Below are 144,179 nucleotides of genomic sequence, written 5' to 3'. Positions count from 1 at the left end.
CCCACGTCAAATTCACTTCCTGCACGACTCCCAGCACCTGTCCCAGCCACAATTCACCTGCTCTTTAGGAGGTGCAGGCTAGCATTAAGCAGTCATTCATTCATAGGTGGTCCCTCGAACGAGGATGACTTGCTTCCACAAGAGTTCACAGATGTTTCAATGAAGGACCCAATGTTCCAGTCCTGAACTCCAATCGAGGGGGTGGAAGGTGCCTGTGTGTGGATTTTTTTAACGTGTGGTGGTCGTTGCATATCAGCCACCACACCGGCTTGACAGAGCTAGGCCTTTATCCCGTGACAAGGGTTGAACAAGGATGACTGGAGACCTGCTCTGCTGCACAGACCTAGTGCACACACATAGAAACATAGAAAATAGGTGCAGGAGTAGGCCATTCGGCCCTTCGAGCCTGCACCACCATTCAGTAAGATCATGGCTGATTATTCACCTCAGTACCCCTTTCCCGCTTTCTCTCCATATCCCTTGATCCCTTTAGCCGAAAAGGCCATATCCAACTCCCTCTTGAATAAGTCCAATGGACTGCCATTAACAACTCTCTGAGTGAAGAAGTTTCTCCTTATCTTAGTCCTAAATGGCTTACCCCTTATCCTTAGATTATGTCCCCTGGTTCTGGACTTCCCCAACATCGGGAACATTCTTCCTGCATCTAACCTGTCCAGTCCCGTCAAAATTTTATATGTTTCTTTGAGATCCCCTTTCATTCTTCTAAACTCCAGTGAATACAGGTCCAGTCGATCCAGTCTCTCCTCATATGTCAGTCCTGCCATCCCGGGAATCAGTCTGGTGAACCTTCGCTGCATTCCCTCAATAGCAAGACCGTCCTTCCTCAGATTAGGGGACCAAAATTGAACACAATATTCCAGGTGAGGCCTCACTAAGGTCCTGTACAACTGCAGTAAGACCTCCCTGCTCCTATACTCAAATCCCCTGACTATGAAGGCCAACATACCATTTGCCGCCTTCTCCACCTGTTGTACCTGCATGCCAACTTTCAATGACTGATTTACCATGACACCCAGGTCTCGTTGCACCACCCCTTTTCCTAATCTGCCGCCATTCAGATAATATTCTGCCTTTGTGTTTTTGCCACCAAAGTGGATAACCTCACATTTATCCACATTATACTGTATCTGCCACTAGTTTGCCCACTCACCTAACCTGTCCAAGTCACCCTGCAGCCTTTTAGCGTCCTCCTCACAGCTCACATCGCCACCCAGCTTAGTGTCAATTGCAAACTTGGAGATATTACACTCAATTCCCTCATCCAAATCATTAATGTATATTGTAAATAGCTAGGGTCCCAGCACTGAGCCCTGCGGCACCCCACTAGTCACTGCCTGCCATTCTGAAAAGGACCCGTTTATCCCAGCTCTCTGCTTCCTGTCTGCCAACCAGTTCTCTATCCACATCAGTACACTACCCCCAATACCATGTGCTTTAATTTTGCACACCAATCTCTTGTGTGGGACCTTGTCAAAAGCCTTTTGAAAGTCCAAATATACCACATCCACTGGTTTTCCCTTGTCCACTCTACCATTTGCATCCTCAAAAAATTCTAGTAGATTTGTCAAGCAGGATTTCCCTTTCATAAATCCATGCTGACTTGGACTGATCCTGTCACTGCTTTCCAAATGTGCTGCTATATAATCTTTAATAATTGATTGCAACATTTTCCCCACTACCGATGTCAGGCTAACCAATCTATAATTACTCATTTTCTCTCCCCCTTCTTTCTTAAAAAGTAGTGTTACATTAGCTACCCTCCAGTCCATGGGAACTGATCCAGAGTCGATAGACTGTTGGAAAATGATCACCAATGCATCCACTATTTCTAGGGCTATTTCCTTAAGTACTCTGGGATGCAGACCATCAGGCCCCGAGGATTTATTGGCCTTCAATCCCATCAATTTCCCTAACATAATTTCCCGCCTAATAAGGATTTCCTTCAGTTCCTCCTTCTCACTAGACCCTCATCCCTTGTATTTCCGGAAGGTTATTTGTGTCTTCCCTTCGTCAAGATAGAACAAAAGTATTTGTTTCACTGGTCCGCTATTTCTTTGTTCCCCATTATAAATTCATCTGAATCTGACTGCAAGGGACCTACGTTTGTTTTCACTAATCTTTTTCTCTTCACATATCTATAGAAGCTTTTGCAGTCAGTTTTTATGTTCCTAGCAAGCTTCCCCTCATACTCTATTTTCCCTCTCCTAATTAAACCCTTTGTCCTGCTCTGCTGTATTATAAAATTCTCTCAGTCCTCAGGTTTGCTGTTTTTTTGGCCAATTTATATGCCTCTTCCTTGGATTTAACACTATCCTTAATTTCCCTTGTTAGCCACGGTTGACCCACCTTCCCCGTTTTATTTTTACTCCAGACAGGGATGTACAATTGTTGAAGTTCATCCATTTGATCTTTAAATGTTTGACATTGCCTATCCACCGTCAACCCTTTAAGTATCACTCGCCAGTCTATTCTAGCCAATTCACGTCTCATACCATCGAAGTTACCTTTCCTTAAGTTCAGGACCCTAATCTCTGAATTAACTGTGTCGCTTTCCATCTTAATGTCAGTGTGGGCTGGCCTGGGCTGCCCCTGGGCCCTCGGCTCTTCTGGGTCCCGTATGCTCATTCGTCGCACCTTCGTCCACGATGTTGCAGGGCCCAGCACTCCAGCTCTATTTATAGCCCCGACCTGCGGTGGTGTTCTCGCACAGGTCGGGGCAGCCCTCGATATTCCAGGGCCCGGTAAGCAGTGCAGACTCGCTTTAAGTAGTGCTAGCGAGTTACGATTTTCGGCCCCCCTGCTGTACAGCTAATGAACAGCGCAGTCAGGGATGACATGCAATGATCATGCTAATTAGCCGGCAACGCGAAGATGGCATGCTGCCCGCATTTCAATCAACGAGCACAGGTTAATCATGAATCACGATCCCCGCGCCCGTTTTAGGAGGCTATCTAATTTTGCCCCCCCCCCCCCACATGTCTTCAGTTGATGGCCTTTCTTCAAGGTAAAGCTGGCTTTAGAGGGACAGGATTGGAAACTGTTCGGAAACTATTAGCTAAACAACACAAGAGCCAACTTATGGTTAAAACATTCAAAAGGTTTAAAATAATCTAAAATTTCAAAAAACATTACAGTGGATTTGACGGTATAATTTTTAATTAATTCAAGGTTTTCCCAAAAGTACACCTTGTCCCCGTGCTGACAGCTAGACTCAACAACAGATAGCATTGCCAAACAGAAAATGGTCTATAGTTGCTTCAATCCGTGCCGCAAATATTGTCTTCAGGCTAGATGCTGAATGATATAATATACAGCTAATATACATGCACATGTGCTGTGGTGTAGACCTGAAGTCTGCTTGCTGAATTCCAGGTGATTGCTAGCTGGCCTCGCCCCAGTATCAAGATGCAGTCGATAAACACAATCATTGCACAATTATAGATCGAAACCAACAACAAGGCAGGACCTGATGGCTTGCATCCTAGGGTCTTAAGAGAAGTAGCGGCAGGGATTGTGGATGCATTGATTGTAATTTACAAAATTCCCTGGATTCTGGGGAGGTCCCAGCAGATTAGAAAACTGCAAATGTAACGCCCCTATTTAAAAAAGGAGGCAGACAAAAAGCAGGAAACTATAGATCAGTTAGCCTAACATCTGTGATTGGGAAAATGTTGGATTCCATTATTAAAGAAGCAGTAGCAGGACATTTGGAAAAGCAAAATTCGGTCAGGCAGAGTCAGCATGGATTTCTGAAGGGGAAGTCATGTTTGATAAATTTTCTGGAGTTCTTTGAAGATGTAACGGACAGGGTGGATAAGGGGGAACCAGTCGATATTGTGTATTTGGACTTCCAGAAGGCATTTGACAAGATGCCACATAAAAGGTTACTGCACAAGATAAAAGTTCACGGGGTTGGGGGTAATATATTAGCATGGATAGAGGATTGGCTAACTAACCGAAAACAGGGTGTCGGGATAAATGGTTCATACTCTGGTTGGCAACCAGTAACTAGTGGGGTGCTGCAGGGATCAGTGCTGGGACCCCAACTATTTACAATCTATATTAATGACTTGGAAGAAGGGACTGAGTGTAACGTAGCCAAGTTTACTGACGATGCAAAGATGGGAGGAAAAGCAATGTGTGAGGAGGACACAAAAAATCTGCAAAAGGACATAGACAGGCTAAGTGAGTGGGCAAACATTTGGCAGGTGGAGTATAATATTGGAAAGTGTGAGATCATGCACTTTGGCAGAAAAAAATCAAAGAGCAAATTATTATTTAAATGGAGAAAGATTGCAAAGTGCCGCAGTACAGTGGTACCTGGGGGAACTTGTGCATGAAACACAAAAGGCTAGTATGCAGGTACAGCAAGTGATCAGGAAGGTCAATGGTATCTCAGCCTTTATGGCAAAGGGGATGGAGTATAAAAGCAGGGAAGTCTTGCTACAGCTATGTAAGGTGTTGATGAGGCCACACCTGGAATACTTCGTGCAGTTTTGGTTTCCATATTTACAAAAGGATATACTTGCTTTGGTGGCAAATCAGAGAAGGTTCACTAGGTTGATTCCGTAGATGAGAGAGTTGATTTATGAGAAAAGGATGAGTAGGTTGGACCTCTACTCATTGGAATTCAGAAGAATGAGAGGTGATCTTATCGAAACGTATAAGATTATGAGGGGGCTTGACAAGGTGGAGGAGAGAGGATGTTTCCACTAATGGGGGAGACTAGAACTAGACGGCATGATCTTAGAATAAGGGGCCGCCCATTTAAAACAGAAATGAGGAGAAATTTATTTTCTCAGAGGATTGTCAATCTGTGGAATTCGCTGCCTCAGAGAGATGTGGAAGCTGGGACATTGAATAAATTTAAGACAGAAATAGACAGTTTCTTAAACAATAAGGGAATAAAAGATTATGGGGAGCGGGCAGGGAAGTGGAGCTGAATCCATGATCAGATCAGCCATGATTTTATGAAATGGCGGAGCAGGCTCGAGGGACCGTATGCTCCTATTTCTTATGTTCCTCTTAATATCTTGAACTTCTATCAAATAACTCTTTAACCGTCTAAATTGCAGGGACTACAATCCTAGTTTGTGTAATCTCATCTCATAATTTAACCCTTGAAGTCCGGGTATCATTCTGGTAAACCTATGCTACACTCTCTCCAAGGCCATTATATCCTTTCTCAGGTGTGAAGCCCAGAACTGCTCACAGTGCTCCAGGTGTGGTCTAACTGGGCTTTGTATAGCTGAAACATGTCTTCTACCCTCTTGTATTATAGTCCTCAAGTAAAGGCCAGCATCCCATTAGCCGTTTTGATTATTTTCTGTACCTGTCCATACTTTAATGATCTGTGTACATGGATCCACAAGTCTCTTTGGACCTCCACTGTTTCTAGCTTTTCACCATTTAGAAAGTACGCTGTTCTATACTTTTAGGTCCAGAGTAGATGACCTCACACTTGCCTAGATTGAAATCCATTTGCCACAGCGTTGCCCATTTGCTTAATCTATCATTGGCCCTGAAATTCCGGTCAGAGGCTTCTTTCGAACGATCGCCTCCAACCGGAGAATTTTTACTAATTTACCCGGTGGGGAGGCTTTCTTTTCCCACGCTGCGAAACACACTCCCGTCCTCGAAGTTCGGACGGGGAAAATGCAGTCACGTGTGACGCACAACCAGTCAGGTACAGTATTCCACAACATTCTCATTAATAGTAATGAGAACTCCGTATCTACCAGTTCTCATTGCTATTAATGAGAAAAAAACAATCACACTAAACACCATAATAAACACTAAAAACTACACCTCACGTACTTAAAATTAATTGAAAAATAAATTCCGATTTTTAAAAAAGTTTTTTTAAGTAAGGTTTAAAATAAACTTGCCATAGTGGGCAGGGTTTTTAACAATAAAATGTGTTTTTCAAATGTTATTTTATTGTGTTTTTGTATGTTTTAAAACTCTTACACCTGTAACAGTAGGCTATGCGCCTGTTTTTATCAGGCGCAAGAGTTTTTTGAGGACATTTGCTGAGCAAGATATGGGTAAATCCCGCAATCTTGCCCTTGCAAATGTCCTCACTCCTGAGATATGGAGGATCTTGAGCTTGACAGATCGGAAAAGTCAGTTTTCAGCGCATGCGCATTGTGCGCTGAAAACTGGCTTTTGCGATGCCTTCCCCTGGGTCTGTACATACTCAGTTGGCAAATTTGGATATATGGCTCTCTAGCCTATCAGCTAAGTCATTAATAAATATGGTGAGTAGTTGAAGCCCCAAAACAGATCCTTGGGGGACACCACTCGTCACATCATGTCAATTAGATACTTTACTGCAGTGCGAAAGTCTTATCTTCTCTCGTATGGTAGTAGCAAAAGCAAATCAAACGTCACTATTTAAGTTGGATATCCAGGCCAAAGTGTAAGCCTGGATATCCTGTAGGCCGCCTGTGAATTCCCTCTGAGGGCCGTGCTCGATGATGTGCTCCAGGGTCTGATTAGGAGCTCCACAGTCACAGGACGGGGAGGCTTTAATCTTCCACCTATGGAGAAGGTGGCAGCATCGACTATGACTGTTCTGATGCGGTTGATAGTTGTCCGCTGTTTGTGAGGAAGGTTTGATCCTTCAGGTTGTACTGTGAGGTGCTCTTTGAGGAATCCATTCCGTATGTCGCAGTTCTTCCAACATTTCTTCGATGTGGATGTTGACAGCCTTCTCGCAGCTCACCCTGTTACGTGATCTTAGCTCTTAGATCACAACTAATGTTGTCCCACAGGACACCGAACCTGTCATTAAATCGACCTCCCAGTGACAGTAGCAAATCAAACAGTGCAAAAGTTAAAAGGGGCAGCTCTCCTGGGCTGTGAGGAGCAGCTCCCGGGAGAGTCCTGTCCCATTCCGGAATACACAGAACAGGAGAAACTGTTCTGTGGGAGCCCATCTTAGAAATAGTATTCAAAAGGTACTCACGGTGTCATGTATGTAGACCATGTATACTAACTGTATAGTCACATAAGGTGTGCCACCAGAGGGCACTGCGGTGGGAGACCTGAGGGTCACAATAAATACATACAATGCATACAATAAATGGGACTAAGGTCACAACAGCTCAAGTACAATACTAGACCTCATGGAGTCATTCATAAGAGTATTAAAAGACATAACAACTGCCGACAAGATTACGAGCGTTCACGCAAAAATGACTAATGTTGGTGCATTAGAAAAGTTCTCAGAGGGTGAAGGTTGGGAAGCCTTTACGGAGCGGCTCGACCAATATTTTGTAGCAAACAACCTGGTAGGCGATGATCCGACCACGCTGGCAGTTGTTGGCCTGCGTCTACGGCCAAGTCAGGGATTTGCTTGCACCAGAGAAAACAATGACCAAGTCATACGAGGAGCTGAAAGTGCTAATTCGGGACCAACTCAAACCGAAGGAGAGTATCCTCACGGCCAGGTATCGATTTTATACACACTGCCGCCCTGAGAGCCAGGAAATCGCAAAGTACTCAGCCGACCTCAGGAGGCTGGCAGGACCGTGTGAATTCGGCGCGTCCCTCACCGATGCATTGCGGGACATCTTCGTAATTGGCATCGGTCATGAGGCCCTTCTTCACAGGCTACTGTCTGCCGAAACCACCGTCACTCTGCAGAAGGCCATCAGCATAAGGCAGGCGTTCAGGACCTCAAGCGGCAGCTCCAAGCAGATGATGACTCACTCTCAGGACTCAAACCCGGTAAGTACTGTAAATAGAATGTACATGCCCCTGAGTCCTTTAACTCAGAGTCCGCCGAGGGGTGCAAATGTAAGTCGAGTAGCACCATGCTGGCGTTGTGGAGGTAATCACAGGGCTCATCAGTGTCGGTTCAGAGACTATGTGGAGAGGCTGCAGCACAAAAGGCCACCTCCAGCGAATGTGCAAAAGAGCTGTGACTCACCATGTGGAAGAGGAGATGGCTGTGAATCCAGCGCGGATTACAAGGAGATGGCTAGAGAGGCAGCTCAGTCCCAGGACTAAGTGTATGCATTACATACCTGCACCACAGATTGTCCTCCAGTGATAATGGAAGTCGAGATAAATGGCATTCCATTCATGGAAGTGGATACGGGGCGAGTCAGTCAGTAATGAACCAGGAAGCCTTTGAGAGGCTATGGAACGATCAAGCTGAACGACCCAAGCTGGTCACGGTTCAGGCAAAGCTGCGCACCTACACCAAGGAACTGATATCAGTTGTTGGTAGTGGGGATGTAAGTGTATCCCATATGGCGTGGTGCACAATTTACCATTGTGGATTGTTTCAGATGATGGACCAACGCTACTTAGAAGAAGATGGATGGGGAAGATTCATTGGAACTGGGAAGACTTCATCCCTCCAGCGATCAATGTCCCCCGTGCTCAGAGGCAGAACAAGCCCCCACCTTCGGTTGGACCAGACACCGGAGAGCAGGTCCGCGCAGCCCCCGAGGCACAGACCGCTCATCATGACTGCGTGGCGATGATCCAGCCGAGACGACCCGAACGCACTTTCCCGGTTTTAGTGGCAGAACTCCTGGGGAGGAAGATTGGATCCAAGGACGCCTTCCCAGCTTCAGTGGCAGAATCCCTGGGAAAGAAGATCACGGCAGTCGACATCATGGACAGGGAAAAGATGGCGTCCAAACCACGAGGTGCAGCGTTAATGGAGCAACGACACGTGGTTCCACGTAAGGAAGACGATTGGGGTAAAAGTAGTAAGGCCATTTTAAAGGAGGCCAGAAACCCGCCATTTTTGAATGAACTGCTTGAAATTGGTAACCAACGTAAAAGTTCAGCTGTAATGAGCAAAATGTTGTTGAGCGATGTCAGATGCAAATTGCAATCAGCCAATGTAGCGAGCAAACACCTAACGGTCTATACAGGTCTAGCAAGCTACCCAATGCTGTAGCCTACATCCCCAGTGTTATGTATTTAACCCTTTGTAACCTGCATGACACCTGACCACCAGAGGGCCCACCTGTTGGAGTCCCAAGGGATCCCAGCATCCCTTGGGAGCACAGTATATAAGCAGGCCACCCACGAGATGCCTGCACTCTGGAGTCTTATTAAAGGAGCTCAGGTCACATTTGCTCATTGTACACAGTACTCAGTTTCATCCTTTATTATGAGTGTACCAATTGGCGACGAGGTAACGAACAACTGCGCGAAAATGCAAAGAACAGTCGGTATCCTGGAGAAGTTCTCAGAAGGGGACAATTGGGAGGCCTTTGTGGAGAGACTCGACCAATACTTCGTGGCCAACGAGCTGGAAGGGGACGAAAACGCTACCAAACGAAGGGCGATCCTCCTAACTGTCAGTGGGGCAACAACTTATGGCCTCATGAAGAATCTCCTGACCCCAGTAAAACCAACAGAGAAATCCTATGAAGAATTGTGTACGCTGGTCCGGGAGCATCTAAATTCTAAAGAAAGTGTTTTGATGGCGAGATATCGGTTCTACACGTGCCAATGATCGGAGGGCCAAGAAGTGGCGAGCTATGTTTCCGAACTAAGGCGCCTCACAGGACATTGTGAGTTTGACGGATTCCTAGAACAAATGCTCAGAGACTTTTTCGTACTGGGCATTGGACATGAGACAAACCTTCGCAAACTGTTGACTGTAGAAACTCCGAATCTAAGTAAAGCCATAACGTTAGCCCAGGCATTTATGTCCACCAGCGACAACACCAAACAGATTTTGCAGAGTAAAGAAGTTTCAGCCAGTACTGTGCATAAAGTAACGTCGGTCTTGAGCAGAAATGTACATGGCAGAACGTACACGCCGGCTACTGCGGCCCGACCTCAATTGACCCAGAGTCCGTCATCAATCGTTAATGCGAGGCAGTTAACACCTTATTGGCGCTGCGGAGGTGATCATCGGCCCCATCAATGCCGCTTTAAGCACCATGCGTGCAATAATTGCAGAACAATGGGACACCTCCAACGAATGTGCAGGCGAACTGCAAACCCTGCAAACCACGTTGCAGAGGAAGATCAATCCACTGTGGATCATGCTGAATTGGAGACTTGTACTGAGGAGGCAGAAGTGTACAGGGTACACACATTCATTATAAAATGTCCACCAATAATGCTGAAAGTTGAACTGAAAGGTATTCCAGTATCTATGGAACTGGACATGGGGGCAAGTCAGTCCATAATGAGTAAAAAGGCCTTCGACAGGCTGTGGAGCAAAAAGGCACACAGGCCCAAGCTCAGCTCCATTCACACCAAACTAAGGACTTACACAAAGGAACTAATCCCTTTAATTGGCAGTGCAGAAGTCAAAGTCTCCTATGACGGGCAGTACACAAATTCTCGCTGTGGATTGTGCCAGGGGATGGCCCCATGTTGTTTGGCAGAAGCTGGCTGGGAAAAATCCGCTGGAACTGAGACGACATCCGAGTGCTTTTGTCCGTCGACGATGGCTCATGTACCCAGGTTCTGAGCAGGTTCCCATCGTTGTTCGAGCCAGGCATTGGAAGCTTCTCGGGGGCGAAAGTGCAGATCCATTTGGTTCCCGGTACGTGACCCATCCACCACAAGGCACGGGCGGTACCGTACATGATGCGTGAAAAAGTGGAAATTGAGCTGCACAAGCTGCAACGTGAAGGCATCATCGCACCGGTGGAATTCAACGACTGGGCCAGTCTGATTGTCCCAGTACTTAAGGAGGTTCTTAGTCGGTTGGATCGCGTGGAGCTCAGGTTGAACAGGACGCCGAGTTCTTGGGAAGAAGAATCGCAGCAGACGGCATTAGACCCACCGACGCCAAGACGGAGGCCATCAAGAATGTGCCGCGACCACAGAACGTGACGGAGCTGAGGTCGTTCCTGGGACTCCTTAACTATTTTGGTAATTTTCTCCCTGGTTCAAGCACCCTGCTAGAACCCCTACATGCGCTACTGTGCGAGGGAGACGACTGGATATGGGGGAATTCACAAGAGGCTGCCTTTAAGAAAGCCAGAAATCTGTTGTGTTCAAACAAACTGCTTGTCCTTGTAAACGATTAGTCCTAGCTTGCGATGTGTCGTCATACGGGGTCGGGTGTGTGTTACAACAGGCTAATGAATCGGGGATTTTGCAACCGGTCGCTTATGTGTCCAGAAGTTTGTCACAGGCTGAAAGGGCCTACAGCATGATTGAAAAAGAGGCTCTGGGGTGCGTCGATGGGGTGAAAAAAATGCACCAGTACTTATTTGGCCTCAAGTTTGAGCTTGAAACTGACCACAAGCCGCTCAAATCGCTGTTCTCTGAGAGCAAAGGGATTAATACCAATGCCTCTGTCCGCATCCAAAGATGGGCGCTCACGCTGTCGGCATACAACTATGTAATCCGCCACAGACCGGGCACAGGGAACTGCGCAGATGCTCTGTCGGCTGCCATTGCCCACCACCGGGGTGGAAATGGCACAGCCAGCGGACTTGCTCATGGTCATGGAGGCATTCAAGAACGAGAAGTCCCCTGTTACGGCCCGCCAGATCAGGTCCTGGACCAGCCAGGATCCTTTACTGCCCTTGGTAAAAAAACGGTGTCCTCCATGGGAACTGGTCCGGTGTCCCAGTGGAGGTGCAGGAGGCGATTAAGCCATTCCACAGACGCAGACGAGTTGTCCCTCCAGGCGGACTGTCTATGGTGGGGCAATCGCGTGGTCTTGCCCAAGAAAGGCAGAGATACGTTCATATGTGAACTTCACAGCACTCACCCAGGCATCGTAATGATGAAAGCCATAGCCCGATCCCATGTGTGGTGGCCCAGTATCGACTCAGATTTAGAGTCATGCGTGTGCCAGTGCAACACTTGCTCTCAGCTGAGCAATGCACCCAGAGAGGCACCGCTAAGTTTGTGGTCGTGGCCCTCCAAACCGTGGTCGAGGATCCACGTAGACTATGCAGGCCCATTTCTAGGCAAAATGTTTTTGGTTATCGTAGACGCTTACTCAAAATGGATTGAATATGCAATAATGTCTGTAAGCACGTCCACTATTGAAAGCCTATGAACCATGTTTGCCATGCACGGCTTGCCTGATGTCCTAGTCAGCGACAATGGGCCCTGCTTCACCAGTGCTGAATTCAAGGAATTCATGACCCGCAACGGGATCAAACATGTCACATCTGCCCCGTTCAAGCCCGCATCCAATGGCCAGGCAGAGCGGGCAATTCAGACCGTCAAACAAAGCTTGAAACGTGTGTCAGAAGGCTCCCTGCAGACCCGGCTGTCTCGAGTGCTGGTCAGCTACCGCACCAGACCCCACTCACTCACCGGGGTTCCCCCAGCCGAGCTGCTCATAAAAAGGGCGCTTAAAACAAGGCTCTCTCTTGTCCATCCTGATTTCCATGATCACGTGGAGGGCAAGCGGCATCAACAAAGTGTGTACCATGACCGCGCAAATTTGTCACGCGATATTGAGATCAATGATCCTGTGTTTGTGCTCAACTATGGACATGGTCCCAAATTGCTCGCTGGCACGGTCACAGCCAAAGAAGGGAGTAGAGTGTTTCAGGTCAAATTGGCTAACGGACAAACGCACAGAAAACATTTGGACCAAATCAAATTGCGGTTCACCAACAGCTACGAACAACCCGAAGAGAACACCACCAACTTTGACCCTCCAGCACACACACAAGTGGCAACTGACATCATGGTTGACCACGAAGCCGAACTTATCATCCCCAGCAGCCGCGCAAGCCCAGCTGCCCAACAGCCCAGTGAAGAACTGATCAACCCACCTACACCTACATTTGTATCAAGACGATCGACAAGGGAGCGTAAAGCCCCAGATCGTCTCACTTTGTAAATAAGTATACTGTTGACTTTACGGGGGAGTGATGTTATGTATTTAATCCTTTGTAACCTACATGACACCTGACCACCAGAGGGCCCACCTGTTGGAGTCCCAAGGGATCCCAGCATCCTTTGGGAGCACAGTATATAAGTAGGCCACCCACGAGGTACCTGCACTCTGGAATCTTATTAAAGGAGCTAAGGTCACACTTGCTCATTGTACACAGTACTCAGTTTCATCCTTTATTATGAATGTACCACCCGGGACCAGAACGATGTATCATAAAGTGTCCCCACAGCTGACAGAAGTAGACAAGCCGTAGAGTAAACGATTCCCGGAGAGCAGAGGCACCGGTAGCGATAACCTGCCTCAGATCAGTTTAACATTGCAGGCACCCGATGGCATGAACCGCCACGGGCCAGAAACTGTAAACTGCATCTATGCTCGCAGTCGGCTACCATCACCCACCACACGGGTGGAAAAGGCGCACCCACAAACCCATTCGCCACTACGGCAATGCCCAAGAGCGAAGGGTCACCACAACGGCTCCTCCGAACGGGACCTGGATCAGCCAGGATCACAAACTAGAGAGTGCTCACAATGGTGCCCTTAAGGAAAGTGAGTCAGCAGTCCCCTGCGAACTGCTAGACAAGACGAGGCAGCCCCACCGTTGCTTAGACGAAACGCTCATTTGCTCAGACCGCTTCCCAGGGAGCAGCAGCGACACTGTGCAAATGAAAAGGACAGGGAGGTCACAGACACATCAGCTGTCTTTGGGCCTGCCCGACATTAGGAGTAAAGGCAAAGTGCCCTGAGCTCTGGCAACTCGATCAAAATGAGCTCACCTCGCCCACAGACCCACTAGCATGGGGTACTGCGCCGCCACCAGACGACCCGGATCACATCCGGCCGTGCTGGAACTAGACTGTCCTTGTGTACCTGTACTGATATACCTGTACTGATCATGTAAATGTACCACACAAAAAGAAAGGCAACTGTAATCCACCCAACAAATGTACAAAGATGTAAATGTAAAACCCATGTGATGAACTTGATGCAACTTGCCTGTAACGGGCCATTAGCATGATCTCTGTGTGGGGGGGAGAATGGAGTAGTCATGAACTCACAACCAGAAACCACGGGGACCTCCACTGGCAACAAATCTCACTACCAACCCACCCAAGCTAGAAGTGACCCTCCAATGGTCAACCAGGAAGAGCAAAGCCCAGGTCACCGTCAATGTACGAGTCAATTTGCATTAAAGACTTGGGGGGAAGTGATGTCATGTATGTAGACAATGTATACTAAATGTATAGTCACATAAAGTGTGCCACCAGAGGGCACTGTGATGGGAGACCTGAGGGTCACCTGCAGGGCCCAGTATAAAAGGCTGCCCACCATGTTTGTGCCTCACTCTGGAGTTACAATAAATGGGACTAAGGTCACAACAGCTCAAGTACAATAATAGACCTCATGGAGTCATTCAAAAGAGTGTTAAAGACATAACACATGGCACATTTGCTTTGGGGAAATTATACTCAGTAACATAAGGCTGCACTGCTCTTATTTTACATGTACCTTGCAAATCAGATTCAGGACACTGAAGTGACTATGTGTGTACGCAGTATTTGCCTCAGCAGCAGCATGTGTGCGCAGCATTGCTCCTCATTAAATATTAGATAGGATATTTTTTAAACATCCGCATCACATATTTCTATTTTTTTCCCAGTCCACTGGTCTCTCAGGCTTCGTCTATCATGTGTGGTCTTCAGTTGTGTTTTAACCCTGGAGCCAGCAATGATCTGGGGCTGTATCCTTCAAATTTCCATCCCCATCATGGCAAAGTGCCTGCCCTTTGCTCTGCACCTCCCTACAGCACTGGAACTGAGGTCTACTGATGGGGAGGGCTGAATGGGTGTTGCCAAAGTGCATTTTTTAAATCTTTATTCATGGGATGTGGGCATCACCGGCATTTATTGCCCATCCCTAATTGCCCTTGATAAGGTGGTAGTGAGCCGCAATAACAATTCCCGAAATTGCCAGCACGTCAGGAAACCCCCTCTCACCCCACCCCACCCCCACCCCGACCCCCGCTGCCGTGCATCCCAATCGGCAGAGGCAGTCGACCTCATTCCAGTAACTAACTGCTTGTTGAGAGACCCTTAGGATGGTTTTTAACAGCAGATTTTGAATTTAACTCGCGTGGAAGGGTCATTGCTGCAGGAGGATCATCATGCAGATTACCTGGCAGCTGTCATGACTCTTTCGTGCTGCATCAGTCCACCCTCCCCAGGATCTCCGCACCTCCAAAACAGAACTACCGGCTGGCTGCTTGGAGACAAGGGCTGAAGTCATGGCTCATGGCACCCTTGAGGACACCAAGTCCTGAGGCTGAGGAGCCTTATAATGAGAGCCACATGTCCACCAGATGTGCCATATAACAAGCAACAGGCATGCTGAAGATGCGCTTCAGATGCCTTGACATATTCGGAGGAGCCCTTCAGTACGCACCAGCCAGGGTCTCCAGAATCATCGTGGTTTACTGCGCGCTGCACAACATAGCACAGCAGCGAGGATTGGAGCTGCAGGAGGAGCAAGGCGCAGAGCACACAGCCTCCTCAGCGGAGGAGGAGGAGGAGCAGATGGAACACGAGGAGGAGGAGGAAGAACCTGAGGTGGATATGGCACCAGCAGTGGTGCACATTGCTGCCCAGGAGGCTGGGTTGGCCCCATCAAGGCTGGATTTACTTAATTTGCTGCAATGCACCCATATTGGTGTCACATGCTGTACTAAGTTCCCTACTGCCCCCAACCCCCCACCCCCTTCCCCACCGCCGCTTCAAACACCATAAAGCATCCCTACAGTGACCACGCTATTTTTCTCACCCAAAGCTCCAGTGCTCGTGGTTAAATAATGTCTCACCATTCGTTCCAAATGTCAAAGCCACTTCCAAGGTAGCCGACAAAAATGGACAAGACTGGAAACTTAACATTAACATTTGATCATACCCCCATCTACATTGGTGCAATTTTCCTTTTCTGCGTGCTTCTCCGAGGTGCAATGCCTGTGGCTTCAGTAGAAGTAGAGGCAGGCTGCTCACTTCCCTGCTGTGAGTACTAAGAAAGTTTTGGTGGGTTTGGAGCCTGTGAGGGCCCCACCAAAGACTGCTCCTCCTGCGACTGTGCAGGGGCAACTTGGCCATCGCGATCCGAGAAAGCATGTGGGGCTCTGACTGACGGGGAGGCAATGGGGGGAGAAGTGGGAACATTTTGAGAAGAACCCCATTTCCATCACCTTTCAGCATCATCCCGGTCAAGGGCCACCCGCAGTTCCCTGCTAGCAAGAAGCTGGAGAGCAGTGAGGCGATGAAGGCCAAGTTGACGTCTACATCTCTCCTAGAGATGAGGTCTATGAGCCTCTGCCATCTGTTGTCCACAGCTAACATGTGCTCATGTGACTGGTGCACTTGCTGCTCCATGTAGGTGGCCATCCTTTCCATGGAACAGCACATTATTTTCATAGCCTGCGACACGGTGATACTCATGTTGGAGGTGGACTCTTCCATTCCGTGAACATTTGCTGCCCTTCCAAGATCCCTCTTTCTGGATGTCCCCCGAGGCTCAGCATCTGCATGAAGCAGAACAGAGCTGGGAGCGCCCTGCGCCCTCCGGCAAGGAGTCTCCACTGCCGTCCCTAGCAACACCATCTGGTCTTGCTCACTTGTGAACTGTGAGACAACAGGTGACAACACCACTCTATCTCACAAAAGACCCACCAAGGAGTGTGTATCTGCGCTGGTGCTGGATGCGCTTGGGTCTGGTGACAGTGCGCCCTCAGTGGCTGGAGCTTCCTCTGAGGAGTTGCCTTCCTCCTCCAGCTGGACAGTGCGGGGGGTGCACTTGATGGACCCGTGAGAGAGTAAAGAGATTATTTAGATGTGTTATATTAAGAATGGGTAATGTTACCATTATGCACGTAATGAAAATTCACTGGCTCTTGACATCAGTCACCAGATGAATCACTACTATGTGCCGTGTGGCTGTATGAGATGTAATTCTGTCACCAGGTTGCTTGGATGTGTCCCTCTCTCCATCTCACACTGTCAGCAGCTCTGCAACTCACGATATCACCAGGACCTCCTCTTCTGCTGGAGGCAGTTGCGTCAATACTAGAGGGCCACTTCTGGTTCTCTGCCTCTCCTATTGCCTTTCGCCTCTTTTCTCCTGCGAGGTGGGAAAGAGGAGAACTTTGAGTGAGAGTGACGGAATGAGTGTAAGGAATAGATGGGTTACATCTGTAGAGGGTGACGATGAGAGAGTGGGGTGAGAATGCCAAATGGCCTCCTTCTGTGGTGTTACTTGCTATGATTGCATTAGAATGAGGATGAGTGTCAGGGGTGGGTAGTCAGATGGGGATGTGCGTGTGTACATAGAGAGGGATGGGTGCACCTGGAAGGTATGTTGGTGTGAGGAATGATGTGCAGGATTCGGCTTCGGAAGGCAGAGTGCTGGGAATGTGGTGACAGGCACTTCAGGATGAAGGTGAGTGCGACAATGCACTCACCTTTCCTGACCTCAAGAGATCATTGAATCGTTTCCTGCACTGGATCCGCGTCCTCCTGACCACCTCCCTGCTGCAGACCACCTCTGCAATCTCCAACCAGGCCCTTTTAGTGTCTTTGGGTTGTCTTTTGCGCCTATCAGCAGGAAAGTGGACCTCCTTGCTCTCACTACCTCCACCAGAAAATGCAGGAATGTATCACTAAATCTGGCTGCAGCCCTCTGCCTTTGTGTGTCCGTCTTTTAACGTTTGGGACAGAACTCAAACTTCTCCAGCAACCTCTAAATGAGTTATGTGCAAGGCTGCTTCAAATATTGGCGCTGGAAACGAGTCATCGATGACATCATCATACCAGCTCCATTTAACTGGGCCAGGAAACGCGCAGGACTGCTTTAAGTGGTGTCATTAAGTTAAAGTCACGTGGAACACGAGCTGCGCAAAACATTGCGTTCCCAACCCACGAGACAACCCGCACGCACCTGGCCTCTTACTTCAAAGTCAGAAACTTGTTGGCGTTGCTGGGGTCATTGTCCTTCAGATGAGCTGCATTACTGCCTGTTCCAATGGTCCAGGTGGATGTTAAAAATGATGTGTCTCTATTGAAAGAGGGGATGAAAGATTTTTCAGTGTTCTGGCCAACAGTCTTCTCTCAGTGAACAGAGTCAAAACAGATCAACTGATCACTCATCTCACTTCTGTTTGTGCGATCTTGCTGTGAATAAAATGGCTGCTGCATTTAGCTACATAAAACCATCCCTTGCATTTTAAAGTAATTCAACAAATGTGAAGTGTTTCTGAAAGGTGCGCTAAAGTGCTTGTGACAAAAACAAAGTAGTTTGCCTTGTTTTGGTTTGATGCCTGTCTCGTTAAAACAAACCATAATAATACCTAAGCATTTTGAAATCCATCTAAGGCAGAATCTTGTACAGCCGAGCCCGATCGAGTGTTACAAGTTTATTTTTTATTATTATTCATTCCTGGGATGTGGGCATCGCTGGCAAGGCTGGCATTTATTGCCCATCCCTTGAGAAGGTGGTGGTGAGCCGCCTTCTTGAACCACTGCAGTCCGTGTGGTGAAGGAATTCCCAGAGTGCTGTTAGGGAGGAATTCTAGGATTTTGATCCAGCAACGATGAAGGAATGGTGATATATTTCCAAGTCAGGATGGTGTGTAACTTTGTGGGGAACTTGGAGGGGATGGTATTCCAAGGTGCCTGCTGTCCTTGTCCTTCTTGGTGGTAGAGGTCGCAGGTTTTGGAGGTGCAGTCAAAGAAGCCTTGGCGAGTTGCTGTAGTGCATCTTGTAGATGGTACACATTGCAGCCACGGTACGCCGGTGGTGGAGTGAATGTATAAGATGGTGGATGGAGTGCAAATCAACGGTCTGCTTTGTCCTGGATGATGTGCAGCTTCTTGAGTGTTGTTGGAGCTACACTCATCCAGGCAAGTGGAGAGTATTCGATCACACTCCTGACTTGGGCCTTGTCGATGGTGGAAAGGCTTTGGGAAAACCGGAGGTGAGATACTTGCCGCAGAATACCCAGCCTCTGACCTGGTCTTGTAGCCACAGTATTTATATGGCTGGTCTAGTTAAGTTTCTGATCAATGGTGACCACCAGGATGTTGATGGTGGGGGATTCGGTGATTGTAATGTCATTGAATGTCAAGGGCAGTGGTTAGACTCTCGCTTGTTAGAGATAGTCATTGCCTGGCATTTGTGTGGCGCAAATGTAATTTGCCACTTATCAGCCATAGCCTGAATGTCATACAAGTCTTGCTGCATGCAGGCATGGACTGCTTAATTATCTGAAGAGTTGCGAATGGAACTGAACGCTACAATCATCAGCAAACATCCCCACTTCTGACCTTATGATGGAGGGAAGGTCATTGATGAAGTAGCTGAAGATGATTGTGCCTAGGACACTGCCCTGAGGAACTCCTGCAACCATGTCCTGTGGCTGAGATAATTGGCCTCCAACAACTACAACCATCTTCCTTTGTGCTAGGTATGATTCCAGCCAGTGAAGAGTTTCCCCCCTGATTCCCATTGACTTCAATTTCACTAGGGCTCCTTGATGCCACACTCAGTCAAACACTGCATTGATGTCGAGGGCAATCACTCTCACCTCACCTTTAGAATTCAGCTCTTCTATCCATGTTTGGACCAAGGCGGTAATGAGGTCTGGAGCCGAGTGGTGCTGGCTGAACCCAAACTGAGCATCAGTGAGCAGGTTATTGGTAAGTGCCGCTTGATAGCACTGTCGATGACACCTTCCATCGCTTTGGTGATGACTGAGAGTAGACTGATGGGGGGTAATTGACCAGATAGGTTTTGTCCTGCTTTTTGTGGACAGGACATACCTGGGCAGTTTTCCAGTGTCAGGTAGATGCCAGTGTTGTAGCTGTACTGGAACAGCTTGGCTGGAGGTGCGGCTAATTCTGGAGCACAAGTCTTCAGCACGACAGCCAGGCTATTGTCAGGGCCTTTAGCCTTTGCAGTATCCAGTGCGCTCAGGCATTTCTTGATATCACGTGGAGTAAATCGAATTGGCTGAAGAGTGGCTTCTGTGATGGTGTGGACCTCAGGAGGAGGCCGATAGGGATCATCCACTTGGCATGCTGGCTGAAGATGGTTGCAAATGCTTCAGCCTTGTCTTTTGCACTCGAGTGCTGGGCTCCACCATCATTGAGGATGGGGATATTCATGGAGCCTCCTCTTTTCGTTAGTTGTTTAATGGTCCACCACCATTCATGACTGGATGTGGCAGGATTGCAGAGCTTTGATCTGATCTGTTGATTGTGGGATCGTTTAGTTCTGCGTATAGCATGCTGCTTCCGCTGTTTATCATGCACGTAGTCCTGTGTTGCAGCTTCCCCAAGTTGGCACCTCATTATTAGGTATACCTGGTGCTGCTCCTAGCATGCTCTTCTACATTCCTCATTGAACCAGAGTTGGTTCCCTGGCTTGATGGTAATGGTAGAGTGAGGGATATGCCTGGCCATAAGGTTACAGATTGTGGTGGAATACAATTCTGCTGGTGCTGATGGCCCACAGAACCTCATGGATGCCCAGTTTTGAGCTGCTAGATCTGTTCTGAATCTATCGCATTTAGCACGGTGGTAGTGCCACACAACACAATGGAGGGTGTCCTCAGTGTGAAGATGGGATTTCGGCTCCACAGGGTCTGTTCGTTTTTCGCAGTGGTTGTGTACGATTGAGTGGCGTGCTAGGCAATTTGATGAAGTAAAAGAGAGGGTTGATGAGGGCAATGCGGTTGATGTGGTGTACATGGTCTTCCAAAAGGTGTTTGATAAACTGCCACATAATAGGTCCCGGCAAGTTGAAGCCCATGGAATAAAGGGCCAGTGGCAACATGGATATGAAATTGGCTACAAGACAGGAAACAGAGAGTAGTAGTGAACTGGGGGAAGGTACACAGTGATGTTCCCCAGGGGTCGATACTAGGATCACTGCTTTTCTTGATATATATTAATGACAAAGGGCTCAATTTTCCCCAAAGCATTTTTTGGGCGAATTTGAAGAGTTACGCCTACGCGCAACCCGACCTTTAGTTTTAGAAACATAGAAACATAGAAAATAGGTGCAGGAGTAGGCCATTCAGCCCTTCTAGCCTGCACCGCCATTCAATGAGTTCATGGCTGAACATGAAACTTCAGTAGCCCCCTTCCTGCTTTCTCGCCATACCCCTTGATCCCCCGAGTAGTAAGGACTTCATCTAACTCCCTTTTGAATATATTTAATGAATTGGCCCCAACCACTTTCTGTGGCAGAGAATTCCACAGGTTCACCACTCTCTGGGTGAAGAAGTCTCTCCTCATCTCGGTCCTAAATGGCTTACCCCTTATCCTTAGACTGTGACCCCTGGTTCTGGACTTCCCCAACATTGGGAACATTCTTCCTGCATCTAACCTGTCTAAACCCGTCAGGATTTTAAACGTTTCGATGAGGTCCCCTCTCATTCTTCTGAACTCCAGTGAATACAAGCCCAGTTGATCCAGTCTTTCTTGATAGGTCAGTCCCACCATCCCGGGAATCAGTCTGGTGAATCTTCGCTGCACTCCCTCAATAGCAAGAATGTCCTTCCTCAAATTAGGAGACCAAAACTGTACACAATACTCCAGGTGTGGCCTCACCAAGGCCCTGTACAACTGTAGCAACACCTCCCTGCCCCTGTACTCAAATCCCCTCGCTATGAAGGCCAACATGCCATTTACTTTCTTAACCGCCTGCTGTACCTGCATGCCAACCTTCAATGACTGATGTACCATGACACCCAGGTCTCGTTGCACCTCTCCTTTTCCTAATCTGTCACCATTCAGATAATAGTCTGTCTCTCTGTTTTTATCACCAAAGTGGATAACCTCACATTTATCCACATTATACTTCATCTGCCATGCATTTGCCCACTCACCTAACCTATCCAAGTCACTCTGCAGCCTCATAGCATCCTCCTCGCAGCTCACACTGCCACCCAACTTAGTGTCATCCACAAATTTGGAGATACTACATTTAATCCCCTCGTCTAAATCATTAATGTACAATGTAAACAGCTGGGGCCCCAGCACAGAACCTTGCGGTACCCCACTAGTCACTGCCTGTCATTCTAAAAAGTACCCATTTACTCCTACTCTTTGCTTCCTGTCTGACAACCAGTTCTCAATCCACGTCAGCACACTACCCCCAATCCCATGTGCTTTAACTTTGCACATTAATCTCTTGTGTGGGACCTTGTCGAAAGCCTTCTGAAAGTCCAAATATACCACATCAACATGTTCTCCTTTGTCCACTTTACTGGAAACATCCTCAAAAAAATTCCAGAAGATTTGTCAAACATGATTTCCCCTTCACAAATCCATGCTGCCTTGGACCTATCATGTCACCATTTTCCAAATGCGCTGCGATGACATCCTTAATAATTGATTCCATCATTTTACCCACTACTGAGGTCAGGCTGACCGGTCTATAATTCCCTGTTTTCTCTCTCCCTCCTTTTTTTAAAAGTGGAGTTACATTGGCTACCCTCCACTCTATAGGAACTGATCCAGAGTCTATGGAATGTTGGAAAATGACTGTCAATGCATCCGCTATTTCCAAGGCCACCTCCTTAAGTACTCTGGAATGCAGTCCATCAGGCCCTGGGGATTTATCGGCCTTCAATCCCATCAATTTCCCCAACACAATTTCCTGACTAATAAAGATTTCCCTCAGTTCCTCCTCCCTACTAGACCCTCTGACCCCTTTTATATCCGAAAGGTTGTTTGTGTCCTCCTTAGTGAATACTGAACCAAAGTACTTGTTCAATTGGTCTGCCATTTCTTTGTTCCCCGTTATGACTTCCCCTGATTCTGACTGCAGGGGACCTACGTTTGTCTTTACTAACCTTTTTCTCTTTACATACCTATAGAAACTTTTGCAATCTGCCTTAATGTTCCCTGCAAGCTTCTTCTCGTACTCCATTTTCCCTGCCCTAATCAAACCCTTTGTCCTCCTCTGCTGAGTTCTAAATTTCTCCCAGTCCCCAGGTTCGCTGCTATTTCTGGCCAATTTGTATGCCACTTCTTTGGCTTTAATACTATCCCTGATTTCCCTTGATAGCCACGGTTGAGCCACCTTCCCTTTTTTATTTTTACACCAGACAGGAATGTACAATTGTTGTAATTCATCCATGTGGTCTCTAAATGTCTGCCATTGCCCATCCACAGTCAACCCCTTAAGTATCATTCGCCAATCTATCCTAGCCAATTCACGCTTCATACCTTCAAAGTTACCCTTCTTTAAGTTCTGGACCATGGTCTCTGAATTAACTGTATCATTCTCCATCCTAATGCAGAATTCCACCATATTATGGTCACTCTTCCCCAAGGGGCCTCGCACAATGAGATTGCTAATTAGTCCTCTATCATTGCACAACACTCAGTCTAAGATGGCCTCCCCCCTAGTTGGTTCCTCGACATATTGGTCTAGAAAACCATCCCTTATGCACTCCAGGAAATCCTCCTCCACCGTATTGCTTCCAGTTTGGCTAGTCCAATCTATGTGCATATTAAAGTCACCCATTATAACTGCTGCACCTTTATTGCATGCACCCCTAATTTCCTGTTTGATGCCCTCCCCAACATCACTACTACTGTTTGGAGGTCTGTACACAACTCCCACTAACGTTTTTTGCCCTTTGGTGTTCTGCAGCTCTACCCATATAGATTCCACATCATCCAAGCTAATGTCTTTCCTAACTATTGCATTAATCTCCTCTTTAACCAGCAATGCTACCTCACCTCCTTTTCCTTTTATTCTATCCTTCCTGAATGTTGAATACCCCTGGATGTTGAGTTCCCAGCCCTGATCATCCTGGAGCCACGTCTCCGTAATCCCAATCACATCATATTTGTTAACATCTATTTGCACAGTTAATTCATCCACCTTATTGCGGATACTCCTTGCATTAAGACACAAAGCCTTCAGGCTTGTTTTTTTAACACCCTTTGTCCTTTTAGAATTCTGCCGCACAGTGGCCCTTCCTGTTCCCCACCCTGGGCCTCTCCGCCCCCCACCCCCTCCCATCTCCCTTCCGTCTCCTTCCTCTGCCTCCCTTTTGTCTCCCTCTGTCTCCCTGCATTGGTTCCCATCCCCCTGCCATATTAGTTTAACTCCTCCCCAACAGCACTAGCAAACACTCCCCCTAGGACATTGGTTCCGGTCCTGCCCAGGTGCAGACCGTCCGGTTTGTACTGGTCCCACCTCCCCCAGAACCGGTTCCAATGCCCCAGGAATTTGAATCCCTCCCTGCTGCACCAATGCTCAAGCCACGTATTCATCTGCACTATCCTGCGATTCCTACTCTGACTAGCACGTGGCACTGGTAGCAATCCCGAGATTACTACTTTTGAGGTCCTACTTTTTAATTTAGCTCCTAGCTCCTTAAATTCGTTTCGTAGGACCTCATCCCTTTTTTTACCTATGTCGTTGGTACCAATGTGCACCACGACAACTGGCTGTTCTCCCTCCCATTTCAGAATGTCCTGCACCCGCTCCGAGACATCCTTGACCCTTGCACCAGGGAGGCAACATACCATCCTGGAGTCTCGGTTGCGGCCGCAGAAACGCCTATCTATTCCCATCACAATTGAATCCCCTATCACTATTGCGCTCCCACTCTTTTTCTTGCCCTCCTGTACAGCAGAGCCAGCCACGGTGCCGTGAACTTGTCTGCTGCTGCCCTCCCCCGATGAGTCATCCCCCCCAACAGTACTCAAAACGGTGTATCTGTTTTGCAGGGGGATGACCACAGGGGACCCCTGCACTACCTTCCTTGCACTGCCCTTCCTGCTGGTCTTCCATTCCCTATCTGGCTGTGGACCCTTCTCCTGTGGTAAGACCAACTCACTACACGTGATACTCACGTCATTCTCAGCATCGTGGATGCTCCAGAGTGAATCCACCCTCAGCTCCAATTCCGTAACGCGGACCGTCAGGAGCTCGAGGCGGACACACTTCTCACACACGTAGTCGTCAGGGACACCGGAAGTGTCCCTGAGTTCCCACATGGCACAGGAGGAGCATATCACGTGACCGATCTCTCCTGCCATGCCTTAACCCTTAGATACCCTTAAATTGGTAATAACAATGTTACAGTTCACTTACTGATATAAAAAACAAAAAGAAAAGCTACTCACCAATCACCAGCCAATCACTTACCCCATTGGCTGTGACGTCACCTTTTGATTCCTTTCTACTTCTATTTTGCTTTCTCTCCCGCTGTAGCTGCACAAGTACGCCTTTATAGGCCGCTCCGACACTGCTCCCACCTCTCACCAACTGCCGCTGACCCTCGAGCTCCCGCTGGGCCTTTATAGGCCGCTCCGACACTGCTCCGGAGCTTTGATCTGCGCCAAAAAGATCGGGCTGCCACGGTAACCAGGGACACAATGCAAGCTGAGGCTGCAAAGTGAAGCATACAGCCAACTCCCAACACATTAAAAGAATTGAAAAACACATAGCAGCAACTTACCTCCAACCCCGCCCGAAAGGCTACGTGCACATACATGTCCGTCCATCTCTCTATCTATCTCTCTAGTATTTTCTGAAGAGGCCACATACGTTGGCCTAAGCAGAATTGGAGTAACTCTCAGCTGGCCAAACTTCCCTAAATGGCCAGAATTGGCATAGGTGGCTGGTTACGCCCCCTTTAGCTGAAAGGTGATTGGCAGCAGAACTATAGGCGAAATGAGGAAAACAATTTTTACACAGCGAGTGGTTAGGATCTTGAATGCACTGCCGGAAAGGGTGGTGGAGGCAGATTCAATTGTGGCTTTCAAAACAGAATTGGATAAATATCTGAAGGAAAAAAATTGCAGGGCTACGGGGAAAGGGACTAGATAAAGTGCTATTGCAGAGAGTGGGCACGAGCTCGACAAGCCAAATGGCCTCCTTCTGTGCTGTAACCATTCTATACTTCTATGATTTCAGAGAGCAGTTAAGAGTCAACCACATTGTTATGGATCTGGTGTCACATATAGGCCAGGCCAGGTAAGGGCAGCAGATTTCCTTCCCTAAAGGACATTGGTGAACCAGATGAATTTTTAGGACAATCTGAAAGCTTCATGGTCACCGTTACTGATACTAGCTTTTTTTATTACACATTTATTTAATTAACTGAATTTACATTTCCCAACTGCTGTGGTGGCATTTCAATTTGGATCATTAGTCCAGGTCTCTGGATTATTAATCCAGTAACATAACCACTATGCTACCATTCCCCATTTTCATCAGTTCATAATCTGGAATGCACTGTCTTCAAAGGTGGTGGAAGGAGATTCAATAATAACTTTCAAAAGGGAATTGGATAAATATTTAAAGGGGGAATTTTGCAGGACTATGGGGTAAGAGCAGAGGGAGTGAGACTGATTGTATAGTTCTTTCAAAAAGCCAACGCAGGCTCGATGGGCTGAACAGCCTCCTTCTGTGCTGTTTCACTCTATCATTCTTTAAAGTAGTTTTCAACAATAACTTGCATTTATATAGCGTATTTAACGCCCCAAGGTGCTTCACGAAAGTGTTATCAAGCAAAATTTGACTACGTGCCACATAAGGAGATATTAGGACAAGTGACCTAAAGCTTGGTAGAGGAGGTAGGTTTACAGGGAAGCTAGATAAGTACTTGAGGGGCAAAGGAATAGAAGCATATGGAGATAGGATTAGATGAAGTAGGGTGGGAGGAGGCTCGTGTGGACCAGAAACACCATGGGCCAGTTGGGCCTGTTTCTGTCCTGTACATTCCATGCAATTATTCAAGGGCATTGTGGGCAGAAGTGATTCACAGCGAGAATGAGCACAATGAAGCAATCAGCAGTGGGCGGTGTCCCTGTATATCTTGCCCATCACCAAACTGTCAGTGGGCACACACAGCTGTTAGCGGAGTGAGTGAGTGAGAGCAAAGCTTGATCATGTTCATAGCCCGGCTAGTCCGGTGGTTCCCTGGAGGGGAAGATGAGCGGGAGCAAATGACGAAAGAGGCCAAGGTCATTGAACCCCGTGAAGAGAGTTTCGGGCTACCGGGGCTGGGATGTGGGGGACGCCTGCTGCTTCCTGCGGATGCACTGGATTGACGCCTTCATGAAGTTGAGCCAAAGCAAGTACAGAATCATAGGATGATCCTGCAAAGAAGGGGGCCATTCGGGCCATCGTGCCTGTGTCAGCTTGCTGAAGGAGCTCTCCCATTAGTCCTATTTCCTTGCATTTCCCCACAGTCCTGCACATTTACCCCCTTCACTTGCAAAATGCCATCTGCAGACAGGGAGAGACACTTACTCTGAGATTGACCTAAGCCCATTGTCCCACTCCAGCGACTTGAGCACAAAATCTAAGCTGACATTCTAGTGCAGTGCTGAGGGAGTGCTGCACTGTCAGAGGTGCCGTCTTTTGGATGAGACCCCATCTGCTCTCTCAGGTGGACGTAAAAGATCTCATGGCATCATTTCGAAGAAGAGCAGGCGAGTTCTCCCCGGTGTCCTGGCCAATATTTATCCCTCAATCAACATGACTAAAACAGATTCTCTGGTCATTATCACATTACTGTTGTGGGAGCTTGCTGTGCACAATTTCGCTGCCGCATTTCCTACATCACAAATGTGACTACACGTCAAAAATAATTCATTGACTGTAAAGAGCCTTGAGATGTCCAGCGGTCGTGCAAGTCTTTTTTTCATTGCTATTTGATTTTGGTCAATTAAGGAGATCCAAAAGCATGAATTTGCATTCTATTAATATTTTGTAAATCTTGTTCTAGGACTACCCCTGCAAAGTGTGCAAGGGGTCCTCCTAGATCATTCTAGGGTAACTGAATCATTGGTATTTCTTTACATGTGGCCCACATCTACATTTTGATTAGAGGTGGCTTTTTAATATTAGTAACATGTTGAATGTGCTATGTATGTTGTGGACTCATTATTAGGGCATCAAGATTCTGTGCCACATAGCGGGGGGGGGGGCTTTTCTGTGGGGCATCTCGCACTGAGCCACTGTATCTCTGGTGGAAACCACATTTATGTGCATTAACGGGACCTCTGACGGAATTGCAGCTGCGCAGAGAGAGACGCAGTGAGGAAATTCACCCCAAAAGTCACATCTGCAGCTGCACAATGTGATGGTAAGGAGAGAGCCTCTTGCAAATGTTGATCATATTAGCTGGGATCAATTTTGAGAAGGAAAAGGGAGAGCGACAAACCATCTTTTATAAATTAAGCAACACAACTTTGAAGGAACGAAAAATTAATTGACCACAGTAAACCGGACTGAACTACTAACAGTTAAACATACATACAAACAATGGGAAGTATTCAAAGAAGTATTTGGCATGATGTCAAACCCAATACATACTGTATCTATAAATGGTAAAGGTTCTATTGTGTAGTTAAACAACCATAGTCAATAAATGAGGTACGAGACAATTTCAAGCGAGTGCGGGAAAAATTGGGGTCGGACGCTTCCTTCATACGAACGCCTCTGCCTGAAAAAAATTCCAAAAGTACCTGGTGGTCCTGGAGGAACATACGATTCCGGTCGGTGGCCTAGATTCACTGCGCAGTGCACGGGGAGATGTCTTTCATGTATCTATGTTTGTCATCATCGTCATAGGTGGTCCCTCGAACGAGGATGACTTGCTTCCACGAGTTCACAGGTGTTTCGATGAAGGACCCGATGTTCCAGTCCTGAACTCCAATTGAGGGGGTGGAAGATGCCTGTACGTGGATTTTTTTAACGTGTGGTGACCGTTGCACACCAGCCACCACACGGGCTTGACAGAGCTAGGTCTTGGTCCAGTGGCAAGGATTAACCAAGACAACTGGAGACCTGCTCTGCTGCATGGACCTAGCGCGCACACATATCGCAGTGTGGGCTGGCCCGTGCTGCCCCTGGGCCCTCGGCTCTTCTGGGCCCCGTACCCTCATCTGTCGTTCCTCCGCCATAAACATTCACCGCATCTCGCCACAAACACTCGCCGTTCATCCGCTCCGACCTTCCCACTCCTCTGTACCTGGGTCCTGCCGACGTTCCTGCCCACACTCCAAAACAGCAATGTGATAATGACCAGATAATCTGTCCTTGTTATGTTGATTGAGGGATAAACACCGGCCAGGACACCAGGGACAAAACACCTGCTCTTCTTCGAAACAGCGTCACGGGACCCCCACGTACACCCGAGGGGCCAGACGGGACCCCGGTTCAAAATTTCATACAAAAGATGGCAACTCTGATAGTGCAGCACTCACTCAGCACTGTAATGAGGCATCAGCCTAGATTCCTGCGCTCAAGTCTCCAGAGTGGGACTTGAATCCACAACTTCCTAACCCAGAGGCGAGAGAGCTACCAACTGAGCCGCTTGCTGACACTGTACATGAACAAAATACAAACTCAGCTAAAGTTTTGAACTGCAAATTTGTATTAATTCAACGATTGTATAGAGTCTCTATTTTTTGATTTTTAAAAGAGTCTTCTGCACTCATTAAGGGGGAGGAGGGAGGCATGAAGTGGGGTTCATTATGCAATGTTATGCTCTACAAGCCTTGCTCCGACAGTCCTGTAGCTTCAGCACCCTTTGGCTCCGCTTCCCTCAGCATGAAATGTACCTTAACCAACTGCTCTTCCGGGATGATGGAAGGTTATTCATCTAGGCTGCATCTCACAAACAAGCTAAACCTCTCCTCAGCCAATGCCCACATATGCTACCCAGCAGAGATCAATGAACCAGAAGAGAGACACAAGCAGATTTTCACCCTCCCAAGCACAGATGTACAGAAGTTAATCACCATGCTTCAGTTAACTGCATGGGCTAAAGTCAGCTGATTCAGTAGAGACTGTAACATAAGAAGAACATAAGAAATAGAAACAGGTGGAGGTCATTTGGCCCCTTGAGCTTGCTCCGTCAATTAATAAGATCATGGCTGATCTGATCTTGGGCTCCGCTCCACTTCCCTGCTCGCTCTCCATAACCTTTCACTCCTTTATTGTTCAAAAATTTGTCTATCTCCACAAATATATTCAATGACCCAGCCTCCACAGCTCTCTGGGGCAGAGAATACCACACATTTACATATGTATATACAAGCTGGAGTCACATGGGCCTGGACCACCAATCACTATGCAGTATTCTCATTGATAAAAATGGGAGCTCTGTTTGTATGGACTTCCACTACTATCAATGAGAAAAACACCAAAACACAGCATAATAAATAAATAAAACACCTCACATATTTATAATTAAATGTTTTAGCAAAAAAATTATTTTTTGGAATCTTTTTTTAAAGTGTTTTAATAGTGTTAAAAATAAACTTATCTTGATGGACAGGATTTTTTATATAAAAATGCTTTTAGCAGGCGTAAAAGTTTGAACGCCATTCGCTGGGCATGAGTTGGGCAAACAGCCCAATCTCTCACGTGCGCATGTCCTTCTCCCAGGGATGCAGAAAATCTCTCCAGTGAAATCATGATAAATCGGAAAAGCTGGTTTTCGGCACAAGCTAATTGCGCCTTGAAAACCGGCTTTTGCGAGGGCTCACCAGCTCCGCGCGCACTTTTTGCCCAATATGTTAAACATATAGAATGTTATGTTCAACCTGTATAGAACCTTGGTTAGACCACACTTGGAGTACTGTGAACCATTCTGGTATGCATGTTATAAAAAGGACATAGAGGCACTGGAGAAGGTGCAAAAAAAGATTTATGAGGATGAGACCAGAACTGAGAAGTTATACCTATCGGAAAGATTGAACAGGCTGGGGCTCTTTTCTCTAGAAAAGTGATGACTGAGGGGTGACCTGATAGAGGTCTTTAAGATTATGAAAGAGTTTGATAGGGTAGGCATAGAGAAGATAATACCACTTGTGGGTGAGACCAGAACGAGGAGCATAAATATAAGAAAGACATTAATAAATCTAGTAGGGAATTCAGGTGAAACTTCTTTACCCAGAGAACGGTTAGAATGTGAAACTCGCTACCACAGGGCATGTATGAAGTGACTAACACAGATGCATTTAAGGCAAAGCCAAATAAACACCTGAGGAAGAAAGGAATAGAAGCAAATGTGGATGGTTTTAGAAAGTGGGTGGGAGGAGGCTCATGTGGAGCATAAACACCGGCATAAACCTACTGGGTCGGATAACCAGTTTCTGTGCTGTAAATACTTTGCAAGGAAAAGTGGAAATCCAGTAGACTGGGAGAGCTATAAAATGCAATAAGGGGATAAAACAAAAGTAATGAAGTTTAAAAAGTGGATATGAAAAAAACCTGCAAGGAATATCAAAGTTAACAGGAAAAGTTTTTATAAATATATGAAGAGAAAGAGAGTGGTTAAAGGCAATGTGGGCCCATTAAAGACAGATGAAGGTGAGACTGGAATGGACAATAAGGAAGTGGCAGATTGGTTAAGTGGGTATTTTTGTATCTATTTTCACAATGGAGGAAGAGGATAACATAGCAGTGGTACAGCTGTGCCTGGTCTCCAGTTGTCTTGGACCCCCTTGCCACTGGACCAAGACCTTGTTCAGCTAAGCCCATGTGGATGCCGGTGTGCAGCGGCCACCCCACATTAAAAGAACTCAAATCTTCCACTTCGTCAGTATGAAGTTGGGGACCTGGAATGTTAGGACCTTCATGGACAATTCCAACAGCAACAGGCCGGAATGCCGCACCGCCAAAGTTGCCCGGGAACTCAGACGTTTTGACATTGACATCGCCACCCTAAGCGAGACTCGGCGGGCAGGGGAAGGCCAGTTGAAGGAACATGGTGGAGGTTATACCTTTTTCTGGAAAGGAAAGCCAGAGGAAGAACGCCGCCTTCATGGAGTCGGCTTCACCGTCAACAATGAGCTGGTCAACCATCTCAAAGACTCCCCCTGTGGGGTTAACGAACGCCTCATGACTCTTCGTCTCACCCTATCCCGGAACCAATGCGCCACAATGCGTACGCCCCTACACTCAATGCAATGGATGAGGCTAAAAAGGGTTTTTATTCCAACCTCGAGACATCCTTGTCCCGCGTCCTCACGGATGACAAATTGATCCTCCAGTGTTGGCAAAGACACAGCCCTGTGGGGAGGCAAGATTGGCAGAGAGGGGGTAGGGAAAGCCAACTCCAGTGGCACACTACTCCTGACAAAATGTCTAGAACATGAACTCCTCACCAACACACTGTTCCGCCAGAGGGACAAATACAAGGCATCGTGGCAACACCCGTCGGTCCAAACACTGGCATCTGCTTGACTATGTCATCATCCGAGCCAGGGATCGCAAGGATGTGCGCATCACCCGTGCCATGGCAGGAGCTGACGACTGCTGGATGGACCACTGTCTAATCCGATCCATCATTAACATTAACATAGCCCCAAAGCAGAGGGGACAACAGCAGCAGTGCTGCAAAAAAGTTAATGCCGGGGCACTAAGAGACCCAGCTAAGAGAGCCCTATTCAGCCAGTGCCTCACAGCCAATCTGGCGTGTCTTGATGACCATAAGATGCTGAATGTCCACAGCGCTTGGTCTGCCCTCCAGGCCTCTATAACTAGTGTCTGTGATGAGATACTTGGTCACTCAACCAGAAAACATCAGGACTGGTTTGATGAAAATGATCAGGAGATCGAAGAACTAATAGATCGCAAGCGCAAAGCATTTCTGAGCCTCAAGCAACAATCCAACTCGGGAGCTGCAAAACAACATTATAGATGGCTCAAGGCTCAGGTCCAACAAAAAACTCTGGACCTAAAGAACAGGTGGTGGATGGAGAAAGCAGAGGAGATACAACAACTGGCAGACAGCTATGATATGTGAGGATGCTTCATTGCAGTCAAGGCCACCTACGATCCAAACTCCCAAGGCCCCACCCCACTCCTGGCCAAGATCGGGGAAACACTCATCAAGGACACCAAGACTGTCAGGGCCCGATGGAAGGAACACTTTGAAGATCTCCTCAATCAAGACTCTGCCTTTGACTTGAGTGTTCTCGACTCCATCCCGCAGCATGTGACTCGCCACCAACTCAGTGAAACTCCAACGTTGCACGAGGTAGGCAAAGCCATAAAACAGCTCAAGAATAACAAGGCTACGGGTGCAGATGGAATACCTGCTGAGGCACTAAAATATGGCAGAGAGGTGCTGTTGGCGCGGATACATGACCTCATCTCTCTCATCTGGAGGGAGGAGAGCATGCCGGGAGATCGCAGAGATGCAGTGATTGTGACCATTTTTTTAAAAGTGGACAAGTCCGACTGCGGCAACTACAGGGGAATCTCCCTGTTATCAACGACTGGGAAGGTTGTCGCTAGAGTTCTCCTCAACCGTCTTCTCCCTGTGGCCGAGGAGCTCCTCCCGGAACCATAGTGCAGATTTCGTCCCCTATGGGGCACAACGGACATGATCTTTGCAGCGCGACAGCTGCAGGAAAAATGCAGGGAGCATCGCCAGCCCTTATATATGGCCTTCTTCGATCTCACAAAGGCCTTTGAAACTGTCAAACGTGAGGGTCTATGGAGCATCCTCCTCCGTTTCGGATACCCCCAAAAGTTTGTCAACATCCTTCGCCTGCTTCACGACGACATGCAGGCCGTGATCCTTACCAACGGATCCATTACAGACCCAATTTACGTCCGGACCGGGGTCAAACAGAGCTGTGTCATCGCTCCAACGCTCTTCTCAATCTTCCTCGCTCCAAAATATTTTCTATCAGAGGTTAAGTGCGAAACAAATAATGTTCTGAATTCAATGATCAACAAGCTCCCCGCTGGAGTGGAACTAAACTACAGAACCAGTGGGAAGTTTAACCTACGCCGCCTCCAGGCCAGGTCCAAGATCACCCCAACCTCTGTCGTTGAGCTGCAGTACCGGATGATGCCTGCGTCTGCGCACATTCTGAGGCTGAACTCCAGGATATAGTCAATGTATTCATTGAGGCATATGAAAGCATTGGCTTTACGCTAAACATCCGTAAGATAAAGGTCCTCCACCAGCCTGTCCCCGCGCCCAGCAGTGCCCTCCAATCATCAAGATTCACGGCGCGGCCTTCAACAACATGGACCATTTTCCATATCTCGGGATCCTCTTATCAACAAAGGCAGACATTGATGCGTAGATTCAACATCACCTCCAGTGCGCTAGTGCAGCCTTCGGCCATCTGAGGAAAAGAATGTTTGAAAACCTGGCCCTCAACTCTACCACCAAGCACAAGGTCTACAGGGCTGTAGTAATACCCACCCTCCTGAGATCTGAGGATCTGATGGATCTGAGGCATGGACGACGTATAGAAGGCACCTCAAGTTGCTGGAGATATATCACCAACGATGTCTCCGCAAGATCCTGCAAATCCCCTGGGAGGACAGGCGCACCAACATCAGTGCCCTCATCCAGGCTAACATCCCCAGTATTGAAGCACTGACCACACTCGATCAGCTTCGCTGGGCAGGCCACATAGTTCACATGCCAGATACGAGACTCCCTAAGCAAATGCTTTATGCGGAGCTCCTTCATGGTAAACGAGCCAAAGGTGGGCAGCGGAAGCGTTACAAGGACACCCTCAAGGCCTCCCTGATAAAGTGCGACATCACCACTGACACCTAGGAGACCCTGGCCAAAGACCACCCGAGGTGGAGAAAGTGCATCCGGGAGGGCGTTGAGTTCTTTGAGTCTCAACGCAAAGAGCGTGAAGAGGTCGGTGCAGACAGAGGAAGGAGCGTGCAGCAAACCAGCCCACCCACCCCTTCCCTCGACGAATATCTGTCCCACCTGTGTCAGAGTCTGTGGCTCTCGTATTGGACTGTTCAGCCACCAGAGAACTCACTTTGGGAGTGGAAGCAAGTCTTCCTCAATTCCGAAAGACTGCCTATGATGATGATAAGGAAACTGAGTGAATTTAATACAAGTTTCTTTTTAAAAAATGGTATTGTAGAAAATAATGAAATGTAAAGTAAGTAAATCTCCAGCACCTGATGCTTACCATGCCAGAATATTTAATTATTTATTTTTGACTTGCATTTATACAGCGTCTTTCATGACCACCGGACGTCTAAAAGCGCTTTGCAGCTAATGAAGTACTTTTGGAGAGTAGTCACTGTTGTAATGTGGGAAACGCGGCTGCCAATTTGCGCACAGCAAACAAGAATGTGATAATGACCAGTTAATTTGTTTTTAGTGGTGTTGATGGAGGGATAAATATTGGCCAGGACACCAGGGATAACAACCCTGCTCTTCTTCAAAATAGTGCCATGGGATCTTTTATGTCCGCCTGAGAGAGCAGACGAGGTCTCAGTTTAACATCTCAACCAAAAGACAGCACCTCTGACAGTACAGCACTCCCTCAGAGTGTCAGCCTAGATTTTTGTGATCAAGTCCCTGGAGTGAGACTTGAACCGACAATCTTCTGACTCAGAGGCGAGTGTGCTACCCACTGAGCGACAACTGACGCTAACATAGTTGAGAAAATTGCAGATATAATTTTCCAAAGCACTCCAGATTGAGGAATTGTGCAATGTAATTACTACAGAGTGCCCAAATTACTTCAGAACATGATTAACATCAGTATATTATAAACACATTTCATGTCCATTGTCTCACATTTCCTGTATCACTCTCCAGCGATCATACGTCCCTGTTACACTTTTTGATTAGCTGAAATGCTGGTATGACATTACATATTTCACAATGACATAATCAAACTAGGCTATGAGTTGTCTTCCATGCCTTCACAATTAATATGTTCTAACCCAAAAGCCTGGTTTGAAGTTGGCATTTTTGGAGTGGTGGCTGTCAGCTAAAGGAAGTTTCGACCTGCACCTCTACCCGCAGTCCCCAGGTTGCTGCAGTCTCTGTGCGCGTTCAACAGAATTTCCCTCGATGCTTTTCTCTTTCGAAGTGAAAATAAGTGTTTCCTGAACGTGCAACAGGATATCTGAGTTTCTGAGTATTTACGAATTATCTGACAACCAACTGGAAGATGAATTTAAGCGTTTTGATTAAAACTTTAAACAGCTTATACCTATTGTCTGTGTAACCTTTGACTCGCCGTGTCCATTGCCTGCAGACACTTGCTATTCAAAATAGGACAAAAACATATCATTTTTGCTCTTCACCAGCTGACCACACAGAAGTTAAACACTTTTTTTTTGTATAACAAACATCTAAAAACGTAATTAATTTTTACATGCTCCAGAACCGAACTGTGGAAGAATAGTCTGGTGCTCCTAGTTGTTTTGAAATCTGTGTAAATATCTGTTTTGAGCACGATATTAAATTATCACAGAAAGACAGATTTTCAGAGTCAAGTGTTATGGGAAACAGGCAGCGAAGTGGAGTTGAGCCCAAGATCAGATCAGCCAAATTTAATGGCGGAGCAGGCGCGAGGGGCCAATTGGACTACTCCTGCTCCTACTTCTTATGTTCTTGTGTTCTATTCAAACAAAATTACAGATGTTTTGTTTTCTGTAGCTCTTCCCTGCAGCTCTCCCCTTTCCTCCGCTCCCTACTCTTTCTGCTCCCTATTCTCCACTTTGGTTGGGGTCATGGGCAGGATATTTTGTCCTTATTGGTGGCTACAACTGACCTTCGGGCAGCCTGAATTTTCCCTATCCAACTCTCCTGTCTCCCTCAATATCTTGCCCTCCAGGCCAATCGTTTCCTCTTGATAACTTACTGGAATCTGTCTATGGCATTTGGCAGGGGCTGACGGGCAGGCAAGAATGAGTTCCACTGAATACTGCTTCATGTTTCACTTTCCTTTATCCTCTCTTTCTAGTTGAAAACCTGAGATCAACTTGCCCGATCTGACGGCCTCTGATTTGAAAGAGCTGGGAGTGAGGTAAGTGCAGTAAAGAGAGAAATACTGTGCCTACCTTATCTCGGGGCACTGTGTGCTTATCTGTGTATGAGGATTGTTCTTTCTAAGCACTCAGCGATGGGTAATTCCCCAGAATCACAGGCATTAGGCAGAAAGCTGGAATTCTCAGTTTTGACTTTGTGCTCAGCTGCAAGTTAAAATATTTTGCGATCTCGCAACTTATTGTATTCCATAAACACAATTGACTTTATTTAAGTTTAAGGTTCTGATGGAAGTGATTCTACTGGTATCCTGGCCAACATTTACACTGAAAACATAACTGACCAACATTTAACTTTCTTCCTTGATACGCAGCAATTGACAGGATCGCCTAGACTGCTTTTCACCAGTTTCTTTTAATGGCAATTTGATTATCCCCTTTAACTTCAGGTAGATTTTCCCATCTCAAGCTTTTGAAACAGCAACTCATCAATTCATCTTTAGCAATTCCAATATCAGAAACAAATGATGGCCAGGCTTGGTGATTTTACATCAGAGACCGACGTGCTTGCAATGATAACTCCCACATCTCCCCTTCTCAAGCACGTTGTCTCAGAATATAACAAATGCCCCTGAATGAGTTAAGTCCGAGCCTTTGAAAGGCAAAATCTTAAGTCTAAATGCTGTGACATTTGATGTCTGCTGATAAGATCTTCTTAAAACTGCTGCATTTATGTGGTCTGGAAAGCCAGGGTCACCTGTTTAAAAGAAAACAGAGAATCCATTGTGACCTGCTTAAGAGCCCAAGGGATCAATTTGTCAAATCATAATTTCCTTATGAGAATTTAGAAACTTAACATTTAATAAAGCTCAATATATAAATTTACATTCAGCAATACAAAAGTTGTTGGCGGTGAACTAAAAACAGTTGTCAGCAGAAAGGGTTAACCTTGTTATGTTTATAAGATATCGTCAGATGCAATTACATTATTTCATGTAAAAAAAAATGTTCCCGATCGAAAAAGAACTAAATGCCACTTTACTTTTTTTCCCAAATCTTTGTACCTTTTAAAAGCTGTACAATTTTAGTTTTATTGTTAGGAATTGAAAATCTGCTAATAAAACAGAAATCATTAGTAACATCATCCATCGGTCCGGGGTGTGTTATAACCCACTTTCGCAAAATAGGCTCAAGAGGCTGAATGGCCTCCTCCTGTCTCTATGGAGGAATGACCGTGCAATGCTGTGACACAGTGCAACCTCTAGCATCTTGTAGCTGAGATTTGCTTTAATGCAGTAAGCTTGGATTTCACTCCCTAGTTTCCTGTCAGTCACTGGAGCAGTACGTTTTTTGAGGGCTGTGGAGAAGGAAGGGACAAGCAGAGATAATTGGTGGCGAATGCAATCAATTCCAAATGGATATTGCGTGGGGCGTCTTGTACCACAGATCAGATTCTCCTTTGTGAGCAAAGATCGGTTATGAGATGACCGTTCCACAATACTGTTTTTTTCTCTTCTATTCCAGCACTGTGGAGAACAATCAAAACCTACTCAGTGGCAGAACCTTGCGAAGATAGGAAAATACATCTGAAGGGAAAATTGAACAGTTTCTGCGCCTCAGTTGTCGGTCGTTCTGTCTGGCTCACTGCAATGTTGAGAGTTTGGAGCAGATAATCACTTTGGAAAAACCTGGTAAAAGATGGAGAGAAAAGGTGGCGATGAATGATGAAATTCTTGCACAGCATCATTCTGCTGCTGAACTCTGTTGAGGAAGTGTGTGCCAATAATTTCATCATCTGTATCTGCAAGTTGCTAATTAAGTAGTAGAGATATCCGTGTATCAGATACACAAACCACTAAAAGTAGCGACGCAGGTTAATAAGGTCATAATAAAAGCAAACCATGCATTGGGGTTTGTTTCTAGTGGGAGAGAATTGAAAAACAGGGAAGTCAGTTTAAACTTACATAGAGCCTTGGTTACACCACACTTTGAGCATTTGCACAGTTCAGATCTCCATATTACAATAGATGCAAAAAGAATTACAAGAATGATACCAGAACTGAGAGGTCACACCTATCAGGAAAGACTGAACATGCTGGGGCACTTTTCTGGAGAAAAGAGAAGGCTGAGTGGTGACCTGATAGAGGTCTCTAAATGTAGGAAGGGGGTCGATAGGAAGAAGTTTGCACTTGTCTGGGATTCAAAAACAAAAGGTCCGTAATTATGACATAATCACTAGATGATTGGTTAGTGAGTATTACGGCTTTACGTTGCTTTCTAAGTTAGGGAAGGGGGATAAATTAAGAGCTGAGAAACTGTAATTTGCTAGTACTTATTAAATTAATAATTTCAAACATAAAATAATTGAACAAAACTAAAATATTAATTGGATCAAAGATTTAACTAATTAATAAATAAAATAATGTTAGAGAACAGGTGGTGTGTTGTTGCTGCAGCATATGGGAGTTGGTGGAGAGCATCGCGATCCCAAGCAATCACATCTGCAGTAAGTGTCTGCAACTCGAGGAACTTCGGCTCAGTATTGTTGAGCTGGAGTACGAGCTTGCAGACATTGCGATGCATCAGAGAGGTAGAGAGTTACCTGGACACTTTGCTCCAGGAGGCAGATACACCCGTAAGGTTCAATAGTACTTTAGAGTTAATCAATAATCAAGGACAGGAGGGTGTGACTGTGAGTGAGGAAGGCATGGGGACCGAGAAGGCAGTGCTGGAGGAGACTCAGCCCTTGACCCTGTCCAACAGGTACGAGGTACTTGCTCCCTGTATGGATCAGGAAAAGGACAACAGGATAGATGAGCAAACTGATCACGGCACTGTGGTACAGGGGACCATCCAAGTGGGGAGAGAAGGAAGGAATGTAGTAGAAACTAGAAAATAGGTGCAGGAGTAGGCTATTCGGTCCTTCAAGCCTGCACCACCATTCAATATGATCATAGCTGATCATGCAACTTCAGTACCCCATTCCTGCTTTCTCTCCATACCCCTTGATCCCTTTAGCCTAAGAGTCACATCTAACTCCCTTTTGAATATATCTAACGAATTGGCCTCAATAACTTTCTGTGGTAGAGAATTCCACAGATTCAAAATTCTCTGAGTTTACCCCTTATCCTTAGACTGTGACCCCTGGTTCTGGACTTCCCCAACATCGGGAACATTCTTCCTGCATCTAACCTGTCCAGTCCCGTCATAATTTTATATGTTTCTATGAGATCCCCTCTCATTCTTCTAAATTCCAGTGAATATAAGCCTAGTTGATCCAGTCTTTCTTTATATGTCAGTCCTGCCATCCAGGAAATCAGTCTGATGAACTTTTGCTGCACTCCCTCAATAGCAAGAATGTCCTTCCTCAGATTAGGAGACCAAAACTGTACACAATATTCAAGTTGTGGCCTCACCAGGTCCTGTACAACTGCAGTAAGACCTCCCTGCTCCTATACTCAAATCCTCTCGCTATGAAGGCCAACATGCCATTTGCTTTCTTCACCGCCTGCTGTACCTTTCAATGACTGATGTACCATGACACCCAGGTCTCATTGCACCTCCCCTTTTCCTAATCTGTCACCATTCAGATAATATTCTGCCTTCCTGTTTTTGCCACTAAAGTTAATAACCTCACATTTATCTACATTATACTGCATCTGCCATGCATTTGCCCATTCACCTAACCCTGCAGCCTCTTAGCATCCTCCTCACAGCTCACACTGCCGCCCAGCTTAGTGTCACCTGCAAACTTGGAGATATTACATTCAATTCCTTCGTCTAAATCATTAATGTATATTGTAAATAGTTGGGGTCCCAGCACTGAACCCTGCAGCACCCCACTAGTCACTGCCTGCTATGCTGAAAAGGACCCGTTTATTCCCACTCTTTGCTTCCTCTCTGCCAACCAGTTCTCTATCCATGTCAATACATTACCCCCAACACCATGTGCTTTAATTTTGCACACTAATCTCTTGTGTGGGACCTTGTCAAAAGCCTTTTGAAAGTCCAAATACACCACATCCACTGGTTCTCTCTTGTCCACTCTATTAGTTACATCCTCAAAACATCCTAGAAGATTTGTTAAGCATGATTTTCCTTTCATAAATCCATGCTGACTTGGACCGATCCTGTCACTGCTTTCCAAATGCACTATTACATCTTTAATAATTGATTTCAACATTTTCCCCACTACTGATGTCAGACTAACTGTCCCTGTTTTCTCTCTCCCTCCTTTTTTAAAAAGTGGGGTTACATTAGCTACCCTCCAATCCTAGGAACTGATCCAGAGTCTATAGAATGTTGGAAAATGACCAATGCATCCATTATTTCTAGGACCACTTCCTTAAGTACTCTGGGATGCAGACTATCAGGCCCTGGGGATGTGTCGGCCTTAAATCCCATCAATTTCCCTAACACAATTTCCTGACTAATAAGGTAATGGTAGAAGACAGTATAGTCGGGGATAGATACAGTTCTCTGTAGTCGTGCCGGAGTTCCGGAGGTTATGTTGCCTGCCCGATGCCAGGGTTAAGATATCTCCTCGGGGCTGGAGAAGAACTTGGTGTGGGAGGGGGAGAATCCAGCTGTCGTGATCCATGTAGGAACCAACAACATAGGTAGAACTAAGAATGAGGTTCTGCTGAGGGAGTTTGAGGAGCTATGGTCCACATTAATAGCAGAACCTCAAGGGTAATAATCTCTGGATTACTACCTGAGCCACGCACAAATTGGCACAGAGTCAAGCATATCAGAGAGTTAAATACGTGGTTCAGAGTGGTGTGGGAGGAAGCGGTTTCAATTCATGGGGCATTGGCACCAGTACTGGGGAAAGAGGTAGTTGTTCTGTCGGGACGGGCTCCACTTAAACTGGTCTGGGTCCAGTGTCCTGGTGAATCGAATAACTGGGGCTGTAGATCGGGCTTTAAATGAAAAAATGGGGGTGAGGGGAAATTTAGACATCGATAAGGAAAGGTCAATGCAATAGAGCAAAGTAGCGATTTGGGTAAAAATAATCAGAGTGTGACAAGAAGGGCAGAGAGTTTAATGGTAGCAGTGCAGCAGAGTATAAGATCAAAGCAAGGAATAATGGAAAACATTTTAAATGAAAGGCTCTTTATCTGAATGCACGGAGCATTCATAACAAGATAGATGAACTAGTGGCACAAATAGAGATAAATGGGTTTGATCTAATAGCCGTTACAGAGACATGGTTGCAAGGTGACCAAGGTTGGGAACTAAATGTTCCAGGGTACTTGATGTTTTGAAAACACAGGCAGAATGGAAAAGGCGGGGCGGGGCGGGGCGGGGTTGGCGGGGGTAGCCCTGATAATAAAGGATGACATAAGGACAGTAGAGAGAAAGGATTTAGGCTCGGAAGATCAGGAAGTAGAATCAATGTGGTTCAGTAAGGAATAACAAGGGGCATAAAACACTGGTGGGAGTCGTATATAGGGCCCGTTGGACTGAATATTATTCAAGAAATAGTAGGAGCTTCTAACAAAGGTAATGCAATAATCATGGGCGACTTTAATCTTCATATAGACTGAACAAATCAAATTGGCAAAGGTAGTCTGGGTGACGAGTTCATGGAATGCATTTGGGACAGTTTCCTAGAACAATACATCATGGAATCAACCAGGGAACAGGCTATTTTAGATCTTGTATTGTGTAATCAGACAGGGTTAATTAACAATCTCATAGTAAAGGATCCTCTGGGGTTGAGTGATCATAATATGATAGAATTGCACATTATGTTTGAGAGAGTTGCCTAAGTCCGAAACTAGAGTTTTAAACTTAAATAAAGCCAATTACATAAGTATGAAGGGCAAGTTGGCTAAGGTAGATTGGAAAAATAGATTAAAAGGTATGGCAATAGATAGGCAGTGGCTAGCATTTAAAGAAATATTTCATAATTCTCAACAAAAATACATTCCATTGCGAAACAAAAACTACACGGGAAAAGTGATCCATCCGTGGCTAACTAAAGAAGTTAAGGATAGCATTAGATTGAAAGAAGCTTATAATGTTGTGAAGAATAGTAGTAAGCCTGAGGATTGGGAGAGTTTCAGAAACCAGCAAAGCATGACCAAAAAATGAATTGAAAATGAAAAAATAGACTACAAGAGAAAATTAGCAAGAAATATAAAAACTGATTGTAAGAGCTTCTACAAGTATGTAGAAAGAGAGTAGCAAAAGTAAACATTGGTCCCTTAGAGGCTGAGGCAGGAGAAATTATTATGGGGAATAAGGAAATGGCAGAAACATTAAACAAGTATTTTGTATCTGTCTTCACAGTAGAAGATGTAAAAAGCATAGCTAAAATGGTGGGGAATCAAGGGTCTAATGAGTGTGTGGAACTTAATGTAATTAATATAAGTAGAGAAAAAGTACTAGAGAAACTAATGGGACTAAAAGACGATAAATACCCTGGATCTGATAGCCTACATCTTGGGTTCTAAAAGAGGTGGCTGCAGAGATAGTGGATGCATTGGTTTTGATCTTTCAAAATTCCCTAGATTCAAGAATGGTCCCAGCGGATTGGAAGATAACAAATGTAACCCCGCTATTCAAGAAAGGAGGGAGAGAGAAAATAGGGAACTACAGGCCAATTAGCCACACATCAGTCATCGGGAAAATGCTGGAATCCATTGTTACGGAAGTGGCATCAGGGCACTTAGAAAATCATAACATGATTAGGCAGGGTCAACATGGTCTTATGAAAGGGAAGTAGTGTTGACAAATTTATTAGAGTTTATTGAGGATGTAACGAGCAGGGTAGATAAAGGGGATACCAGTGGATGTAGTATATTTGGATTTCCAAAAGACATTCAATAGGGTGCCACATAAAAGGTTATTGCACACGATAAGGGCTCATGGGATTGGAGGTAATGTATTAGCATGGATAGAGGATTGGTTAATGGACAGAAAACAGAAAGTAGGGATAAACGGGTATTTTTCTGGTTGGCAGGCTGTAACTAGTGAGGTGCTGCAAGGATCAGTGCTGAGGCCACATTATTTACAATCTATATTAATGACCTAAATGAAGGGACCGAGAGTGATGTATCCAAGTTTGCTAATGCTATATAGCTAGGTGGGACAGTAAGCTGTGAGGAGAACACAAAGCATCTGCAAAGGGATATGGATAGATTAAGTGAATGGGCAGTAAGGTGGTACATGAATTATAATGTAGGGAAATGTGAGGTTATTCACTTTGGTAGGAAGAATAGAAAAACAGAATATTTTTTAAATGGCGAGAAACATTTAACTGTTGGTGTAGATAAAAGGGATGTAGTATATTTGGATTTCCAAAAGGCATTCGATAAGATGCCACATAAAAGGTTATTACACATAATAAGGGCTCATGGGATTGGAGGTAATGTATTAGCATGGATAGAGGATTCCTTATTGGATTTATTAGTACATAAGAACACAAGAAATAGGAGCAGGAGTAGGCCATACGTCCCCTCAAGCCTGCTCCGCCTTTCAATAAGATCATGGCTGATCATCGACCTCAACTCCACTTTCCCGCCTGATCCCATATCCCTTGATGCCCCTATATTCCAAAATTCTATCGATCTCAGCCATGAATATATTCAGAGACTCAGCATCCATGGCCCTCTGGGCCAGAGAATTCCAAAGATTCACTACCCTCTGAGTGAAGAAATTCCTCTCATCTCTGTCTTAAAAGGCCTACCCCTTATCCTGAGACTATGCCCCCTAGTTCTAGACACTCCAGCCAGGAGAAACTACCTCTCAGCATCTACCTTGTCAATCCCCTTCAGAATCTTGTACGTTTCAATGAGATCACCTCTCATTCTTCTAAACTCCAGAGATTATAGGCCCATTCTACACAATCTCTCATCATTAGACAGCCCTCTCATCCCAGGAAACAATCTAGTGAACTTCCGTTGCACCACCTGCAAGGCAAGTATATCCTTCTTAGATAAGGAGACCAAATCTGTCCAATAAGAAACTCAGGAGAAACTTGTTTACCCAAAGTCTGGAAGATTGTGGAATGCACTACCACAATGGGCAGATAAGGCAAATAGTATAGGATACATTTGACTGGAAGCTAGATAGGCACATGAGGGAGAAAAGAATGGAAGGGTATGCTCATATGATGAGATGAAAAGGGGTGCATGGAGATGGGTTGGACATTGCAAGGATGCATTATGGAGCTGGTGTGGGGTGGTTCCAACCTGGTGCATCATATGGCAGCCAGGGTGTACAGCATGAAGTAAAGTAAATCTGGCCATGGTGAGGCCATCACTGGCCTCCCGGGCAGTAATGTGGTCGAGCGCTGCTGCTCTGTGTACTGTGCAGCATCAGGTGATTGCGGAGAAGGTTGGTGTTGTTGGTGGTGATGATGGTGTGTTTAGTGATGTTCATGTTGGAGTTGATCGTGGTGGGATTCTAAGGACCAAAGTGAGATTTTTTTCAAGGGCACCGATGCTGCTGGAATATATGGCAGGTGAGGTTGAGATGACAGAAGCATCCTGTCAATGGTGAGAGAGGTTGTTCCAAGAAGGTGACAGTGAATAGAGAGTTCACTGCAAACACTTCCAAAGTGTACACAAGTCAAAATCCTTTCCAAATCCTGAAAGCTTCAGCTTCTGATATTGGAAATTTAACAGCTGCGAAATGGTAGCTTTTATACCATTTCTGCAGCTGTCAACTAGCCAAAGCAATAGAGAATCACTGAGAACCTGACTCCACTTACCTGGTATGAAACCTGAGAGACGGCAAAGCCGTCAAAAGGTTGGTAAAATTGTACATGCCTGGTTAACTACTATTTAAGTACCTTTTAATGATGTTAATTACTTGATCGGCCGCTTGCTGTCGAGGAAACTAAACCGAACACAGATCTGACCGGTCAAAACTCACACGGAGGCGGGTTCAGAGCAGGATCCTGACCCACTGTCAATCAGGGTCATTTTGACAGCGGACCGGACTCCAAACCCGCTCTCGAAGGGCTGGGACGATTCCGGCCAATGTGTGTGGGATGTAACGCACATGCTCACACTTGTAACCCTGTCATGTGATGTGAGAAGACACCTTTTGGTTTTTCTGTAGGTGTCCAACGACCCAATCCATGGACACATTGAGATGCATCCACTCCTCGTCCGAATCATCGACACACCACAGTTCCAGCGACTTCGCAACATCAAGCAGCTCGGGGGGATATACTTTGTGTATCCTGGGGCTTCCCACAACAGATTTGGACACTCCATAGGGTAAGGACTCAGAACGGAATTCTGGAAATTATGTTTGGAAGCAGACTGAGATCATTTCTAATGTTCATTTCCCGCCCCCCCCCCCCCCACCCCGACTATTCTCCCTCCAATGCAGGGTTCATTGTCCCACCGTTGATGGTGGCCATCCAGCAAGAAGTAGTCATTCTTCCAAGTGAACCCACATGGTGAATGCAGGCAGGCTACTGGACCATGGGAGCATTACTTGAGGTTGTCTGCCCCTAGAGCTATGGATGCTCAGTCGTTGAGTATATTCAAGGCTGAGATCGATAGATTTTTCGACTTTCTCCACTCAGTGTCCACTTGTGCGTTTGCCCTGGTTGGCGAGTCTAGGACGAGGGGGCCCTAGTCTAAATATTAGAGCCCGATTTTTCAGGAATGAAGTTAGAAAAACTTCTACAAAGGGTGGTAGAAGTTTGGAACTCTCTTCCGCAAATGGCAGTTGATGCTGGATCAATTGTTAATTTTAAATCTGAGATTAATAGATTTTTGTTAACCAAAGGTATTAAGGGATATGGAGCAAAGGCGGGGTATACGGAGTTACATCTGATCTGACAGTTGTATGTATAGATTGTAAAGCCCTTGAAGTGTCTGGATCTATCTTTACAGAACTACAGTGTTGTAATCCAGTGCAACGAAAATAGCAAACCTGAGTCCAAACCACCTTGTGAGATTTCGGTGCAGAATCTTCACTGTTGTAATGTAGGAAACACAGCAGCCAACTCATGTCTCTTGGACAGGGTCTCAGCTGAAAGATGGAACCTCGCACAGTGCAGCACTCCCTCAGTACACTGGAGCGTCAGCCTAGATTTTCTACTCAAGTCTCTGGAGGATAGACAGGGCCTCAGTTTAGCGTCTCAACTGAACGACAGCACCTCCGACAGTGCGGCACTCCCTCAGTACTGGATTTTTGTGCTCAAGTGTCTGCTGTGGGACTTAAATCCACAACCTTCTGACCCAGAGGCGAGAGCGCTTCCCACTAAGCCACGGCTATGTGCAGGAAAAACTGAAGCACTCAATCACGAGGTGATAATTTTCACTGGGAAAATCTATGGGTATTTATTGTACTAAAGACAGTTGACGTATAAAGAATTGTGTGGCCGTTTGAATTCTTCTCTCTTTGCCCTGCAGTGTGGGATACCTGACAGGCCAAATGGTGAAAACTCTGTCTGAGCGGCAACTGGAACTGCCGATTGACAGTCGGGACATGCTGTGTATGCAGATTGCAGGACTGTGCCACGATCTGGGTGAGTAAGCAGATCTGTAAGGGCTGGTAGATCAGGAACCCCCATGGTTTTGTTTTAGCAAATGGCAGGTTGGTCTTTATTGCAAGGGGGTTGGAGTACAAGAGCAAGGAAGTCTTGCTACAATTGTGCAGAGCTTTGGTGAGACCACACCTGGAGTACTGTGCATGGTTTTGGTCTCCTGATCTAAGGATGGATATCCTTCGCTTAGAGACAGCGCAACAAAGGTTCACAAGATTGCTTCCTGGGATGAGAGTGTTGTCCTATGAGGAGAGATTGAGTAGATTGGGCCTATACTCTCTGGTGTTTAGAAGAATGAGAGGTGATCTCATTGAAACATGTAAGCTTCTGAGGATGATTGACAAGATAGGTGCTGAGAGATTGTTTCCCCTGGCTGGAGAGTCTCAGGATAAGGGGTTGGCCATTTGAGACTGAGATGAAAAGGAATTTCTTCACTCTGAAGGATGCGAATCTTTGGAATTCTCTGCCCCAGAGGGCTGTGCATGCTGAGTTGTTAAATATATTAAAAGCTGAGATCGATAGATTTTTGGACTCTAGGGGAATCAAGGGATATGGGGATCAGATGGGAAAGTGCTAGAAGATCAGCCATGATCTTATTGAATGAGGGACCATATGGCCAACTCCTGCTCCGAATTCTTAAGTTCTAATGTTCTTATGTAAGATTATAACATTTATTTGCTTCAAGACTTCAAAACGAACGTGGATGAAAGTTTCCTGTCCAAAGTGCTGAGTGGGTGAAGGCATCACCCGGTGTAACAATACGTTGTAAAGATCGAAAGGTCACAGGTTCGATTCCCAGTCTCGCTGAGTTAACTACCTCAACAAGTGTAGCAGTTGGAGGCTTCAGTGTTCCTGGGCAACATTCCTCCAGGGTTCTGGACTGATACCCAGTGACCCCTGCCGGAAAGGGCACACGTCAAGTGAGGGTAGGATTGGGCTTGGCTGTGATGCTCTCCATTGCCAAATATCCTGCCAGCACTGACTGTAATGTCTCGTACATGAAGAATGGCCACTTGGGTGAAGTGTTGGAGATGTCGGTACCTACAGTCACCCAGCAAGAATTAGTAGCTTGGGGAAATGAGGAGGGAGACAGGATGGAGAATCAAATCACTATCCATTCCTAATAAGTGTGAAATTAAGTTTAAACCCTTTGCAGTGGCTGTTACCGATTGCATGGTTTTGTGGAGCATTGTGAAATGCAGATCAGTGGGATAGCCTAGGCCTGTTACGAGACTCAATATGCGGTTTCATAATGGGACAAACTTCAAGGTTAACAAAATATAACAACCTTTTGCACTGTCTCCCCACCACCAGTTGGTCTGATTTTCCACCCTACACTTAGGTGTCAAAATTCGGTTGCTACTGCCAGCTGATCCCGCCTGAGTGAGGCGGCAACTGTGCGTGAACGGCTGGCCGCTGGCATTATCCGTGGGTGCCGCCTGATGGGAAATTCAATTGCCCTTTTTCAAGGGCATAAAGATTTGCTGCCCGCTGACTACCGCCATGGAAATCATGATGTCAGTACGTGTGCAACGCCTCCTTGGCGCCAGTCTCGCCAAATTCAGTTTTGTCGCCCCACTTACCGGCTGGCGGCGATGACACCTGAAAAAGTTGGCGTGCACAAGGAAAATGAATCCGGGGCGTTATTTAAAGGGAGTTGCAACCGGCCCAGAGAGTTCGCAGTCCGTGCTGCGTTGGATGCTCGCACAGTTCAAAGGTGCTGCCGTCCTGCGGCTCCTGACTCCTAAGCTTCAGTACTAGCATCTCGAAGACATTGGTGGGTTCAATACCGGATAAATTTGGAACTAGCATATCGCTGTTACCTCTGCAAAGTTATGGGGGCAGTGATTGCACGCCACGTCTTCCTGCGGCGTCGATTTGAAAGGCACCGGCTGTAGAGATGGCTTATGGCAAATCTGGATGTTCACCAGAGCAGACGCCCCAGATGGCAGGGCAGGGGGCCGTACATTTGCAGGGTTTACCGTGCGCATTATTCTTACCTTGCGATGTTCGAGGAGCAGTGTTTATGAAGGCTGAGGTTCCACAAGGATGTGGTAACGGAGCTCTGCCACCTCCTGCAGAAATACCTGGCAGCTGACATCGGCACCAGGACCTCGCTGTGAGTGGCAGTGAAAGTGACAGTAGCCCTAAACAGTAGTGTCACAGTGGAAGACACAAAAACCATGCCAAAAATTGCTGGTCACAGGAATGTGGGAAGGGAGGACCTTGAGACAATCACTATCACTAGAGGGGTAGTGCTGGACATGCTAATGGGACTCAAGGTAGACAAGTCCCCTGGTCCTGATGAAATGCATCCCAGGGTATTAAAAGAGATGGCGGAAGTTATAGCAGATGCATTCGTTATAATCTACCAAAAATCTCTGGACTCTGGGGAGGTACCAGCGGATTGGAAAGCAGCTAATGTAACGCCTCTGTTTAAAAAAAGGGGGCAGACAAAAGGCAGGTAACTATAGGCCGGTTAGTTTAACATCTATAGTAGGGAAAATGCTTGAAACTATCATTAAGGAAGAAATAGCGGGACATCTAGATAGGAATAGTGCAATCAAGCAGACGCAGCATGGATTCATGAAGGGGAAATCATGTTTATCTAATTTACTGGAATTCTTTGAGGATATAATGAGCATGGTGGATAGAGGTGTACCGATGGATGTGGTGTATTTAGATTTTCAAAAGGCATTCGATAAGGTGCCACACAAAAGGTTACTGCAGAAGGTAAAGGTACGCGGAGTCAGAGGAAATGTATTAGCATGGATAGAGAATTGGCTGGCGAACAGAAAGCAGAGAGTCAGGATAAATGGGTCCTTTTCGGGTTGGAAATTGGTGGTTAGTAGTGTGCCACAGGGATCGGTGCTGGGACCACAACTGTTTACAATATACATAGATGACCTGGAAGAGGGGACAGAATGTAGTGTAACAAACTTTGCAGATGACACAAAGATTAGTGGGAAAGTGGGTTGTGTCGAGGACACAGAAAGGCTGCAAAGAGATTTAGAGAGGTTAAGCGAATGGGCTAAGGTTTGGCAGATGGAATACAATGTTGGAAAGTGTGAGGTCATCCACCTTGGGAAAAAAAACAGTAAAAGGGAATATTATTTGAATGGGGAGAAATTACAACATGCTGCGGTGCAGAGGGACCTGGGGGTCCTTGTGCATGAATCCCAAAAAGTTAGTTTGCAGATGCAGCAGGTAATCAGGAAGGTGAATGGAATGTTGGCCTTCATTGCGAGAGGGATGGAGTACAAAAGCAGGGAGGTCCTTCTGCAACTGTATAGGGTATTGGTGAGGTCGCACCTGGAGTACTGCGCGCAGTTTTGGTCACCTTATTTAAGGAAGGGTATACTAGCTTTGGAGGGGGTACAGAGATGATTCACTCGGCTGATTCCGGAGATGAGGGGATTACCTTATGATGATAGATTGAGTAGACTGGGTCTTTACTCGTTGGAGTTCAGAATGATGAGGGGTGATCTTATAGAAACATTTAAAATAATGAAAGGGATAGACAAGATAGAGGCAGAGAGGTTGTTTCCACTGGTCGGGAGACTAGAACTAGGGGGCACAGCCTCAAAATACGGGGGAGCCAATTTAAAACCGAGTTGAGAAGGAATTTCTTCTCCCAGAGGGTTGTGAATCTGTGGAATTCTCTGCCCAAGGAAGTAGTTGAGGCTAACTCATTGAATGTATTCAAGTCACAGATAGATTTTTAACCAATAAGGGAATTAAGGGTTACGGGGAGCAGGCGGGTAAGTGGAGCTGAGTCCACGGCCAGATCAGCTATGATATTGTTGAATGGCGGAGCAGGCTCGAGGGGCTAGATGGCCCTAATTCTGTTCCTAATTTTTATGTTCTTATGTTCTATGCTACCAGCTCCTTCCAGTTTCCTGTAGATGACATATGCAACATTTCGTAGTTTCCAGTACAATGCTGCATTCGCTAGGTGACTGACGCGCTCTACACCAAATGACTGGACTACATAAAGTTCAGCATGTCCAGGGAAGACCTGGATGAGCCCTTTGTGGCTTTGCCAGGATAGCGGACTTCTCCAGGATTCAGGCACCCATGTGGCATTGAGGGCCCCGCCCCAAGATGGAGAGCTGTTTCGGAATCGCAAGGGATACCACTCCCTCAAAGTACAGCTGGTCTGCGATCACAGGGCGATGATCCTCGCTGTCAATGCCCGCTATCCTGGCAGCTGTCACAATCCTGCGGGAGAGCACTGTGCCACGACTCTTCCAGCCACCGCATGAAGACCGCGGCTGGCTCCTCGACGACAAAGGATATGGTGTTGCCAATTGGCTTTTGACACCCGTGCACAATTCCACCACCCCTGCCGAGCAGCTGCTATAACAGCAGCCATATTGTAACCAGGACCATTATAGAGCAAACTATCGGGGTCCTAAAGCAACGTTTCTGCTGCCTTGACCGTTCTGGGGGGGCATTTCAGTACTCACCTGATAGTCCCCATTTTCACCGTTGTGTGCTGGCTATTACCACCAGGGATGGATGACCCACCTCAGGAGGACGACGACGATGAGAAGGAAAATGAGGAGCTTCAGCCAAGGCAGAAACAGCCTGATACTGCTGCAGCAGAGACTCATTGCCCATCGATTCTAGTGAATGACTCAAGATGTGCCAATTTCAAGTCACCTTGGCATCTACTAAACACATCGCTGCACACCCTGCAAACCTCCATGTATATCAATTACAGCACAATAATGTGAAGAATCTAAACTTTGTGTATTTAGCACATAAACCAAGGTGTGCTGAAAACAAGCACAAGACAACACCTTCATCCCCCAAAATAATCTTACCCACAGGACCCCTTCAAACATTCTCAACCACATCCAAGTGCAACTATTGACATCAGTTCATTTTCCAATAAGGTAGCCACTCTGGCGACTAATAAACAATTGTTTCTCCATTCATCTAAGTACAACAATTTACATCAGCTCACATTCCAACAAGAAAGCCATCTCTGTTGACTATCAAGCAATTGTTTGCTGGGTCATACAAGTGCAACTAGTTATATGAGTTCATATCTTAAGATGGTGAGGATATGTGGCCACCTTCCCACAGGTCTTTCTTTGCTCTCGTACAGTATTTTGCCACTCCTCCCTTCTCCCCCCTCCCACGCCTACTGCTCCTCCTCAATGGAGTCTCAGGGCATGCAACAAGGCTGGTAGTCGATTGCTGACTTGGAACCGCAGCCACACATGATAGCCTAGCAGAAAGTCCACGACCAACTCAGGCCTCGGAAGGCCTGGCTGCAGACTTCCTCACTCAGCATGGGCGGCAGCACTCTGTAATGGATGGGTTGCAGAGAACGGCAGGTACAAAGGCGGAATTATGACGTCCTGAGAGACAACATCACGTTCCAACAAGCCCGACACGGTGCTACTCCTCCGGGGGCAGAGCATCATCATCTACAGCTATCTGGGTGAGTACAGATTGCTGTCCTAGTTGGGCAAAGTTGGGTCCCCATTGAACTGATGGGGCCCCAGACAGAATGGCAGTGGTCAGTGCGTCCGTGGAATCAAGTTGCCTCTGCATTAAGACTGACTGCGTCTGCAGCACAGTACAGAGCTGATTGATGCCACCACGCACTGACAACATTACAGTCTGCAGGCCTACAATAGCATCAGCCTGGTGCTCAATGGAGATTGGAACATCAGCCATAGCCCGTGCCACCATGTCTGGGACCCCATGGTCACTGTTTGCATCCAACATTGCTTGGTATCTACCAAGGATGGGCTTGATGGGCTGCTGAGAGGCATGAGCAACAGTTGAGGTGGACTCCTCCATCCTCACAGCTCGTGCATCGAGACTCTCGGGCACCCTTGCTAGTACACCCAGCAGATCACTGTGCAAGTGCAGGGATAGTCTTGCGGCAACCTCTAGTTCCAGCTCATCATCAGAGAGCTGCTGAGCATCACTCAGGTGCGCACTCACCCTCTGGGGATCTGACGCCTGGCCTTCCCCTTCCCCATGGAATTGCTGCAGGCCACTGGGTCCAAGAGCATCGCCCACCTTCACCTCCCCGATCACCCCTTCGTCAACAAAGGTGCTGGCCCTACTCTCAGATGCTGCGGGCTCCTGCGTGACATCGAACGATGTGTCCTCATCCTACTCCCACTCCTCCTCCTCTGCCTCGGCAGCATCTGCACCAGTGAAAGGCTGACGTGAAGGCCCCAGTGCGTCTGGTTGATCATCTGAAAGCACAACCATATAGAAGACTGGTTACCTGCAGGGGAGGGGACCATGAGCGGTGAAGACATTCGAGAATGCCAGTCTCATGGAAAGAGCTGAAGGATTGTGGAATCAGGCCTAAGTGGCCTGCCAGACACTGCAAAGGAACGCAACATACCTTTACTGTCCCCAGGGGACTCGGCCTCACCCACCGCCAAGGCACCAATTTGAATGCCCATCAGGGCCGAGATACATTCCTCCAACGGAATGAGGTCCTGGAGTTTGGCGTCCCCTCCTCCAGTCCTCTACTGCTCCCTGTTGTTGTGGGCGAGCTTTGCCTACAGGATTAAAGAGAAAGTCTGAGTTAGAGCCCTCCTATCAGTGTGTCCCAAATGCCTTACATAGTTTAGTCGATGTTACTCTAAGAGAGTCTTCACAGCTCGAGGTAATTTCCATTTGCTGCTTGCACTCGCTGTGGCAATGCTTTAATTAGGGGGCCAGGACCTAACAGTAACAGGGAGGCTATCGTCTTTCAGACTGAGGAGTCAACAACATGAAGGATGGATCTGCAGAACAGAGTAGGAACATTCACAGCACATGCAGGCCCTTGCAGTGGGTGAGGCTTCAAATGGGAACCTTGCATCTGGCCTCACCCACGTAAAGCATGGATACCGAAACACTACATTGAGCAGAGCGTGCACATTGAGCTCAGAGCTTAGCATGTTGACGTTTAAGATTTAAAATACTCACCCTCACCAACTGCGTCATATTGTTCCACTTTTTTCGGCATTGAGTGGCTGTCCTGGCCACCTTGTCACTCGCAAACACTCATTCTGTGATTCCCTCCACAGCCGTCTGTATGTCTGTGGTTGTGGTCTCCTCCCAGCTTGCGTCCTGAGCAACTCCCGCCGCCTCTCCAGGACATAAAGTAGTGGATCTACTGCGGTGTCCAAGAACCGGTGGGCACGCTGACGAGCTACTGCTTCTGGCTCTGCCATGCTCACAGTCTGAGTGAGTGCGTAGAAAGCGACTATGACCACGAGGCCAATCAACGCCTCAATGGATCCAGGTGGCACCACTATGTGTGTGGCACAGCTCCAAATGATGCCTAACCCCCAGATATTGAGGCCCCGCTTAACGACCCACTCAACGCCACTTACCGCCTCCAGGTAAGTGTGCAACACCATGATTTTACGCGGCAATCCTCTTTTCAGGCGGCAAACCTGAGTTTTGTGTTTCGGGGATGCGTCATTCGCCTGGCGGTAAAATATCCTCTCTGCCGGTGACACCGCTTCAAAATCGGCAGTACTGTATTTCGACCTCTTAGTGTCTGCCCCTTGTTTCAATCTCACTTGATTTAAAACTCAGCCAATTTAAAACCGAGTTGAGAAGGAATTTCTTCTCCCAGAGGGTTGTGAATCTGTGGAATTCTCTGCCCAAGGAAGCAGTTGAGGCTAGCTTATTGAATGTATTCAAGTCACAGATAGATAGATTTTTAACCAATAAGGGAATTAAGGGTTACGGGGAGCGGGCGGGTAAGTGGAGCTGAGTCCACGGCCAGATCAGCCATGATCTTGTTGACTGGCGGAGCAGGCTCGAGAGGCTAGATGGCCTACTCCTGTTCCTAATTCTTATGTTCTTATGTTCTTATTATGATGACTGAGAAAATGTAATAACTATTGCAACAAGAATTACTGCGTCGACTCTCTACCAATTTTTCTAATATGTCACATTAAATGCTAGTGGTGGTTGTGCCCTTCTACCTTGCCACCCATCAAGCAGGGCATTGGATGCAGGGCTACTCTTGCACTTTGCCACAAACTCCGATTCCTGCCTCCACATATGGTTCAGCAGCCACTGGGGCCGAAATTTGAGCCCCGCCCCAAATGGGGCGCACCTACTTGTTTTTTTGAATGTTTTTCTCCGCCCCAGTCCATGAAATTCACATTTTTGTATTTTTTTGGCTCGGGGTGCTGTTCCGGTTGGCTGCAAAATGGAAGTGCGCTTGCAGCAGGTCTACCGCCCTGAATAGTCATCAGCGCAACACGTCACAACGTCTCTCCCTTTCAGTTAAAGGGGAGGACCCCTGCAAACTCTGCAGCCACTTCAGTGGCAAACACTGGGCCACCAGGGAAGGTTTTGGCTGGGCCAGTGGCCAGAGGGGTGCCAGGCTGCCTGTTGGTGGCCCGGCCGAACCCGCGGGCATAGTTGTCAGCCCAACCTGGCTGCCGGCCAACAAAAAAAAAATAACATGGTGCTGCCGGTAGCGCCACCTTCCCTTTCAGGGCGGACTCACCGCCCAGTCACACAAAGGGTGCCGACAGCAAAAGCTGTCAGGGGCATCAACTGGCGGGGGCGCTGTCCCCGCGGGGTGATTCTGGGAAAGGGGCAAATTCCCAAGGGGCAATTTCGGGAAGGGGTCGCCGCTGGTCGGTAAGGGGTCGGCGCGTGCATGCCGCAGCGGGAAAACAGGCAGAGCGGTCCCCTATTCCGCTCCAAATCTGAGCAAGGGCAATTTTTTAAATGGCGGCCCCTCCGCGGAGATTCGGTGGCCAGTCTGCACTGACGCGTAGCTGCCGCTTTCAGGCAGGAAAGGGGGCTATTTCGGCCCCACTAGTTTTTCCAAATACACTTTTAGACTTTATTTCCCCGTATATGTGACTATTTACCTTATTAAATGACCATATTTCTTTTCATGTACCCACAAAGCAATGTCAGCCGCCCTATGCTAAGCCAACGAGTGAAATGTTGGTCTCACCACTTGGTGTTGGAGGCTGGAAAATTCGCCCTGTGATGCTCAAATGCAGTGGAAAGGAACCTCTCTCTTTACTCTGCAGCTCAAAACCTGGCTCGATGTTTTTTTATATTCATTCTGGGATGTGGACGTTGCTGGCAAGGCCAGTATTTTTACTGTCCATCCCTAATTGCCTTGACAAGGTGGTGGTGAGCCGTGTTCTTGAACCGCTGCAGCCCGTGTGGTGAAGGTACTCTCACAGTGTGGCTAGGGAGGGATTACCAGGATTTTGATCCGCGACGATGGTGTGTAACTTGAAAGGAAACTTGGAGGTGATGGTGCTCAAATGCGCCTGCTGCCTTTATCATTCTAGGTGGTAGAGGTCGTGGGTTTGGGAGGTGTTGTCAAAGAAGCCGTGGCACGTTGCTGGAGTGCATCTTGTAGATGTACACAATGCAGCCACGGCAGCCAGTGGTGGAGGATGTGAATGTTGAAGATCCCCATGTAGTGTGTGAAATATGCATTGTTGGAGCAGTTGAAATAGAATGAGGTTCAAATATGGGTCTTGCACTCAACAATAGCAACATTCCTACATAGCTTGAACTAAATCTACACAGGGTTTAGCCAAGATAATCACATCAGAATATTAACTTCTAAAGTTGGACTAGGTACCGCATAAATAATGTTTTAAACTATCATCATTGACGCTTACAGTAGGTTTAACACATTGCCTTTGTTTTCCCAGGTCACAGGCCGTTTTCGCACATGTTTGATAAGCAATTTATCCCTCATTTTCAAAAAGAGAACAAATGGGAGGTAATTGCTACCTGTAGAGTCTGAGAAATGTCAAGTGCCATACTAACAGAGGAAAATGTTTGAGGAATTTCAATGGGAATTAGATCACTCATCCAAATCTCTGCTGCCCGTATCCTAATTCACACCAAGCCCCGCTCCCCCATCATCCCTGTGCTCGCTGACCTATATTGATTCCCAGTCCAGCAACGCCTCAATTTTAAAATTCTCATCCTTCTGTTCAAGACCTCCATTGCCTCGTCCTTCCCTAACTCTGTAACTTCCTCCAGCCCTACAACCCTCCGAGGTCTCTGTGCTCCTCCAATTCTAGCCTCCTGCGCATCCCTGATTTCCTTCGCTCCACCATTGGCAGCCGTGCCTTAAGCTGCCTAGGCCCTAAGCTCTGGAATTCCCTCCCTATAGCTCTCCACTTCTCTACCTCCTCCTCCTTTAAGCCACTCCTTACAACCAATTCTTTGACCATGTGTGGCTTGGTGTCCACTTTTGTCTGGTAAATCTCCTGTGAAGTGCCTTGGGACGTTTTACTGCGTTAAAGCTACGGATTGTAGGAAGATATTAATGTACTGGTCAGGTGGGCGGAACAGTGGCAAATGGAATTCAATCTGGAAAAGTATGAGGTAATGCATTTGGGGAGTCAAGAGAATACACATTATATGGTACGACACTGAAAAGTGTAGAGGAACAAAGGGACCTTGGAGTGCAGGTCCACAGATCCCTAAAGAGAGCAGGCCATGTAGATAACGTGGTTAAGAAGGCATATGGAATACTTGCCTTTATTAGTCAAGGCATGGAATACAAGAGCAAGGAGGTTATGCTTGAACTGCTAAAACACTGGTTTGGCCGCAGCTGGAGTGCTGTGTGCAGTTATGGTCACCACATTACAGAAAATATGTGATTGCACTGGAGAGGGTAGAGGAGATTTACAAGAATGTTGCCTGGACTGGAGAATTTTGGCTATAAGGAAAGATTGGAGATGCTGGGTCTGTTTTCTTTGCAACAGAGGAGGTTGAGGTGAGACCTGATTGAGGTGTATTAAATTATGAGGGACCTGGATAGAGTGGATAGGAAGGATATGTGGATATGAGGAGAAATTCTTTCAGCCAGAGGGTAGTGGAGGTCTGGAACTCACTGCCTGAAAGGATGGTAGAGGCAGAAACCCTCACCACATTTTAAAAATATTTGGATGTGCACTTGGAAGCGCTGTAACCTACAGGGCTACGGACCAAGAGCTGGAAAGTGGGATTAGGCTGGATAGCTCTTGGTTGGCCAGCACGGACACGATGGGCCAAAATGGGCTCTATCCGTGCTGTAAATTTCTATGATTTTATGGGCTACAATGTCCACTTTTGAGTTTATCGCCCAAAAATGTGCGTTATTTCCAGCGTGGGCGGTAAAAAAGGGTTTTCAGATCGCCGGCTTCTCGCCCATTCTCAAAACACCTAGTTTACATTTTTGAAAATGGGCGTGACCGCAAGTGATATCAAATGGACGGTAGCGTTAAACCTTTTTGACCTTCTGCCGTAAAGTGTGGCCGTCCTGAGCAATGGCATGGCAATGCTCAATTCCCGCGATTCAGGAGGTCAAGGGTCATCATGACATGCGCAGAAGAGGAGACAGAGAGGGAGGGAGTTCAGAGGCACTGAAAGCATGTGTGGCTGTGGTGTGTGCTTGTCTGGCTGTTGTGGGAGGCACGACGGAGATTCACCAGTAGCAAAATGCCTACTAAGCACCAAGAACATAGTTGGCACTGAGTTTTTGTCCAACAAATAAGATAAAACATGGAAGGAATGGGGGAGGCCCTGGAGCTGGTAGCCAGGAACAGTGGTGGCAGAGGGCTCCCAGTGGTCCTCGAGCACAGCACTCCATCCCCGGATTCCGCACCACCACTGCGAATGATGGATGAGAGCAAGGACCAAGATCCTGCTTCTGCATCAGAGAATGTTTACCCCTCGGCACTCCCCCTCTCCCACCGCATCTGCCTTCATCCCCTCCAATGAGGCACCGCCTGAGGAGCTCCTCGGCCAGACGATGTGGAGTGAGGAGGGGAAAGGATAGAGGTGGGAAGAGAGGGGGGAAGGAAAGTGAGGTGCATGTGCGCAGGTGATGGCTGTGTTATATCTCCATCTGGGTGTATGCAATTGTTGCAATGTATGGGGGCTGGGGACCACGCCCCTGCTTTGCCTTTGTATTGTGTTGCTGGACATGTTGACCATGTGATTTATGTCAATGGTGGAAAAAGTGGGATGTGGGCGAGGGTTGGGTGTTATTGGCTGTGTCACTTATGATTTCAGACCAATGTTGGTATTAAACTTTTGTTATTGAACATAACCTTGTTGCACATTGTCTCAGATAGCTGGACCATTACACACTGATAATTCCTTACCGTGAAAGGGTAAATACAACTTAACATCAAACAACGTAAACTTTAACTGGCACCAAGCTGATGGGCACCTTTGATGTTTGAGCTGCACACACACAGCAGTGTGTCAGCATTGTCACTCACATCAGCACTCTTCCAGGCAAATCTTTCCGATATCAGCTCCTCACGTAAGAGTGGGATTTGACAAATGATTGGTCCCGGTTAGTTCCACTTTTTGTGGACTTTTTTTCAGCAGGCGATATTCTGGGCGATATGTGTGTGAGGTGGTGAAATTGATGATGGGCAATCTCCATGGCCGCTAGTTTGGGTAAATATGTTCTTTATGACAAAAAACAGTCGCCGGGCGTTATTATTGAATTTCGGCGTTAAGTCCGTGAGGAAAGTAACGCTGGGCGATTAAATGGGCGTTGAAATCGCTCATTCTGCTGATTCCGCCCCAAAAAAGTGGGCAGGCAGTGATATTTTTTCTCGCCGTTAAGCACATGGGGAAAATAACGCTCGCCGATAAGTCTCCTAAAAAAGCCCGTCAGTTTCCATTTTGTGTCAATGGGCAATATATGGGCGTTATACGTCATTTCAGCAGTTAAATGGGCGTTGAGCAGGCAAAAAAAGTGGAGGTTCTAGCTCTATGAGTCTATGAAAGGGGCATTTTAAATGCAAGTTGTTGTTATGTGACTTGAAAGGGCATGATGCTGATATTAGGTGAAAGAAGTAGGAATACATTGCAATGTTGAGCAAACCTCATATTCATTGGCTTTCAACTTAACGTCAACATTTTAACAAAACCTTCCATCATAGAAATGTACAGCACAGAAGGAGGCCATTTTGGCCCATCGTGTCCGTGCCAGCTGACCAAGAGCTATCCAGCTTAATCCTACTTTCCAGCTCTTGGTCCATAGCCCTGTAGGTTACGGCATTTTAAGTGCACATTTAGTATCTTTTAAATGTGGTGAAGGTTTCTGCCTCTACCACCCCTTCAGATAGTGAGTTCCAGACCTCCACCACTCTCTGGCTGAAGAGATTTCCCTTCATATCTTCTCTAAACCTCACCCCAATTACTTTAATTCTGTGCCTCCTGGTTGTTGACCCCTCTGCCAAGGGAAACAGATCCTTCCGATCTACTCTATCCAGGCCCCTCATAATTCTATATATCTTAATTAGGTCTCTCCTCAGCCTCCTCTGGTCCAAAGAAAACAGACCCAGCATCTCCAATCTTTCCTCATAGCCAAAATTCTCCAGTCCAGGCAACATTCTTCTAAATCTCTTCTGCACCATTTCCAGTGCAATCACATATTTCCTGTAACGTGGTGACCATAACTGCACACAGTACTCCAGCTGCGGCCTAACCAGTGTTTTATACAGTTCAAGCATAACCTCCTTGCTCTTGTATTCCATGCCTCGACTAATGAAGGTAAGTATTCCATATGCCTTCTTAAACACCTTATCCACCTGGCCTGCTACCTTATCATCATCATAGGCAGTCCCTCGAAATCTTCCACTCTAAAAGTGAATTCTTAGGTGACTGAACAGTTCAGTCACCTAAAAATGGAATTATAGTCTCTGTCACAGGTGGGACAGTCATTGAAGGAAAGGGTGGGTGGGACTGGTTTGCCACACACTCCTTTCACTGCTTGTACTTGTTTTCTGTATGCGATTGATGACGCATCTCGAGGTGCTCAACTCACTCCCGGATGCACTTCCTTGACTTAGGGCAGTCTTTGGCCAGGGACTCCCAGGGGTCAGTGGAGATGTTGCATTTTATAAAGGAGGCTTTGAGGGTGTCCTTGAAACGTTTCCTTTGCCCATCTGGGGCTCGCTTGCCGTGTAGGAGTTTTGAGTAGAGCACTTGTTTTGGGAGTCTTGTGTCAGGCATGCGAACAATGTGGCATGCCCAACGGAGCTGGTCGCCTGTGGTCAGTGCTTCGATGCTGGGGATGTTGGCCTGATCGACAACGCTAACGTTGGTGCACCTGTCCTCCCAGGGGATTTGCAGGATCTTGCGGAGACATCATTGGTAGTATTTTTCCACCTATTTGAAGTGACTACTGTATATGCTCCATGTCTCTGAGCCATACAGGAGGGCGGGTATCACTACTGCCCTGTAGACCATGAGCTTGGTGGCAGATTTGAGGGCCTGATCTTCGAACACTCTTTTCCTCAGACGGTCGAAGGCTGCACAGGCGCACTGGAGGCAGTGTTGAACCATGTCGTCGATGTCTGCCCTTGCTGATAGTAGGCTCCCGAGGTATGGAAAGTGGTCCACGTTGTCCAGGGCCGCGCCATGGATCTTGATGACTGGGGGGGCAGTGCTGAGTAGCGGGGTCAGGTTGATGGAGGACCTTTGTCTTACGGACATTTAGTGTAAGGCCCATGCTTTTGTTCGCCTCAGTAATGATGCTGACTATGACTTGGAGTTCAGTCTTTGAATGTGTGCAGACGCAAGCGTCATCCGCATACTGTAGTTCAATGACAAAGGTTGGGACGGTCTGAATCTGGCCTGGAGACGATGAAGATTGAACGGTTACCACTTGTTCAGTAGTTTAGTTCCACTCTAGCGGGGAGCTTGTTGAGTGTGAGGTGAAGCATTGCAGCGAGGAAGATCGAGAAGAGGGTTGGCGTGATGACGCAGCCCTGCTTGACCCCGGTCCGGACATGGTTTGAGTCTGTGATCCAGTCCGGACATGGTTTGAGTCTGTGATGGATCCATTGGTCAGGATCACAGCTTGCTTGTATATGGCCTTCTTTGACTTTACAAAGGCCTTTGACACTGTCAACCACGAGGGACTATGGAACGTCCTTCTCCATTTCGGCTGCCCGCAAATGTTTGTCACCATCCTCCGCCTGCTCCATGATGACATGCTACCTTAAGGGATCTGTGGACCTGTAAGGTCCCTTTGTTCCTCTACACTTTTCAGTGTCGTACCATATAATGTATATTCCCTTGCTTTGTTAGACCGCCCCAAGTGCATTACCTCATACTTATCCGATTGAATTCCATTTGCCACTGTTCCGCCCACCTGACCAGTACATTGATATTTTCCTGCAGTTCGCAGCTATCTTCTTCATGAGCAACCACACAGCCAATTTTAGTGTCATCTGCAAACTTCTTAATCATACCCTCAACATTCAAGTCCAAGTCATTGATATATACCACAAAAAGCAAGGGACCCAGCACTGAGCCCTGTGGAACCCCACTGGATACAGCCTTTCAGTCACAAAAACACCATCAACCATTACCCTTCGCTTCCTGCCTCTGAGCCAATTTTGGATCCAACTTGCCACTTTGCCCATGGGCTATTACTTTCGAGACCAGCCTGCCATGTGGGACTTTATCAAAAGCTTTGCTAAAATCCATAAACACTACATCATACACACTGCCCTCTTCAACCCTCCTGGTTACATCCTCAAAAAATTCAATCAAGTTAGTCAGATAGAACCTTCCCTTAACAAATCCATGCTGACTTGACCTTGATTAATCCATCTTTCCAAATGAAGATTTATTCTGTCCCTCAGGACTTTTCCCAATAATTTTCCCACTACTTAGGTTAGCCTGATTGGCTTGTAATTACTTGGTCTATCCCTTTCTCCTTTTTTAAACAAAGATACAACATTACCAGTCCTCTGGCACCGCACCTGTAGCCAGAGAGGACTGGAAAATGATGGTCAGCGCCTCTGCTATTTCATCTTTTACTTCTCTTAACAGCCTGGGATACATTTCATCCAGGCCTGGGGATTTATCTACTTTCAAAGCTGCTAAGTCACTTAATAGTTCCTCTCTCACTATGTTTATCTTGTCTAATATTTCACGCTCCATCCTTTCCCCAAACCATGAAATCCTCATGTAGCAGGAGAATCTTTACCTCGCAAGATCGCCACAGTACTGTTGTGTCAATCCCAATTCTTTAGTGGAGTGGTGCAAGATTCCTTCTGTGTCAGCCGTGGCTCAGTGGGTAGCATTCTCTGCCTCTGAGGCAAAAGGCTGTGGTTTCAAGTCCCACTCCAGCAACTTGAGCACAAAAATCTCGGTTGACATTCCAGTGCAGTGCTGAGAAGTACCATCTTTTGGATGCGACGTTAAACTGAGGCCCCGTCTGCTCTCTTAGGTGGACATAAAAGATCCTATGGCACTATTTTGAAGAAGAACAGGGGAGTTATCCCCATTGTCCTGGCCAGTATTTATCCCTCAACCAACGTCACAAAAAAAAAGATTATTTGGTCACTATCACATTGTTTGTGGGAGTGTGCAAATTGGCTGCTGTGTATCCTACATTACAACAGTGATTATACTTCAAAAAGTAATTCATTGGCTGTAAACCGCTTTCAGGGATGGACTGAGCTAGTGAAGGGTGCTATAGAAATGTCATTCAGTCTGTCTTTCTTTTCTTCTCTTTCTATGGTTTTCTTTCTTTTCTTTCATTTTTTTATTTTCTTTCTTTCCTCAAACACCCATTTTGTTTGCCTGGTTTTCCTACACCACCAATCTTGCAAATTTTGTCCTTTTCCTGCTGGGTTTCCACTTCTTTTCTCCTGATTAAGCTCCGTGAGATACGGACATTACCCGAGGAATATTGATGGGATTCATTATTCCCAAGGGGAAATCAGAGCATGAATGTTGCACAGGGATTCAGACAAGGCCTGGGTTGGCTGAGACTCTTACCCAAGAGTAGGGGTTCAGTGTAGCAATAAATATGTGTACCCGAGGGCTTGGGTGTGTGACAGTTTGATTTCATTTCTTATTCATCTGCATAGAATGATGACCCAATCTTTCTTACCTGTATTGTAATTGAATATAGCACGAGGATGCTTCATTGAAGATGTTTGATCACTTGCTCTCAAGGTGATCTGGAGTACCATGGCCTAAAGTTACCAGAGGACCTTGACTTTTATCAATGAGCTAATCAAAGGCCCAATAACTGAGGCAAGGGATGACGGAGAGGTAAGTCATACATTTAACCAAAGGAAAGGGAAGGGTGGTCGTGAGGTAGCTGGTTTTAAAAATAGAAATTCTAACCCACACGATGGTTGTTTTTGGTCTGTACATCCAATGATGGTGCCATAGGCTTTATTTAAAAATAGAATTGGAAAGGCCCAGATAATGGGCTCAATTTTCCCCAAGCCTGTTTTCTGGTGTAAGGCCTGAGTTGCGCCGCATAATTAGGTAAATAGATGCTCTAGAAAAAAATCTCTGAAGTTTCCCCGATGTTTGGCCTCTAATCTGCAGCCGCGCAGCGTGGCCAGTCGCCTCGGGGGGTGGAGCCTGTAGTCTGCGCTGGAGAAAGGAGCCGGGCCATCTGCGCATGCGCAGGGGGAAAAAACTGACGTTCTTGACATCGCAGAAATGGCCGCGCATGTGCAGTAGAGCTCCGAGGTGCCTTCCTGGTCAGCCTCCTGGAGAGCCTCTCCAGTGCCTTCCTGCCGCTCTGTGGCCCCCAATTTCGTACCGGCCAGCTTGCTCCCTTCACCCAGAGCCTCTCCGGTGACTTCCCGCCACTTTGTGGCTCCCCGATTTCGTGCCAGTCAGCTTGCACCCTTCACCCCGAGCTTCTCCAGTGCCTTCCCGCCACGCTGTGGCCCCAAATTCCGTGCCAGCCAGCATGCTCTCTTCACCCCGCCACGCCTCTCCGATGCCTTCCCACTGCTCTGTGGCCCCCGATTTTGTGCCGGTCCAGGTCCGCTCCACTTTCCGCCCCTAACCCAGGCCAAATGACCTCCGATTTACTTACCTGCGCCGATTTCTTCAACTCTCCACAAGGGTTTTATCGAGAGGCCACGTACGTTGGCCTAAGTAGAAATGGAGTAACTAGCAGCTGGCCAAAGTTGCCTAAATAGCCAGAATTGGCATAGGTGGCTGGTAACACCCCCTTTCTGAAAAAAAAACGTACCTAAAAAAAACGTAACTAACTGAGTTACGCTGGTGCAAATTGATTGGGGAAACTGGGGATTTTTAAGTTAGGCCATAAAAGCAGCCTACTCCAAAAAAAACGGCGCAAATACTGTGGAAAATTGAGCCCAATGAATGTAATTCTTGGTGTGGATCTGAGCCATAACGAATCAAGAGGCCGAAGGATCAACCCTTGTTCTGTGCTGAGTTAGTGAATCAGTGATTGGATGAAGGGGTATGGTAGTGTAGTGGTTACATTACTGGGCCAGTAAACCAGAGAACTGTGAATTCAAATCCCACTATAGCATTCTGAGAATTTGAATTCAGTTCAATAAAAAATCTGGAAATAAAAGTCTGGCAACAGAAAAAGTCCCTGGGAGGTTGTCTGAATGTCATAAAAACCCAACTATTTCATTAGTATCCTTTAGAGAAGGAAACCTGCCGCCCTTACCCGGTCTGGTTTAAATGTCACTGCAATCCCACACCACTGTAGTTAACTCTTGACTGCCCTCTGATGTGGCCTACCAAGCTAATCAGTTGTATCAAACTCACTCTCACTGCAGTGAATCAAGGTGGTGGCCCACCTCCACCTTCTCAGGACAACTCGGGATGGCTTTGCCAGTGACTCATCCCAAGAACAAATGTAAAAAACAAAAACATTAGAGGTTGATACAATTGGCTTCTGCATCTCTGGGCTTGGAAGGGGAAAGATTAGCATGATTGCAGCTCCTGTTTGCTATCCAGTGACGTTTGGTTGAAAGTATACGAGTGCAATGTTGGGTGAAGACAAGAAAAGGATTCGCTCTGATGGATAGCCCGCTGATGTTTGTTGTCAAGACTTATGTGAAGGCTGGTTACTTGGGCGAGATACCAGTGCCTGGCGACCGTGCCCCAACAGTATCTCCACAGTTAGCAGAGGTGGTGTAGGGGAAGAAAGTGGTAAAATTGGAAATCAGAAGTGCTGGTGGTTGGTTTGTGTGGGGGAAATGGACCAGGTGTTAACTGTTGTGTATCTGTACACAATGTTCCGCCACCAGGGAGCGCATCCCCTGAAGTCCCAAGGGATCCCAGCATCCCTTGGTAGCACTGTATATAAGCTGGCCCCTAAGGCCTGTTCCTCACTCTGGAGTGTCTCAATAAAGACTGAGGTCACTGTTACTTTAACCTCCCTGTGTGCTGTCTCATCTGTGTTAGGAATACAATAACTGGCGACGAGTATACGAATCCAACGCAAAGATGCAGCAAACTGTGGGCATCCTGGAGAAGTTCTCGGAGGCTGAGGACTGGGAAGCCTATGTCGAATGGCTAAATCAGTACTTTGTAGCCAACGAGCTGGACGGAGAAGGAAGCGCTGCAAAAAGGAGAGCGGTCCTCCTCGCGGTCTGCGGGGCACCGACCTACAACCTCATGAAGAATCTTCTGGCTCCGGTGAAACCCACAGATAAGTCATATGAGGAGCCGTGTACACTGGTTTGAGAGCATCTTAACCCGAGGGAGAGCATGCTGATGGCGAGATATCGGATCTACATGTACCAGCGATCTGATGGTCAGGAAGTGGCGAGCTACATCGCCGAGCTAAAGCAACTTGCAGGACAATGTGAGTTTGATGGCTACCTGGAGCAGATGCTCAGAGACTGTTTTGTAGTGGGTATCCGCCATGAGACCATCCGACGAAAACTTTTGACTGCAGAGACACCGACCCTCAGTAATGCCATTGCAATAGCACAGGCGTTTATGTCCACCAGTGATAACACCAAACAAATCTCTCAGCACACAAGTGCTAGCAATGTTCACAAATTAACTGGAACTATGTTTGCGAGCAGAAATGTACAGGGCAGAACCCACGAGTCTGCAACTGCCAGCAGACCTCAGGTGACCCAGATGACTCTGAGTCCGCAACAAAGGATGAACGCAAGGCAATTCACACCTTGTTGGCGTTGTGGAGGCTTCCATTCAGCCTATTCATGCCGCTTCAAAGGGTATGTTTGCAAGAGCTGTGGAACAATGGGGCACCTCCAATGAGCTTGCAGATGAGCTGCAAGCTCTGCAAAACCTGCCAACCACCACGTGGCAGAGGAAGATAGTCCATGGTGGTTCAAAGCAATTTCGAGCCTCAGAAAGAGGAGGCAGATGCTGAAGTACACGGGGTGTACACATTTTTGACGAAATGTCCACCGATAATGCTAAATGTAAAATTGAATGGCTTACCCGTAGCCATGGAACTGGACACTGACGCTAGCCAATCCATCATGAGTAAAAAAATGTTTGAGAGACTGTGGTGCAACAAGGCACTCAGACCAGCCCTGATCCCCATCCACACGAAACTGAGAACGTACATCAAAGAGCTCATCACTGTCTTGGGCAGCGCCATGGTCAAGGTCACCTACGAGGGCACGGTGCATGAACTGCCACTCTGGATTGTCCCGGCCGATGGCTCCACACTGCTTGGAAGGAGCTGGCTGAGCAAAATCCGCTGGAACTAGGATGACATCCGAGCACTATCACATGTCGATGAGGCCTCATGTACCCAGGTTCTTAACAAATTTCCTTCCCTTTTTGAGCCAGGCATTGGAAACTTTTCCGGGGCGAAGATGCGGATCCACTTGGGCCCCAGCGGCACGATCCATTCACCACAAGGCACAAGCGGAATCTCACATGATGAGGGAGAGAGTGGAAATTGAGCCGGACAGGCTGCAATGCGAGGGCATCATCTACCCAGTGGAATTCAGCGAGTGGGTAAGCCTGATTGTTCCAGTGCTCAAAAGTGATGGCACTGTCAGGATTTGCGGCGATTATAAAGTAACTATTAATCGTTTCTCACTACAGGACCAATATCCGCTACCTAAGACAGACAACCTATTTGCGACGCTGGCAGGAGGCAAGATGTTCACCAAGCTCGACCTGACTTCGGCCTACATAACGCAGGAGCTGGAGGAGTCTTCGAAGGGCCTCACTTGCATCAACACACAAAAGGGACTGTTCATCGACAACAGATGCCCATTTGGAATTCAGTCGGTTGCAGCGATCTTCCAGAGAAACATGGAGAGCCTACTCAAGTCGGTACCATGCACAGTGGTTTTTCAGACGACATATTGGTCACAGTTCGGGACACTGTCGAGCACCTACAAAACCTGGAGGAGGTCCTCCAGCGACTGGATCGCGTAGGGCTGCGGCTGAAGAAGTCGAAATGCGTCTTCATGGCAACAGAAGTGGATTTTTTGGGGAGAAAGATCGCGGCGGACGGCATTCGGCCAACAGACGCCAAGACAGGTTATCAGGAATGCCCTCAGGCCCCAGAACGTCACGGAGCTGCGGTCGTTCCTGGTACTCCTCAACTATTTTGGTAACTTCCTACCGGGGTTAAGCACCCTCTTAAGAGCCCCTACATGTGTTATTGCGTAAAGGTGAGAACTGGTTATGGGGAAAAAAAACCAAGTAATTGCTTTTGAGAAAGCCAAAAACATTTTATGCTCCAACAAGCTGCTTGTATTGTATAACCCGTGTAAAAGACTTGTGCTAGCATGTGATGCGTCGTCGTGAGGAGTTGGGTGTGTATTACAAGATAACGTTGCAGGGAAGTTGCAACCTGTCGCCTATGCCTCCAGGAGCTTGTCTAAGGCCGAGAGGGCCTACTACATGATTGAGAAAGAGGCATTATCGCGTGTGTTCGGGGTAAAGAAAATGCATCAGTACCGTTTGGCCTCAAATTTGAGCTGAAAACCAATCACAAGCCCCTCACATCCCTGTTCGCTGAAAACAAGGGGATAAATACTAATGCCTCAGCCCATACATATAGTTATCAGCGTATAACTATACCATCCGCCACAGGCCAGGCACCGAGAACTGTGCGGATGCTCTCAGTTGGCTACCATTGCCCACCACGGGGGTGGAAATGGCGCAGCCTGCAAACTTGTTGATGGTGGCGCAGCCCGCAGACTTGTTGATGGTCATGGAAGCGTTTGAAAATGATAAATCACCTGTCACCGCCCGCCAGATTAGGACTTGGACCAGCCAAGATCCTCTGCTGTCCCTAGTAAAAAAAACTGTGTACTGCATGGGAGCTGGGACAGCATCCCCGTTGAAATGCAAGAGCTAATAAAGCCGTTCCAGTGGCGAAAGGATGAGCTGTCCATTCAGGCAGTATGCCTGTTGTGGGGTAACCACATAGTGCTACCAAAAAGGGCATGGAGACGTTCATCTCGGATCTCCGCAGCACACACCCGGGTATAGTAATGATGAAAGCGATAGCCAGATCCCACGTGTGGTGGCCCGGTATCGACTCTGACTTAGAGTCCTGTGTACGGCAATGCAGCGTGTGTGCTCAGTTGAGCAACGCGCCCAGAGAGGTACCACTAAGTTTGTGGTCCTGGCCCTCCAGACCATGCTCGAGGATCCATGTCGACTATGCGGGCCCGTTTCTCAGTAAAATGTTCCTGGTGGTGGTGGATGTTTTTTCAAAATGGATTGAATGTGAAATAATGTCGGGAAGCACCGCCACCGCCACCATTGAAAGCCTGAGGGCCATGTTTGCCACCCTGGGCCTGCCTGACATACTGGTCAGTGACAACGGGCCATGTTTCACCAGTGTCGAATTTAAAGAATTTATGACCCGCAATGGGATCAAACATGTCACCTCGACCCCGTTTAAACCAGCCTCCAATGGGCAGGCAGAGCGGGCAGTACAAACAATCAAACAGAGCCTTAAACGAGTCACAGAAGGCTCACTCCAAACTCGCCTGTCCCGAGTTCTGCTCAGCTACCGCACGAGACCCCACTCACTTACAGGGGTGCTCCCGGCTGAGCTACTCATGAAAAGGACACTTAAACCAGACTTTCGCTTGTTCACCCCAACGTACATGATCAGATAGAGAGCAGGCGGCAGCAACAAAATGTAAACGATGGTCGCGCCACTGTGTCACGGGAAATTGATCTGAATGACCCTGTGTATATACTAAACTATGGACATGGTCCTAAGTGGATCGCGGGCATGGTGATAGCTAAAGAAGGGAGTAGGGTGTTTGTAGTCAAACTAGACAATGGACAAATTTGCAGAAAGCACCTGGACCAAACGAGGCTGCGGTTCAGACTGCCCTGAATAACCCACAGCAGACACCACCTTTTTTGAACTCAACACACACCCAAAGGATCAATGACACCATCCCGAACCAGGAAATTGAACCCATCACGCCCAACAGCCTAGCAAGGCCAGGCTCACCCAGCAGCCCTGCAGGGCCAACAACACGCCAGCCCAGCGAGGGCACAGCCAACACACCAGAACAGACATTTGTACCAAGGCGGTCCATCAGGGAAAGAAAGGCTCCCGACCGCCTCACCTTGTAAATAGTTTTCACTTTGACTTTGGCGGGGGGGTGATGTTGTGTATCTGTAAAGCATGCCCTCCCATGTTCCGCCACCAGGGAGCGCATCCCCTGAAGTCCCAAGGGATCCCAGCATCCCTTGGGAGCACTGTATATAAGCCGGCCCCCAAGGCCTGTTCCTCACTCTGGAGAGTCTTAACAAAGACTGAGGTCACTGTTACTTTAACCTCCCTTTGCGCAGTCTCATCTATGTTAGGAACACAATATTAACCACCTGCTGCATGTATTGCCATGCCACATCCTGACCCAGCATGGTATGGTAGAGTGCGGCCGACAGGAAGTTATCGCATTTCAGGTCAACTTGTACATCGCGTGGAAATTGGAGCTGGAGGGGATGAGGAAGAGGAGAACGTGACAGTTCTCAATATTCACTGTCCTGTGAGCTACTTTTTATAGCTAACTCTAAAATCTTGTCTTTTCAGTGGCCCTACAAAGGCCGGCCTAAAGAGAAGGGCTTTCTATATGAAATTGTCGCCAATAAGAGAAATGGGATTGATGTTGATAAGTGGGATTACTTTGCCAGGTAAGCCTACCTTTGGTCTCTAGATCTCATTGATCAATTGGTGATGAACATTCTTTAATCCATGTCTCTTCTCAGTGGGACCTCATCAGGTACATTACAAAGTTAATTTAAAGCAAGTGTGGCAGTTTCTGGACAGTAGCACTCTGTGTTTAAGGTGCATCTGAAGATGCTGGCTCTCACAGGCACTGGTACTCCTCTGGTGTCTCAGTCAAGTAGCGATTCTATATGTGTGAATGTTGGCTGGCTATTCGACCACACGGGGCATCGCAGCTCAGCTTGACGCTGAACTCATTGGTTGTTTATATCTGCACTTCCCAGCTGCTGGAGAGCCAGGAAGGGGGAACTTTGCCTCAACTGCTGGCTTGGCTGTGATGAGCTGAGCATGACCTGGTGATCCAACCTGTGACTATCTAGTCTCATCATCATAGGCAGTCGCTTGAAATGAGGATGACTTCCTTCCACACCAAAAAAAGATGAGGTCACAGGTGTTTCAATGAAGGGCCGAATATTCCAGGTACTGAATTACATAGTGTAGGGTGGATGATGCCTATGCATGGATTTTTTTAACGTGTGGTGGCCGTTGCACACCGGCCACCTTCTATCTGGTCTGTATGGCTGAGGACTACACAAGACAGCTGGGATAACTTAAATATATTTGAATCTGGTTCAGCACCTTTTCCCACTGCTCAGCACAATACCAGGGTTGAAAGGGTTAAATTATGAGCACAGGTTGCATAAACTTGGTTTGCAGTCCTTTGAGTTTAGAAGGTTGAGGGGTGATCTGATCAAGGTGTTCAAAATGATAAAGGGATTTAATAGAGAAATACAGAAAAACGAATTCCTCTGGTGGGAAAATCTAGAACAAGGGGCACAATAAAATTAGAGCTAGGCCATTTAGCAGTGAAATTCAGAAGCACTTTTTCCCACTGGGGAGCTTGCTTACAATGTAAACTACAAGCTCATTGACCGATCTCTTCATTTGGGGATCATGTGACTATTCAGCAGAAAGTGTGGTCACTTTAATCAGGACGGTGTCTTGTCTTTCTGAAGGGACAGCTACCACCTGGTCTTGAAGAACAACTTTGACTCTGTATGTCTCCTCAAGTTTGCTCGAGTTTGTAAAGTTGGTGAAGAGAAGCACAATTGCTTTCGGGATAAGGTGACGTATGTTGTGAGATGGAATGGCGTCTTATTTAGTTTGTGGGTTTTTCTGGCTAATTTTCATCACCTTAGTTCAGGCCCACTAAAGCTAATTATATCATCATCATAGGCAGTCCTTCAAAATCGAGGAAGACTTGCTTCCACTCTAAAATTGAGGTCTTAGTTGACTGAACAGTCCAATACGGGAATTACAGTCCCTTGTCACAGGTAGGACAGTCGTTGAAGGAAAGGGTTGCTGGGAAGACTGGTTTGCCGCACGCACCTTCCGCTGCCTGCGCTTGCTTTCTGCGTGCTCTCGGTGATGAGACTCGAGGTGCTCAGCACCCTCCCGGATGCTCTTCCCCCACTTAGGACGGTCTTTGGCCAGGGACTCCCAGGTGCTGATGGGGATGTTGCTTTTTATCAAGGAGGCTTTGAGGGTGTCTTTGAAACGTTTCCTCTGCACACCTGGAGCTCGCCTGCCGTGTAGCAGTTCCGAGTAGAGGCATGTGAAAAAGGAATGGCAGTAATCATGAGGGATTTTAACCTACATATCGATTGGTCAAATCAAATCGCACGGGGTAGCCTGGAGGAGGAATTCATAGAATGCATACGGGATTGTTTCTTAGAACAGTATGTTACAGAACCTACCAGGGAGCAAGCTATCTTAGATCTGGTCCTGTGTAATGAGATAGGAATAATAAACGATCTCCTCATAAAAGATCCTCTCGGAATGAGTGATCACAGTATGGTTGAATTTGTAATACAGATTGAGGGTGAGGAAGTAGAGTCCCAAACGAGCGTACTATGCTTAAACAAAGGGGACTACAGTGGGATGAGGGTAGAGTTAGCTATAGTAGACTGGAAACACAGACTAAATGGTGGCACAATTGAGGAACAGTGGAGGACTTTTAAGGAGCTCTTTCATAGTGCTCAACAAAAATATATTCCAGTGAAAAAGAAGGGCGGTAAGAGAAGGGATAACCAGCCATGGATAACCAAGGAAATAAAGGAGAGTATCAAATTAAAAACCAATGCGTATAAGGTGACCAAGGTTAGTGGAAACGAGAAGATTGGGAACATTTTAAACGACAGCAAAGAATGACTAAGAAAGCAATAAAGAAAGGAAAGATAGATTACGAAAGTAAACTTGCGCAAAACATAAAAACAGATAGTAAAAGCTTTTACAGATATATAAAACGGAAAAGAGTGATTAAGGTGAATGTTGGTCCCTTAGAAGATGAGAAGGGGGATTTAATAATGGGAAATGTGGAAATGGCTGAGACCTTAAACAATTATTTTGCTTCGGTCTTCACAGTGGAATACACAAAAACCATGCCAAAAATTGCTGGTCACAGGAATGTGGGAAGGGAGGACCTTGAGACAATCACTGTCACTAGGGGGGTAGTGCTGGACAGGCTAATGGGACTCAAGGTAGACAAGTCTCCTGGTCCTGATGAAATGCATCCCAGGGTATTAAAAGAGATGGCGGAAGTTATAGCAGATGCATTCGTTATAATCGACCAAAATTCTCTGGACTCTGGGGAGGTATCAGCGGTTTGGAAAGCAGCTAATGTAATGCCTCTGTTTAAAAAAGGGGGCAGACAAAAGGCAGGTAACTATAGGCCGGTTAGTTTAACATCTGTAGTGGGGAAAATGCTTGAAACTATCATTAAGGAAGAAATAGCGGGACATCTAGATAGGAAAAGTGCAATCAAGCAGACGCAACATAGATTCATGAAGGGGAAATCATGTTAAACTAATTTACTGGAATTCTTTGAGGATATAACGAGCATGGTGAATAGAGGTGTACCGATGGATGTGGTGTATTTAGATTTTCAAAAGGCATTCGATAAGGTGCCACACAAAAGGTTACTGCAGAAGATAAAGGTACGCGAAGTCAGAGGAAATGTATTAGCATGGATCGAGAATTGGCTGGCTAACAGAAAGCAGAGAGTCAGGATAAATGGGTCCTTTTCGGGTTGGAAATCGGTGGTTAGTGGTGTGCCACAGGGATCGGTGCTGGGACCACAACTGTTTACAATATACATAGATGACCTGGAAGAGGGGACAGAGTGTAGTGTAACAAAATTTGCAGATGACACTAAGATTAGTGGGAAAGCGGGTTGTGTCGAGGACACAGAGAGGCTGCAAAGAGATTTAGAGAGGTTAAGCGAATGGGCTAAGGTTTGGCAGATGGAATACAATGTCGGAAAATGTGAGGTCATCCACCTTGGGGAAAAAAAACAGTAAAAGGGAATATTATTTGAATGGGGAGAAATTACAACATGCTGCGGTGCAGAGGGACCTGGGGGTCCTTGTGCATGAAACTCTTTTGAGTTAAACTGCAAAAACATAAAACATGTATCCGTGCCACCCGACCTGGATGACACACACAAGACATTTACAAGGCCCTTTTTTTTTTTTTGGTTTTTTTTTGTGGGTTTTTTTTTGGGCACTAAAATCAAATTTTTCCTTTTTTCCAGTGCCCCCTATAAAAGGAGAGGGGGACACTAAAACCACCGGCAATTAAAACAAATTAAACTTAAAAACGTAAAATCAAATTAAAATTTGGTTGCCGGGCGTGATGATGCACTCCAGTCCCTCCGGTGCCCACCTCTCGCGGAAGGCCGCGAGCGTACCGGTGGACACCGCGTGCTCCATCTCCAAGGACACCCTGGACCGGATGTAAGAGCGGAAGAGAGGCAGGCAGTCAGGTTGAACGACCCCCTCGACCGCCCGCTGCCTGGACCGGCTGATGGCACCCTTGGCCGTGCCCAGGAGCAGTCCTACGAGGAGGCCTTCGGATCTACCCGCTCCCCTCCGCACAGGGTGCCCAAAGATCAGGAGAGTGGGACTGAAGTGCAGCCAGAATTTCAGGAGCAGCCCCTTCAAATAGTGGAACAGGGGCTGCAACCTCGTGCATTCAATAAAAACATGGAACACGGACTCCTCCAGACCGCAGAAATTGCAGGCGGCCTGGGAGTCCGTGAACCGGCTTAAAAATTTGTTGCACGGCACTGCTCCGTGCACCACCCTCCAGGCCAAGTCCCCGATGAATAGTGGGAGGACCCCTGCGTAGAGTGCCCTCCATCGGGGACCCCCGCCTCCTCCGGACGGCAAGATGGTACGCCATGGCGTGTCCGGACGGCCGGCGAGGATGGCAAAGTTGAGGGTGTGCAGGAGCAGCCCGTACAGGAAACCCCTCCGCGCGGAACTGAAAGGCACGGAGGGGATTTCCCCGAGGCGGCTCAAGTTGTGAGGCGCCGGCCCCCGAGGGAGGTTCCGGGGTTTGGCGCCGATGAGGAATTCCGTCCGGACGGGGGTCAGTTCGGACGGGATCTCCCCACGTGCTTGAGCCACCTCGATGCACCTAACGGAGTCAGGGCCCAGAGCTGTTTTTAGCGACTCGATGGCATCGGCCGCGTGGCGGACGTTGGCAGAATTTAGGCGCCGCGCCAGCGTGTCTGGCGCCATCCAGCCCGCTCCTCCGCCATCGAGCAGGTCCCTGACCCTGGTCACCTCACCAGCCACAGCCCTCTCTTCCGACCGCCACATAAAGCCTCGGCCGTGGAGGTACGGATTCCCGAGCAGCGGTTCCTGCAGGACGGCCGCCACTCCAGCCGGCGGAGAGCTGCGCTTGGTGGAGACTTTGTTCCAGACCCTGATGAGTTCCCTGTAAAAGACAGGCAGCTCCCGGAGGGCGGTCCTGGCACCCCCCAAGTTCACAAACAGGAGCTGCGTGTCATAATTGAGGTCGAGCTGCTGGCGGAAGAAATACCTCGCCAGAGCGCACCACCTAGGAGGGGGCTCGACGTAAAGGTATCTCTGCAGGGTCTGAAGACGGAAAGTCGCGAGCTGGGCGCTGACGCACACCAACGACTGACCGCCCTCCTCAAGCGGGAGACTCAAGACCGCGGCAGAGACCCAGTGCTTCCTGTTGTTCCAGAAGAAGTCCACCAGCTTCTTCTGTATCTTGGCGACAAACGCAGGGGGAGGGGTCAAAGTGACCAGCCGGTACCACAGCATTGCGGCCACCAGCTGGTTTGACTAGCGCTCGACCCCTGTAGGACAGCACTCGGAGCAGTCCTGTCCAGCGCCCTAGGCGAGCGGCGACCTTGGCCTCCAGCTCCTGCCAGTTCGCCGGCCAGGCTCCCTCGTCGGGGCTAAGGTAGACTCCCAGATAGAGGAGATGGGTCGTGCTCCAGGCAAAAGGCCTGAGCTCCTCCGGCAGGGAGTCCACCCGCCACTGACCCACCAGGAGTCCGGAACATTTCTCCCAGTTGATCCTGGCGGAGGACGCGGCCGAGTAAATCTCCTGGCACTCACGCATCCTCCGCAGGTCAGCGGGATCCTCTATCGCGAGGAGCACGTCATCGGCGTAAGCCGAGAGGACGACTTCCATGCCCGGCCCTTGCAGAGCCAGTCCCGTCAACCTCGTCCGCAAGAGGCGCAGGAAAGGCTCCACGCAAACGGCGTATAACTGGCCGGACATGGGGCATCCCTGGCGCACCCCTCTCCTAAAGCGAAGGGGCGCCGTCAAGGACCCGTTAACCTTAATCAGACACTCCGCGGCGGCGTACAAAAGTCGGATCCGGGCGACGAAATGCGTCCCGAACCCGAAAGCGCGCAGAGTTCCGAGCAGATAGTCGTGATCCACCCTGTCGAACGCCTTCTCTTGGTCGAGGGATAGGAAGGCGACCGACAGACCAGCTTCCTGGGAACAATGGATGAGGTCCCGGACCAGATGGATGTTATCGTGGATTGTCCGGCCCGGGACCGTGTATGACTGGTCGGGGTGGATCATGTGGTCCAGCACGGCACCAAGGCGAGCAGACATCGCCCTGGCGAAGATTTTGTAGTCCGTGCTGAGGAGGGAGACCGGGCGCCAGTTCTTAAGGAGGCGGAGATCGCCCTTCTTAGGCAGCAGGACGATGACTGCCCTGCGCCAAGAGAGGGGCATCTCCCCGGTCGCCAGACTTTCCCCCAGGACCCGCGCGTAGTCGCTCCCCAGGACGTCCCAGAACGCCCTGTGGAACTCCACGGTCAGCCCGTCCAGCCCCGGGGATTTTCCCCTCGAGAGCCGGGCGAGGGCACCGGTCAGCTCCGCCAGGCTTAGCGGAGCTTCCAAATTTTCGGCGCCCTCCGGGCTGACCTTCGGCAGGTCCTCCCACAAAACTCTACGCGCTTCCTCGCTGGACGGATCCGGAGAGAACAGAGCCCCGTAATATTCACGGACCCTGTTGTTGACGCCCTCCGGATCCGAGACGAGAGAGCCGTCGTCGGCCAGCAGCGTCAAGAGCTGCTTACGGACACTCTGCCTTTTTTCCAGCGAGTAGAAGAAGGGGGAGCCGCGGTCCAGATCCCGCAGGAACCGGATCCGCGACCTCACGAACGCGCCTCGGGACCCGACGAGCTGCAGGTCCTTCAGCGCGGCCTTCTTCGCTTCGTACACCGTCCGCAGGGCCGGGTCCTGGACGACTTGACCGAGACGGGCTTCCAGGTCGAGCACCTCTTTTTCTAGGCGCCCGACTCTGGCCGCCCGCCTCTTGGTCGACCCCCTCGCGTACTCTTGACAGAAGACGCGGACGTGAGCCTTGCCCACGTCCCACCATAGCCTCAAGGAGGGGAAGCCCCCCTGCTTCCTTCTCCAGTCGGACCAGAATCGACGGAACGAGTCCTGGAACCGGACGTCCTCCAGCAGCCGGTTGTTAAAGTGCCAGTACGCGGACCCCGTCCTCGCGCGGAGCGAAGCGAGCTCCGCCCACACCAGGTGGTGGTCCGAACACGGCACCGGCCGCATGGAGGCCGCCGGGACGCAGGAAACGTACGCCCGAGACACGTAAAGGCGGTCGACTCTAGACCATCCAACTCCAGGCCTCACCCAAGTAAAGGCGCTGGAGTCGGGGTGGAGATTTCGCCAGACGTCCACCAAGTCGAAGGACCCGACCAGGTCCCTCAACTTCTCCATCGCCGTCATGCACTGCGGGGCACCGGAGCGGTCCCTCGCCTCGAGGGTGCAGTTAAAATCCCCCCCGAGGACAATGCAGTCGCCGACGTCGACGGAGCCAAGAAGAGCGGACACCTCTTCAAAGAAGCGCGTTTGCTGCGGGCCGGGATGAGGGGCGTACACGTTCACGAGATGGAGCGGCACGTCCCCCAGGCGAACCGTTACGTGCAGCAAGCGGCCTGGCACGGGCTCCTCGACCCCCAAGATCTCCGGCTGAAAATGCGGGCCCAGCAAGATGGCCACCCCACTAGAAATGGCGGTGAGGTGGCTCATGCGGACCTCTCCTTGCCATTCCAGGAGCCACGTGGCTTCGTCTCCCGGAACGGTGTGGGTTTCTTGCAGGAAGCACACCGCATATTTCCCCTCCCGCAGGAGCGAAAAATTGTCAAATCTACGGCGTGCCCCTCTGCCGCCGTTGATGTTGAGGCTGGCTATGGTTATCTTCATGGCAAAAGCATAGTGCAACCTCTACCTTAACCTATTGTGGGGGAGGGAGCGGAGTCTTTTGTTGAACTCCGCTCCCTCCGCAGCCCAGCGAGGAGTCCCTCGAGCTCGCGCAGCTCAAGGTGCTGCTCCTTTGTCAAGGGCCCGCCCGCGGCCAAGGTTTTAACGGCGGCGCGGACGGACCCCTTGATCAGCTCCGGCTCGGACCATTTTTCCAGGGCCAGTCGGGCTTGGTCGCGGCGACCCCGGCTCTGGGCCAAAAAGTCCCGGAGTTCCTTTGCAGGAACGAGGAGGGCCTCAGCGGCGGCCGCGAGCAGATCCACCGCCTCCCTGGCGGTGGTCTCTAGGTCTTCACCCGCGTCCCCCACCGAGTCCCCGTCCTCCTCCGGGAGGTGGCCGCCAGCAGCCGGCCCATCGACCGCACAAGGTACGGCAAATGAACCGGCCGCTCCAACCGGCCCTGGCACTGCCCCGATCCCACCCCCAGGATCGTCGGCAGAGGAGTCCCCACTGGGCTCTTTTAAAAATGGTGCTGGGTCGGGAAATGACAGCGGAAGGGGTTCCCCCTCCGCCCCAGGAACCGGAGAACAAGGAGAGACCCGGCCATAGGAAATCCCCAGGCCCTCCAAGTGCTCCAGCTCCAAAGTAAGGGGCGAGGGTGGGTGTTCCTCCCCCTCCCCGCTGCCACCCCCCGGCCCAGCATCTACAGTTTCATTAAAATCAATAAATTGTTTTTCTGCCGGGTCGAGCGACTCCCGGGGGAAGTTGGGTAAGAGCTGGGCGGGCTCAGGTTCGGCCTTTTCGGCCTCGCCCGCCTCAGTCCCCGGGACGCCCGGCCCGGCGGCTACGCATTCCTCCGCGGTCCCCACGCCCCCCACGACAGGCAGATCTTCCACTCCATCCCCGGGAGGCAGAGGCTGGGCAGCCTCAACTGTCTCACCCTCCCCGGGGAAAGACTCCTCGCGCCTGCAGCGCAATTTGGGGGCGCTGGTGGGGGACGCGGGACACGCAGCGGGCACCGACTCCTCCACGGAGGGATGTTGTTCCCCCTCCGTCTCATCGGAGCCGTGCCTCCTTTTGTTCCTGGGGGCGCGCGGAGTCAGGGAGACCCCCATGTCTGCCGAGGCCTCCCGCTCCGCCCCCCCCTTTTTCTTTTCTTGCCCGCGCCTGGGCCCCTCTGTGGTGTTATTCAAGGGCCCGGGCACGGGCTCGGGGCACCCCGCGCTCGCCGGTGACTGGGTTGGGCTGAGCGCGGTGGTCAAACTTTCCGGCGCACCGAGGGGACCCGCCTCTAGATGTTTCTCCTTCTTCCGCGCCTTCTTTCCGCTCGGACGCTCTCCCTCCCCCCCGCCGGAGGCCCTGAAAACAAAGGCCTCCGACGATGCCCGCGCACCCATGGCTCCCGGCACGCGGACGCAACTAGGGGGAGGGGTGGCGGCGGCGCCAGCTATGGCCGCCTTCGGTGGTTTGGCGGCCTTGGAGGCGGGGCAGTTCTTACGAACGTGCCCCACCTCCCTGCAGGCATGGCACCGCACGCCGTCCGACGTCCAGAAGACGCGGTAGGCAGTCCCCTCGTGCACCACATTAAAGTGCCCTTCTGTCACGTCCTCCCGCGCCAGCCGGACAAAGAGCTGGCGGCGGAAGGAGAACACGTGGCGCAGGCTGTTCTCCCTGAGGCCGAGCGGTATGGGGTTGATCCCCGACCTTACCTCCCCCAGTTGGTGTAGGTGAGGGAGGAGGAGCTCAGCGGAAACAAAGGGCGGGACGTTCGACACGATGACCCTCTGCGCGGTGGCCTCGAGAGGGTCCACCGGCAGGAACGTCCCGCCCACCGTGAGCCCCTTTTCAAGGGCCAGGGACACCGCCCGCTCCGACCCCAGGAAGAACACGGCCTTCCCAGACATCTTGGAGGCTGCGACAATGGCCGAGGGGCCGACTACCCCAGCCATCGCCCGCACGCACTCTTCAATGCTCATTGTGGGGTGAGTGTAGCTCTTGACCCCGTGTTTTTTTGTTATAAGTGTAAATGGTGGCAGGGCAGCGGGTGGCGCAGGAGGTGCTGTGGAAGCGGTTGCCACCTGCGCATACGTCTTCGCTGGCCCTGCCACCGGCGTGGATGGGGTCGCCATCACGGGGTCCCTTTAAGGGCTACACCCACCCCAAAGTCACAGGCCTTAATGGTCTTTATTGGCCTCTTGTATAATGACTGAGCAGAGGAGCCCTTAATGAGGCACACCTCTCCCCTAGTTGGCAATTGGGGAGGGGCCTTGCTCCCTCTGCTCAGTTGTCTTAAATTGTTTTTTTTTTAAATTAAATTTGGAAGGAAGGGCTCTCAGAGAGAGAGGGGAGAAACAGAGTAGCAGAGAAAGAGAGAGGGGGGGGTGGGAAGGGGGGGGGGACTGCGAGGGGAGGTCTCCCCTCGCAGCTGTGGGTGGGTGCACTCCCCAGATGGCAAAACACAAAAGTCTTTGGGGTGGTCTTCAGGTGGGGGGAGGAGATGTCTTCACCTGGGGTAGCTGGAGCCACCAGGCACTCCTAACGATCTTTAATTGGGTGATTGAGAAAAACAACAATCTTCAGCCTGGTAGCTCCAGCTATCCCAGGCTAGGCAAATGTGGGGGGTGGGGGGGGTTCCAATTGTGGGGGGGGGCCTAGTTGTAAGCAAGGCCCCCACACACACTACCACACACACACACACCCCCCGCGATGTTCCGGCCCTCAGTGGTCTTCTTTCCTCCCCCCACCGATACAACAAAGTCTGTTTGGGGAAATGCACCCACACCCACCTGTAGAAATGTTGAGTCTCCCTCCTTCCACACTGGATGTTGTTTGTCTTTTCCCCCTCTCTCCAACTCCTTGCAGAATGGTAATAAAGATGTAAAAGTTTTCTGTTCTCCTCCTCTCCCTCTGGATGAAAGTTGTGGTGAAGCCCCTTCCTTCCTTCTTTTCCTGGGCTGGTCTCAGGGCTCTCCAGGCAGGAGCTCAAGTTGCTAGCTGCTCCACTCACTGCTCACAGCTCCAACTGAGCAGGACACGCCTCCACTGCTCTCCAATTGGTCCTTGTGCATGAAACTCTTTTGAGTTTACCTGCGAAAACATAAAACATTAAAGAGTGCCACCCGACCTGGGTGACACTCCAGACATTTACAAGGCCCTTTTTTTCCCCCCTTTTTTTTTTTTTTTGTGTTTTTCTTTTTTTGGGTTTTTTTTTTTTTTTGGCACTAAAATCACAATTTTTCCCCAGTGCCCCCTATAAAAGGGAAGGGGACACTAAAAGCACCGGCAATTAAAACAAATTAACTTTAAAACGTAAAATCAAATTAAAATTTGGTTGCCGGGCGTGATGATGCACTCCAGTCCCTCCGGTGCCCACCTCTCGCGGAAGGCCGCGAGCGTACCGGTGGACACCGCGTGCTCCATCTCCAAGGACACCCTGGACCGGATGTAAGAGCGGAAGAGAGGCAGGCAGTCAGGTTGAACGACCCCCTCGACCGCCCGCTGCCTGGACCGGCTGATGGCACCCTTGGCCGTGCCCAGGAGCAGTCCTACGAGGAGGCCTTCGGACCTACCCGCTCCCCTCCGCACAGGGTGCCCAAAGATCAGGAGAGTGGGACTGAAGTGCAGCCAGAATTTCAGGAGCAGCCCCTTCAAATAATGGAACAGGGGCTGCAACCTTGTGCACTCCATAAAAACATGGAACACGGACTCCTCCAGACCGCAGAAATTGCAGGCGGCCTGGGAGTCCGTGAACCGGCTTAAAAATTTGTTGCACGGCACTGCTCCGTGCACCACCCTCCAGGCCAAGTCCCCGATGAATAGTGGGAGGACCCCTGCGTAGAGTGCCCTCCATCGGGGACCCCCGCCTCCTCCGGACGGCAAGATGGTACGCCATGGCGTGTCCGGACGGCCGGCGAGGATGGCAAAGTTGAGGGTGTGCAGGAGCAGCCCGTACAGGAAACCCCTCCGCGCGGAACTGAAAGGCACGGAGGGGATTTCCCCGAGGCGGCTCAAGTTGTGAGGCGCCGGCCCCCGAGGGAGGTTCCGGAGTTTGGCGCCGATGAGGAATTCCGTCCGGACGGGGGTCAGTTCGGACGGGATCTCCCCACGTGCTTGAGCCTCCTCGATGCACCTAACGGAGTCAGGGCCCAGAGCTGTTTTTAGCGACTCGATGGCATCGGCCGCGTGGCGGACGTTGGCAGAGTTTAGGCGCCGCGCCAGCGTGTCTGGCGCCATCCAGCCCGCTCCTCCGCCATCGAGCAGGTCCCTGACCCTGGTCACCTCACCAGCCACAGCCCTCTCTTCCGACCGCCACATGAAGCCTCGGCCGTGGAGGTACGGATTCCCGAGCAGCGGCTCCTGCAGGACGGCCGCCACTCCAGCCGGCGGAGAGCTGCGCTTGGTGGAGACTTTGTTCCAGACCCTGATGAGTTCCCTGTAAAAGACAGGCAGCTCCCGGAGGGCGGTCCTGGCACCCCCCAAGTTCACAAACAGGAGCTGCGTGTCATAATTGAGGTCGAGCTGCTGGCGGAAGAAATACCTCGCCAGAGCGCACCACCTAGGAGGGGGCTCGACGTAAAGGTATCTCTGCAGGGTCTGAAGACGGAAAGTCGCGAGCTGGGCGCTGACGCACACCAACGACTGACCGCCCTCCTCAAGCGGGAGACTCAAGACCGCGGCAGAGACCCAGTGCTTCCTGTTGTTCCAGAAGAAGTCCACCAGCTTCTTCTGTATCTTGGCGACAAACGCAGGGGGAGGGGTCAAAGTGACCAGCCGGTACCACAGCATTGCGGCCACCAGCTGGTTTATGACTAGCGCTCGACCCCTGTAGGACAGCACTCGGAGCAGTCCTGTCCAGCGCCCTAGGCGAGCGGCGACCTTGGCCTCCAGCTCCTGCCAGTTCGCCGGCCAGGCTCCCTCGTCGGGGCTAAGGTAGACTCCCAGATAGAGGAGATGGGTCGTGCTCCAGGCAAAAGGCCTGAGCTCCTCCGGCAGGGAGTCCACCCGCCACTGACCCACCAGGAGTCCGGAACATTTCTCCCAGTTGATCCTGGCGGAGGACGCGGCCGAGTAAATCTCCTGGCACTCACGCATCCTCCGCAGGTCAGCGGGATCCTCTATCGCGAGGAGCACGTCATCGGCGTAAGCCGAGAGGACGACCTCCACGCCCGGCCCTTGCAGAGCCAGTCCCGTCAACCTCGTCCGCAAGAGGCGCAGGAAAGGCTCCACGCAAACGGCGTATAACTGGCCGGACATGGGGCATCCCTGGCGCACCCCTCTCCTAAAGCGAAGGGGCGCCGTCAAGGACCCGTTAACCTTAATCAGACACTCCGCGGCGGCGTACAAAAGTCGGATCCGGGCGACGAAATGCGTCCCGAACCCGAAAGCGCGCAGAGTTCCGAGCAGATAGTCGTGATCCACCCTGTCGAACGCCTTCTCTTGGTCGAGGGATAGGAAGGCGACCGACAGACCAGCCTCCTGGGAACAATGGATGAGGTCCCGGACCAGATGGATGTTATCGTGGATTGTCCGGCCCGGGACCGTGTATGACTGGTCGGGGTGGATCATGTGGTCCAGCACGGCACCAAGGCGAGCAGACATCGCCCTGGCGAAGATTTTGTAGTCCGTGCTGAGGAGGGAGACCGGGCGCCAGTTCTTAAGGAGGCGGAGATCGCCCTTCTTAGGCAGCAGGACGATGACTGCCCTGCGCCAAGAGAGGGGCATCTCCCCGGTCGCCAGACTTTCCCCCAGGACCCGCGCGTAGTCGCTCCCCAGGACGTCCCAGAACGCCCTGTGGAACTCCACGGTCAGCCCGTCCAGCCCCGGGGATTTTCCCCTCGAGAGCCGGGCGAGGGCACCGGTCAGCTCCGCCAGGCTTAGCGGAGCTTCCAGATTTTCAGCGCCCTCCGGGCCGACCTTCGGCAGGTCCTCCCACAAAACTCTACGCGCTTCCTCGCTGGACGGATCCGGAGAGAACAGAGCCCCGTAATATTCACGGACCCTGTTGTTGACGCCCTCCGGATCCGAGACGAGAGAGCCGTCGTCGGCCAGCAGCGTCAAGAGCTGCTTACGGACACTCTGCCTTTTTTCCAGCGAGTAGAAGAAGGGGGAGCCGCGGTCCAGATCCCGCAGGAACCGGATCCGCGACCTCACGAACGCGCCTCGGGATCCGACGAGCTGCAGGTCCTTCAGCGCGGCCTTCTTCGCTTCGTACACCGTCCGCAGGGCCGGGTCCCGGACGACTTGACCGAGACGGGCTTCCAGGTCGAGCACCTCTTTTTCTAGGCGCCCGACTCTGGCCGCCCGCCTCTTGGTCGACCCCCTCGCGTACTCTTGACAGAAGACGCGGACGTGAGCCTTGCCCACGTCCCACCATAGCCTCAAGGAGGGGAAGCCCCCCTGCTTCCTTCTCCAGTCGGACCAGAATCGACGGAACGAGTCCTGGAACCGCACGTCCTCCAGCAGCCGGTTGTTAAAGTGCCAGTACGCGGACCCCGTCCTCGCGCGGAGCGAAGCGAGCTCCGCCCACACCAGGTGGTGGTCCGAACACGGCACCGGCCGCATGGAGGCCGCCGGGACGCAGGAAACGTACGCCCGAGACACGTAAAGGCGGTCGACTCTAGACCATCCAACTCCAGGCCTCACCCAAGTAAAGGCGCTGGAGTCGGGGTGGAGATTTCGCCAGACGTCCACCAAGTCGAAGGACCCGACCAGGTCCCTCAACTTCTCCATCGCCGTCATGCACTGCGGGGCACCGGAGCGGTCCCTCGCCTCGAGGGTGCAGTTAAAATCCCCCCCGAGGACAATGCAGTCGCCGACGTCGACGGAGCCAAGAAGAGCGGACACCTCTTCAAAGAAGCGCGTTTGCTGCGGGCCGGGATGAGGGGCGTACACGTTCACGAGATGGAGCGGCACGTCCCCCAGGCGAACCGTTACGTGCAGCAAGCGGCCTGGCACGGGCTCCTCGACCCCCAAGATCTCCGGCTGAAAATGCGGGCCCAGCAAGATGGCCACCCCACTAGAAATGGCGGTGAGGTGGCTCATGCGGACCTCTCCTTGCCATTCCAGGAGCCACGTGGCTTCGTCTCCCGGAACGGTGTGGGTTTCTTGCAGGAAGCACACCGCATATTTCCCCTCCCGCAGGAGCGAAAAATTGTCAAATCTACGGCGTGCCCCTCTGCCGCCGTTGATGTTGAGGCTGGCTATGGTTATCTTCATGGCAAAAGCATAGTGCAACCTCTACCTTAACCTATTGTGGGGGAGGGAGCGGAGTCTTTTGTTGAACTCCGCTCCCTCCGCAGCCCAGCGAGGAGTCCCTCGAGCTCGCGCAGCTCAAGGTGCTGCTCCTTTGTCAAGGGCCCGCCCGCGGCCAAGGTTTTAACGGCGGCGCGGACGGACCCTTTGATCAGCTCCGGCTCGGACCATTTTTCCAGGGCCAGTCGGGCTTGGTCGCGGCGACCCCGGCTCTGGGCCAAAAAGTCCCGGAGTTCCTTTGCAGGAACGAGGAGGGCCTCAGCGGCGGCCGCGAGCAGATCCACCGCCTCCCTGGCGGTGGTCTCTAGGTCTTCACCCGCGTCCCCCACCGAGTCCCCGTCCTCCTCCGGGAGGTGGCCGCCAGCAGCCGGCCCATCGACCGCACAAGGTACGGCAAATGAACCGGCCGCTCCAACCGGCCCTGGCACTGCCCCGATCCCACCCCCAGGCAGAGGAGTCCCCACTGGGCTCTTTTAAAAATGGTGCTGGGTCGGGAAATGACAGCGGAAGGGGTTCCCCCTCCGCCCCAGGAACCGGAGAACAAGGAGAGACCCGGCCATAGGAAATCCCCAGGCCCTCCAAGTGCTCCAGCTCCAAAGTAAGGGGCGAGGGTGGGTGTTCCTCCCCCTCCCCGCTGCCACCCCCCGGCCCAGCATCTACAGTTTCATTAAAATCAATAAATTGTTTTTCTGCCGGGTCGAGCGACTCCCGGGGGAAGTTGGGTAAGAGCTGGGCGGGCTCAGGTTCGGCCTTTTCGGCCTCGCCCGCCTCAGTCCCCGGGACGCCCGGCCCGGCGGCTACGCATTCCTCCGCGGTCCCCACGCCCCCCACGACAGGCAGATCTTCCACTCCATCCCCGGGAGGCAGAGGCTGGGCAGCCTCAACTGTCTCACCCTCCCCGGGGAAAGACTCCTCGCGCCTGCAGCGCAATTTGGGGGCGCTGGTGGGGGACGCGGGACACGCGGCGGGCACCGACTCCTCCACGGAGGGATGTTGTTCCCCCTCCGTCTCATCGGAGCCGTGCCTCCTTTTGTTCCTGGGGGCGCGCGGAGTCAGGGAGACCCCCATGTCTGCCGAGGCCTCCCGCTCCGCCCCCCCCTTTTTCTTTTCTTGCCCGCGCCTGGGCCCCTCTGTGGTGTTATTCAAGGGCCCGGGCACGGGCTCGGGGCACCCCGCGCTCGCCGGTGACTGGGTTGGGCTGAGCGCGTTGGTCAAACTTTCCGCCGCACCGAGGGGACCCGCCTCTAGATGTTTCTCCTTCTTCCGCGCCTTCTTTCCGGTCGGACGCTCTCCCTCCCCCCCGCCGGAGGCCCTGAAAACAAAGGCCTCCGACGATGCCCGCGCACCCATGGCTCCCGGCACGCGGACGCAACTAGGGGGAGGGGTGGCGGCAGCGCCAGCCTTGGCCGCCTTCGGTGGTTTGGCGGCCTTGGAGGCGGGGCAGTTCTTGCGAACATGCCCCACCTCCCTGCAGGCATGGCACCGCACGCCGTCCGACGTCCAGAAGACGCGGTAGGCAGTCCCCTCGTGCACCACATTAAAGTGCCCTTCTGTCATGTCCTCCCGCGCCAGCCGGACAAAGAGCTGGCGGCGGAAGGAGAACACGTGGCGCAGGCTGTTCTCCCTGAGGCCGAGCGGTATGGGGTTGATCCCTGACCTTACCTCCCCCAGTTGTTGTAGGTGAGGGAGGAGGAGCCCAGCGGGAACAAAGGGCGGGACGTTCGACACGATGACCCTCTGCGCGGTGGCTTCGAGAGGATCCACCGGCAGGAACGTCCCGCCCACCGTGAGCCCCTTTTCGAGGGCCAGGGACACCGCCCGCTCCGACCCCAGGAAGAAAACAGCCTTCCCAGACATCTTGGAGGCTGCGACAATGGCCGAGGGGCCGACTACCCCAGCCATCGCCCGCACGCACTCCTCGATGCTCATTGTGGGGTGAGTGTAGCTCTTGACCCCGTGTTTTTTTGTTATAAGTGTAAATGGTGGCAGGGCAGCGGGTGGCGCAGGAGGTGCTGTGGAAGCGGTTGCCACCTGCGCATACGTCTTCGCTGGCCCTGCCACCGGCGTGGATGGGGTCGCCATCACGGGGTCCCTTTAAGGGCTACACCCACCCCAAAGTCACAGGCCTTAATGGTCTTTAATGGCCTCTTGTATAATGACTGAGCAGAGGAGCCCTTAATGAGGCACACCTCTCCCCTAGTTGGCAATTGGGGAGGGGCCTTGCTCCCTCTGCTCAGTTGTCTTAAATTGTTTTTTTTTTTAAATTAAATTTGGAAGGAAGGGCTCTCAGAGAGAGAGGGGAGAAACAGAGTAACAGAGAAAAGAGAGAGGGGGGTGGGAAGGGGTGGGGGGCTGCGAGGGCAGGTCTCTCCTCGCAGCTGTGGGTGGGTGCACTCCCCAGATGGCAAAACACAAAAGTCTTTGAGGTGGTCTTCAGGTGGGGGGAGAAGATGTCTTCACCTGGGGTAGCTGGAGCCACCAGGCACTCCTAACGATCTTTAATTGGGTGATTAATAACAATCTTCAGCCTGGTAGCTCCAGCTATCCCAGGCTAGGCAAATGTGGGGGGTGGGGGGGGTTCCAATTGTGGGGGGGGGCCTAGTTGTAAGCACGGCCCCCACGCACACTACCACACACACACACACCCCCCGCGATGTTCCGGCCCTCAGTGGTCTTCTTTCCTCCCCCCACCGATACAACAAAGTCTGTTTGGGGAAATGCACCCACACCCACCTGTAGAACGTAGAGTCTCCCTCCTTCCACACTGGTTGTTATTGGTCCTTTCCCCCTCTCTCCAACTCCTTGCAGAATGGTAATAAAGATGTAAAAGTTTTCTGTTCTCCTCCTCTCCCTCTGGATGAAAGTTGTGGTGAAGCCCCTTCCTTCCTTCTTTTCCTGGGCTGGTCTCAGGGCTCTCCAGGCAGGAGCTCAAGTTGCTAGCTGCTCCACTCACTGCTCACAGCTCCAACTGAGCAGGACACGCCTCCACTGCTCTCCAATTGGTCCTTGTGCATGAAACTCTTTTGAGTTAAACTGCAAAAACATAAAACATGTATCCGTGCCACCCGACCTGGATGACACACACAAGACATTTACAAGGCCCCTTTTTTATTTTTTTATTTTTTTTTGTGGTTTTTTTTTTTTGGGGCACTAAAATCAAATTTTTCCTTTTTCCAGTGCCCCCTATAAAAGGAGAGGGGGACACTAAAAGCACCGGCAATTAAAACAAATTAAACTTTAAAACGTAAAATCAAATTAAAATTTGGTTGCCGGGCGTGATGATGCACTCCAGTCCCTCCGGTGCCCACCTCTCGCGGAAGGCCGCGAGCGTACCGGTGGACACCGCGTGCTCCATCTCCAAGGACACCCTGGACCGGATGTAAGAGCGGAAGAGAGGCAGGCAGTCAGGTTGAACGACCCCCTCGACCGCCCGCTGCCTGGACCGGCTGATGGCACCCTTGGCCGTGCCCAGGAGCAGTCCTACGAGGAGGCCTTCGGACCTACCCGCTCCCCTCCGCACAGGGTGCCCAAAGATCAGGAGAGTGGGACTGAAGTGCAGCCAGAATTTCAGGAGCAGCCCCTTCAAATAATGGAACAGGGGCTGCAACCTTGTACACTCAATAAAAACATGGAACACGGACTCCTCCAGACCGCAGAAATTGCAGGCGGCCTGGGAGTCCGTGAACCGGCTTAAAAATTTGTTGCACGGCACTGCTCCGTGCACCACCCTCCAGGCCAAGTCCCCGATGAATAGTGGGAGGACCCCTGCGTAGAGTGCCCTCCATCGGGGACCCCCGCCTCCTCCGGACGGCAAGATGGTACGCCATGGCGTGTCCGGACGGCCGGCGAGGATGGCAAAGTTGAGGGTGTGCAGGAGCAGCCCGTACAGGAAACCCCTCCGCGCGGAACTGAAAGGCACGGAGGGGATTTCCCCGAGGCGGCTCAAGTTGTGAGGCGCCGGCCCCCGAGGGAGGTTCCGGGGTTTGGCGCCGATGAGGAATTCCGTCCGGACGGGGGTCAGTTCGGACGGGATCTCCCCACGTGCTTGAGCCTCCTCGATACACCTAACCGAGTCAAGGCCCAGAGCTGTTTTTAGCGACTCGATGGCATCGGCCGCGTGGCGGACGTTGGCAGAATTTAGGCGCCGCGCCAGCGTGACTGGCGCCATCCAGCCCGCTCCTCCGCCATCGAGCAGGTCCCTGACCCTGGTCACCTCACCAGCCACAGCCCTCTCTTCCGACCGCCACATGAAGCCTCGGCCGTGGAGGTACGGATTCCCGAGCAGCGGCTCCTGCAGGACGGCCGCCACTCCAGCCGGTGGAGAGCTGCGCTTGGTGGAGACTTTGTTCCAGACCCTGATGAGTTCCCTGTAAAAGACAGGCAGCTCCCGGAGGGCGGTCCTGGCACCCCCCAAGTTCACAAACAGGAGCTGCGTGTCATAATTGAGGTCGAGCTGCTGGCGGAAGAAATACCTCGCCAGAGCGCACCACCTAGGAGGGGGCTCGACGTAAAGGTATCTCTGCAGGGTCTGAAGACGGAAAGTCGCGAGCTGGGCGCTGACGCACACCAACGACTGACCGCCCTCCTCAAGCGGGAGACTCAAAACCGCGGCAGAGACCCAGTGCTTCCTGTTGTTCCAGAAGAAGTCCACCAGCTTCTTCTGTATCTTGGCGACAAACGCAGGGGGAGGGGTCAAAGTGACCAGCCGGTACCACAGCATTGCGGCCACCAGCTGGTTTATGACTAGCGCTCGACCCCTGTAGGACAGCACTCGGAGCAGTCCTGTCCAGCGCCCTAGGCGAGCGGCGACCTTGGCCTCCAGCTCCTGCCAGTTCGCCGGCCAGGTTCCCTCGTCGGGGCTAAGGTAGACTCCCAGATAGAGGAGATGGGTCGTGCTCCAGGCAAAAGGCCTGAGCTCCTCCGGCAGGGAGTCCACCCGCCACTGACCCACCAGGAGTCCGGAACATTTCTCCCAGTTGATCCTGGCGGAGGACGCGGCCGAGTAAATCTCCTGGCACTCACGCATCCTCCGCAGGTCAGCGGGATCCTCTATCGCGAGGAGCACGTCATCGGCGTAAGCCGAGAGGACGACCTCCACGCCCGGCCCTTGCAGAGCCAGTCCCGTCAACCTCGTCCGCAAGAGGCGCAGGAAAGGCTCCACGCAAACGGCGTATAACTGGCCGGACATGGGGCATCCCTGGCGCACCCCTCTCCTAAAGCGAAGGGGCGCCGTCAAGGACCCGTTAACCTTAATCAGACACTCCGCGGCGGCGTACAAAAGTCGGATCCGGGCGACGAAATGCGTCCCGAACCCGAAAGCGCGCAGAGTTCCGAGCAGATAGTCGTGATCCACCCTGTCGAACGCCTTCTCTTGGTCGAGGGATAGGAAGGCGACCGACAGACCAGCCTCCTGGGAACAATGGATGAGGTCCCGGACCAGATGGATGTTATCGTGGATTGTCCGGCCCGGGACCGTGTATGACTGGTCGGGGTGGATCATGTGGTCCAGCACGGCACCAAGGCGAGCAGACATCGCCCTGGCGAAGATTTTGTAGTCCGTGCTGAGGAGGGAGACCGGGCGCCAGTTCTTAAGGAGGCGGAGATCGCCCTTCTTAGGCAGCAGGACGATGACTGCCCTGCGCCAAGAGAGGGGCATCTCCCCGGTCGCCAGACTTTCCCCCAGGACCCGCGCGTAGTCGCTCCCCAGGACGTCCCAGAACGCCCTGTGGAACTCCACGGTCAGCCCGTCCAGCCCCGGGGATTTTCCCCTCGAGAGCCGGGCGAGGGCACCGGTCAGCTCCGCCAGGCTTAGCGGAGCTTCCAGATTTTCGGCGCCCTCCGGGCCGACCTTCGGCAGGTCCTCCCACAAAACTCTACGCGCTTCCTCGCTGGACGGATCCGGAGAGAACAGAGCCCCGTAATATTCACGGACCCTGTTGTTGACGCCCTCCGGATCCGAGACGAGAGAGCCGTCGTCGGCCAGCAGCGTCAAGAGCTGCTTACGGACACTCTGCCTTTTTTCCAGCGAGTAGAAGAAGGGGGAGCCGCGGTCCAGATCCCGCAGGAACCGGATCCGCGACCTCACGAACGCGCCTCGGGACCCGACGAGCTGCAGGTCCTTCAGCGCGGCCTTCTTCGCTTCGTACACCGTCCGCAGGGCCGGGTCCTGGACGACTTGACCGAGACGGGCTTCCAGGTCGAGCACCTCCTTTTCTAGGCGCCCGACTCTGGCCGCCCGCCTCTTGGTCGACCCCCTCGCGTACTCTTGACAGAAGACGCGGACGTGAGCCTTGCCCACGTCCCACCATAGCCTCAAGGAGGGGAAGCCCCCCTGCTTCCTTCTCCAGTCGGACCAGAATCGACGGAACGAGTCCTGGAACCGCACGTCCTCCAGCAGCCGGTTGTTAAAGTGCCAGTACGCGGACCCCGTCCTCGCGCGGAGCGAAGCGAGCTCCGCCCACACCAGGTGATGGTCCGAACACGGCACCGGCCGCATGGAGGCCGCCGGGACGCAGGAAACGTACGCCCGAGACACGTAAAGGCGGTCGACTCTAGACCATCCAACTCCAGGCCTCACCCAAGTAAAGGCGCTGGAGTCGGGGTGGAGATTTCGCCAGACGTCCACCAAGTCGAAGGACCCGACCAGGTCCCTCAACTTCTCCATCGCCGTCATGCACTGCGGGGCACCGGAGCGGTCCCTCGCCTCGAGGGTGCAGTTAAAATCCCCCCCGAGGACAATGCAGTCGCCGACGTCGACGGAGCCAAGAAGAGCGGACACCTCTTCAAAGAAGCGCGTTTGCTGCGGGCCGGGATGAGGGGCGTACACGTTCACGAGATGGAGCGGCACGTCCCCCAGGCGAACCGTTACGTGCAGCAAGCGGCCTGGCACGGGCTCCTCGACCCCCAAGATCTCCGGCTGAAAATGCGGGCCCAGCAAGATGGCCACCCCACTAGAAATGGCGGTGAGGTGGCTCATGCGGACCTCTCCTTGCCATTCCAGGAGCCACGTGGCTTCGTCTCCCGGAACGGTGTGGGTTTCTTGCAGGAAGCACACCGCATATTTCCCCTCCCGCAGGAGCGAAAAATTGTCAAATCTACGGCGTGCCCCTCTGCCGCCGTTGATGTTGAGGCTGGCTATGGTTATCTTCATGGCAAAAGCATAGTGCAACCTCTACCTTAACCTATTGTGGGGGAGGGAGCGGAGTCTTTTGTTGAACTCCGCTCCCTCCGCAGCCCAGCGAGGAGTCCCTCGAGCTCGCGCAGCTCAAGGTGCTGCTCCTTTGTCAAGGGCCCGCCCGCGGCCAAGGTTTTAACGGCGGCGCGGACGGACCCCTTGATCAGCTCCGGCTCGGACCATTTTTCCAGGGCCAGTCGGGCTTGGTCGCGGCGACCCCGGCTCTGGGCCAAAAAGTCCCGGAGTTCCTTTGCAGGAATGAGGAGGGCCTCAGCGGCGGCCGCGAGCAGATCCACCGCCTCACTGGCGGTGGTCTCTAGGTCTTCACCCGCGTCCCCCACCGAGTCCCCGTCCTCCTCCGGGAGGTGGCCGCCAGCAGCCAGCCCATCGACCGCACAAGGTACGGCAAATGAACCGGCCGCTCCAACCAGCCCTGGCACTGCCCCGATCCCACCCCCAGGATCGTCGGCAGAGGAGTCCCCACTGGGCTCTTTTAAAAATGGTGCTGGGTCGGGAAATGACAGCGGAAGGGGTTCCCCCTCCGCCCCAGGAACCGGAGAACAAGGAGAGACCCGGCCATAGGAAATCCCCAGGCCCTCCAAGTGCTCCAGCTCCAAAGTAAGGGGCGAGGGTGGGTGTTCCTCCCCCTCCCCGCTGCCACCCCCCGGCCCAGCATCTACAGTTTCATTAAAATCAATATATTTTGTTTCTGCCGGGTCGAGCAACTCCCGGGGGAAGTTGGGTAATAGCTGGGCGGGCTCAGGTTCGGCCTTTTCGGCCTCGCCCGCCTCAGTCCCCGGGACGCCCGGCCCGGCGGCTACGCATTCCTCCGCGGTCCCCACGCCCCCCACGACAGGCAGATCTTCCACTCCATCCCCGGGAGGCAGAGGCTGGGCAGCCTCAACTGTCTCACCCTCCCCGGGGAAAGACTCCTCGCGCCTGCAGCGCAATTTGGGGGCGCTGGTGGGGGACGCGGGACACGCGGCGGGCACCGACTCCTCCGCGGAGGGATATTGTTCCCCCTCCGCGTCATTGGGGCGGTGCCTCTTTTTGTTCCTGGGGGCGCGCGGAGTCAGGGAGACCTCCATGTCTGCCGAGGCCTCCCGCTCCGCCCCCCCCTTTTCCTTTTCTTGCCCGCGCCCGGGCCCCTCTGTGGTGTTGTTCAAGGGCTCGGGCACGGGCTCGGGGCACCCCGCGCTCGCCGGTGACGGGGTTGGGCTGAGCGCGGTGGTCAAATTATCCGGCGCACCGAGGGGACCCGCCTCTTGATGTTTTGTCTTCTTCCGCGCCTTCTTTCCGGTCGGACGCTCTCCCTCCCCCCCGCCGGAGGCCCTGAAAACAAAGGCCTCCGACGATGCCCGCGCACCCATGGCTCCTGGCACGCGGACGCAACTAGGGGGAGGGGTGGCGGCAGCGCCAGCCTTGGCCGCCTTCGGTGGTTTGGCGGCCTTGGAGGCGGGGCAGTTCTTGCGAACATGCCCCACCTCCCTGCAGGCATGGCACCGCACGCCGTCCGACGTCCAGAAGACGCGGTAGGCAGTCCCCTCGTGCACCACATTAAAGTGCCCCTCTGTCATGTCCTCCCGCGCCAGCCGGACAAAGAGCTGGCGGCGGAAGGAGAACACGTGGCGCAGGCTGTTCTCCCTGAGGCCGAGCGGTATGGGGTTGATCCCTGACCTTACCTCCCCCAGTTGTTGTAGGTGAGGGAGGAGGAGCCCAGCGGGAACAAAGGGCGGGACGTTCGACACGATGACCCTCTGCGCGGTGGCTTAGAGAGGATCCACCGGCAGGAACGTCCCGCCCACCGTGAGCCCCTTTTCGAGGGCCAGGGACACCGCCCGCTCCGACCCCAGGAAGAAAACAGCCTTCCCAGACATCTTGGAGGCTGCGACAATGGCCGAGGGGCCGACTACCCCAGCCATTGCCCGCACGCACTCCTCGATGCTCATTGTGGGGTGAGTGTAGCTCTTGACCCCGTGTTTTTTTGTTATAAGTGTAAATGGTGGCAGGGCAGCGGGTGGCGCAGGAGGTGCTGTGGAAGCGGTTGCCACCTGCGCATACGTCCTTGCTGGCCCTGCCACCGGCGTGGATGGGGTCGCCATCACGGGGTCCCTTTAAGGGCTACACCCACCCCAAAGTCACAGGCCTTAATGGTCTTTAATGGCCTCGTGTATTTAACTGAGCAGAGGAGCCCTTAACGAGGCACCTCTCCCCTCGTTGACAATTGGGGAGAGGCCTTGCTCCCTCTGCTCAGTTGTCTTAATTGTTTTTTTTTTAAAACTTGGAAGGAAAGGGTTCTCAGAGAGAGAGGGGAGAAACAGAGTAGCAGAGAAAAGAGAGAGGGGGTGGGAAGGGGGGGGGGCTGCGAGGGCAGGTCTCTCCTCGCAGCTGTGGGTGGGTGCACTCCCCAGATGGCAAAACACAAAAGTCTTTGAGGTGGTCTTCAGGTGGGGGGAGAAGATGTCTTCACCTGGGGTAGCTGGAGCCACCAGGCACTCCTAACGATCTTTAATTGGGTGATTAATAACAATCTTCAGCCTGGTAGCTCCAGCTATCCCAGGCTAGGCAAATGTGGGGGGTGGGGGGGGTTCCAATTGTGGGGGGGGGCCTAGTTGTAAGCACGGCCCCCACACACACTACCACACACACACACACCCCCCGCGATGTTCCGGCCCTCAGTGGTCTTCTTTCCTCCCCCCACCGATACAACAAAGTCTGTTTGGGGAAATGCACCCACACCCACCTGTAGAGATAGTAGAGTCTCCCTCCTTCCACACTGGATGTTGTTGGTCTTTTCCCCCTCTCTCCAACTCTTTGCAGAATGGTGAAAAAGATGTACAAAGTTTTCTTTTCTCCTCCTCTCCCTCTGGGTAAAGTTGAAGGTGAAACCCCTTCCTTCCTTCTCTTCCTGGCTGGTCTCAGGGCTCTCCAGGCAGGAGCTCAAGTTGCTAGCAGCCTCTCTCACTGCTCACAGCTCCAACTGAGCAGGACACACCTCCACTGCTCTACGATTGGTTCCTTGTGCATGAAACTCTTTTTGGAGTTCACCTGCAAAAACATAAAACATGTATCCGTGCCACCCGACCTGGATGACACACACAAGACATTTACAAGGCCCCTTTTTTATTTATTTTTTTGTGTTTTTTTTTTTTGGGGCACTAAAATCAAATTTTTCCTTTTTCCAGTGCCCCCTATAAAAGGAGAGGGGTACACTAAAAGCACCGGCAATTAAAACAAATTAAACTTTAAAATGTAAAATCAAATTAAAATTTGGTTGCCGGGCGTGATGATGCACTCCAGTCCCTCCGGTGCCCACCTCTCGCGGAAGGCCGCGAGCGTACCGGTGGACACCGCGTGCTCCATCTCCAAGGACACCCTGGATCGGATGTAAGAGCGGAAGAGAGGCAGGCAGTCAGGTTGAACGACCCCCTCGACCGCCCGCTGCCTGGACCGGCTGATGGCACCCTTGGCCGTGCCCAGGAGCAGTCCTACGAGGAGGCCCTCGGACCTACCCGCTCCCCTCCGCACAGGGTGCCCAAAGATCAGGAGAGTGGGACTGAAGTGCAGCCAGAATTTCAGGAGCAGCCCCTTCAAATAGTGGAACAGGGGCTGCAACCTTGTGCATTCAATAAAAACATGGAACACGGACTCCTCCAGACCGCAGAAATTGCAGGCGGCCTGGGAGTCCGTGAACCGGCTTAAAAATTTGTTGCACGGCACTGCTCCGTGCACCACCCTCCAGGCCAAGTCCCCGATGAATAGTGGGAGGACCCCTGCGTAGAGTGCCCTCCATCGGGGACCCCCGCCTCCTCCGGACGGCAAGATGGTACGCCATGGCGTGTCCGGACGGCCGGCGAGGATGGCAAAGTTGAGGGTGTGCAGGAGCAGCCCGTACAGGAAACCCCTCCGCGCGGAACTGAAAGGCACGGAGGGGATTTCCCCGAGGCGGCTCAAGTTGTGAGGCGCCGGCCCCCGAGGGAGGTTCCGGGGTTTGGCGCCGATGAGGAATTCCGTCCGGACGGGGGTCAGTTCGGACGGGATCTCCCCACGTGCTTGAGCCTCCTCGATACACCTAACGGAGTCAGGGCCCAGAGCTGTTTTTAGCGACTCGATGGCATCGGCCGCGCGGCGGACGTTGGCAGAATTTAGGCGCCGCGCCAGCGTGACTGGCGCCATCCAGCCCGCTCCTCCGCCATCGAGCAGGTCCCTGACCCTGGTCACCTCACCAGCCACAGCCCTCTCTTCCGACCGCCACATGAAGCCTCGGCCGTGGAGGTACGGATTCCCGAGCAGCGGTTCCTGCAGGACGGCCGCCACTCCAGCCGGCGGAGAGCTGCGCTTGGTGGAGACTTTGTTCCAGACCCTGATGAGTTCCCTGTAAAAGACAGGCAGCTCCCGGAGGGCGGTCCTGGCACCCCCCAAGTTCACAAACAGGAGCTGCGTGTCATAATTGAGGTCGAGCTGCTGGCGGAAGAAATACCTCGCCAGAGCACACCACCTAGGAGGGGGCTCGACGTAAAGGTATCTCTGCAGGGTCTGAAGACGGAAAGTCGCGAGCTGGGCGCTGACGCACACCAACGACTGACCGCCCTCCTCAAGCGGGAGACTCAAGACCGCGACAGAGACCCAGTGCTTCCTGTTGTTCCAGAAGAAGTCCACCAGCTTCTTCTGTATCTTGGCGACAAACGCAGGGGGAGGGGTCAAAGTGACCAGCCGGTACCACAGCATTGCGGCCACCAGCTGGTTTATGACTAGCGCTCGACCCCTGTAGGACAGCACTCGGAGCAGTCCTGTCCAGCGCCCTAGGCGAGCGGCGACCTTGGCCTCCAGCTCCTGCCAGTTCGCCGGCCAGGCTTCCTCGTCGGGGCTAAGGTAGACTCCCAGATAGAGGAGATGGGTCGTGCTCCAGGCAAAAGGCCTGAGCTCCTCCGGCAGGGAGTCCACCCGCCACTGACCCACCAGGAGTCCGGAACATTTCTCCCAGTTGATCCTGGCGGAGGACGCGGCCGAGTAAATCTCCTGGCACTCACGCATCCTCCGCAGGTCAGCGGGATCCTCTACCGCGAGGAGCACGTCATCGGCGTAAGCCGAGAGGACGACCTCCACGCCCGGCCCTTGCAGAGCCAGTCCCGTCAACCTCGTCCGCAAGAGGCGCAGGAAAGGCTCCACGCAAACGGCGTATAACTGGCCGGACATGGGGCATCCCTGGCGCACCCCTCTCCTAAAGCGAAGGGGCGCCGTCAAGGACCCGTTAACCTTAATCAGACACTCCGCGGCGGCGTACAAAAGTCGGATCCGGGCGACGAAATGCGTCCCGAACCCGAAAGCGCGCAGAGTTCCGAGCAGATAGTCGTGATCCACCCTGTCGAACGCCTTCTCTTGGTCGAGGGATAGGAAGGCGACCGACAGACCAGCCTCCTGGGAGCAATGGATGAGGTCCCGGACCAGATGGATGTTGTCGTGGATTGTCCGGCCCGGGACCGTGTATGACTGGTCGGGGTGGATCATGTGGTCCAGCACGGCACCAAGGCGAGCAGACATCGCCCTGGCGAAGATTTTGTAGTCCGTGCTGAGGAGGGAGACCGGGCGCCAGTTCTTAAGGAGGCGGAGATCGCCCTTCTTAGGCAGCAGGACGATGACTGCCCTGCGCCAAGAGAGGGGCATCTCCCCGGTCGCCAGACTTTCCCCCAGGACCCGCGCGTAGTCGCCCCCCAGGACGTCCCAGAACGCCCTGTGGAACTCCACGGTCAGCCCGTCCAGCCCCGGGGATTTTCCCCTCGAGAGCCGGGCGAGGGCACCGGTCAGCTCCGCCAGGCTTAGCGGAGCTTCCAGATTTTCGGCGCCCTCCGGGCTGACCTTCGGCAGGTCCTCCCACAAAACTCTACGCGCTTCCTCGCTGGACAGATCCGGAGAGAACAGAGCCCCGTAATATTCACGGACCCTGTTGTTGACGCCCTCCGGATCCGAGACGAGAGAGCCGTCGTCGGCCAGCAGCGTCAAGAGCTGCTTACGGACACTCTGCCTTTTTTCCAGCGAGTAGAAGAAGGGGGAGCCGCGGTCCAGATCCCGCAGGAACCGGATCCGCGACCTCACGAACGCGCCTCGGGACCCGACGAGCTGCAGGTCCTTCAGCGCGGCCTTCTTCGCTTCGTACACCGTCCGCAGGGCCGGGTCCTGGACGACTTGACCGAGACGGGCTTCCAGGTCGAGCACCTCTTTTTCTAGGCGCCCGACTCTGGCCGCCCGCCTCTTGGTCGACCCCCTCGCGTACTCTTGACAGAAGACGCGGACGTGAGCCTTGCCCACGTCCCACCATAGCCTCAAGGAGGGGAAGCCCCCCTGCTTCCTTCTCCAGTCGGACCAGAATCGACGGAACGAGTCCTGGAAACGCACGTCCTCCAGCAGCCGGTTGTTAAAGTGCCAGTACGCGGACCCCGCCCTCGCGCGGAGCGAAGCGAGCTCCGCCCACACCAGGTGGTGGTCCGAACACGGCACCGGCCGCATGGAGGCCGCCGGGACGCAGGAAACGTACGCCCGAGACACGTAAAGGCGGTCGACTCTAGACCATCCAACTCCAGGCCTCACCCAAGTAAAGGCGCTGGAGTCGGGGTGGAGATTTCGCCAGACGTCCACCAAGTCGAAGGACCCGACCAGGTCCCTCAACTTCTCCATCGCCGTCATGCACTGCGGGGCACCGGAGCGGTCCCTCGCCTCGAGGGTGCAGTTAAAATCCCCCCCGAGGACAATGCAGTCGCCGACGTCGACGGAGCCAAGAAGAGCGGACACCTCTTCAAAGAAGCGCGTTTGCTGCGGGCCGGGATGAGGGGCGTACACGTTCACGAGATGGAGCGGCACGTCCCCCAGGCGAACCGTTACGTGCAGCAAGCGGCCTGGCACGGGCTCCTCGACCCCCAAGATTTCCGGCTGAAAATGCGGGCCCAGCAAGATGGCCACCCCACTAGAAATGGCGGTGAGGTGGCTCATGCGGACCTCTCCTTGCCATTCCAGGAGCCACGTGGCTTCGTCTCCCGGAACGGTGTGGGTTTCTTGCAGGAAGCACACCGCATATTTCCCCTCCCGCAGGAGCGAAAAATTGTCAAATCTACGGCGTGCCCCTCTGCCGCCGTTGATGTTGAGGCTGGCTATGGTTATCTTCATGGCAAAAGCATAGTGCAACCTCTACCTTAACCTATTGTGGGGGAGGGAGCGGAGTCTTTTGTTGAACTCCGCTCCCTCCGCAGCCCAGCGAGGAGTCCCTCGAGCTCGCGCAGCTCAAGGTGCTGCTCCTTTGTCAAGGGCCCGCCCGCGGCCAAGGTTTTAACGGCGGCGCGGACGGACCCCTTGATCAGCTCCGGCTCGGACCATTTATCCAGGGCCAGTCGGGCTTGGTCGCGGCGACCCCGGCTCTGGGCCAAAAAGTCCCGGAGTTCCTTTGCAGGAACGAGGAGGGCCTCAGCGGCGGCCGCGAGCAGATCCACCGCCTCACTGGCGGTGGTCTCTAGGTCTTCACCCGCGTCCCCCACCGAGTCCCCGTCCTCCTCCGGGAGGTGGCCGCCAGCAGCCGGCCCATCGACCGCACAAGGTACGGCAAATGAACCGGCCGCTCCAACCGGCCCTGGCACTGCCCCGATCCCACCCCCAGGATCGTCGGCAGAGGAGTCCCCACTGGGCTCTTTTAAAAATGGTGCTGGGTCGGGAAATGACAGCGGAAGGGGTTCCCCCTCCGCCCCAGGAACCGGAGAACAAGGAGAGACCCGGCCATAGGAAATCCCCAGGCCCTCCAAGTGCTCCAGCTCCAAAGTAAGGGGCGAGGGTGGGTGTTCCTCCCCCTCCCCGCTGCCACCCCCCGGCCCAGCGTCTACAGTTTCATTAAAATCAATATATTTTGTTTCTGCCGGGTCGAGCAACTCCCGGGGGAAGTTGGGTAATAGCTGGGCGGGCTCAGGTTCGGCCTTTTCGGCCTCGCCCGCCTCAGTCCCCGGGACGCCCGGCCCGGCGGCTACGCATTCCTCCGCGGTCCCCACGCCCCCCACGACAGGCAGATCTTCCACTCCATCCCCGGGAGGCAGAGGCTGGGCAGCCTCAACTGTCTCACCCTCCCCGGGGAAAGACTCCTCGCGCCTGCAGCGCAATTTGGGGGCGCTGGTGGGGGACGCGGGACATGCGGCGGGCACCGACTCCTCCGCGGAGGGATATTGTTCCCCCTCCGCGTCATTGGGGCGGTGCCTCTTTTTGTTCCTGGGGGCGCGCGGAGTCAGGGAGACCTCCATGTCTGCCGAGGCCTCCCGCTCCGCCCCCCCCTTTTCCTTTTCTTGCCCGCGCCCGGGCCCCTCTGTGGTGTTGTTCAAGGGCTCGGGCACGGGCTCGGGGCACCCCGCGCTCGCCGGTGACGGGGTTGGGCTGAGCGCTGTGGTCAAATTATCCGGCGCACCGAGGGGACCCGCCTCTTGATGTTTTGTCTTCTTCCGCGCCTTCTTTCCGGTCGGACGCTCTCCCTCCCCCCCGCCGGAGGCCCTGAAAACAAAGGCCTCCGACGATGCCCGCGCACCCATGGCTCCCGGCACGCGGACGCAACTAGGGGGAGGGGTGGCGGCAGCGCCAGCCTTGGCCGCCTTCGGTGGTTTGGCGGCCTTGGAGGCGGGGCAGTTCTTGCGAACATGCCCCACCTCCCTGCAGGCATGGCACCGCACGCCGTCCGACGTCCAGAAGACGCGGTAGGCAGTCCCCTCGTGCACCACATTAAAGTGCCCTTCTGTCATGTCCTCCCGCGCCAGCCGGACAAAGAGCTGGCGGCGGAAGGAGAACACGTGGCGCAGGCTGTTCTCCCTGAGGCCGAGCGGTATGGGGTTGATCCCTGACCTTACCTCCCCCAGTTGTTGTAGGTGAGGGAGGAGGAGCCCAGCGGGAACAAAGGGCGGGACGTTCGACACGATGACCCTCTGCGTGGTGGCCTCGAGAGGATCCACCGGCAGGAACGTCCCGCCCACCGTGAGCCCCTTTTCGAGGGCCAGGGACACCGCCCGCTCCGACCCCAGGAAGAAAACAGCCTTCCCAGACATCTTGGAGGCTGCGACAATGGCCGAGGGGCCGACTACCCCAGCCATTGCCCGCACGCACTCCTCGATGCTCATTGTGGGGTGAGTGTAGCTCTTGACCCCGTATTTTTTTGTTATAAGTGTAAATGGTGGCAGGGCAGCGGGTGGCGCAGGAGGTGCTGTGGAAGCGGTTGCCACCTGCGCATACGTCCTTGCTGGCCCTGCCACCGGCGTGGATGGGGTCGCCATCACGGGGTCCCTTTAAGGGCTACACCCACCCCAAAGTCACAGGCCTTAATGGTCTTTAATGGCCTCTTATGTTAACTGAGCAGAGGAGCCCTTAACGAGGCACCTCTCCCCTCGTTGACAATTGGGGAGAGGCCTTGCTCCCTCTGCTCAGTTGTCTTAATTGTTTTTTTTTTAAACTTGGAAGGAAAGGGTTCTCAGAGAGAGAGGGGAGAAACAGAGTAGCAGAGAAAAGAGAGAGGGGGTGGGAAGGGGGGGGGCTGCGAGGGCAGGTCTCTCCTCGCAGCTGTGGGTGGGTGCACTCCCCAGATGGCAAAACACAAAAGTCTTTGAGGTGGTCTTCAGGTGGGGGGAGAAGATGTCTTCACCTGGGGTAGCTGGAGCCACCAGGCACTCCTAACGATCTTTAATTGGGTGATTAATAACAATCTTCAGCCTGGTAGCTCCAGCTATCCCAGGCTAGGCAAATGTGGGGGGTGGGGGGGGTTCCAATTGTGGGGGGGGGCCTAGTTGTAAGCACGGCCCCCACACACACTACCACACACACACACACCCCCCGCGATGTTCCGGCCCTCAGTGGTCTTCTTTCCTCCCCCCACCGATACAACAAAGTCTGTTTGGGGAAATGCACCCACACCCACCTGTAGAGATAGTAGAGTCTCCCTCCTTCCACACTGGATGTTGTTGGTCTTTTCCCCCTCTCTCCAACTCTTTGCAGAATGGTGAAAAAGATGTACAAAGTTTTCTTTTCTCCTCCTCTCCCTCTGGGTAAAGTTGAAGGTGAAACCCCTTCCTTCCTTCTCTTCCTGGCTGGTCTCAGGGCTCTCCAGGCAGGAGCTCAAGTTGCTAGCAGCCTCTCTCACTGCTCACAGCTCCAACTGAGCAGGACACACCTCCACTGCTCTACGATTGGTTCCTTGTGCATGAAACTCTTTTGAGTTTATCTGTGAAAACATAAAACATTAAACGGTGCCACCCGACCTGGGTGACACAGCAGACATTTACAAGGCCCTTTTTTTTTCCCCCCTTTTTTGTGTTTTTTTTTGTGTTTTTTCTTTTTTTTTTGTTTTTTTTTTTGGGCACTAAAATCACAATTTTTCCCCAGTGCCCCCTATAAAAGGGAAGGGGACACTAAAAGCACCGGCAATTAAAACAAATTAACTTTAAAACGTAAAATCAAATTAAAATTTGGTTGCCGGGCGTGATGATGCACTCCAGTCCCTCCGGTGCCCACCTCTCGCGGAAGGCCGCGAGCGTACCGGTGGACACCGCGTGCTCCATCTCCAAGGACACCCTGGACCGGATGTAAGAGCGGAAGAGAGGCAGGCAGTCAGGTTGAACGACCCCCTCGACCGCCCGCTGCCTGGACCGGCTGATGGCACCCTTGGCCGTGCCCAGGAGCAGTCCTACGAGGAGGCCTTCGGACCTACCCGCTCCCCTCCGCACAGGGTGCCCAAAGATCAGGAGAGTGGGACTGAAGTGCAGCCAGAATTTCAGGAGCAGCCCCTTCAAATAGTGGAACAGGGGCTGCAACCTTGTGCATTCAATAAAAACATGGAACACGGACTCCTCCAGACCGCAGAAATTGCAGGCGGCCTGGGAGTCCGTGAACCGGCTTAAAAATTTGTTGCACGGCACTGCTCCGTGCACCACCCTCCAGGCCAAGTCCCCGATGAACAGTGGGAGGACCCCTGCGTAGAGTGCCCTCCATCGGGGACCCCCGCCTCCTCCGGACGGCAAGATGGTACGCCATGGCGTGTCCGGACGGCCGGCGAGGATGGCAAAGTTGAGGGTGTGCAGGAGCAGCCCGTACAGGAAACCCCTCCGCGCGGAACTGAAAGGCACGGAGGGGATTTCCCGGAGGCGGCTCAAGTTGTGAGGCGCCGGCCCCCGAGGGAGGTTCCGGGGTTTGGCGCCGATGAGGAATTCCGTCCGGACGGGGGTCAGTTCGGACGGGATCTCCCCACGTGCTTGAGCCTCCTCGATGCACCTAACGGAGTCAGGGCCCAGAGCTGTTTTTAGCGACTCGATGGCATCGGCCGCGTGGCGGACGTTGGCAGAGTTTAAGCGCCGCGCCAGCGTGTCTGGCGCCATCCAGCCCGCTCCTCCGCCATCGAGCAGGTCCCTGACCCTGGTCACCTCACCAGCCACAGCCCTCTCTTCCGACCGCCACATGAAGCCTCGGCCGTGGAGGTACGGATTCCCGAGCAGCGGCTCCTGCAGGACGGCCGCCACTCCAGCCGGCGGAGAGCTGCGCTTGGTGGAGACTTTGTTCCAGACCCTGATGAGTTCCCTGTAAAAGACAGGCAGCTCCCGGAGGGCGGTCCTGGCACCCCCCAAGTTCACAAACAGGAGCTGCGTGTCATAATTGAGGTCGAGCTGCTGGCGGAAGAAATACCTCGCCAGAGCACACCACCTAGGAGGGGGCTCGACGTAAAGGTATCTCTGCAGGGTCTGAAGACGGAAAGTCGCGAGCTGGGCGCTGACGCACACCAACGACTGACCGCCCTCCTCAAGCGGGAGACTCAAGACCGCGGCAGAGACCCAGTGCTTCCTGTTGTTCCAGAAGAAGTCCACCAGCTTCTTCTGTATCTTGGCGACAAACGCAGGGGGAGGGGTCAAAGTGACCAGCCGGTACCACAGCATTGCGGCCACCAGCTGGTTTATGACTAGCGCTCGACCCCTGTAGGACAGCACTCGGAGCAGTCCTGTCCAGCGCCCTAGGCGAGCGGCGACCTTGGCCTCCAGCTCCTGCCAGTTCGCCGGCCAGGCTCCCTCGTCGGGGCTAAGGTAGACTCCCAGATAGAGGAGATGGGTCGTGCTCCAGGCAAAAGGCCTGAGCTCCTCCGGCAGGGAGTCCACCCGCCACTGACCCACCAGGAGTCCGGAACATTTCTCCCAGTTGATCCTGGCGGAGGACGCGGCCGAGTAAATCTCCTGGCACTCACGCATCCTCCGCAGGTCAGCGGGATCCTCTATCGCGAGGAGCACGTCATCGGCGTAAGCCGAGAGGACGACCTCCACGCCCGGCCCTTGCAGAGCCAGTCCCGTCAACCTCGTCCGCAAGAGGCGCAGGAAAGGCTCCACGCAAACGGCATATAACTGGCCGGACATGGGGCATCCCTGGCGCACCCCTCTCCTAAAGCGAAGGGGCGCCGTCAAGGACCCGTTAACCTTAATCAGACACTCCGCGGCGGCGTACAAAAGTCGGATCCGGGCGACGAAATGCGTCCCGAACCCGAAAGCGCGCAGAGTTCCGAGCAGATAGTCGTGATCCACCCTGTCGAACGCCTTCTCTTGGTCGAGGGATAGGAAGGCGACCGACAGACCAGCCTCCTGGGAACAATGGATGAGGTCCCGGACCAGATGGATGTTATCGTGGATTGTCCGGCCCGGGACCGTGTAGGACTGGTCGGGGTGGATCATGTGGTCCAGCACGGCACCAAGGCGAGCAGACATCGCCCTGGCGAAGATTTTGTAGTCCGTGCTGAGGAGGGAGACCGGGCGCCAGTTCTTAAGGAGGCGGAGATCGCCCTTCTTAGGCAGCAGGACGATGACTGCCCTGCGCCAAGAGAGGGGCATCTCCCCGGTCGCCAGACTTTCCCCCAGGACCCGCGCGTAGTCGCTCCCCAGGACGTCCCAGAACGCCCTGTGGAACTCCACGGTCAGCCCGTCCAGCCCCGGGGATTTTCCCCTCGAGAGCCGGGCGAGGGCACCGGTCAGCTCCGCCAGGCTTAGCGGAGCTTCCAGATTTTCGGCGCCCTCCGGGCCGACCTTCGGCAGGTCCTCCCACAAAACTCTACGCGCTTCCTCGCTGGACGGATCCGGAGAGAACAGAGCCCCGTAATATTCACGGACCCTGTTGTTGACGCCCTCCGGATCCGAGACGAGAGAGCCGTCGTCGGCCAGCAGCGTCAAGAGCTGCTTACGGACACTCTGCCTTTTTTCCAGCGAGTAGAAGAAGGGGGAGCCGCGGTCCAGATCCCGCAGGAACCGGATCCGCGACCTCACGAACGCGCCTCGGGACCCGACGAGCTGCAGGTCCTTCAGCGCGGCCTTCTTCGCTTCGTACACCGTCCGCAGGGCCGGGTCCTGGACGACTTGACCGAGACGGGCTTCCAGGTCGAGCACCTCTTTTTCTAGGCGCCCGACTCTGGCCGCCCGCCTCTTGGTCGACCCCCTCGCGTACTCTTGACAGAAGACGCGGACGTGAGCCTTGCCCACGTCCCACCATAGCCTCAAGGAGGGGAAGCCCCCCTGCTTCCTTCTCCAGTCGGACCAGAATCGACGGAACGAGTCCTGGAACCGCACGTCCTCCAGCAGCCGGTTGTTAAAGTGCCAGTACGCGGACCCCGTCCTCGCGCGGAGCGAAGCGAGCTCCGCCCACACCAGGTGGTGGTCCGAACACGGCACCGGCCGCATGGAGGCCGCCGGGACGCAGGAAACGTACGCCCGAGACACGTAAAGGCGGTCGACTCTAGACCATCCAACTCCAGGCCTCACCCAAGTAAAGGCGCTGGAGTCGGGGTGGAGATTTCGCCAGACGTCCACCAAGTCGAAGGACCCGACCAGGTCCCTCAACTTCTCCATCGCCGTCATGCACTGCGGGGCACCGGAGCGGTCCCTCGCCTCGAGGGTGCAGTTAAAATCCCCCCCGAGGACAATGCAGTCGCCGACGTCGACGGAGCCAAGAAGAGCGGACACCTCTTCAAAGAAGCGCGTTTGCTGCGGGCCGGGATGAGGGGCGTACACGTTCACGAGATGGAGCGGCACGTCCCCCAGGCGAACCGTTACGTGCAGCAAGCGGCCTGGCACGGGCTCCTCGACCCCCAAGATCTCCGGCTGAAAATGCGGGCCCAGCAAGATGGCCACCCCACTAGAAATGGCGGTGAGGTGGCTCATGCGGACCTCTCCTTGCCATTCCAGGAGCCACGTGGCTTCGTCTCCCGGAACGGTGTGGGTTTCTTGCAGGAAGCACACCGCATATTTCCCCTCCCGCAGGAGCGAAAAATTGTCAAATCTACGGCGTGCCCCTCTGCCGCCGTTGATGTTGAGGCTGGCTATGGTTATCTTCATGGCAAAAGCATAGTGCAACCTCTACCTTAACCTATTGTGGGGGAGGGAGCGGAGTCTTTTGTTGAACTCCGCTCCCTCCGCAGCCCAGCGAGGAGTCCCTCGAGCTCGCGCAGCTCAAGGTGCTGCTCCTTTGTCAAGGGCCCGCCCGCGGCCAAGGTTTTAACGGCGGCGCGGACGGACCCCTTGATCAGCTCCGGCTCGGACCATTTTTCCAGGGCCAGTCGGGCTTGGTCGCGGCGACCCCGGCTCTGGGCCAAAAAGTCCCGGAGTTCCTTTGCAGGAATGAGGAGGGCCTCAGCGGCGGCCGCGAGCAGATCCACCGCCTCACTGGCGGTGGTCTCTAGGTCTTCACCCGCGTCCCCCACCGAGTCCCCGTCCTCCTCCGGGAGGTGGCCGCCAGCAGCCAGCCCATCGACCGCACAAGGTACGGCAAATGAACCGGCCGCTCCAACCAGCCCTGGCACTGCCCCGATCCCACCCCCAGGATCATCGGCAGAGGAGTCCCCACTGGGCTCTTTTAAAAATGGTGCTGGGTCGGGAAATGACAGCGGAAGGGGTTCCCCCTCCGCCCCAGGAACCGGAGAACAAGGAGAGACCCGGCCATAGGAAATCCCCAGGCCCTCCAAGTGCTCCAGCTCCAAAGTAAGGGGCGAGGGTGGGTGTTCCTCCCCCTCCCCGCTGCCACCCCCCGGCCCAGCATCTACAGTTTCATTAAAATCAATATATTTTGTTTCTGCCGGGTCGAGCAACTCCCGGGGGAAGTTGGGTAATAGCTGGGCGGGCTCAGGTTCGGCCTTTTCGGCCTCGCCCGCCTCAGTCCCCGGGACGCCCGGCCCGGCGGCTACGCATTCCTCCGCGGTCCCCACGCCCCCCACGACAGGCAGATCTTCCACTCCATCCCCGGGAGGCAGAGGCTGGGCAGCCTCAACTGTCTCACCCTCCCCGGGGAAAGACTCCTCGCGCCTGCAGCGCAATTTGGGGGCGCTGGTGGGGGACGCGGGACACGCGGCGGGTACCGACTCCTCCGCGGAGGGATATTGTTCCCCCTCCGCGTCATTGGGGCGGTGCCTCTTTTTGTTCCTGGGGGCGCGCGGAGTCAGGGAGACCTCCATGTCTGCCGAGGCCTCCCGCTCCGCCCCCCCCTTTTCCTTTTCTTGCCCGCGCCCGGGCCCCTCTGTGGTGTTGTTCAAGGGCTCGGGCACGGGCTCGGGGCACCCCGCGCTCGCCGGTGACGGGGTTGGGCTGAGCGCGGTGGTCAAATTATCCGGCGCACCGAGGGGACCCGCCTCTTGATGTTTTGTCTTCTTCCGCGCCTTCTTTCCGGTCGGACGCTCTCCCTCCCCCCCGCCGGAGGCCCTGAAAACAAAGGCCTCCGACGATGCCCGCGCACCCATGGCTCCCGGCACGCGGACGCAACTAGGGGGAGGGGTGGCGGCAGCGCCAGCCTTGGCCGCCTTCGGTGGTTTGGCGGCCTTGGAGGCGGGGCAGTTCTTGCGAACATGCCCCACCTCCCTGCAGGCATGGCACCGCACGCCGTCCGACGTCCAGAAGACGCGGTAGGCAGTCCCCTCGTGCACCACATTAAAGTGCCCTTCTGTCATGTCCTCCCGCGCCAGCCGGACAAAGAGCTGGCGGCGGAAGGAGAACACGTGGCGCAGGCTGTTCTCCCTGAGGCCGAGCGGTATGGGGTTGATCCCTGACCTTACCTCCCCCAGTTGTTGTAGGTGAGGGAGGAGGAGCCCAGCGGGAACAAAGGGCGGGACGTTCGACACGATGACCCTCTGCGCGGTGGCTTCGAGAGGATCCACCGGCAGGAACGTCCCGCCCACCGTGAGCCCCTTTTCGAGGGCCAGGGACACCGCCCGCTCCGACCCCAGGAAGAAAACAGCCTTCCCAGACATCTTGGAGGCTGCGACAATGGCCGAGGGGCCGACTACCCCAGCCATCGCCCGCACGCACTCCTCAATGCTCATTGTGGGGTGAGTGTAGCTCTTGACCCCGTGTTTTTTTGTTATAAGTGTAAATGGTGGCAGGGCAGCGGGTGGCGCAGGAGGTGCTGTGGAAGCGGTTGCCACCTGCGCATACGTCCTTGCTGGCCCTGCCACCGGCGTGGATGGGGTCGCCATCACGGGGTCCCTTTAAGGGCTACACCCACCCCAAAGTCACAGGCCTTAATGGTCTTTAATGGCCTCGTGTATTTAACTGAGCAGAGGAGCCCTTAACGAGGCACCTCTCCCCTCGTTGACAATTGGGGAGAGGCCTTGCTCCCTCTGCTCAGTTGTCTTAATTGTTTTTTTTTTGTTTTTTTTAAAAACTTGGAAGGAAAGGGTTCTCAGAGAGAGAGGGGAGAAACAGAGTAGCAGAGAAAAGAGAGAGGGGGTGGGAAGGGGGGGGGGCTGCGAGGGCAGGTCTCTCCTCGCAGCTGTGGGTGGGTGCACTCCCCAGATGGCAAAACACAAAAGTCTTTGAGGTGGTCTTCAGGTGGGGGGAGAAGATGTCTTCACCTGGGGTAGCTGGAGCCACCAGGCACTCCTAACGATCTTTAATTGGGTGATTAATAACAATCTTCAGCCTGGTAGCTCCAGCTATCCCAGGCTAGGCAAATGTGGGGGGTGGGGGGGGTTCCAATTGTGGGGGGGGGCCTAGTTGTAAGCACGGCCCCCACACACACTACCACACACACACACACCCCCCGCGATGTTCCGGCCCTCAGTGGTCTTCTTTCCTCCCCCCACCGATACAACAAAGTCTGTTTGGGGAAATGCACCCACACCCACCTGTAGAGATAGTAGAGTCTCCCTCCTTCCACACTGGATGTTGTTGGTCTTTTCCCCCTCTCTCCAACTCTTTGCAGAATGGTGAAAAAGATGTACAAAGTTTTCTTTTCTCCTCCTCTCCCTCTGGGTAAAGTTGAAGGTGAAACCCCTTCCTTCCTTCTCTTCCTGGCTGGTCTCAGGGCTCTCCAGGCAGGAGCTCAAGTTGCTAGCAGCCTCTCTCACTGCTCACAGCTCCAACTGAGCAGGACACACCTCCACTGCTCTACGATTGGTTCCTTGTGCATGAAACTCTTTTGAGTTTATCTGTGAAAACATAAAACATTAAACGGTGCCACCCGACCTGGGTGACACAGCAGACATTTACAAGGCCCTTTTTTTCTCCCCCCTTTTTTGTGTATTTTTTTGTGTTTTTTCTTTTTTTTTTGTTTTTTTTTTTGGGCACTAAAATCACAATTTTTCCCCAGTGCCCCCTATAAAAGGGAAGGGGACACTAAAAGCACCGGCAATTAAAACAAATTAACTTTAAAACGTAAAATCAAATTAAAATTTGGTTGCCGGGCGTGATGATGCACTCCAGTCCCTCCGGTGCCCACCTCTCGCGGAAGGCCGCGAGCGTACCGGTGGACACCGCGTGCTCCATCTCCAAGGACACCCTGGACCGGATGTAAGAGCGGAAGAGAGGCAGGCAGTCAGGTTGAACGACCCCCTCGACCGCCCGCTGCCTGGACCGGCTGATGGCACCCTTGGCCGTGCCCAGGAGCAGTCCTACGAGGAGGCCTTCGGACCTACCCGCTCCCCTCCGCACAGGGTGCCCAAAGATCAGGAGAGTGGGACTGAAGTGCAGCCAGAATTTCAGGAGCAGCCCCTTCAAATAATAAAACAGGGGCTGCAACCTCGTGCATTCCATAAAAACATGGAACACGGACTCCTCCAGACCGCAGAAATTGCAGGCGGCCTGGGAGTCCGTGAACCGGCTTAAAAATTTGTTGCACGGCACTGCTCCGTGCACCACCCTCCAGGCCAAGTCCCCGATGAATAGTGGGAGGACCCCTGCGTAGAGTGCCCTCCATCGGGGACCCCCGCCTCCTCCGGACGGCAAGATGGTACGCCATGGCGTGTCCGGACGGCCGGCGAGGATGGCAAAGTTGAGGGTGTGCAGGAGCAGCCCGTACAGGAAACCCCTCCGCGCGGAACTGAAAGGCACGGAGGGGATTTCCCCGAGGCGGCTCAAGTTGTGAGGCGCCGGCCCCCGAGGGAGGTTCCGGGGTTTGGCGCCGATGAGGAATTCCGTCCGGACGGGGGTCAGTTCGGACGGGATCTCCCCACGTGCTTGAGCCTCCTCGATACACCTAACGGAGTCAGGGCCCAGAGCTGTTTTTAGCGACTCGATGGCATCGGCCGCGCGGCGGACGTTGGCAGAATTTAGGCGCCGCGCCAGCGTGACTGGCGCCATCCAGCCCGCTCCTCCGCCATCGAGCAGGTCCCTGACCCTGGTCACCTCACCAGCCACAGCCCTCTCTTCCGACCGCCACATGAAGCCTCGGCCGTGGAGGTACGGATTCCCGAGCAGCGGTTCCTGCAGGACGGCCGCCACTCCAGCCGGCGGAGAGCTGCGCTTGGTGGAGACTTTGTTCCAGACCCTGATGAGTTCCCTGTAAAAGACAGGCAGCTCCCGGAGGGCGGTCCTGGCACCCCCCAAGTTCACAAACAGGAGCTGCGTGTCATAATTGAGGTCGAGCTGCTGGCGGAAGAAATACCTCGCCAGAGCACACCACCTAGGAGGGGGCTCGACGTAAAGGTATCTCTGCAGGGTCTGAAGACGGAAAGTCGCGAGCTGGGCGCTGACGCACACCAACGACTGACCGCCCTCCTCAAGCGGGAGACTCAAGACCGCGACAGAGACCCAGTGCTTCCTGTTGTTCCAGAAGAAGTCCACCAGCTTCTTCTGTATCTTGGCGACAAACGCAGGGGGAGGGGTCAAAGTGACCAGCCGGTACCACAGCATTGCGGCCACCAGCTGGTTTATGACTAGCGCTCGACCCCTGTAGGACAGCACTCGGAGCAGTCCTGTCCAGCGCCCTAGGCGAGCGGCGACCTTGGCCTCCAGCTCCTGCCAGTTCGCCGGCCAGGCTTCCTCGTCGGGGCTAAGGTAGACTCCCAGATAGAGGAGATGGGTCGTGCTCCAGGCAAAAGGCCTGAGCTCCTCCGGCAGGGAGTCCACCCGCCACTGACCCACCAGGAGTCCGGAACATTTCTCCCAGTTGATCCTGGCGGAGGACGCGGCCGAGTAAATCTCCTGGCACTCACGCATCCTCCGCAGGTCAGCGGGATCCTCTACCGCGAGGAGCACGTCATCGGCGTAAGCCGAGAGGACGACCTCCACGCCCGGCCCTTGCAGAGCCAGTCCCGTCAACCTCGTCCGCAAGAGGCGCAGGAAAGGCTCCACGCAAACGGCGTATAACTGGCCGGACATGGGGCATCCCTGGCGCACCCCTCTCCTAAAGCGAAGGGGCGCCGTCAAGGACCCGTTAACCTTAATCAGACACTCCGCGGCGGCGTACAAAAGTCGGATCCGGGCGACGAAATGCGTCCCGAACCCGAAAGCGCGCAGAGTTCCGAGCAGATAGTCGTGATCCACCCTGTCGAACGCCTTCTCTTGGTCGAGGGATAGGAAGGCGACCGACAGACCAGCCTCCTGGGAGCAATGGATGAGGTCCCGGACCAGATGGATGTTGTCGTGGATTGTCCGGCCCGGGACCGTGTATGACTGGTCGGGGTGGATCATGTGGTCCAGCACGGCACCAAGGCGAGCAGACATCGCCCTGGCGAAGATTTTGTAGTCCGTGCTGAGGAGGGAGACCGGGCGCCAGTTCTTAAGGAGGCGGAGATCGCCCTTCTTAGGCAGCAGGACGATGACTGCCCTGCGCCAAGAGAGGGGCATCTCCCCGGTCGCCAGACTTTCCCCCAGGACCCGCGCGTAGTCGCCCCCCAGGACGTCCCAGAACGCCCTGTGGAACTCCACGGTCAGCCCGTCCAGCCCCGGGGATTTTCCCCTCGAGAGCCGGGCGAGGGCACCGGTCAGCTCCGCCAGGCTTAGCGGAGCTTCCAGATTTTCGGCGCCCTCCGGGCTGACCTTCGGCAGGTCCTCCCACAAAACTCTACGCGCTTCCTCGCTGGACGGATCCGGAGAGAACAGAGCCCCGTAATATTCACGGACCCTGTTGTTGACGCCCTCCGGATCCGAGACGAGAGAGCCGTCGTCGGCCAGCAGCGTCAAGAGCTGCTTACGGACACTCTGCCTTTTTTCCAGCGAGTAGAAGAAGGGGGAGCCGCGGTCCAGATCCCGCAGGAACCGGATCCGCGACCTCACGAACGCGCCTCGGGACCCGACGAGCTGCAGGTCCTTCAGCGCGGCCTTCTTCGCTTCGTACACCGTCCGCAGGGCCGGGTCCTGGACGACTTGACCGAGACGGGCTTCCAGGTCGAGCACCTCTTTTTCTAGGCGCCCGACTCTGGCCGCCCGCCTCTTGGTCGACCCCCTCGCGTACTCTTGACAGAAGACGCGGACGTGAGCCTTGCCCACGTCCCACCATAGCCTCAAGGAGGGGAAGCCCCCCTGCTTCCTTCTCCAGTCGGACCAGAATCGACGGAACGAGTCCTGGAATCGCACGTCCTCCAGCAGCCGGTTGTTAAAGTGCCAGTACGCGGACCCCGTCCTCGCGCGGAGCGAAGCGAGCTCCGCCCACACCAGGTGGTGGTCCGAACACGGCACCGGCCGCATGGAGGCCGCCGGGACGCAGGAAACGTACGCCCGAGACACGTAAAGGCGGTCGACTCTAGACCATCCAACTCCAGGCCTCACCCAAGTAAAGGCGCTGGAGTCGGGGTGGAGATTTCGCCAGACGTCCACCAAGTCGAAGGACCCGACCAGGTCCCTCAACTTCTCCATCGCCGTCATGCACTGCGGGGCACCGGAGCGGTCCCTCGCCTCGAGGGTGCAGTTAAAATCCCCCCCGAGGACAATGCAGTCGCCGACGTCGACGGAGCCAAGAAGAGCGGACACCTCTTCAAAGAAGCGCGTTTGCTGCGGGCCGGGATGAGGGGCGTACACGTTCACGAGATGGAGCGGCACGTCCCCCAGGCGAACCGTTACGTGCAGCAAGCGGCCTGGCACGGGCTCCTCGACCCCCAAGATCTCCGGCTGAAAATGCGGGCCCAGCAAGATGGCCACCCCACTAGAAATGGCGGTGAGGTGGCTCATGCGGACCTCTCCTTGCCATTCCAGGAGCCACGTGGCTTCGTCTCCCGGAACGGTGTGGGTTTCTTGCAGGAAGCACACCGCATATTTCCCCTCCCGCAGGAGCGAAAAATTGTCAAATCTACGGCGTGCCCCTCTGCCGCCGTTGATGTTGAGGCTGGCTATGGTTATCTTCATGGCAAAAGCATAGTGCAACCTCTACCTTAACCTATTGTGGGGGAGGGAGCGGAGTCTTTTGTTGAACTCCGCTCCCTCCGCAGCCCAGCGAGGAGTCCCTCGAGCTCGCGCAGCTCAAGGTGCTGCTCCTTTGTCAAGGGCCCGCCCGCGGCCAAGGTTTTAACGGCGGCGCGGACGGACCCCTTGATCAGCTCCGGCTCGGACCATTTTTCCAGGGCCAGTCGGGCTTGGTCGCGGCGACCCCGGCTCTGGGCCAAAAAGTCCCGGAGTTCCTTTGCAGGAATGAGGAGGGCCTCAGCGGCGGCCGCGAGCAGATCCACCGCCTCACTGGCGGTGGTCTCTAGGTCTTCACCCGCGTCCCCCACCGAGTCCCCGTCCTCCTCCGGGAGGTGGCCGCCAGCAGCCAGCCCATCGACCACACAAGGTACGGCAAATGAACCGGCCGCTCCAACCAGCCCTGGCACTGCCCCGATCCCACCCCCAGGATCGTCGGCAGAGGAGTCCCCACTGGGCTCTTTTAAAAATGGTGCTGGGTCGGGAAATGACAGCGGAAGGGGTTCCCCCTCCGCCCCAGGAACCGGAGAACAAGGAGAGACCCGGCCATAGGAAATCCCCAGGCCCTCCAAGTGCTCCAGCTCCAAAGTAAGGGGCGAGGGTGGGTGTTCCTCCCCCTCCCCGCTGCCACCCCCCGGCCCAGCATCTACAGTTTCATTAAAATCAATATATTTTGTTTCTGCCGGGTCGAGCAACTCCCGGGGGAAGTTGGGTAATAGCTGGGCGGGCTCAGGTTCGGCCTTTTCGGCCTCGCCCGCCTCAGTCCCCGGGACGCCCGGCCCGGCGGCTACGCATTCCTCCGCGGTCCCCACGCCCCCCACGACAGGCAGATCTTCCACTCCATCCCCGGGAGGCAGAGGCTGGGCAGCCTCAACTGTCTCACCCTCCCCGGGGAAAGACTCCTCGCGCCTGCAGCGCAATTTGGGGGCGCTGGTGGGGGACGCGGGACACGCGGCGGGCACCGACTCCTCCGCGGAGGGATATTGTTCCCCCTCCGCGTCATTGGGGCGGTGCCTCTTTTTGTTCCTGGGGGCGCGCGGAGTCAGGGAGACCTCCATGTCTGCCGAGGCCTCCCGCTCCGCCCCCCCCTTTTCCTTTTCTTGCCCGCGCCCGGGCCCCTCTGTGGTGTTGTTCAAGGGCTCGGGCACGGGCTCGGGGCACCCCGCGCTCGCCGGTGACGGGGTTGGGCTGAGCGCGGTGGTCAAATTATCCGGCGCACCGAGGGGACCCGCCTCTTGATGTTTTGTCTTCTTCCGCGCCTTCTTTCCGGTCGGACGCTCTCCCTCCCCCCCGCCGGAGGCCCTGAAAACAAAGGCCTCCGACGATGCCCGCGCACCCATGGCTCCCGGCACGCGGACGCAACTAGGGGGAGGGGTGGCGGCAGCGCCAGCCTTGGCCGCCTTCGGTGGTTTGGCGGCCTTGGAGGCGGGGCAGTTCTTGCGAACATGCCCCACCTCCCTGCAGGCATGGCACCGCACGCCGTCCGACGTCCAGAAGACGCGGTAGGCAGTCCCCTCGTGCACCACATTAAAGTGCCCTTCTGTCATGTCCTCCCGCGCCAGCCGGACAAAGAGCTGGCGGCGGAAGGAGAACACGTGGCGCAGGCTGTTCTCCCTGAGGCCGAGCGGTATGGGGTTGATCCCTGACCTTACCTCCCCCAGTTGTTGTAGGTGAGGGAGGAGGAGCCCAGCGGGAACAAAGGGCGGGACGTTCGACACGATGACCCTCTGCGCGGTGGCTTCGAGAGGATCCACCGGCAGGAACGTCCCGCCCACCGTGAGCCCCTTTTCGAGGGCCAGGGACACCGCCCGCTCCGACCCCAGGAAGAAAACAGCCTTCCCAGACATCTTGGAGGCTGCGACAATGGCCGAGGGGCCGACTACCCCAGCCATCGCCCGCACGCACTCCTCGATGCTCATTGTGGGGTGAGTGTAGCTCTTGACCCCGTGTTTTTTTGTTATAAGTGTAAATGGTGGCAGGGCAGCGGGTGGCGCAGGAGGTGCTGTGGAAGCGGTTGCCACCTGCGCATACGTCCTTGCTGGCCCTGCCACCGGCGTGGATGGGGTCGCCATCACGGGGTCCCTTTAAGGGCTACACCCACCCCAAAGTCACAGGCCTTAATGGTCTTTAATGGCCTCGTGTATTTAACTGAGCAGAGGAGCCCTTAACGAGGCACCTCTCCCCTCGTTGACAATTGGGGAGAGGCCTTGCTCCCTCTGCTCAGTTGTCTTAATTGTTTTTTTTTTTTAAAACTTGGAAGGAAAGGGTTCTCAGAGAGAGAGGGGAGAAACAGAGTAGCAGAGAAAAGAGAGAGGGGGTGGGAAGGGGGGGGGGCTGCGAGGGCAGGTCTCTCCTCGCAGCTGTGGGTGGGTGCACTCCCCAGATGGCAAAACACAAAAGTCTTTGAGGTGGTCTTCAGGTGGGGGGAGAAGATGTCTTCACCTGGGGTAGCTGGAGCCACCAGGCACTCCTAACGATCTTTAATTGGGTGATTAATAACAATCTTCAGCCTGGTAGCTCCAGCTATCCCAGGCTAGGCAAATGTGGGGGGTGGGGGGGGTTCCAATTGTGGGGGGGGGCCTAGTTGTAAGCACGGCCCCCACACACACTACCACACACACACACACCCCCCGCGATGTTCCGGCCCTCAGTGGTCTTCTTTCCTCCCCCCACCGATACAACAAAGTCTGTTTGGGGAAATGCACCCACACCCACCTGTAGAGATAGTAGAGTCTCCCTCCTTCCACACTGGATGTTGTTGGTCTTTTCCCCCTCTCTCCAACTCTTTGCAGAATGGTGAAAAAGATGTACAAAGTTTTCTTTTCTCCTCCTCTCCCTCTGGGTAAAGTTGAAGGTGAAACCCCTTCCTTCCTTCTCTTCCTGGCTGGTCTCAGGGCTCTCCAGGCAGGAGCTCAAGTTGCTAGCAGCCTCTCTCACTGCTCACAGCTCCAACTGAGCAGGACACACCTCCACTGCTCTACGATTGGTTCCTTGTGCATGAAACTCTTTTGGAGTTCACCTGCAAAACATAAACATTAAACTGTGCCACCCGACCTGGGTGACACTCCAGACATTTACAAGGCCCCTTTTTTTTTTTAAATTATTTTTTTTTTTTTTTTTTTTGGGGCACTAAAATCAAATTTTTCCTTTTTCCAGTGCCCCCTATAAAAGGAGAGGGGTACACTAAAAGCACCGGCAATTAAAACAAATTAAACTTTAAAACGTAAAATCAAATTAAAATTTGGTTGCCGGGCGTGATGATGCACTCCAGTCCCTCCGGTGCCCACCTCTCGCGGAAGGCCGCGAGCGTACCGGTGGACACCGCGTTCCTTGTGCATGAATCCCAAAAAAAGTTAGTTTGCAGGTGCAGCAGGTAATCAGGAAGGCAAATGGAATGTTGGCCTTCATTGCGAGAGGGATGGAGTATAAAAGCAGGGAGGTCCTGCTGCAACTGTACAGGGTTTGGTGAGGCCGCACCTGGAGTACTGCGTGCAGTTTTGCTCACCTTACTTAAGGAAGGATATACTAGCCTTGGAGGGGGTACAGAGACGATTCACTAGGCTGATTCCGGAGATGAGGGGGTTACCTTATAGAAACATAGAAACATAGAAAATAGGTGCAGGAGTAGGCCATTCGGCCCTTCTAGCCTGCACCGCCATTCAATGAGTTCATGGCTGAACATTCAACTTCAGTACCCCATTCCTGCTTTCTCGCCATACCCCTTGATCCCCCTAGCAGTAAGGACCTCATCTAACTCCTTTTTGAATATATTTAGTGAATTGGCCTCAACAACTTTCTGTGGTAGAGAATTCCACAGGTTCACCACTCTCTGGGTGAAGAAGTTCCTCCGCATCTCGGTCCTAAATGGCTTACCCCTTATCCTTAGACTGTGAACCCTGGTTCTGGACTTCCCCAACATTGGGAACATTCTTCCTGCATCTAACCTGTCTAACCCCGTCAGAATTTTATATGTTTCTATGAGGTCCCCTCTCATTCTTCTGAACTCCAGTGAATACAAGCCCAGTTGATCCAGTCTTTCTTGATAGGTCAGTCCCGCCATCCCGGGAATCAGTCTGGTGAACCTTCGCTGCACTCCCTCAATAGCAAGAATGTCCTTCCTCAGGTTAGGAGACCAAAACTGTACACAATACTCCAGGTGTGGCCTCACCAATGCCCTGTACAACTGTAGCAACACCTCCCTGCCCCTGTACTCAAATCCCCTTGCTATGAAGGCCAACATGCCATTTGCTTTCTTAACCGCCTGCTGCACCTGCATGCCAACCTTCAATGACTGATGTACCATGACACCCAGGTCTCTTTGCACCTCCCCTTTTCCTAATCTGTCACCATTCAGATAATAGTCTGTCTCTCTGTTTTTACCACCAAAGTGGATAACCTCACATTTATCCACATTATACTTCATCTGCCATGCATTTGCCCACTCACCTAACCTATCCAAGTCGCTCTGCAGCCTCACAGCATCCTCCTCGCAGCTCACATTGCCACCCAACTTAGTGTCATCCGCAAATTTGGAGATACTACATTTAATCCCCTCATCTAAATCATTAATGTACAGTGTAAACAGCTGGGGCCCCAGCACAGAACCTTGCGGTACCCCACTAGTCACTGCCTGCCATTCTGAAAAGTACCCATTTACTCCTACTCTTTGCTTCCTGTCTGACAACCAGTTCTCAATCCATGTCAGTACACTACCCCCAATCCCATGTGCTCTAACTTTGCACATCAATCTCTTGTGTGGGACCTTGTCGAACGCCTTCTGAAAGTCCAAATATACCACATCAACTGGTTCTCCCTTATCCAATCTATGATGATAGATTGAGTAGACTGAGTCTTTACTCGTTGGAGTTCAGAAGGATGAGGGGTGATCTTATAGAAACATTTAAAATAATGAAAGGGATGGACAAGATAGAGGCAGAGAGGTTGTTTCCACTGGTCGGGGAGACTAGAACTAGGGGGCACAGCCTCAAAATACGGGGGAGCCAATTTAAAACCGAGTTGAGAAGAAATTTCTTCTCCCAGAGGGTTGTGAATCTATGGAATTCTCTGCCCAAGGAAGCAGTTGAGGCGAGCTCATTGAATGTATTCAAATCACAGATATATTTTTAACCAATAAGGGAATTAAGGTTTATGGGGAGCGGGCGGGTAAGTGGAGCTGAGTCCGCGGCCAGATCAGCCATGATCTTTTTGAATGGCGGAACAGGCTCGAGGGGCTAGATGGCCTACTCCTGTTCCTAATTCTTATGTTCTTATGAGTAGAGAGCTTGCTTTGGGAATCTTGTATTAGGCATGCGAACAATGTGGCCCCCGCAACGGAGCTGGTCAAGTGTGATCAATGCTTCGATGCTGGGGATGTTGGACTGATCGACGACGTTAACGTTGGTGCGTCTGTCCTATCCACGGTGCGGTCCTGGACAACATGGATCACTTACCAAGCTAATTATAGCACCTCTACTGACATCAGCTAACTCAATACACCAGCCCCCAATTATTTACCTCCCCCTCTACCTGCCTCTGGGAACCTCTTTGAAGGCAAGACCCAGCATAGACGTTACAGCATGAGAAACTGTGGGCCAGAACTTCACAACAGGTTGCATTCATTTTTATATTAATTCTTGGGATGTCGGTGTTGCTGCCAAGGCTGGCATTTATTGCCCATCACTAGTTGAGAAGGTCGAGATGAGCCACTTTCTTGAACCTTTGCAGTCTGTGTGGTGAAGGTTCTACATAGTGCTGTTAGCCAGCGAGTTCCAGAATTTTCACCGAACGATGATGAAGAAATGTTCATAAACTTGGGCTTTCCAGCCTTGAATGGATGAGTCCTGGAGGTGACCTTTGATACATCTGTTTGATCGTAAATGGCATGGAAAAGATAAATGCAGAAAATACTTTATAATTAAATTGCAAGAGTATTACAAGAGGTCATAAATTCTAACTAGTAATTTAGGACTGGTGTCAGGAGGTTGCTATTGGCCAACAGATGGAATGAACTCCTGGATAGCATAGTGGTGGTGAAAACCTGGAATCATTGAAGGAGCAATTGGATTTAGCGATTGTGGCGTTGGGGGTGGGTAGCGGGAGTACTTTAACATCCTTCTGGATGGCTTCCACCTCTGTAATTATTTTGTGCCCCAATTATAATTGAATTACTTGTTGCTAAGTTTTGCTCCAGGGTATCTGTCCAAGGACTTTGTTTCTGACGTACAGGGTGATTGACAAGGGAGTATTCTACATATCTGTCTTTCCTTGCAGGAGGTTGGTAACCTGTACGACATGTTTCACACACGGTATACTTAGCAATGGAGAGCTTGTCAGCACAGAGTGGTTACCATCGTGGAGCTCATGTGAGTACTGCTGCAGTGAAGCCGTGCCTCTCTGGGACCTGTTTCTTTTATCTTCTCTTTTATTTCTCTCACCCCACCTCAAATGTTGTTCTTTTCTCTCGAAAGTACTGACTCGTGCTGAAGTACAGGTCCCCATTTTCCATAGGCCGCTAGCGCCTTAAACCCAACCGTGTCCCCAAGACGGTGAGTGTCAGCAGCCGATTGATCCCCACAAGAGTCATCAAAGTCAAGTCCATCTGGTCCTCACCTGATGGCAACGTGTTTGCTTTGCAGCATCAGTCAGTTGGCTGTTGGTCAAGAGAGGGAACCCTGGCTGATTATATTTTCTTTAATCTTCCCCTTCCTTATCCCTAATGACGCGGAGGTCAATCACAGACCATTGCTGTGCAAACCCCGTTACGGACCAGCGATCGACCCTGAGCCTAAGTCTCACCCCAGCTGGCGGGGAATTTACCCACTGAGCCATTGGAATCCTGTGCAAACAATTTTAAAGTCCTCTTGTTTGGAAAACGTTGCAGGCACGTTTCTGAAACTGTTTAATCCATCAGGATCACAGAGACACTGGTGCTAGCGGATCCGTACATCAGGATACGTGGTACAGATGGGACGATTTATAAAATGTCCACAGCAATTGAAGACATGGTGGCTTATATCAAACTCACAGGTGAGCATTGTTGTGTGATTCAGTCAGATCTAAAGTTGTTCTTTGAATGCCAGAATCTGACAACAAAAATGGAAGCCCAGCTCAGTGAAAAGATTGTCCTATTAGCAATATTAGACTCACTTCCCTGCACTTTTCCCACAGCTCTGCACATTTTTCCTTTTCAAGTACATATCCAATTTCCCTTTCCAAGTAACCACTGAATCTGCTTCCACCGTCCTTTAGATATGTGAAGAGAAAAAGATTAGTGAAGACTAATGTAGCTCCCTTGCAGTCAGAATCAGGTGAATTCATAATGGGGAACAAGGAAATGGCAGACCAATTGAACAAATACTTTGGTTCTGGCTACACTAAGGAAGACACGAATAACATCCCGAAAATACTACGGGACCGAGGGTCTAGCGAGAAGGGGGAACTGAGGGAAATCCTTATTAGTCAGGAAATGGTGTTAGGGAAATTGATTGGACCGAAGGCCGACAAATCCCCAGGGCCTGATAGTCTGCACCCCAAAGTACTTAAGGAAGTGGCCCTAGAAATAGTAGATGCATTGGTGGTCATTTTCCATGGACTCAGGATCAGTTCCTATGGATTGGAGGGTAGCTAATGTAACCCCACTTTTTAAAAAAGGAGAGAATACAGGGAATTATAGACCGGTTAGCCTGACATCGGTGATGGGGAACATGCTGGAGTCAATTATTAAAGATGCAATAGCAGTGCATTTGGAAAGCAGTGACAGGATCGGTCCAAGTCAGCATGAAAGGGAAATCATGCTTGACAAATCGTCAAGTTTTTTGAGGGTGTAACTAGTAGAATGGATCAGGGAGAACCAGTGGATGTGGTGTATTTGGACTTTCAAAAGGCTTTTGACAAGGTCCCACACAAGTGATTAGAGTGCAAAATTAATGCACATGGTATTGACTAGGATAGAGAAATGGTTGGCAGAGAGGAAGCAAAAAATGGGAATAAACGGGTCCTTTTCAGAATGGCAGGCAGTGACTAGTGGGGTGCCGCAGGGTTCAATGCTGGGACCCCAGCTATTTACAATATACATTAATGATTTAGACGAAGGAATTGAATGTAATATCTCCAAGTTTGCAGATGACACCAAGCTAGGTGGCAATGCAAGCTGCGAGGAGGATGCTAAGAGGTTGCAGGGGGACTTGGACAGGTTAAGTGAATGAGCAAATGCATGGCAGATGCAGTATAATGTGGATAAGTGTGAGGTTATCCACTTTGGTGGCAAAAACAGGAAGGCAGATTATTATCTGAATGGTGACAGATTAGTAAAAGGGGAGGTGCAACGAGACCTGGGTGTCATGGTACATCAATCATTGAAGGTAATCGTGCAGGTACAGCAGGCAGTAAAGAAAGCAAATGGCATGCTGACCTGCACAGCGAGGGGATTTAAGTATCGGAGCAGGGAGGTCTTGCTGCAGTTGTACAGGGTCTTGGTGAGACCACACCTTGAGTATTGTGTGCAGTTTTGGTCTCCTAATCTGAGGAAGGACGTGCTTGCTATTGAGTGCAGCAAAGGTTCACCAGACTGATTCCCGGGATGGCAGGACTGACATATGAGGAAAGACTGGATCGGCTAGACTTATACTCACTGGAATTTAGAAGAATGAGAGGGGATCTCATAGAAACGTATAAAATTCTGATGGGACTGGACAGGTTAGATGCAGGAAGAATGTTCCCAAAGTCCAGAACCAGGGGACACAGTTTAACGATAAGGGGTAAGCCATGTAGGACCGAGATAAGGAGAAACTTTTTCACCTAGAGAGTTGTGAACCTGTGGAATTCTCTGCCACAGAAAGTTGTTGAGTCCAGTTCGTTCGACATATTCAAAAGGGAGTTAGATGTTGCCCTTATGGCTAAAGGGATCAGGGGGCATGGAGAGAAGGCTCGGGTGGGGTACTGAGGTTGAATGATCAGCCATGATCATATTGAATGGCGGTGCAGGCGCGAAGGGCTGAATGAACTGCTCTTGAACCTATTTTCTATGTTTTTATTTCAGGCAGTGCATTCCAGATCACAACAACGCAGTAGTAAAAATAAATCTCTCTATCCTGGTTCTTTTGCCAATTATCTTAAATCTGTTTCCTCTGGCTACCGACCCTCCTGCCACTGGGAACAGTTTCTCCTTATTTACTCTATCAAACCCACTCATAATTTTGAAGACCTCTATTAAATCTCTTCCTTAACCGTCTCTGCTCTAAGGAGAAAAATCCAAACTTCTGCAGTCTCTCCACATAACTAAAGTCCCTCATCCCTGCTACAATTCCAGTAAATCTCCTCTGCACCTCTCACAGTCCTTCACTTCCTTCTTGAAGTGTGGTGCGCAGTAATGGAGGCCTAAATAATTAATGTTAAGCATCACTGCCTTGTTTTTTATTTGTCTATAATTATTTCTGGGGAAATTAATCCTTCTGGGAAATCTGGCTGCAGCAAAGTCAGGGGAAGAGAGAAACCCTGAACTAATGGAGAGTGTCAGCAAACATTGCCGATTTCTTCTTTGGCTCCCAAAGACTACATTATTATGAAAATCCCTGGGCTTTTTTTGATATAAATGTTACTGTTTTTTTGATGGGAAGAAGACGAAACAATGCTTTTAGCTGACCGGAGCATGGTTTGTGGTTTTTCCAGACAATATCTTTCAACAGATTCTGAATTCATCCAAACCTCAACTGCAAGAGGCACAGAAAATCCTGAACAATATCCTGCGTCGCAAGCTGTACAAATTCATTGGGCAGATTCGGCCTGAAGCAGAGGCAATAATTCAACCGGTAAATATTACATAGTATTCTACAGTATAGCACACAAACTGGTCCTTCGGCCCAACTAGTCTATGCTGGTGTTTGCACTCCACACGGTCTCCTCCTACTCTAATTACATGGCCCCACCTGGGGTTCCCAACCCTCCTGCTTTGGGCGGGATTTACCGAAATGGGTGATTGGTCTCCCGAGTGCTGCAGTTTGACCTATCCTTAAATCTTTCTATTCTTTTCAGTTCTTTCTTTGATTTATAAATGATGTTATTCATCTCACTATAAAACAAAAAGTCAAATATTTATTCAGGGCTTGGTGATATTAACACTCAACTAAGGTCAATGCAATGATGTTTGCAAACCATGGGAAAATGTCACCTGATCAAATGTCATGTGACTAAGCAGTGCGAGTGGTGTCACATGGCTGAATGTCATGTAATCAAATGTTATTTGATTTCCAGGAAAATTTCCAGCAATATGTTAAACCAGAGTTGGCAACCCTCATCTATTCCCTTCTCCATCACAAATATGTCAAGCCTCCCATTTAAATGCCTTAGGGCTATTAGCTTCAACCACGCCACGTGGCAGCAAATTCCACATTCTCATCACTCTCTGGTAAAAAGGTTCTTTTAAATTCTTTATTTAATCTGTTAGTAGCTATCTTATACTTGCACCGATCCACAATTGGAAGTAGTTCTCCACATCCACCCTATTGAATCCCTTCATCATTTTAAAGACCTCTATCAGGTTTCCTCTTGGTCTTTTCCAGAGACAAGATCCCTAGGTTTCAATTCTCAATGGGAAGGAGATTCTGCCACTTTTTTTGCAGTGAAGTCCTACTGGAAGAGTATTTACCATTGTACCCTCCCAGCTCCATGCTATGTACTAGTTTGTGCACTAGGTGGACACTGGTGTTGCTTTCAGATATCTAGGCACCTCCGGAGTGCACCTTGGTGACGTTACCCATAAACATGGGGCCAGTTTCCACATGCTTCCTGATGATGCCCAACACCTCTCCGCCCTTGACTCCATCACTGCTGCTGTCCAAATGCTTTTCTGACATCAAGTTGTGAATAAGCCAGAACTTTCTGTCTAGCTCATCATCAGCAAGAATGAAGAAACCCTGCTTGACTTGTGCCAGAAACTGTGCACCATGACCACTTGCTTCCATGTTTGGAACATTTGCTGCTCATGTTCCTACCTCATTCCCACTGCTGCTAAACCCTTGTCCACACCTTTCTCACCTTCCAGCTTGATTTCTAAACACTGTCCTTGCTGAGTTGTACTTATCATTAACTCCTAACTTGTCTGCAGTTTTGCTGCTTGATTCCTATTCTGTGCTAATTCTGCAGTCCCATCCTTCTGTTTGCTCTTCACCCGCCCCCCACCACCACTAAATTCAGTATCTGTATCCTAACTGCATCACTTTCCATTCATCCATCATCCCGTGCTCACTGACCCCCCGTGCTCACCTGGCTCCCTTTCCAACAATGCCTCAAATTTAAAATTCTCATCCTTGTTTTCAAACCCCTTCATGGCCTCGCTCCTCCCTATCTCTGCAACTTCCTCCAGCCCTAAAATTTGCATAGATCTCTGCGCTCCTCCAATGCTGGCATCTTGTTCATCCCAGATTTCTTTTGTCCCATCATGGGTGGCTGTGCTTTCATCTGTATGGGCACTAAGCTCTGGAATTCCTTCCCTCAACCTTTATCCTCCTTTAGGGCAATGCTTAAAACCTACCTCTTTGACTAAGTTTTTGGCCACCTGCCCTAATATCTCCTTCTGTGGCTCAGTGTCAATTTGTGACTGGTAACCCTTCTGTGAAGCGCCTTCGGATGTTTCACTACGTTAAACATGCAATATTAATGCAAGTTTTTGTTATACGGCTCAGGTAGTCCATGGATGAATTTACTGAGCTGTTGGGGAAGCCCTGGAAAAGCTTTTGCAATATGATTTTTAATATATTTTTTTTGCTGTCAACACATTGTGGTGGATCTTTTGTTCTAAAATGAGTATAAATCCAAGTTTAGGACAAACCAATTGCAAAAGGTTATTTTTTCCAGAATGATGTCAACTAGCTGGAGGAAGAGGTGGCCGCAGCTATCCCACCGACACCTTTGGTTATCAAATTCGCTGCAAAAGATTTCAAAGTAAATGTAAATAATGGATGGTTAAAGATGAACAAGACAGTTCTCCCCCCAACTGGCTACTGTATGAGGGCACTGATTCTACACAGCGGGTACAGTCCAGAAAATCTATGGGTCAAAACCTGGTCTCTACTGATGGTAGCCGATGCAGTAACTGAAGCACAGTGATTAACTTCTGTACATCTGAACTTGGGAGGGCAAAAATCCGCTCGTGTTCTCTCTTCTGATTCATTAGAAATGAAGTAAATGAGTTGACAGCACAAATCATTACAAATGGGTATGATTTGGTGGCCATTACAGAGACATGGTTGCAAGGTGGCCAGGACTGGGAATTAAACGTACAGGGGTATCTGACGATTCGGAAAGATAGGCAGGAAGGGAAGGGAGGTGGGGTAGCTCTGTTAATAAGGGATGATATCAGGGCAGTTGTGAGGGATGATATTGGCTCCAATGAACAAAATGTTGAATCATTGTGGGTGGAGATTAGAGATAGTAAGGGGAAAAAGTCACTGGTCGGCGTAGTTTATAGGCCCCCAAATAATAACTTCACGGTGGGGCGGGCAATAATCAAGGGAATAATGGAGGCATGTGAAAAAGGAACGGCAGTAGTTATGGGGGATTTTAATCTACATATCGATTGGTCAAATCAAATCGCAGGGGGTAGCCTGGAGGAGGAATTCATAGAATGCATACGGGATTGTTTCTTAGAACAGTATGTAACAGAGCCTACAAGGGAGCAAGCCATTTTGGATCTGGTCCTGTGTAACGAGACAGGAAAAATAAACAATCTCCTCGTAAAAGACCCTCTCGGAATGAGTGATCACAATATGGTTGAATTTGTAATACAGATTGAGGATGAGGAAGTTGTGTCAGAAACGAGCGTACTATGCTTAAACAAAGGGGACTACAGTGGGATGAGGGCAGAATTGGATAAAGTAGACTGGAAACAAGGACTAAACGGTGGCACAATTGAGGAACAGTGGAGGACTTTTAAGGAGCTCTTTCATAATGCGCAACAAAAATATATTCCAGTGAAAAAGAAGGGCGGCAAGAGAAGAGATAACCAGCCGTGGATAACCAAGGAAATAAAGGAAAGTATCAAATCAAAGACCAATGAGTATAAGGTGGCCAAGGTTAGTGGGAAACTAGAGGATTGGGAAGATTTTAAGCGACAGCAAAGAATGAGTAAAACAGCAATAAAGAAAGGGAAGATAGATTACGAAGGTAAACTTGCACGAAACACAAAAACAGATAGTAAAAGCTTTTACAGATATATAAAACGGAAAAGAGTGACTAAAGTAAATGTTGGTCCCTTAGAAGATGAAAAGGCGGATTTAATAATGGGAAATGTGGAAATGGCTGAGACCTTAAACAATTATTTTGCTTCCGTCTTCACAGTGGATGACACAAAAACCATGCCAAAAATTGCTGGTCACAGGAATGTGGGAAGGGAGGACCTTGAGATGATCACTATCACTAGGGAGGTAGTGCTGGACAGACTAATGGGACTGAAGGTAGACAAGTCTCCTGGTCCTGATGAAATGCATCCCAGGGTATTAAAAGAGATGGCGGAAGTTATAGCAGATACATTTGTTATAATCTACCAAAATTCTCTGGACTCTGGGGAGGTACCAGCGGATTGTAGAGCAGCTAATGTAATGCCTCTGTTTAAAAAAGGGGGCAGACAAAAGGCAGGTAACTATAGGCCGGTTAGTTTAACATCTGTAGTGGGGAAAATGCTTGAAACTATCATTAAGGAAGAAATAGCGGGACATCTGGATAGGAATAGTGCAATCAAGCAGACGCAGCATGGATTCATGAAAGGGAAATCATGTTTAACTAACTTACTGGAATTCTTTGAGGATATAACAAGCATGGTGGATAGAGGTGTACCGATGGATGTGGTGTATTTAGATTTCCAAAAGGCATTCGATAAGGTGCCACACAAAAGGTTACTGCAGAAGATAAAGGTACGCGGAGTCAGAGGAAATGTATTAGCATGGATAGAGAATTGGCTGGCGAACAAAAAGCAGAGAGTCGGGATAAATGGGTCCTTTTCCGGTTGGAAATCAGTGGTTAGTGGTGTGCCACAGGGATCAGTGCTGGGACCACAACTGTTTACAATATACATAGATGACCTGGAAGAGGGGACAGAGTGTAGTGCAACAAAATTTGCAGATGACACTAAGATTAGTGGGAAAGCGGGTTGTGTAGAGGACTCAGAGAGGCTGCAAGGAGATTTGGATAGGTTAAGCGAATGGGCTAAGGTTTGGCAGATGGAATACAATGTCGGAAAGTGTGAGGTCATCCACCTTGGGGAAAAAAAACAGTAAAAGGGAATATTATTTGAATGGGGAGAAATTACAACATGCTGTGGTGCAGAGGGACCTGGGGGTCCTTGTGCATGAATCCCAAAAGGTTAGTTTGCAGGTGTAGCAGGTAATCAGGAAGGCAAATGGAATGTTGGCCTTCATTGTGAAAGGGATGGAGTACAAAAGCAGGGAGGTGTTGCTGCAACTGTATAAGGTATTGGTGAGGCCGCACCTGGAGTACTGCGTGCAGTTTTGGTCACCTTACTTAAGGAAGGATATACTAGCTTTGAAAGGGGTACAGAGACGATTCACTAGGCTGATTCGAGAAATGAGGGGGTTACCTTATGATGATAGATTGAGTAGACTGGGTCTTTACTCCTTGGAGTTCAGAAGGATGAGGGGTGATCTTATAGAAACATTTAAAATAATGAAAGAGATAGACAAGATAGAGGCAGAGAGGTTGTTTCCACTGGTCGGGGAGACTAGAACTAGGGGGCACAGCCTCAAAATACGGAGGAGCCAATTTAAAACCGAGTTGAGAAGGAATTTCTTCTCCCAGAGGGTTGTGAATCTGTGGAATTCTCTGCCCAAGGAAGCAGTTGAGGCTAGCTCATTGAATGTTTTCAAATCAAAGATAGATAGATTTTTAAGCAATAAGGGAATTAAGGGTTACGGGGAGAGGGCGGGTAAGTGGAGCTGAGTCCACGACCAGATCAGCCATGATCTTATTGAATGGCGGAGCAGGCTCGAGGGGCTAGATGGCCTGCTCCTGTTCCTAATTCTTATGTTCTTATGTTCTGATTCATCGATCTCTACTGCGTAGCGTGTGTATGTGGGCATTGGCTGAGGAGAGGTTTAGCTTGTTTGTGAGGTGCAGCGTGGCTGAGTAACTAGCCAGCGCATTGGTCCTCTTGGCTCAAGTAGGACAGAATTGTCACTGTAAAAATGATAATGAGGCTGGAAGCCTCGGATTTAACGTGCATTGCCTTGGGAATCCCGGCAGCTGTAGTGAGGTGATGGCAGCCTCGGGGAACACTCCTTGTGGGCCGGGAGAGCAGGAATGCTTCCTTCGGACACCCCCCTCAGCAGGTCAAAACGTTAAAATTCCCCCCCAATGTTTCCACCACTTAGTTTTTGAATTTAACCCCGTTCAAGCACAGGCTCTGTCGTCTGGTTCTACTGTCCTGAACAAAGTGAAATTGCCCGACCGTTGATATCTCACTGGCCCAGAGATACATACACCATCCTCCCTGCAGAGTTCAGCAGATCCATTTTTTTACTTGTTTAGTTCAAACTTGCTGTGCCTTTCCTCATTCTCACCAAAGTCTGTTGATGAGCAGGAATCAAATGCGAGCAAGGCAGCCTCTGCAAAATCTCTGCAAACTAGAACATAAATTTTGCTGCAGTATTTTGTTTTTAAATGTTTCACGATTTGGTCCAGAATAAAATCAGAATTTATCATGTGTCCTATTTATGTGGGGGTTGAAATTGCTGCTTCCGATAGGGCCTCTGGCTGCCTGAAAGCACGGCCATGGGGCAGTGTGGAATGGCCACCGAGTCTCCGCGGAGGGGCCACCATTTTTTTCTCAGGGTCGGAGCGATGTAGGGGACTGTTCCACCCATTTTCATGCCGCGTCAGGCACGGTTCGACCACTTACCAACCGGCGGCAACCCCTTCACGAAATTACCCCGTTGGAATTTCCCTTTTGCGGAATTGCCCCACGGGAACGACACCGCCGCCGGTCGGTGCCCACCCCCCCCCCACAACTTGTTCTGTCGGTACACTTCTTGTTGGTCGGAGGCGCGGCCGCCCTTAAAGAGGAGGCGGCTCTACAGGCGACGCCATTTAATTTTTTGTCGGCCAACAATTATGCCCCCGGGTTCAGCCGCACCATCTTGGGTGCCAGGTTGCTGGCCTGGCCAAAACCCTCCCTCGTGGCCCAGTGAACCTATACGAGAAAGATGCAGAGTTTGCAGCGGCCCTCCCCTTTAACTGAAGGGGAGGAACGTTGTACGCATCACGCTGATGACTGGTCGGGGAGGCCGAGCTGCTACAAGGGCACTTCCGCCCCTCAGCCGCCACAACATCCACCCCGACCAGAAAAAAACCTTCAAATTACCGAATATCGACGGCATCTCCGCCGCACGGAGGGCGCGCCCCGTTTTGGGCGGTGGGCAATTTCGGCCCTGTGTTGTTTGATCCTCTCTCTCTAACCTTGTATCTTCTCAAATCTTCCTTCAGCCAGAAGTACGGTGGCATGGGTAGGACACTTTTATCCCTCATTTATTTTGTTCATAGTTATTCTGACAAACAGGGTGCACCTTCTCGATAAATCAAACTGTCACTATTTCCTCTCAGGAAAAACAGAACTTCTGTTGCCCTGGCCATCAGGAAGTTACCATCGCAGGGACTGGCCCTCAATGGTGAAGTCCACTCCAATGGTCTCAGCTACGGCTCTGTGGGTGGTACTCTTTCCTCTGAATCGGTAGGTTGTGGGTTCAAGTACCACTCCGGAAGCGTGAGCAGTCCAGTCGCGAAGCAACATCCAACAGCACCAGCAATTGGAAATTTTATAAAGATTTCAACATCCGTTTCTGCTTATTTAGGTTGTTCCGTTGGACTACGGGATGAAGGGAGAAGATCCAATTGAAAAGGTTTGGTTCTACTCCAAAACCGATCCCAACACAGCAATCAAAATCTGTAAAGACCAGGTAACTTCAACACCTGAAGCAACAAATCCTGCTTCTAATATGGTTTTATAAATCTCAACTCTCTGCAGTCATGCTCCAACTGAGGGCAGGCGTGTGACCGACTCCCAGTGCTGCTGTGGGAAAGCCATATGGAAGGCCTGGGTCAGCGGTCTGGAGATTGCTCCTGCTCTTGGTTTGCTCCTCAGCCTCTTGAGGTGTTGGGCGTCTCCGCAGATCAAAGGTTAACAAAGCTGGGATCCAGCCCTTAACTCACTGTAACACAGTACCATAGATCGCTCCATTGTACCAGAAAGTCCATCCTTGTCAGTTTGTTGTTAACGCATGTAGATATCAAATATCTCTCTCGTGTGCCCAGCCAGGTGCCTCAGCTGATAACGGAGAGATTTTCAGAGCAGCTAATCCAAGTGTATTGCAAGAGGACCGACAAGCCAAGTTTGGAAGCAGCCCAGAAACACTTTGAACAGTGGTGCAGCAACAGGAACTTCACGGAACCCAAGGTAGGGAGGTGGAGACCCCACTGGAATGTTGTAGTTTCTGATTTTCTCTGTGGTCATGTTGCATACCTAGGTAATCACTATTGAGCCTCAGTGTTGGTAGTTGCAAGAGATTTTCTTGTCATGGGTTTGTCCTCTATTTGCTCAGCAGAATGCAGCACTTCCTATGCCAGCCCTGGCTCAGTGGTTGCCTCTGAGAAGGTTGAGGGTTCAAATCCCACTCCAGAGACTTGAGCACATGATCTAGGCTGACGCTACAGTGTCGGATGTGACGTTAAACTGAGGCAGAAAAAATTGCGCAAATAAGGGAAGTTCACGCAATAACGACACCTTGCATTTGTCTAGCACCTTTAACATAGATAAGCGTCTCAAGGCACTTTACAATGATGCATTCAGACCTAAATGGACACCGAACCAAAGAAGACATTGTTAAGAGGGGTAACCAAATGTTTAATCAAGGGGTTGGGTTTTAAGAGGTGGGAGATGATGAGGCACAGGGCTTTAGGCAGGGAATTTCAGAGACAGGACCTAGACAGCTGAAGTCATGGCTGCCAAAGGTGATGGGAACAGGGTGGGGGAGACGGGGGTTATACACAATGCATTTACAATTTGCTCTACATAGGCCATAGAGGAAATCCTTCATGACTGACACTGAATTATTCAATTTATCCATTATAATCTCAAGGGGAATTGGCTGTAGCTCGTGAAGGAATTTTTGCAGTGTGTGGGAGCGAAGTGCATGGTAGTCAGTGTCTCTTCACCCCGAGTGTTCCTGGTCACAGCCATGCTAGTGAAGGCCCAGGGCCTTTATGCCATGATTGGGTTTCAGAAACTAAGTAATAAGAGTCAGTGACTGGTTCCATGTGCTGGACTTTCCACTTAGATTGCTAGGGCCCAGAAAATGGGCGATGTTCCAGCCTTAGTGATGTTTCAGCTCTCAGGATCACTGGAAGATCATCCATTTTTCGGATCACTACTTTCGGCTTTTTTGGGAGGCGATAGCTCAGCGATGTGAAATGGGCCTTAGCGATGTGGAAGGGAAGGCGTCCCGGGCAACGGCCTTTCTGCGCATGTGTTTTTTTTTGCAAAGATGTTTTCCCTCGATTCTTCAGGTCAGAGGTCATCCAGGCATACGCAGATGGTAAGGGGAGAGACAGAGACAGAGAGAGAGAGAGAGAGAGACAGAGAGAGAGAGAGAGACAGAGAGATTTGAGAGTAGAGAGAGAGAGAGAGAGAGAAAGGCATTTGAGAGGAGAAAGTGAAAAGTCAATTTGTTATCAATATAAAAATGTCAGGGCACAAGTTTGCTGACAGTAGGCAGGTGGAGGAGGGGAGGAGGAGGAGGGCAAAGCCTTTTTCTGATGAAGCCAATGAGGACCTCATCAGCGAGGTGCACTCTCGGTGGGGCCAACTAATCCGGAGTGGATGTGGGAAACCTCCACCCTGGGCCTACCACAAACTGTGGAGCGAGATCACAGACGTGATCTCAGCGGCGTCTGAGGCGAGAGGGTCGGACTAGTGCCACAAGTGCTGGAACAGCCTGGTTGCTTCAGCAAAAGTATTAACTATTTTAAATTGTTATGATCCACATACTATGTAAATCTCCCGGGTTGAAATTAAGCTGGTTATTCTGGCACATAATCCCCGCTAAGATCTGGGCAGGGCTCGGAACCGGAGCCCTTTTTAAGTCTAAATTTGTCACCGTCTCCTTTTGGATTACATTGGTGGATGGGGCACGACTGAGCAATGAGGGGACCGGTGGCCTTTACCCAAACTGTGTCAGTCTCTCCGGCTGCTGTCACTTACACAGTGAGCCAGGCTGGACTGGGGGAGAGCTGCCCTGGGACTCTTTCGGACATTAGCTCCTGTCATTCCCGAGCTGTCCTGATTGCCTCCCCACCTCCCCCTGGGTGCACTCATGGAGATTGTAATCGAGATGTTGTGTGTCCAGCATTAGATCCTAAACATGATCTTATGAAATATTTTATCCAAACATAGATGTTATAACCATGCATCAATTGTGGATACAAACTGTATGAGCATATAACGTTGGAACCTGTTGTCTTTCCATGATTGTACCTTAGCTCATTCCATGCTCTTGTCACGTTTGCAGAGGAAGATATCTAACAACATAAGTGAGCAGAGGCGCACCGGAGGAGGTTCTGCTCAGCTGCAGGAGCTCACAGACCTCGAGGAGAGTGCAGCGGCACGTATGGGGACCCACAGTTGTTCGGCCGCCACCCGTGGTGTTGCAGAACCCTCCCTTGTGCCACGTGAGTAATGTGTAAAGTGGTGTTAAAGTAATGTAACGTCATTTCATTAAAATATACGAATGTCGTCATGTTATGCATGCAGCTTGTGGCGCTGAGCACTTCCGAGACTCAATGCCGAGAGCGTGCAGAAATCAAGCACAGGCAGTGGAAAGAGCCCCACCCACCCCTTCCCTCAACGACTATCTGTCCCACCTGTGGCAGAGTCTGTGGCTCTCGTATTGGACTGTTCAGCCACCGAAGAACTCATTTCAGGAGTGGAAGCAAATCTTCCTCGATTCCGAGGGACTGCCTATGATGAATGACTCTCAGGTTAACAACATAAGAACATAAGAAATAGGAGCAGGAGGCCACCAGGCCCCTCGAGCTTGCTCTGCCATTTGATAAGATCACTGTTGATCTGATGTAGGGCTCAGCTCCATTTCACTGTCCGCTCCCCATAAACCTTCACTCCCTTATCATTCTGTCTATCTCCGACTCAAATATAGCCACTGATCCAACCTCCGCAACTCTCTGGGGCAGTGAATTCCACATAGATGTGCTACCATATGTACTACCAAATGATGCATTAATATGTAACGTGTCTCGGTCACATTTATTGCAGTAATGCTGCTCTTCCCATGTATGCCAACACAGCGCAAGAATCATGTGTACCCTTCTATTCTAATCAGATCAATAAGCTCAATTGTGTTTTGCAGGTCACACAGCTCCAGAGGCATGTAGGGAGGCTGCACCTGCACCTACACAATTGAAGTTGGTCATCACCCCGGGTGCTGAGGAGGAGGAGGAGGAGATCAGCGAGCCAGAGAAGGAAGAAGTTATGGAAACAGAGGAGGGTGGCCCTTTCATCCCTGAAGATGTTTCACCTGCGGCCACTTCGTCGTCGTCTTCTACAGAAGAAGCAGCGGGCCCAAGCGGCTTGCAGCAGGCAACTCCAAGGTGTACAGTGCGCCCATGCCGACCTCACAGAGGTTGAGTCAGCGAGTTTGGCATGCGCCGCAACAGGCGGTCACTACGAGGACATGTACAGACTATGCATGGAGAGCGTCACATGGATTGACAGGAACATTGTCAGAATGTCCGCTTGCTCGAATATGCATCAACAGACTGCCGCCGTACATGTCTTGCGGCATGTGAGACTGTCGAGAGACGGCACTGCACTCCAAGGTTCCATCCCACCAACCGCCAGCACAGATGAGCTTATTGAACTTCCTCCTGGCTCGAAAAACGTCTTCTCCTCCACCACCCCGCGAGGATCCTGCCACAGTCACCCCAACCCCCACAGCAGGAAGCCTTGAGGTCACTTACTGCAAGTCGTCATCATCCCGTTAACTGGGATTTCAAACAGGGTGCTAAGACACGGGGGTGTACAGGATCTGGAGGGAGGCGTGGCTGCAGGTAGGTAGGGGGGTGTTTTATTATTGTTATATTGTTCTTAGTTGTTTTTTTTAATTTATTGTTGGGTGACTGTTGGGGATGGGGGTGGGGTGTTAGTTAAAAAGTTACATTGTTCAATTATTAAATTTTTTTTATTGCATTTTACAATTGTTGTGCAGTGTCTTATAACGTACGGTAAGATAAAACATGAATACAATTGTTGGAAAACAATGGCCAGGCCAGGCAAGGATGAAACGTAACGCAACTGTTGCCTTTCTGTAACTGTAACCAGTTTAAGTTCATGCAAAGAGTTCATTTATGAGCTCTGCTGACGCACAAGTTTTGCGGCTGCGTAACTCCCACGGGGTTTTTCAAGTCTAGCGGTAGGGGCATGGGCTCACCGCCAGGCTGATTGTCCTCCCCGCGGTCCTAGTCATCCTCCTTATCATCTGCCTCCACACTCTCCCGATGTGGACCGGCAGCCCCATCTGGCAATTGTTGGCCTCTCCCTTATAGCTAGGTTATGCAACATGCAGCATACCACAATAAACTCAGCGACCTGGTCAGGGTGGTATTGCAGGCTGTCTCCAGAGTGGTCCAGGCATCTGAAGCGCTGCTTTAGCACTCCAATTGATTTTTCGACGATATTGCGTGTAGCTATATGGCTTTCATTGTAGAGCTTCTCAGCTTCCGTCTGGGGATTACGCAGGGGGTTCATGAGCTAGATGACAAGGCCATATCCTTTATTCCCCAGCATCTAACCGTGATCTTGTGACTGACTGTTAAACAGGTCAGAGACAGTGCTCTCATGCAAGATGTGCGCATCATAGATGCTGCCTGGAAAATTAGCATTTACTGCCATGATTATTTGGTTGCGGTCGACAACAAGCTGCACATTCAGAGAGTGGAATCCCTTTCGGTTACGAACAGTCTATTGCTCCCTGCACCGTGGAGAAGTTTGCTATTCTCGAGAAACCCAAAGCCCTTCCGGCTTGTCTCTCCCTGGTCACAGGGAAGCTTATAAAGTCCATCCTGCGTGCGCAAAGGGCTTTAGTCACCTGTCGAATGGAGCAATGTGTGGCATGCTGAGATACCACAAATGTCGCCAGCTGAGGCCTGAAAGGAGCCCGATGTGTAGAAGGAAAGTACCGCAGTAACCTTTACCTCAACGGGCAGTGCGGTCCTGATGGTGCTGGTAGGCTGCAAATCTCTCTTGATGAGCTGGCATATCTCTGTAAGTTCGTCGGGTGTAAGGTCTCCTCCTCCGCAGAAGCAGTCTGCCATCTCTTTGATTGGGCACATAATGCTCTTCAATAAACCCATCTTCAGTCTGCAGCATGTGATTATTCACCAATAATGGCAGAGAAGTTACAGGCCCCATCACCATTGCCTAAACTTTTGTCCTCAATAAATAAAAATGTGAGCAGATGATTGGCAGAGTCACAATAACTCATAAATGAATTCTCCTCATAAGCCCCTTCAAGCAGCCTCTCACTTCCTCCGACATTCAAAATGGCGTCCGTAGTGCTGAGTCCTGCCGAACAGTGCCCACTGAGAGCAGCTTTTCTCCAGCGATCTTCTCGGCAAGTGATCAGCCCGGAGATGTGGTGAAAGTTGCTGTGGGCGAGCACCTCGGCGATGTGAAATTCTTATGTGCTGAAAGTTGGGGCGGCCTATTTGGGCGATAGATGGGTAATAGCCCAGTGATCATCAGGGGAAGTCTAGCACCATGTGTCTCAGTCAGCTGCAAAGTAGTACTTAAAAAGAAAAGTTTGCATACATATAGCACCTTTCACAACCTCATGATGTCCCAAATCGCTTTACAGCCCATGAAGTACTTTTTTGAAGCAGTTATTGTTGTAATGTAGGAAACGCTGCAGCCAATTAGTGCACAGCAAGCTCCCACAAAACAGCAATGTGATAATGGCCAGATAATCTGTTTTTAGTGATGTTGGGTGAGGGATAAATTTTGGACAGCAAACCAGCAAGAACGTCCCTGCTCTTTTTCAAAATAGTGCCTTGCGATCTTTTACGTCCCATATGAGAGGCAGCATCTCCGACAGGGCGAGTGTCAGCCTGGATTGTGCTCAAGTTGGGTGGCTGAAAGACTTGCAAACACAGAATATTTTATAAAAACATTTTACGATGTGAAGTTTAAACAAGATGATAATTATTCTCCCTTCAAAAAAAGCAGTAGTTAATAGTTTCACTTTCATACCTACTTACAGGATGATGATGAAGGCACTGCTGCTTCCAATCCCTGACAGCGAGAGCGACAATGACAATGACGACTCTGATCCCAAAGCTGAGCTCCAGTTCTATCGCCATGCCAATAGTCATAGGCCCAAGGTGAAGCTTTTCAAGTTGAGAGAATGGGACTTTCCTGTGAATGCCGAGTGAGTTGTTGCATTCACGTGGGATCACTCAGTCGCCAAAGTCCTTTCCCTTTTGGTGTTTTCAAAACTGGACATGGCTCCGATTGTTTTCTCATTTAAATTAAGAAAAGCAATCTTCATGCAAATGAATCCAAATCTAAATGAATATATACCCATATATTTTATTGCTTGGTGAGGGAGTATGGCAGTTGTATTAAGTAGTCACAAGGTCTTAAAGCATTATATCTCTTCAGCATACAGTTTAAGAACATAAGAAATAGAATTTGGCCCCTCAAGCCTGCTCCGCCATTTAAGATCATAGCTGATCTGATCATGGATTCAGCTCCACTTACTTCCCTGCCCGCTCCCCATAACCTTTTATTCCCTAATTGCTCAAAATTCTGTCTATCGCCGCCTTAAATATATTCAATGATCCAGCCTCCACAGCTCTGTGGGGGAAGAGAATTCCGGATTTACAATCCTCAGAAGAAATTCCTCCTCATCTCAGTTTTAAGTGGGCGTCCCCTTATTCTGAGACTATGCCCCCTAGTTCTATTATGCAATGTTATGCTTTACAAGCCTTGCTTCGACAGTCCTGTAGCTTCAGCACACTTCGGCTCTGCTTCCCTCGGCATGAAATTTAACTTGACCAACTACTCTTCCGGGATGATGGAAGGTTATTCAGCTACGCTGCACCTCACAAACAAGCTAAACCTCTCCTCAGCCAATGCCCACCTACACACGTTACCCAGCAGAGATCAATGAGCCAGAAGAGAGAACACAAACAGATTTTCACTTTTCCAAGCTCAGATGTACAAAAGTTAATCACCGTGCTTCAGTTACTGCATAGGCTAAAGTCAGCTGATTCAGTAGAGACTGTAACATAAGAAGAACATAAGGTGGAGGTCATTTGGCCCCTTGAGCCTGCTCCATCAATTAATAAGATCATGGCTGATCTGATCTTGGGCTCAGCTCCACTTCCCTGCTCGCTCTCCATAACCCTTCACTTCCTTATTGTTCAAAAATCTGTTTATCTCCACAAATATATTCAATGACCCAGCCTCCACAGCTCTCTGGGGCAGAGAATACCACATTTACGATGAAAGAGAAAATTCCTCCTTATCTCAGTTCTAAATGGGCGGCCCCTTATTCTGAAACTATGCCACCTAGTTCTAGATTCTCCCACGAGGGGAAACCGGGATTTGACCCATAGATCTTCTGGGCTGTACCTGCTGTGTAGAGTCAGTGCTCTGATACAGTAGCCAGTTGGGGGGAGAACTCTCTTACACATCCTTAACGCATTACTTACATTTACTATGAAATCTTCTGGAGTGAATTGGACATCTAACGGTGTCGCTGAGATAGCTGTGGCCCCCTCGCCCTCCAGCTCGTTGAATTCTTCCTGAAACAAAAAGCATATTGCGACGGGTCTGTCCTAAAAATTGGATTTATACCAAAATAAACTCATTTTACAACAGAAGATCCATCACAATGTGTTGACAGCAAAATATATATTAAAAAAGTCACTTTGCAAAAGCTTTTCCAGGGCTTCGCCAACAGCTCAGCAAATTCATCCACAGACTACTTGAGCAGTATAACTTCCATCGATAGTTGCAAGCACCTTTGGGCAGCCAGCCAGCCTGTAAAATCCCAGTGAGTTCAGCTGCCGCTCCACGAGAGCTGCATCAAAGCTAATCAGGGCATTCGCTGCCCCGGGCTGATCCGGCACAGGTCCCCCGTCGAACCTGTAAAATCTCTCAGCCATTGTGAGCTTCTTCTCCACAGTGATGGCCATGTGGGTCGATGATCGAGGCCTCAGGTCCTCCCTCATTAAGATGCAGAGCTGGCTGACTGCCCCTTGTTGAGACGTAGGCAGCACGAGCTTTGACATCTCCTCGTAACTCAAACGAGGCCTGTACAAATCATAGGTAGTCCCTCAAAATCAAGGAAGACTTGCTTCCACTCAAAGCGAGTTCTCAGGTGGCTGTACAGGCCAATGCGGGAATTACAGGGCTAGACTTTCCACTACTTGGCTAAGGCCCAAAAAAATGGGCCTTATTCCAGCGATTTGTGATGTATCGCCCATGCTGATCGCCAGCATAAGGCCCATTTTTTTTTGGCGATTTTCCACTCTGCCTTACCCCAGCGATGTCAAATGGGCGATCTGATTTCTCAGCGATCTCACAATCGCCCAAAAAGTGAGGAAGTGAAACGGAAGTCCAAAAAAAAAGCTTCCCTAGCAACGATATTGTGTGCATGTGTGGGATTTTTTTTTGGATCGATTTTTTTGTCGCGTTTGGAGAGTTCATGGGTCATCGCACATGCTCAGAAGGGAGGGTTGGTGAGAGCGGGAGAGAGAGAGGAGTTCATCGGTAGATTGTTATCAGTTATTACAGACGTTTCAGCAATGGCCATGTCCATTCAAAATCAAAATGAAAGTGAAATTGAAAGAAGAAGGACCAAAGCCTTCAGTAAGAAGGCTAACGAGGCACTTGTCCAAGTTGCATCAACAAGGTGGGAGGACTTGACACGGGGTGGCCTTGAGAAACCTCCACCCGTGCTTACAGATGGATCTGGCAGAAGATTGCCGATGTGGCCACATCGGCATCCCATGAGGTGCGGACGTCTGACCAGTGGCGCAAGAGGTGGAACAGCCTCCTAGCAGCTGCCAGAGTAAGTTTGATTCTACTATGTATTTAAAACATATATAAAACTCATGTTTATAAATTATGTATCATTTACTTGATGTTTATTAATTGCAAACAAATTGCTCAATTTTAATTATTTATAATGTGAAGTTTAAAAACTACATTAAATGAAAAAAAAATTACATTACCAATTACATTTATTCACCCTAATACTAAGTTGCATGTTATAGTATTAAAAATTATTCATATGCAGCCACCATAGTAAGTTGCATTGTAATATTTAAAAGATATTTAAAAGTCATATTTAAAATCATATGTACATATGTATTGTATACTTACTGTGCATAATTAGAATATTAAAAATTGTTCAGATGCAATACGAGGTTACGTAATAATGGAATATTTAAATCAGTCTTCAATGTTTATGTCAGGAAAGGTAGCTTATGCCATGCAATGTTAAATTATCATTTACAGAAAAAGATAAGTTTAAACCGCGCGGAGCAAAGGAGGACGGGTGGCGGCCCCGCGTCAGTGCACATTCTCAATCTATACGAGGAGCTTGCAGTAGCCTTTGTGGGTCCTGAAAGGCATGCGGTCACAACTCGTGGCGTGGCCGAGCCAACCCTTGTGCCTGGTGAGTAATGCGGAATGTGCAAAGTATCAAACATTACTAATAACATATGCGAAATATCGTAGTTATGCATTTGTTATGCAATTATAATTCATTAGTTCAGATGTAGTGAGGCCATGTTAACGCTGACGAACCCTTGTGCATTTGTGGTTTTGCAAATTATTGCAATGTTTTGCATTATATTGAAATTATTGATATTGAAATATTGAAATATATTGATATGTATTGTTATGAGTTGTTTAGAAATTTCATTCATCTTTCTAAGGTGAAGTGTCCGTTGAGCACTGCTCGGTGCCACTCGCAGACCCCTGTTCTAACAGCTCACAGGAGGGTGAGACGGCGAAGGAGGAGAATTTTTGTGTGTGGGGAGGGCGGGGCGGGGGAAGAGGAGGGGCAACAACCTGCGGCCATCTCGATTGAGATGGAAGAAGCACCGGGACCAAGCGGTGTGCAGGTGGCGACGCCAAGGCGCGTCATATTGCAAATGCCGACCCCATGGAGGTCCAGTCAGCGTGGCGAGCAATCGCCTACCATGGAGGGCCAAACAGAGAGCTTGATTTCCCTGTGCAGGGAGACTGTCGCGATTGGTCGCGACCTTATCCAGGGGTTTGCGGGATTCTCTGCAAACTGGAGCGAGTTCTGCACGACTTCTCGAACTGGTCTTCTAAGCAGTCACAGATTGCAAGGGAGACCTTGGAGGTTATTCGGCAGCAGACAGTCGCAACCAATGCCCTACGGCATGCGTTGCTGGCTGGACACGGCGTTGCACCCCAAGGTGTCATGTCTGCTCGCAGCGAGACCCCGAGCACGCAAGCGAGTACGGAGGACACAGTTCCTCCTGACTCGGAAATGGAGCCTCAGGCTTCCGCTTCCGCTCCGTCACCTCCACCATAGCAGGAAGTCTTGCTACCCCACTCTGCACGTCTTGGTGTCGGTCTGCATAGACCAAAATGGGCGGGTGGGGTGTGAAAACAGGGTGGGGCTGGACCTAGAGGGAAACATGGTCGCAGGTAGGGAGGGGGGCGTTTTTTCAGTTTGTTCACTTGTTCTTGTTTCTGTTTTGTTAGTTTTGTTTGTTGTTATTGGTTCACTGTTAATTGTTAAGATTTTGTATTTGAGGGAAGGGTAGGTTGGTGCGGGGGACGGGGGGGTTGGAGGGATAGTTTTTCCATTTTTATTTGCGTTTTTGTTAATAAATAAAATGTCTTTAATTCAATAAATTGTGTGTGTCTTCTCTTAGTTAGTTATCAACTATACAGATGTTATTCCATATCTGAGCATTCTATTAATATACGAGTACTTTAGTAACATCCAATAAATTCTATTATATAAAACCTATTCACTAAAAACAACGTAATAGTACCTATATGAAAAATTACAGCTCTCATCCTCATTAAATTCTATTATATAAAACCTAATTATATAAAACCAAACATAATGATAACTATATGAAAACTTACAGCTCTCAGTAAATTATAAAACCTAATAAAAATAACGTAATACCTATTTATATTCCGTCTCAATATTCTGAGTACAACTAGCTCTCTAATTAAATCACAACTAATCCTCTACCCTTCCATTGAAGTCAAAATGGCGTCCGTAGTGCCCATTTTCCTTCTCTTAGGTCCAGAAAAAGCAACTATTTCTCAGCACTGTTTTGGGCCTTACATCGGCCCAGCGAAGTGCATGCTAGGTGCTGAAACTTGGGACGGGCCTTGTGTGGACTATAATTTTGGCGATCTTCTCGGCGATCAAAGTGGAAACTTAGGCACCTGTTTTTCGGGCGATATTTTGGGCCCGGTTTCCACTTTTTGCTCAAAATGGGCGATAGAGGTCAGTTTTGGGCAATATATGGGCCATAACTGGGCGATGTGAAGTGGAAAATCTAGCCCACAGTTTGTGTCACAGGTGGGTCAGACAGTGATTGAAGGAAAGGATGGGTTGGGAGTCTGGTGTGCCGCACGCTCCTTCCGCTGTCTGCGCTTGATTTCCACATGCTCTCGGCGAAGAGATTCGGAGATCAGCATCCTCCCAGATGCTCTTCCTCCACTTTGGGCGGTCTTGGGCCAGGGATTCCCAGGTGCTGGTGGGGATGTTGCACTTCATCAAAGATTCTTTGAAGGTGTCCTTGAAACGTTTCCTCTGCCCACCTGGGCTCGCTTGCCGTGTGGGAGTTCCGAGTAGAGTGTTTGCTTAGGGAGTCTCATGTCAGGCATGCGAACAATGTGGCCTGCCCAATGGAGCTGGTCGAGCATGCAAGTGCTTCAATGCTGGGGCTGTTGGCGAGAGCGAGAACAGACGTTGGTGCATCTATCCTCCCAGTGGATTTGTAGGATCTTACGGAGGCAGCGCTGGTGGTACTTCTCCAGCGCTTCAAGATGTCGTCTCTGAGCCATATAGGAGGGCAGGTATCACTTCTGCCCTGTAGACCATAAGCTTGGTGCCAGATTTGAGGTCCTGGTCTTCACTCTTTTCCTCAGGCGACCAAAGTCTGCGCTGGCATATTGGAGGCGGTGTTGGACCTCGTCATCGATGTCTGCCCTTGCTGATAGTAGGCTCCTGAGGTATGGAAAATGGTCCACGTTGTCCAAGGACGCGCCATGGATTTTGATGACCGGTGGGCAGTGCTGTGTGGTGGGGTCAGGTTGGTGGAGGACCTTT

At 51.1% G+C, this 144,179-nt stretch overlaps 1 pseudogene; it reads left to right on the top strand.

Annotated features, from left to right (window-relative positions):
* The first annotated feature begins 39,398 nt into the window (after positions 1-39,398).
* LOC139276905 (deoxynucleoside triphosphate triphosphohydrolase SAMHD1-like) lies at positions 39,399-142,836 on the top strand (annotated as a pseudogene).
* Positions 142,837-144,179: the final 1,343 nt, after the last annotated feature.

This window comes from Pristiophorus japonicus, chromosome 12, assembly GCF_044704955.1.
Source record: "Pristiophorus japonicus isolate sPriJap1 chromosome 12, sPriJap1.hap1, whole genome shotgun sequence".
NCBI classification, from domain to species: Eukaryota; Metazoa; Chordata; class Chondrichthyes; family Pristiophoridae; genus Pristiophorus; species Pristiophorus japonicus.
This window is presented reverse-complemented; position numbering and strand designations above follow the sequence as displayed.